This window comes from Ornithorhynchus anatinus, chromosome 16 (genome assembly GCF_004115215.2).
Source record: "Ornithorhynchus anatinus isolate Pmale09 chromosome 16, mOrnAna1.pri.v4, whole genome shotgun sequence".
Lineage (NCBI taxonomy): Eukaryota > Metazoa > Chordata > Mammalia > Monotremata > Ornithorhynchidae > Ornithorhynchus > Ornithorhynchus anatinus.
Genome location: NC_041743.1, coordinates 1159023 through 1296788, shown reverse-complemented (window position 1 = coordinate 1296788; position 137766 = coordinate 1159023). Strand labels below are relative to the sequence as shown.

Genomic DNA, 137766 nt, shown 5'->3' with positions numbered 1-137766 from the left:
TACCTCTGGGCCCCCGTGGGTCAGGCACTCACCCCTGTTCCTGCCCTTCCTTCCCCAGGATTGAGTGCTGGGTTTGACCGTGAGCAGAACGGAGACCTTCTCCTGCCCTACCTGTCCCGAGGGACAGTTTTGGGGCAGTTTTGGGGACAAGTTTCCCCGTACTCCCAAACTGGGGCCCGGTAAAGCGTTGAGCTCATAGTGGAAGCCACCTTGAGTGAAGAAAGCTGCCCTTTCCTGGCCTCCGGAGCTCAGTCTGAAGCCAGATCAAGGCTTCTCCTCCTGCAGAGTTTCTCCTTACTGAGTTTGTCCCGCTCCATTCTCTGTTCCGTCCACTCCTTTCTGCCCGTCTGCCCTGTTCTGCCCCATTCCATCCCGCTCCATCCTGTTCTGTTCCAATCCATCCTGTCTCATTCCATCCCGTTCCGTTCTCATTCTAGGAGCTGCCAGACAGAATGTGACAGGGAGAGCGGAGGTACCTGCGGAGAGGTGAGTGGTGGCTCAGCCCAGACCCCTGCCTCGGGGAGGGGGGATTCCATCATACTAGATGCGGAAGGAGGTGGGGGCAGGAACGGGGGGAAACCGAGAAAGAGGAGAATGGAAACTTGCGCTGCTTCCCTGGTCTCCCCCGGCTTCACCTCTGCTTCCTCCATGGGGTCCCCAAGACAGTGGTGGGCAGGAATGTGGAGGGGTGGCGATTGTGTAAGTGAGTCTTGTCCCCTGGACCCTGCCCCGTGGACCTTTCTCCTGTCCTCCTTGCAACTATGGTTTCCGGGGCCGACAGCTTGGAGGTTAGGAGTCTCGTGGGGAGGACCTCATACAGCTCCGGGCCCAGTACACGCTGCCTCTGCAGCGATGGGGGACGGTTCGGTCAGAGTCACTCCCCCGGGCCTTACCCTCACCCCAATTCCAGCTGCCAAGTAGGGGATCCGAGCCCCCAGCCCCAGCGGGGCCTAGCTGCCGGCGACGTCTCTCCCAGCTCCTGTTTAGAGAAACAGTGTTGCCTAGTGGATAGAGCACGAGCCTGGGAAACCGAGGGACCTGGGTTCTAATCCCAGCTCTGCCACTCGTCTGCCCTGTGACCTTGGGCAAATCACTTCTCTGGGCCTCAGTTCCCTCATCTGTAAAATGGAGATGAAGAGCGGGAGGCCTACGTGGGACAGGGACCGTGTCCAACCTGACTATCTTGTGTCTATCCCAGCGCTTAGAACAGTGCCCGGTACGTAGTAAGCGGTCAACAAATAGCATTATTTCTTTTCCCCAGGGCTGAAGCTGTGGAGCTGATGGGGGGCCCCAGAGCTGAGGGTGCAGAAGGCTACAGGCCCTGCGGAAGCACCTCCGAGAAAGCACGGGGCCCCTTCTAGTGAGCGGCAGGCCCGAGGAAGCAGGATCCCAACAGGGGGGCGGGGAGGGAGGGTTAGGGTTGGAGATGGGCCTCCTCGGGGCCGGGGCGGAATCACCCATCAGCAGAGCTTTAGAGACTTAACCGGGCGCACACCACTAGCCATGCCTTCGCCGGAGGTTTCGGACGTGCGTCGTTCACGTACCCCTCCCTCCCCCGCTGCCTGGCCGGTCCGAACGGTCCACCCCACCCTGCCGCCGTGGGCTCGGGCCCAGGGCGGTGGTGTCGGCGCCCCGCGAGATCCAGCTCCCACCGCCGAGCTTCCGGGCCGCGAGGGGACGACGCGCCGGCCCCACACCTCGCATCGCTGACCTGACGCCTCCCCCGTGCCAGACAAGGGTGGGCCGTCGCCCCTTCCGCAGCGGGATCTGCGGGGTCCCTCGTCCCCGGTCTTCCGAGGGCAATGGGGCCGATTACACGCCGGCAGCACCGGGTTGTTCCTTCAGGCTGGAGCGAGGGGGTGAGATTCAGACTCTGTGCTGGCCCCCAGCTCGGCGTGATGCCGGGGAGGCGCCGGGCAGCACCAAGCCGCCCCGACGTGCCCTCTAGGGGCTCTCCGTCGACGGCCTCCGCCCTTGAGTGCCCCGAGGCACGGCACACCAGGGATTCTGCAGCAGGGAACATCATAATAATAATTGTTGTTGTTATGGTATTTATTAAGCGCTTTCTATGTAAAAACCTTCATGTGCACATCGCCACGTGCTGCACTCCTGCCCCTTTACTGGCTCACTGCACTCCGTGCCCTGTGGGAACATGTCAGACGGGGACCAGAGAGTCCGAGGGGCACCATGCCCACCACCGGTGTCAGGATCGATTCCTCCCCACAGGTTCCTCTTCGTCCCTTGTTCCCGACGGGCGACTCTATCGTCGGCACCATGTGCTCAGCACAGTGACGGGCACTGGGGTGGACGCCCGGAAGCTGGGCTCCCACTTGAAGAGGGAGGGGGAACAGGAGTCTCGGCCCCATTTTAGAAATGAGGAAACTAGGGCTCAGAGAGGTTGTGATTTGCCCGAGGTCACCGAGTTGGCCAGGGATGGAGAGAAATTGTGGTCCTGGAGGGGAAGGGGGTTCAAGGCTGGGGAAACAGCATGAGGAAGGACTCCGAGGTGGAGAGCCGGGAACCAAGGAGGGTTTGGGAGGAGCGGAGAGAGCGAGCTGGGAAGGTGAGGAGGGCCGGTGGAGGAGCGTGGAGCCGGTCACAGGGAGGATTGTCAGGACAGAGGACGCTCAGGGAAATGGGGACCCTGTCCCTTTCACTAATGGAAGGACTGAGTTCTCGGGAACACATGGAAGAGGCCGATGGACCGAGGGCGGAGTAGGGGAAACACATCTCCCAGAAGGAAATCCCACCTGACAACCCGGCCGGATGCCCATCCTTTAGAATGGGGGATCGGACCAGACCCTCGTGGCCAATGACAAGGTCTCGAAATCACCCCACCGTCATCAGGTCCAGTGAGTGATTTTTATTTTTCCTGATGGAAACAAACATGGTAATATAAGAGTGATTTCTATTTTGTATATATCTGTCTCCCATAATCAAATGCAGTCGATTAACTTTGGGCACTGATGCTAGCAATAAAAATGAATAATTCATAATTATAATGGTATTTATTGAGCCCCGTGCTAAGTACTGAGGTAGGTGGAAGATAATCGGATCGGACACGGTTCCTGTCCCACGCTCTGGGGGAGTCGGGTGGCCCGTCAATTGTTAATGAAGCCGAAGCTTTCCGCCGGCAAGCCTGGGGATGGAGGAGCATCTCTCAGGCTTCTGGGGCTATTAGCGCCCATTACCTGCGAGGGTTCAAACTGGGACCAACCTCACACGCTGGTGAGCCAGATCTCTGTCCTAAGCCGCTGTTGCTGGGTGGGAGAGAGACAGGCTCACAGTCCCACCGGAACCCAGGAAAACTCCAGCCCTAGAACACCCTCCCGCTGCGCTGCAGGGACAGTACAGAGCTCTGCACACATTGAGCGCTCAGTACAGCGGAAGTCGCGTGTGCTAGTGGAAATGACACGGGACTGGGAGTCAGAGGAGCAGGGTTCTAATTCCTCCTCAGCCACATCATCATCATCATCATCATCATAATAATAATAATAACGGCGTTTGTCAAGCACTAACTATGTGCCAAGCACTGTTCTAAGCGCTGAGGTAGATACAAGACACTGTCGCTGTCCCACGCTGGGCTCACAGTCTTAACCTGCCTGTTCTGTGACTTTGGGCATATCACTTCACCTCTTGATGCCCCAGTTTCCTCACCTCTAAAATGGAAATTCAGTACCAGCCTCCCTCCCACTTAGACTATGGGCCCCATAAGGGACAGAGATTCTGTCCAACCTGATTATCTTGTATCTACCCCAGCGCTTAGTACAGTTAACAGATAGCATCATCATCGTTAATATTATTATTATTATTACGGTGCTAATGATGAGTGCAGTGAATCCACAGTGAGAAATCACCCCACCATCCCCAGGTCCAGTGAGTGATATTTTTTTTCCTGGTGGAAACAAACATGGTAATATGAGTGATTTCTATTTTGTATATATCTGTCTCCCATAATCAAATGCACGCGATTAACTTTGGGCATCAGTTACATAATTGAAGAGAAGCTGAGGAAGATCACATCTCTCTCTCCCCGGGCTGAAGCCCAGTGCTGCTCTGGAGATCGCACACTTCTTAGCTTTTATCTAATAATAATAATAATGGTGTCTGTTGAGCGCTTACTATGTCCCGGGCACCGTTCTAAGCACTGGGGTAGATACAAGATCACTGGGTTGGACATAGTCCCTGTCCCCCATAGAGCTCACCGTCTTAATCCCCATTTTACAGATGAGGGAACTGAGGCCCAGAGAAATTAAATGACTTTCCCAAGGTCACGCAGCAGACAAGTGATGGAGCAGGGATTAAAACCAGGGATTAGAGAAGCAGTATGGTGTAGTGGATAGATCACAGATCTGGGAGTCAGAAGGTCATGGATTCTAATCCCGCCTCTGCCACTTGTCTGCTGTGTGACCTTGCGCAAGTCACTTCACTTCTCAGGGCCTCAGTTACCTTGCCTGTAAGATAGAAATTGAGACTGTGAGCCCCATGTGGGACAGGGACTGTGTCCAACCCCATTTGCTTGTATCCGCTCCAGTGCTTAATACGGTGCCTGGCACATAGTAAGCGCTTAACAAATACCACAATTATTATTATTATTATTATTAACCCTGGTCCTTTTGCCGGAGAACTGGGCATCGCCAGCAGTGCTGGACCGGGACGGAGAATGCTGGGGGAAGATGAAAACTGGATGACCACCTGTGCCCTTGATTCGCTTGCCTCCCCTGGCACGTCCTTGCCTGTGGGGCCTGCTATTATTTATTATGATTATTATTATTGTACATTTTCATTCATTCAATCATATTTATTGAGCACTTACACAGGCCCATGCTCTATGCCCTAGACATCCCCACACGACCAACACTTAGTACGGTGCCTGGCACAAGGTAAGCGCTCAACAAATACCATAATTATTAGTAGTATTATTATAGACGACGCAGCTTCTAGTGTTAAGTACAGTGCCTGGCACATAGTAAGGTCTTAACAAATAGTACTTAAAAAAAACCAACCAAACTCCGTGGCTCTAATAAGCACCAGGCCCCAAAACACCACTGAACACGTGCAAGGTCGCAATCCTACACTGTCCCCTGGTGTTGAGACTTGAACATCGAGACGTCCAAGGGGAAGAGCAGGAGGCTAATAGTCATAGCGTTAATAATAATAATAATAATTGTATTCATTATTAATAATAATAATAATGGTATTTATTAAGCGCTTACTATGTGCAAAGCACTGTTCTAAGCAGTAGGAGGGATACAAGGTGATCAGCTTGTCCCACGTGGGGTTCACAGTCTTAATCCCCATTTTACAGAGGAGGAAACTGAGACACAGAGAAGTAAAGGGACTTACCCGGAGATTGCTAATAATACGTTTGGTATTTGTTAAGCGCTTACCTATGTGCCAAGCACTGTTCTAAACAATGGGTAGATACAAGGTAATCAGGTTGCCCCACGTGGAGCTCACAGTCTTAATCCCCATTTTCCAGATGAGGTAATTGAGGCACAGAGAAGTTAAGTGACTTGCCCAAAGTCACACAGCTGATGAGTGGTGGAGGCGGGATTAGAACCCACGACCTCTGACTATCAAGCCGGTGCTCTTTTCGCTGAGCCACGCTGCTTCTCTGTGTTATGTTGCTATGTTCTAAGCACTGAGCTGAGTACAGAATAATCAGATCAGATGCAGTCGCTGCCTCAGACGAGTCTCCCGGACTGTGAGGGAGGAAAAGCAGGGCTCTAACCCTGTTTTAAAGAGGGAGAAACAGGCCCAGAGAGGGTAAGTGCTTTGCCCAAGGTAACGCAGCGGTCGAATGGTGAAGGCGGCCTGGAAGCAAGGGTCACACTCTTCCCACTAAGCCGGCCATGTCTCCCCTTCATCCAAACGCCGCCTCCACCTCCTGGACACCCGATCCCCAGGAGGCCAAGGAAGGAGGACAGGCTCGAGGCGTTGCGGGGGTGAACGGGAGAAGGGGAAGGGATGAGGAGGGACCTTCCTAAGAGCAGTGATGGGCCTCACAGGAAGTGGGGGGAGGGGACGGCACCTCTCTCTACGGCTCCTGGTTAAAGGTGTGATTAGCTCAGAACGGGTCATGGACACCGCAGCGGCAGCTGGGCCGAGGCCCCCCGCCTAAACTCCAAGGTGTCTGCTCGAAGCCCCCGTCCCGAGAGCTCTAGGTCTTCTCGTCTCTAACTCTTGGGCCCTCTGGCCACGCGGGCAGAATGTGCTTCCCCCGGGGCGATGGCCTGCGGCTAGCCCAGGGTGACCACTCAGGGCACTAGGGACACCCCTCTGCCAAACCTCTAACACACCTCACATCATTTCAGGCATCAGCATGAGGCCACACATGAGAAGGTGCTTTCTGGGAGTTGGGGGAAGCTGTAGGGTTGCTGAGTGTGTCACCGGGGAAACCCCCCGACCCACCTCCTCTTGAGCACTTACTGTGTGCAGAGCACTGAACTAAGTGCTCGGGAAAGTACGACACAACAGTAAACAGTGACATTCCCTGCCCACGGTGAGCTCGCAATCTGGGCGGGGAGACAGACATCAACCCCACATACTCCAGTCCAGAGTAATTGCACCCCAGCCCAACATAGACACCACTTCTGAGCCACAGAATTTGGCAACAGGAGGTTGGCACTGACAATCAAGATGGCAGATATAAGGCTACCGGCGCGTGTCCGAATCGGACATGGGGATGACCGGCTGGACGGTGGATCTTCGCCACGGTATAGATGCCACAAGTGGCCACCCCATTGGCCACCAAGGCCCTCAGGGGGACACCACTCGCCTGACCCTTTCCTCCCGGCACCTTGCCCCCCCGGCCACAGACACGGAGCGCGTCGGACCGTCCCGCCGTCTTCTCCCCTGCTGACTCGGCCGGTGGCCCGGACCCTGCCACCCCAGCAGCGGGAAACCCAGCCAGCAACAAGCGGAAAAAAGCCCGATGCCACTGGCGTCATGGCTCTGGGGACCTAGGGGTGGAAAAACCCCTTGGGGGGCGGTCAGCTGAACCCGATCTGGGCTGGGCCCTCAGATGGCAGATCCTGGCTCCGATAGCGGTGGGGACAGGACTGAGGGGGACGGCAAGTAGCGAACTTGGAATCAGTCACGCCTCCAAGATGGGCCACTCCTCCCACTGCCCGACCATGCCGGAGAACAGGGCATCGCCAGCAGAGCTGGGCCGGGACGGAGAATGTTGGGGGAAGATGAAAACTGGATGACCCCCTGTGCCCATGATTCGCTTGCCTCCCCTGCCACGTCCCAGCCTGTGGGCCCTGCTATTATTAATTATTATTATTGTACATTTTCATTCATTCAATCAGATTTATTGAGCATTTACTGGGTGCAGAGCATTGTATTGAGCACTTGAAGAGTACAATATAACAATAAAAAGACACATTCCCTGCCCACAGGTGCTTACTGTGTGCCAAGCACTGTCCTCAGCAATGGAGTAGATTCAAGATAATCAGGTTGGACACAGGCCCTGCCCCACACGGGACTCACAGTCTAAGTAGAGAAGGATCGAACCCCATTTTATAGGTGAGGAAACCGAAGCATAGAGAAGTTAAATGACTTGCCCAAGGACAAACAGCAGACAGGTGGCATAGCTGGGATTAGAACCCAGGTCTTCTGATTCCCAAGCCTGTGGTCCTTCCACTTGGCCATGCTGCTTCACATTATCATCACCACCGGATTTATTTAGCATTTACTAGGTGTCAAGTCCTGTGTTGAGCACTCGGCAGATACAAGATAATCAAATTGGACACAGGGCCTGTCCTAAATGGGGCGCACAGTCTAATCAATCAATCAGTGGTATCTATTAAGGGGTTACTGTGTGCAGAACACTGTACCGAGTGCTTGGGAGAGTGCAACATAACATAACATAGAGAAGCAGCGTGGTTCAGTGGAAAGAGTCCGGGCTTGGGAGTCAGAGGTCGTGGGTTCGAATCCCAAATCATACTTGTCAGCTGTGTGACTGTGGGCATGTCACTTCACTTCTCTGTGCCTCAGTTCCCTCATCTGTAAAATGGGGATTAAGACCGTGAGCCTCACGTGGGGCAATCTGATTACTCTGTATCTTCCCCAGTGGTTAGAACAGTGCTCTGCACCAAGTAAGCATTTAACAAATACCAACATTATTATTATTATTATAACAGACACATTCCCTGCCCACCTTGAGCTTACAAAGAGCAGGGACCTCGTCCCCATTTCACAGAAGAAGAATCCAAGGCTCAGAGCAGTTCAATGCCTTCACACACAGCAGGCCAAGGGGTAGGGCTGGAACTAGAACCCGGATCTAGTCTAGTCCTGGGCACTATCAGTCCCATTATGCCAGTTCGCTTCCCTGTTGGCCTTGGATAGCTGCTCACCACTCATGGATGGAAAAAAGAGAGATCCACAGGGTTTCAGCATCAACCAGGCTCAGCGTGCCCTAGTTTAGGCCACCGGTCAGCTGTTGGAGCCCCTGGAGAGGCGACTTTCTCCCTCAGGTTTCTCGGGCATGGGTTCAGTACACTTCAGATGGATTTCAGGCTTTGCGTTCCGTGTGGGATGCATCCCTCTGTGACCCAGCAGAGACCACCCAACATCCCTGCCTCACACCCTCTCCACCCCGACTCTCCCCGATTGACCCAGCACAGACCATCCCTCAGTGGTCTCTTCTGTAAAATGAGGATAAGAGCTCTGTTTTCCCTGCCCTCGAGCCCCACGAAGAACGGGGACTGGGTCTGATCTGAAATCCTGTATCCACCCCAGTCTCAGCAGAGTAAAGTCAGGCGATCAATCAGTCAATAGTATTTATTGAGCACTTACTGTGTGCATAGAACTATACTGAGCACTTGGGAGAGCACACTATAACAGTAAACAGACACATTCCCTGTCCACAGCGAGCTTGCAGCCTGGAGGGGGAGAGAGACATTAATATAAATGTATTAAATCTATTAATTAATAGAAATGAAGCTTCTCAAGGGCAGCTAGCATGTCTATCAACTGTTGTACAATCCCAAGCACTTATATAGAAAGCTCTCAATATCACAGGTTGATCAGTTTTACTATTAGTCTCTTCTCAGTTCCCTCGAGGCTGGTCTCTTGCATTTCTGCAAGGACGGTGTCTTAAACTCTCCAGCTGCTACCCAGGGCCAGCTCCCTATTCCTGCTCCGGGTCTCCTGACTGGACTCTGTCTCCATGGTCTTCCAAGAGGCCGATTCTACCCCACCGTCCCTTGGCTCCTGACCCTCCCTGCCCCCAACCATCTGCTCTCTGCCTGACTCCAGATCTGATGGTTTATCCCTGACCCCCCGGGAATACCCTCCTGACTTTGAGAACTTCCCATCAGTGACCTGAGGAAGGGGGCCGTCCTCCATGCCCCTGCAGCAAAATCACCCAGATAGGTGTGAAGGGTGCAAAAGCGAACTGGGAAAAGCCACTGAGGCGAGAAGGAAAGCTGGGGAAATGATCCCTAGAAAGAGTGGCTTGAAGCCAAGGGTTCCCTAGGAAACAGGGGTACAGCCAGAGGAGTTGAATTAGCCTTCACGTATACCCCAAATTTAGCTTTTGCAGCTCCTGGGCCTAAGATGATAATAATAATAATATTTCTTAAGCGGGGAACGTTTCTACCAACTCTGCTGTATTTCCAAAGCGCTTAGTACAGTATTCTATACACGGTAGAGAAGCAGCATGTCAGAGTGGACGGAGCATTGGCTTGGGAGTAAGAAGGTCATAAATTCTAATCCCAGCTCTGCCACTTGTCTGCTGGGTGGCCTTGGGCAAGTCACTTTACTTCTCTGTGCCTCAGTTACCTCATCTGGAAAATGGGGATTAAGACTATGAGCCCCCAGTGGAACAGGGAGGGTGCCCAACCCGATTTGCTTTTAGTCACCCCAGAGCTTAGTAGGCACATAGTAAGCACTTCACGAATACCACAACTATCATTAGTAATAGTAGCAGTAAGCGCTCAATAAATACGATTAAGTGCTTACTATTCAGCATCATCGGGTCAGACTCAGTCCGGGGCCCGCATGGAGGGGTCACAGTCTAAGTAGGAGGGAGTATAGGTATTGAATCCCCATTTTACAAATAAGGAAACTGAGGCAAAGAGAAGTTAAATATCTGGCCCAAGGTCACACAGCAGGCAAATGGTGGATTTTGGATTTGGAACCCATGTCCCCTGACTCCCAGGGCCAGGCTCTTTCCACTAGGCCAAGCTGCTTCTCTAGGACACCCTTGCTGGCCAGAAGTAGAGAGAGGGATTTAACCGGGTGGGAGAGGGTGCAGACCCCCCACCAGTCCTATTCTTCACCCAGGCTCAGGCAAGGTTCGGGACCCCCTTCCTTGGAGCCCACCTTTTGGGATTGCGGATGGAGTCACCCCTCTACACTCCCCGCTACGCCTCCCTTTCCGCTCCGCCAGCCCCCCTCGCCCTGTGGATCTAGGTGGGTCGGAATTCCGGGGAGTCAGTGGACCGTGCCATCGCCGCCAGTGGCCCTGAAATAGCCCGCAGTCCAGCCGGCTATGATTCTAGCCCCCGGCTCCCCGGGATAGGGGGCAGCTGGGCGAGAACCAGTCGGTCGACCCGCCCCGGGCTAGCGGTAGTCCTGCTGACTGTCATCGGCCGGAGGATCTGAGGATGGGAGAGGTAGAGGGGAATGGGGAGGGGGTGGGTGGGGCCCAGCGGATGGGACAGCGGGAATTCTGGGGTCCACAACAGTTGACCCCCGAGTCTTCCTACGGGACCGACGGGGCCTTCAGGTGACCGGCCCGAGCGACGCTGCCGCGCCTTCCCGCTCCAGAGGTCGCCCCGCCTTGCCTTGCGCGATGGAACTCCTCGCGCTCCTCTGTAGGCACGACGGACTTCACACCGGGGTCAGGGGTCTCCCCGTTCATCCCCCTGCCTCCGTGCCCAAAGGCCCGGAAAATCATCTCAGGCTCTACAGGTGCTTTAGGGCGGAGATGGCCGGTTCAGGGTGAAGTGAGGTGGGTGACTGGAGATTTTGGGGGGATGGGGGAGAGGGGTAGGGGGGCGTGCAAGCAGCCAGTCCTCTCTCCTCGGGAGGGATGAGGGGGATGCTCCGAGAAGAGGCGGTGGAGTCCAGAAAGGAAGAAATTCACCTCCCTCCCCGAACTGGGCGGGAACGGGGTTGGAGTTGGGATGGGAGGGGGGGAGAAGGCGGGGTTGGGAGGGAGGGGACCTGAGGAGGGGCGGGGCCCCGGGGAGAGACCGGGGTGGGGGGGATGAGAGCCGGATCTCCCCCTCCCTCCCCCCCCCACAGTCCCCTGCCCCCTCCCCCCCGGCCGCTTCGACTCCCTGAGAGGTGTGAGGTTGCAGCCGAGACCCTGGCGACGATGCCGGGGTCCTAATAGGGTGGGGGGTGGGGATTGAAGGCCAGCTTCGACCGATTCCCTCCCCCCCTCCCCTCCACCGGGGTGGATCTGGAGGTTTGGGGGGTGGTCCGGGACTCAGGGCAGGGGTCGTCCCCAGGAGAAGGCGCCGGCCGGCAGCCCCCACCCCCTTTCTAGGACACCCGCTCTCGAGGCCCGGGGGAGAGACCCCGGAGGGGGTGGGGGCTTCAGCCACGAGCCCCCCGCCCCCAGGGAGAGCCACAGTGAAGAGGCGTCCAGGTAAGGACCGGCCCCGGGGGGTGGGGGGCGGGGGGGAAGCTGGGGTTTTGATGTTCCCGGCGAAAGAGGAGGGGGTCTTGGACGCCCCCGAATCACGAGTTTCCGACGGGAGAGAGAAGGGGGAGCGTCCCGGACGCTCTCTTAGAGCTGGGATGGAGGGGTCTGGTTGAGGGGGGGATGGCGATCTGTTCTTAGGGAGGATCCTTTTGAAGTCTGGCCCGGGGCCAGGGTCTCCCCCCATCCCCACCCCCCATCCCCCGAGAAAGAAGCCAGGACCACGGGTGCCCCAGCCCGGTGCTGAACTGATCGCCCTCCACCCCCGACCTCCTTCCTCCTCGGTTTTCCAGCCCCTCCACCCGACACTGAGACAGACCGGGCGTCGGATCCGCGAGACTCGTCCTCCCGGGATCTAGGTTCGAATCTACCCACTGACTCGGCGGGACTCCCCGGGAAATCCCGGCTGGGGAGGATCCCGGAGCTCTCGGGGGACGTTTTATGGCCCTCGAGTGTTGGACCCCTCGGCTCGCTTGAGCAGAGACCTTTCGGTGGAGATGATGGGTGGGGGCGGAGATGGCAGCACCCCGACAGTGCCCCGAAATGCTCAACCACTCGGGAGTGATGGGGAGGGAGGGCCAAGGAGGGAGGAGGTGGGGTGGGGGTTCTGAGCAAGGGGAGACAGTGCTTTGCACACGGTAAGCGCTCAATAAATACGATTGAATGAACGTGTGAACGTTTGGGGGATGAAGGGGCCAAGGGAGAGGAGGGAGGGAGTGTGGAGTGGAATTCGGGGTGCTCCGGCAGACTCGCGTGGATGGAGGGAGAAGGGCAGGGGGCAGCATGGGGGAGTGGGGGGGATGTTCGAGAGAAACTAGTCCGAGGAGAGGGAGAGGAAGAGAGAGGCAGTATGGATTTAGGGGGCAATCCCCTCTCCCCGCTCTCCAAACTCGGGGCAAGGCAGGGTGGGATGGAAATGCAACTGGGCGTGGCAGGGCTGGGCAGAGAATGCAGGAAGGGAGGGGAAAAAGATGGATAGAAAGATGGATTGAGTTAGAGGAAACAGGTTTTATTTGGGTGGACGATGGGAATAGTAGGATGCCACTCCCAGCTTTCCCTTCCTGAGAAGAGAAATGGGGCTTTAAAGCTGAGATTCTGGGGATTTGGGATGAGTCCCGAGGTCTTTAGGATAAGTCCCACCCCCATACTGGCGATGACTGCGAATTCCCCGGAGGTGCAGAAGGATCCAAGTTTGGGGCGATGGAGGCCGTACCGGCCAGGGTAGCCAGGTCCGTCCAAGATGACAGATTTTCTCTCACTGCCTGGGTCAGCCGGCCAAACCGAGCCAGATGACCAGCCCGGTAGTGCGCCCTCATGCCTGCCGCCCATGGAGGCCAGGCTACCCGCATTTGAAGAATCTGAGTTCCCGGACCCTTGGGTTCAAGAAGGAGGAAGCGAGAAGGGAGGTGGTACCGTGTGGCTGAACTCATCGTGGGCTCCTGAGTGGCTTAGTTGAGCAGAGTCCAGGCTGGAGGGACAGAGCTTTGCCTTGTGATGGAGGTTGGCACTTGTTTTGTAATGATAATAATTGTATTCGTTAAGCACTCACTATGTGCCAAGCACTATTCTAAGCCCTGGAATAGATACAAGGTAATCAAGTAGAGCCCAGTCCCAGTCTTAATCCCCATTTTACAGATGAGGTAACTGAGGCCCACAAAAGTGAAGTGACTTGCCTAAGGTCACACAACAGACGAGGGGCGGAGCCGGGACCGTGTCCGGCTTAAGTAGAGGGAGAACGGGAGAACTGAGGCATGGAGAAGTTAAACGACCTGCCCAAGATCACACGGCAAGCATTTGGGAGAGCTGAGATTAGAACCAGATCCTCTGGCTCCCGGGGCCCTGCTCTTTCCGCTAGACCATGCCGCTTCTCCTTCTTCCCCTAATTCCTCTCCCTTTTCTCCACCCCTGGTGAGGGCTCGAAGAGGGGGTCAAAAACCGGACCCAAGAGGGTGAACTCTATCTCTCTATCTGAGAGAGTCCCTGAGGCTGGAGTTTGAGAGATGTGGATTCTAGCCCGGCTCCAAGGATGGAGTCCATGAGCCTCAGTCTCCTCATCTGTAAAATGGGTAAACAGTCCGATTCCTCAAGTGCTCCCCTGAACAAGTACCACAAGTATTATTATTATTATTATTTAGGTGTAGTGTCCCTCCTGGGAGCCAGGGTGATGGCCCTCTTCTCCCCATGGGATCAGCTCTCTGGAAAAGCCTATAGAGGAAGGTGGACTTATCCCCTCGGACCCAGTTTCTCGGAAGGCTTGATCTCCCTCCCGATCCTTTCCTCCTTCCCTCTCGGTCACTTGCATGATTCCCACAGGAGAAGCTACGTGCAGTAGAGGCGGTAGTGCCAGCACCGGGAGGAGCAGAGAGGGGAAAGAATTCGGGCCTGGGGGTCAGAGAACTCCCCCGTGTGCCTGCTGTGTGACCTTGGGCAGGTCCCTTCACTTCTCTGGGCCTCGGTTCCCTCATTTGCATAATGGGGATTCGGACCCCATTCTCCATCCTACTTAGATTGGAAGTCCCAAGAGGGACAGAGATTGGGTCTGATCTAGTTGACTTGTATCTGAACCAGCACTATGTGCTTGACATATAGTAAACGTTTAATAAATACCACAGTTCTTCATCTTCCTCTCTCCCTCCCTCCTCTCTTCCCTCCTGCCTCCTCCCCCTCACTCTCTTTTCCTCTCTCTCTCTTCCCCCTCCCTCCTCTCTCTTCCTCTGCTCTTTAGAGAAGCAGCGTGGCTCAGTGGAAAGAACACAGGCTTTGAAGTCAGAGGTCATGAGTTCGAATCCCAGCTCTGCTGCTTGTCAGCTGTGTGACTGTGGGCAAGTCACTTAACTTCTCTGGGCCTCAGTTACCTCATCTGTAAAATGGGGATTAAGACTGTGAGCCTCACGTGGGACAACCTGATTCCCCTATGTCTACCCCAGCGTTTAGAACAGTGCTCTGCACATAATAAGCACTTAACAAATACCAACATTATTATTATTATTATTATTCCTCTCTCTTCCTCTCTCTCTCTTCCTCCATCCTTCCCTCTCTTCCTCCCTCTCTCTTCCCCCTTCTCTGTCTTCCTCCCTCTCCCTCCTTCTCTCTTCCTCCCCCTCCCACTCCCTCTTCCTCCCTCCTTCTCCTCCTTCCTCTCTTTCTCTCTCTCTCCTCCTTCCTCCCTCTGGCCTTCATGAAGGTCAGTGGTACGTCAACATGGATAAAATAAGGATCCAAGAATTTGCTCAACGCCCCAAACCCTACAGACACCCTCACCCAGCCAGTTCAGAGTCCAGCAAACCCTCCCCTGTCTCAGACTACCCAGACTAGGGCCTCAAAGGATTGAGGTGAGTCTGAGCCAGAAGGCAACTGTGTGGAGGGAAAGTGAAAACTGGAATGAAGATGAGCCCCCAAGGCTCACGGCTTCCAGGTGCTTGACCGCTGTGGCATGGATAAGCATGTGAAGGGCCAGCGAAACTTTCTCTGAACCGGATGCTCCTCATCCCTGGGTCTCCCGAGGTTGTCATGCATCTCTTCTGCTTCCAATCAAGACAATTTTGAGGAAGGAGCATTCAGTCACGTGGAACAAATTATTGGATTTGGATTATTGGATATTGGATTACTGGATTAGTGCATCAGCCTCCTCTCTGATCTCCCATCCTCCCGTCTCTCCCCACTTCAGTCTATATTTCACTTGGCTGCCTGGATCATCTTTCTACAGAAACTCTCTGGACATGTCACTCTCTTCTTCAAAAACCTCCACTTGTTGCCTATTAACCTTCGCATGAAACGAAAACTCCTCAGTCTTGGCTTCAAAGCTCTCCATCACCTTGCCCCTCCTACTTCACCTCCCTTCTCTCCTTCTACAGCCCACCCCGTACACTCCACTCCTCTGCCGCTAACCTCCGCACTGTGCCCGTTCTCGCCTGTCCCGCCGTCGACCCCTAGCCCATGTCCCACCACTGACCGGGGATGCCCTCCCTCCTCACATCTGCCAAACTAACTCTCTTCCCCTCTTCAAAGCCCTACTGAGAGCTCACCTCCTCCAGGAGGCCTTTCCAGACTGAGCCCTCCCTTTTCTTCTGCCCTTCCTCCCCTCCCCATTCCTCCTCCTCCCTCCCTCTGCTCTATCCCCTTTCCCTCCCCACAGCACTTGTGTATATTTGTATATATTATTTATTACTCTATTTTATTAATGGTGTGTGTATATCTATAATTCTATTTATCTATTTTGATGGTATTTATGCCTGACTGCTTGTTTTGCTTTTGCTGCCTGTCTCCCCCTTTTAGACTGTGAGCCCATTGTTGGGCAGGGATCGTCACTATCTGTTGCTGAATTGTGCATTCCAAGAGCTTAGTACAGTGCTCTGCACAAAGTAAGCGCTCAATAAATACAATTGAATGAATGAATGAATGTGGCCAAAGCCAGTGGACCCTCTCCCAGGACTCTCCTCTTCCTGAGGAGTTTGAGAAGAACCCTGTACTAAGTCCTTGGGAGAATCCAACCTCATTATGAGGCATAGTCCGTGCCCTCAAGAGGTTTACAATCTAGTGGGGAGACAGACAGACATAAATTATGAATAAAGCGTGGGAGTAGGTGGAAGAAGGATAGGATAGGTAAATTTTCGAGCACTTGGGGCTGAAATAGCTGGATGAGTAATTGAATATATAAATGAATATTCATGTGTACATATGGACAGAGTGTGGGAATAAAATTATGTAGTGCTGAGGGTGGTGGTTAGGTGATGCAACTTAGAGTGCTATGAATTAATCGTGGAAAAGCCCCTGAAGGAAGTGGGATTTTAGGGGACTTTGAAGATCGGGAAAGCCTTGGTCCCCCGAGTCTGGACGCCAGCCACTGTTAGTTTGTTTTCTATGGCATTTGCGAAATGCTTACTATGTGCCAGGCACTGTACTAAGCACTACGGTACGTACAAAGCGATCAGGTTGGACACAATCCCTGACTCACATGGGATTCACAGTCTTAATCCCCATTTTACAGATGAGGGAATTGAGGCCCAAAGGAGTGAAGTGACTTGCCCAAGATCACACAGCAGACAAGATGGAGGATCCAGGACTAGAACCCAGGTCCTTCTGACTCCCAGGCCCATGCTCCTCTAGGAGAAGCAGCGTGGCTTAATGGATAGACCCCAGGCCTGGGACTCAGAAGGAGATGGGTTCTAATCCCAGCTCTGCCATTTGTCTGCTTGTGTGATCTCAGGGAAGTTACTTCATTTCTCTGGCCCTCAGATCCCTCATCTGTAAAATGGGGATTAAGAGTATGAGCCCCATGCGGGACAGGGACTGTGTCCAACCTGATTAACTTATATCTACCCCAGTGTTTAGAACAGTGCTTGGCACATGGTAAGTACTTAACGAGTACCATTATTATGATCATTATGCTCCATCAACTAGGCCACGCTGCTTTTCTTCTTATAGGGTACTCTGTGGTGTGTATGTGTTGGGGCGGGGGGGTGAAGGAAGCATCTTGTGAAGGGTTAAATCTCAAGGGACTGGGGTGCGGGGTTGGGAGGTGGAGTGAGAGGTGAGATCCCTTTTTACCATCAGGCAAAAATTACTAGGCACTGGCTTAATCATTAGCCCTTTGGCTAAAATATCTGCTCCTGCACCAGCCCCCAGCCCGTGGGGCAAAGCCAGCCTCGCCTCCCCTCCCCCTCGGCCCTGCTGAGAGATGGGGGATTGCAGGTACCCGGCGACTTGGTGACCAAGGCGGGGGCCCAGACGCCGGCAGAACCTTGGTAAAGCGGCTGACCCACCACCTCCAACCAACCCTCCATGTGGAAGTTTGTGTGTGGATCGGAGGCTCTGTATGTGGTATTTAAATGCTTCCTATGTTCTTTCATTCAATCGTATTTATTAAGCACTTACTGTGTGCAGAGCACTGTAATAAGCACTTGGAAAAGTACAATGCAACAGTAAACAGTGACGATCCCTGCCCACAGTGAGCTCACAGTTTACTATATCTGTTGCCGACTTGTTCGTTCCAAGCGCTTAGTACAGTGCTCTGCACATAGTAAGCGCTCAATAAATACTATTGAATGAATACTATGTGCCAGACACCGTACAGAACGGTGGACAGGATGCAAGCTAATCAGGTTGGACACAGTCCCTGTCCCGCACGGGGCTCACACTCTTCACCTCCATTTTACACATGAGGGAACTGAGGCCCAGAGAAGTGAAGGGACTTCCCAAGGTCACACAGCAGACAAGTGGTAGATCCAGGATTAGAACCCAGGTCCTTGTGATTTCCAGGGCCGTGCTCTCTCCACTAAGCTGCGTTCCTTCTGTGGCGGGGCAGGAACGACTGGGTGTGTTCGGGTGGGTTTTTTGTGCGTGGTGAGGGGGAGGACTGTGAGTGTTTGGGGGTGCTTATGTCTCTATGGAACTGAAGGGAATTTGTTGCTATTTAGCATGTGTTTGAATAGGGAACTCTGTGGATGTTTAGTGTGTGTTTGTGCCGACATGCTAAAATATATTTGTGGTGAGAAAGAGCAAAAAAGAGAGAGAGAAAGTGTATGGGTAGTGCCTCATCTAAAACTGATTCTGATTTTCATCCCATCCTGGTTTTTTTTAGTTACATCTCCTCCCCCATCTTAGATCTGGGTATTGGATGGTCCGTGCTGGGTCTCTGGAGGGAGAGTCAGAGACGGGGAGGGGAGAGTCGGGGCTGTGGGATGGTCTGTTCTGGGTCATTGGAGGGAAAAACCTCCGCAGCATATCAGCCAGCAGGGCTCCAGGCAAGGGTCCCCCAGTAGCCCGAGGGAAACATCACAACAGGGCTGGGACCCTCCTAGCCGTAAGGGTCACCTTGTAGGTGACCCCTGCTACCTGCTTGTGATAATTCTGTGTCTGTCTCCCTCTTAGAGTGGAAGCTCCTTGTGGGTAGAGAACAGTAGTGCCCGGCACTGAGCCCCAAGAGTGGAAGCAGGAAGGGTGGGGATAAGGACAGAACAGGAAGCGACATGAGTTCATCAGGTTAGAACAGCTGAATGAATCATCGACTGAACACACATCCGTGGCTGTAATTGTTGACGAGACATGACCTTTCTTGTTATCAGCCAGGCATGGAATCGATCCGGGTTCGGTCTTGGCATTTTGAGAGTGTTTTTCCAGACAGCAACATCAGGTTCAAAAGTGAACCAGGGGTGGGGGACCCGGGAGATATTTAGCCAGGAGAAGAGAACGGGGGTGAAAGATCAAGACTCAGGCCAAGTCTCTATCTTGTTCAGGGGCAGCAGTGCCTCAGTACCGGAGAATTCTGTAATTGAAGCGACAGAAAGTTAACCTCTTCTCATCCTTCCACACTCCGTTGCTAGTTGCAACCCCATTCACCCTCCCTCTTGGTAAATAGTTTGTTCCTGTCTACCCCCAACCCATGCCATTAAATTGTACGCTCCTAGAAGGATGGCCGGTGGAGGGGGGACGTTCTGGGAGAGATGTGTCCGTGAAGTCGCTATGGGTCGAAGACGACTCAAAGACGTAAGACAAGAGGGCAGAGAACGGGTCTTTACTTTATCCATTCAAACTGGACACAGTCCCTGGCCCCCCAAGGAACTCACGGTCTAAGGGGGAGGGAGAGCACAGTTGAGAAAACTGAGTCACAGAGAGGTTAAGTAAATTGCCCAAGGTCACTCAGCAGGCAAGTGGCAGAGCCGGGATTAGAACCCAGGCCCTCTGACTCCCAGACCTGTGCACTTTCCACTAGGCCACGCTGCTTCTCTAGAGTTAGTAGACATAATTCCTGCTGTCAAGCAGCTTACAGTCTAGTGTGAGAGAGCACTTGAGAGCATCCACATGGTTGTGTCGGGTGCCAACCTGCTAAAGACTCTAAGCTCCCTCTAGGCTGTAAGGTCGTGGTAGGTAAGTGATGTGTCTGTTTATGGTTATATTGTACTCGCCCAAGGGCTTAGTACACTGCTCTGCTCACAATAAGCGCTCAGTAGATGCTATCGAATGAATAAATGAATGAATGAAAAGACACAAGTCCGCCCCTTGTCTGCTGTGTGATCTTGGGCAAGTCAACTTAACTTCTCTGTGCCTCAGTTAACTCATCTGTAAAATGGGGATTAAGACTGTGAGCCCTAAGTAGGACAGCGACTGTGTCCAATCCGATTATCTTGTATCTCCCGCAGCGGAAAGTACAATGCCCAGCACAAAGTAAGTGCTTAACAAATACCACGATTATTAAATCTCTGTTCCTCCAAAAGGCACCAGCCCCTGTCAAGCATTAACTTCTGGGCATGTTGCCAGGAGTCCCAGAGGAAAGACAGGGCCTCCCATTAATGGGGTGCCCTGAAAGATAGCATCAGATCGTGATCACTTTCACACGTGTATCCTGGCCCTCAAGGCAAAATAAGCATCCTTTCTATACCAGGATAGCTGACCCCAAGAATAATAGTCATAATTCATTCATTCAATAGTATTTATTGAATCGGGATATTTGTTCAGCGCTTACTATGTGCCAGACCTTTTGCTAATGGCTGGGGTAGATACGGGATCATTAAGTCAGACATAGTCCTTGTGCCACAGTCTAAGAGGGAGGGAGAACAGGTATTGAATCTCCATTTTTTAGGTTGAGAAAACTGAGGCCCAGAGATGTTAAGTGACTTGCCCAAGGTCACCCAGTAGGCAAGTGGCAGTGTCAGGATTAGATCCCAGGTACCTCTGATTCCCAGGCTTTTGCTCTATCCACTAGGCCAAGCTGCTTCTTGTTCTTGTCCGTCCGTCTCCCCCGATTAGACCGTAAGCCCGTCAAACGGCAGGGACCGTCTCTATCTGTTGCCGACTTGTTCATTCCAAGCGCTTAGTACAGTGCTCTGCACATAGTAAGCGCTCAATAAATACTATTGAATGAATGAATGAAGCAGTATGGCCTAGTGGGAAGAGCCCAGGACTGGAACCGGGCTAGAGTAGCATTTTTACTCAAGTGATCTTCTTTTATCTGCATATCCCTGTGTGGTCGGAAGAGGCAATAATTAATTATCCCCATTTACAGAGGAGGAACTGAGGCCCAGAGAAATTCAGTGACTTGCCCAAGGTCACCCAGCGGTCCCAGGAAAGAGGTGGAACTAGAACTCGGGTCTCCTGCGCTCCTGCGCTTCCCACTAGACCCCACGGCACACCTTGCTGACTCCTTTTCTGCTTGGGATCCACTCTGATCCTCACGACTTCCAATTCCCACATTCCCAGGCCCTCCTCCCCGCCCAGAAGCCCTCCTGCTCCCATCGTTGCTGGGTCCCTCCCATCTGGAGGGGTGAGGAGTCTGTGGAAATAAGTACCAGAGCGTCATCCTTTGGTTTAGGTGTCTCCCCGGTCCCAGCACCAACTCGAGCCCAGTGTGGCACTGAGTCAAGGCAGGGACCGGCTCGCAGGCCGTAGCCTTGTGTCCTTAGGGGGCTTCTAGGATTTGTAGTCCCAGAAACAGTCCCTTGGGTGGCGGCGGGGGCCCTGAAGTTGAGCTCGATGTGGGCAGGGAACGTGTCTACCAACTCTGTTATACTGTACTCTCCCAAGGGCTTAGTACAGTGTTCTGTCCCCGGGATACGCTCAGTAAACACCATTTATCGACTGATTGATTGAAGGGAAGAGGGTGGGCCGAGAGAGGAGTCATCCTCAGTGCCTTCTTATCCTTGCCACCCCCGACCCTGGAGTTCTAGGACACTCGGTGGCCTGTGACCCGGGGGTGGTCCTGTGCCCCGAGGAGGGGGTGCTGCCAGAGGGGGGCGGGGGGCTTCCGCCTCACGGGAGGGCCGGATCCGGCGGCTCCCCCCGAGCTGACTGTGCAGGTGCCGCCGGCCCCCCGAGGCCAGGCAGGATCCCGCGTCCTGCTGACGCCGCAGGTTAGGTCTTCCCGGCCCCCGGCCCCCCGGCCCGGGCGCTGAAAATCAATCCGAAATCTTTCCGCTCCGGTGCCCCCGGCCCGCAGAGCCGCGGTTCCAGAGTCCGAGCCGCTGCGGGCGTGTCGCTCGGCGTCAGGGCCCAACCGGGGACAGGTGGGGCTCCCACCCCCACCGCCCGGCTGCTGACTGAGGGGAAAACGCTCCCCCACGCCGGGTCGGGGGGTCCGAGGAGGCCCCCTCACCTGAGGGCTGGGCAGCTGGGACCCCTCCACCAGGCCGTCTTTGCTGATCCGTTCATTCATTTGTTGTCATATTTGTCGAGCGCTTACTGAGTGCACATGGGAGAAGGCAGTAGAACAATAAATACGTACCCTGCCCACGATGAGCTTACAGTCTAGAGGTGAGCTTATAGCCTAGAGACCCAGGGTGACTCTTCAGGAGAGTGGGTGGGGGGAGAAAGAGTCTGGAGGCTATACCTCTCCCTGCTGCCAAATCCCTTTCCCCACTGCTCTTTCCCCAACTGAAGCCCCTTGCTCTTACTGTTTTTCACTGACTTCTTTCATCCCCTCGGATGCTTTCTTCCCTTCCCTTCATTTCCTTGGCACCTTTCCTCCTCCATTTCTTTCCCATCTCCTCCTCTTTCTCTCCCTCTTGCTAACTGGCCTCATCCTTTGACCCCTCTCTCCCTCTTCTTCCATTTCTCTTTCCCTCCTTCCTTCCATCTTTCTCTCCCGCACCTACCTCCACATATCCCCTCCTCCCTCCCTCCCGCTCTCCCTTCTTCCCCCGTTTCGGTTTGACCCCCAAGCCCCTGCCTTGCCTTCTCCCCCACTCATTCCTTTCTTGGCCTTTCCCGGCCGGCCATTTCCCAGAGAGAAGCCGAGGGGTTCTGCTCCTGCATTTTTCCAGCCCAATTAGGCCAATGCCGCAGCTAAATGAGCCGTGGAGCCGGCAAAAGTCACACCGGGTTCCCGGGGGTGGAGTAGCTAGCTGCGAGGGGAGCCGGGGGGCATTGGAGAGGGGGTAGGGGTCCCTCACTCCTCGGTGCCAGTGGGGGGCTGAAAGAATACCCGACTCTCTCAGCCCCCAGGGGCCCCCGGGCCCCCATCCTTCCGGCCAAGGCCCTGGAGCTGGCGACGGCTGGCGTCTTGGTCAGTCCTGGGGAGTGGGTTGCCATTCACAGGGGTAGACGGGAGGGTTTGGAGAGGAGGGGTTCCCACTGCCCCCCCAACAAGACATCTAGGTCTCAAGAATGGCCCCTATCACTCACTGGAGTTTACTCGAGGCCAGGCATTTAACTTTTCAGTGCCTCAGTTCCCTCATCTGCAAAATGGGGAATCAATTCCAGTTGTCCCGCCCTCTCCGACTGTGAGCCCCATCCTCTAAACTGTAAGCTCGTTATAGTAGGGAACGTATCTGCTAATTCTTTTGTATTGAACTCTCCCAAGTGCTTAGTACAGTGCTCTGTACATACTAAAAGCTCAGTAAACACAATTGATTGATCGATGGGGGACAGGGACTGTGTCAGATCTTATCATCTTGTCTGCGGATGGGATGGAGTCCCGTCCTCCCTCTAGAGCCCCACGTCCAGCAGCCCCTCCAACCTGGTGGAGTCGGGGGTGTCTGCCACAGCCGCACCTTGGCTCCGTCCCACCTCCACCCCCGGGCCTACTGAAGCCTTGCCATTAATTGTCCTGAAATGTCTCTGGAACAATGGAGACCTGCATAGATTTGCAGAGGATTCCAGCCCCCTGACCCTAAGGGCTAACCCTGACCCGCCCCAGCCAAGGTGGGGGTCCGGTGGACCGAGGGCAGCGTTACTGACCCTGGGACTGGGTCTCCCACCAATAAACATTCAAAAGGAAGCAACGTGGCCCAGTGGAAAGAGTCTGGGAGTCAGAGGACATGGGCTCTAATCCTGGCTCTGCCACCTGTCTGCTGTGTGACCTTGGACAAGTCACTTCATTTTTCTGTGCCTCAGTTACCTCATCTGTAAAGTGGAGATTAAAACTAGAATCTCTGCTCGGCCACTTGTCAGCTGTGTGACTTTGGGCAAGTCACTTAACTTCTCTGTGCCTCAGTTACCTCATCTGTAAAATGGGGATTAAGACTGTGAGCCCCACGTGGGACAACCTGATTCCCCTGTGTCTACCCCAGCGCTTAGAACAGTGCTCGGCACATAGTAAGTGCTTAACAAATACCAACATTATTATTATTATTATTATTATTAAAACTATGAGCCCCATGTGGGACAGGGACTGTGTCTAACCTGATTTCTTTCTATCTACCCCAGAGCTTAGAACACTGCTTGGCACACAGTAGGTGCTTAAATATCACAATTATTATTATTATATTGCCTGAACCCATTCTAAACAAAGCCCTAGTGCCTAATTAATTCATTATGGTTTTTATTAAGCACTTACTATGGACTTAGTAATAATTGTGGTGTGTGTTAAGAGCTTACTACATGCCAGGAACTGTATTAAGCATTAGGGTGGATACAAGCAAACCAGATTGGACAAAGTCCCTGTCCCAAATGGAGCTCACAGTCTTAAATTACAGACCCAGCTCCTTCTGACTCCCAGGCCCATGCTCTATCCACTAAGCCACACCGCTTCTCTGCTTAGCATTGGGTTTAGGTGCTTAGCACCGGGCTAGAAATGTGATGTCTCTGTCCTAATCAGGGTTCACAATCTGAGGGAGGGAGAGCAGGAATCTTCTTTCCATTTTTAATATGTGGACACTGAGGCCCAGAAAGGTTCCATGAGTTGCTCAAGGCCACACAGCAGGCCAGTGGCATAGCTAGGACAAGAAATCGGCCCTGCTGGCTCCAGGGGCCTGTGCACTTTCCATTAGGTATCACTGCCTTTCCGGAAACTCGTGATTAATTAAGCGTGACTGGCCTGGGAGACGAGAGGTGGAGGTAGAGGTGGAGGGGTGGGAAGGGGAGAAGACCCCTGGGAGGGAATGTAATCTGGACCCTTGGAGGCTCAGCCCCTCGGAAGGTTCTCAGAAAGCCAAAGCCGTGGCTGTGACCGGAGGGTAAGAGTCAGCACGGCGTCCTCTAATGAAGGCAGACGAATGGTGAGCGATTGCCCTCGCCTCGGAGACTAGAGTCAGACGGGCAGCTGGTGTCCCTCGGGGCAGGAATGTCCTGGGCACCGGGAGGGTGGTTGGAAGAGTCAGCTGAGGCCAGGGCCCTTGGGGTCCCCTGTCCCTGATTGGGGTCAGTTGGGAAAGCAGGGAGGGTGCTGGGATCATCTTGGCTCAGCCCACCCATCCACCCGGTTCCCTGGAGCTCCCTCCTCCCGGACACTCCCTAGCCCCTACGGGGAGAGGCTTTGGTTTGCCTTTCAGAGAATCATCTTTCTTTCGGGAGAACGGGAGCTGGGCGCTGAGTGCAGGGTGGGTTTCCAAGCTCATTAGGTAGGATTAACTCTGCCTTCCGTGGGCAGATCAAATCCCGCTTTATCCCCAACCCTTCCTGCTTCCTTTCTACACACGCACCCAAAGTGGCCTGAAAACCAGCCCAGAGGGAACCTGGATTACTCTGGAAGCAGATGGCATTATTGCCCGAGGCCTTCCTCCTCCGGGAACAAATTCCCACTCTCCTTTGAACCTTCAGAGAGTATACATTTAGAGTTAAAACGTAAACTGTAGAGCATTCGTATTTTCCCAAGGCATTTTTCACATCAACTGTCTCATTTTTATCACTCCAACTCTATTATTATTATGCACAGTAAGCACTCAACGCATACCACTTATTCATTTATTGTTATAGTATTTACTAAATGAATACCATTGATTAATTGATTGATTGATTATTGTCATTGTAATTGTTAAGCACTCACTCTGTGTCAAGCACTCTTCTAAGTGCTGGGGTAGATACAAGTTAATCAGGTTGGATACAGTCCCTGTCCCACCTCACCCAGCCCCCCGAAAAGTTCACTCGGGTCACCCTAGAAATGCATTACCACTGGATCCCTTTCTGTCAGGGTCAAAACCGGAACCTGAAATGCTATTACCATTCAATCAGAAGTAGGTACCTAGTGCCTATCGTGTGCGGAGCACTGTGCTAAACACTTGGGAGAATATAACGGTGTTAGTGTACTGAGTGCTTGGGAGAGTTCAATCGAGTTAATAGATCCAGTTCTTGGGAAGATGTGTGGCCTAGTGGATAGATCACGGGCCTGGGAGTCTGACCTAATCTCAGCTCCACACCTTGCCTGTTCTGTGACCTTGGGCAAGTCATTTAGCTTCTCTGTGCCTCGGTTATCTCGTCTGCAAAATCGGGATGAAGACCGTAAGCCCCATGGGAGACATAGACTGTGTCCAACTGGATTGGTTTGTAAATACTGAGTACGGTGCCTGGCAGGTAGAAAACACTTAACAAATATGGTTAAAAAAAAAATGCCCTCAAAGAGCTTTCAGTCTCCTGTGCACTGTACTAAGCACTTGGAAAAGTACAGTAAAGTTAGTAGACATGGTCCCTACCCTCGAGGAGCCTCTGGTCTGGAGTGTAGTGGGCGTTTGGCCAGGAGTCAGCTGGGCATTGGGCAGGGGGCCGCAGAGGAGGTGGCTATGTCCAGCGGGGTCCGGCCTCTAATGTCTATCTCCCCCTCTAGACTCTAAGCTCATTGTGGGCAGGGAATGTGTCTGGTTTTTGTTATATCATACTCTCCCAAACGCTTAGTACAGAGCTGTGCACACCGTAAGTGCTCAATAAATACGGCTGAATGAATAAATGAATGAATACACCTCTCTGTTCCAGGGGTGACCTCAATGGGCTGGATCTGACGCCGCCGCCAAAGGAACCGAGACCGGGAGGCCCACGGGGCCCCCCTGGAGCTCGGAGGCGAGACCGGCCCCGAAGGCGGAGCACCCGGGACCCCCAGCAGGTCCTCCCCACACCCCGGGGGGAGATGAGAGGCTCCTGGTGAAGCGCGGGGTGGCTGCAGCCCCCGGGGCCCCAGGGGCACCATGACCCGGTTCGGGTGCTGGCTGGTCCTGGCGGCGTTCCCCTGGGCCCTGTCCGCCTACGGGCCGGACCAACGCGCACAGAAGAAGGGAGACATCATCCTGGGCGGCCTCTTCCCCATCCACTTCGGCGTGGCCGCCAAGGACCAGGATCTAAAGTCGCGGCCTGAGTCGGTGGAATGTATCAGGTAAGGAGCCTTCTCCTCTTGATGTTATTTACTGAGCGCTTCCTAGGAGGCAGTGCCGGGGGGGGTACGGGATGATCTGTTCAGGCGCAGGCCCTTCCCCGCAAATCGCGCACGGTCTAAGAAGGAGAGAGAACAGGGATCTTATCCCCATTTCAGAGAGGAAGAAATGGAGGCTCAGAGAGATAAAGTGACTTGCCCAAGCCATCCAGCAGGTCAGAGGCAGAACTGGGACTAAAACTCAGGTCTTCTGACTCTCTGGCTTATGCTCTTTCCCCTAGGCCATGCTGCTTCCCCTTATTTTTCTTGCTTAAAAGACATCTTGTGGGCAGGGATTATCTCTATATTGCTGAATCGTACTTTCCAAACGCTCAGTACAGAACACAGTAAGCACTCAATAAATACGATGGAATGAATGAATGAACATCTGCAATGTTCCGTGATCCCCCGCCCCGCCCCCCAGGCATCCCCCAAGCCCACTTACCCCACAGTTCACACAGACGTAGGCCCACCCCCGGCTCTGTCTCCCCCAGATATAACTTCCGGGGGTTCCGCTGGCTGCAGGCCATGATCTTCGCCATCGAGGAGATCAACAGCAGCCCGGCCCTGCTGCCCAACATGACCCTGGGCTACCGCATTTTCGACACGTGCAACACCGTGTCCAAGGCTCTGGAGGCCACGCTGAGCTTCGTGGCACAGAACAAGATCGACTCGCTCAACCTGGACGAGTTCTGCAACTGCTCTGAGCACATCCCCTCCACCATCGCCGTGGTGGGGGCCACGGGTTCAGGGATCTCCACCGCCGTGGCCAATCTGCTGGGCCTCTTCTACATCCCTCAGGTGCTGGGCCGGGGGGATCTGGGGGTGGGGGAGAGCTGGTCGGGGTGGGGCATGAGGGACGACTGCAGAGGTCATGGGGTCGGGGAATCATGGGAGGACTGGTAATTAATAATAATAATTAGGGTATTTGTTAAGCGCTTGCTGTGTGTCAAACACCTTTCTAAGAGGGTAGACACAAGTTATTCAGGTTGGGCCCAGTCCCTGTCCCACATGGGCCTCACATCTCTTAATCCCCGTTTTACAGATGAGGTAACTGAGGCCCAGAGAAACTAAATGACTTCCCGAGGTCACACAGCGGACAAGTGGTGGAGCGGGGATTAGAACCCAGGTCCTTCTGACTTTCAGGCCCGTGCTCTATCCATTAAGCAGCACTGCTTCTCTGGGGCTATTTGAGGGAGGTTGGGGGGCTGGGGACTCATGAAAGGGAACGGACAGACATGGAGTTTTAGGGGAAGGAGTGAGAGACTGGCTGAGGGGTGATAAATAGGGCTGTAGGAAAGGGAGAGAAGGGAGTGCCAGGAAATCCAGGGAGCCTGGGGAGGGGATGCTTGAGAGGGATGGGATAGAAGCAACCTGGAGGAGTGGATAGTGCATGGGCCTGGGAGTCAGAAGTCATGGGTTCTAATCGCAATTCCACCACTTGTCTGCTGTGTGACCTTGGTCAAGTCACTTGACTTCTCTGTGCCTCAGCTCCCTCATCTGTAAATTGGAGATTGAGACGGTGAGCCCCATGCGGGACAGGGAATGTGTCCAACCTAATTTGCTTGTCTCCACCCCAGCGCCGAGTACAGTGCCTGGCACATAGTAAGTGCTAAACAAATGCCACAGCTATGATTATTATTATTATTGAAGGCTGGGGGTTACTTCTTGGGGGGTCCAGGGATCACGAGGGAAACGCCGCCGCGGGGGTGGGTTCGTGCTGCACTGGGGTCGCTTGGAGGGCGGGACCACCCTGGGGGCCTGGAGGCCGACACCCGGACGTGGTTGGTACACATTCCAGAGCAATGTCACAACACTGGGTCACGCTACCCGGAGCTTTCAGTGGCACCGCTGAGACCTCTGAGCTCAGCTGCTACAAAGTACTTGTCTCCCTCCTTCTTCCTACCGGCCCCCTCCACAGCTACAACCGTGATCCCCCTCCATCCCTCCTCATTCCCGCCCCCGCTGTGGACACTGGGGAGACGACAGGCGGCTAGGCCTGGTGGCCGTCACTGGGGTGGCCAATTCTAATGGTGGTCTTGATTGAGCATTTTCTATGTGGTAAGAGCACGGTGCGAAACAGCATATGCAGATCAGACGTAGTTCCCGCCCCAATCGGGACGCCCAGTGTAAGAGGGAGAGAAAGCAGGGAGCTCAACCCCATTTTACAGAGAAGGAAACGGACCCATGGAGAGGTTCGATGACTTGCCTAAGGTTACCCAGCCGGCCAGAAGCAGAGCCCAGGCCAGTGATCTTTACACTAGGCCATTCAGCCGCTCGAGAATACCAGATACACACACCCCCCCCACACACAAACACACAGACACACACACTATCTCTCTCATACACACGCATTTTTATATGTGTGAAAGCAGCTGAAAACCGGAATGTCCAGTAGAAAACCAGGCAAGTGGACAATCTGGTCCTCTCTCAAGGTCACGGAGGCCGAAACCAGCCAAAAAAGACGTCCCTGGTCGCCGGAGACCCCTCGCCAGAGCGGTGGGAAGGGGGAAGGAGTGAGAAGCAGAGGACACGGGGAGGTGTCCCACAGAGACAGAGGAAGCAGCGTGGTCTAGGGGAAAGAGCACAGGCCTGGGATTCCGAGGCCTGGGTTCTAATCCCAGCTCTACCACTTAAGTGCTGGGCAAGTCACTTAACTCCTCTGTGCCTCCGTTCCCTCATCTGTATAATGGGGATTGAGACTGTGAGCCCCATGTGGGCATGGAACGTGTCCAACCTGATTACCTCGTATCTACTCCAGCGCTTAGTACCCCGGCACATAATATGCCCTTAACAAATACCTTAAAAATAAAAGATTGCCCTCTAAGAAGAAAAGAGTCTTCCTTCTTCCGCCACTCCTGACCCTTCGTCATCTCGTCCGCTGACTTTTCTCAGCAGCGGTCAGTGGTCCTCCACCGAGACCGTCCCCTACTCCAGTCGGTCATCCTGAGAGTGTGGGGCACGGACCCGTGGGGGCTCAGTTTGGGGGAGGAGGGAGAGGCGAGGGTGAGGCTGAAACTGGTGTCCCCGTCGCTCTCTGCGCTGGACTCCCGGCCTCGTTCGTCCCAATTTCCAATCCCCCCGAGTTTTCGAGCGGGACCGGAGCAGCCCAAAGTAGGGTGTCAGCCCATCACCCCCGGCCCCCGGCCCACCCCACCGTTCTGATGCGTCTGCACTTGGAGGCAGCGGGAGGGGAGAGCCCCCCGCCCCTCGCCCAACCAACCCGCTACACCCGGCCTCCCTGCAGGTGAGCTACGCCTCCTCCAGCAGGCTCCTGAGCAACAAGAACCAGTTCAAGTCTTTCCTGCGCACCATCCCCAACGACGAGCACCAGGCCACCGCCATGGCCGACATCATCGAGCACTTCCGCTGGAACTGGGTGGGCACCATCGCGGCCGACGACGACTACGGCCGCCCGGGCATCGAGAAGTTCCGCGAGGAGGCCGAGGAGCGGGACATCTGCATCGACTTCAGCGAGCTCATCTCCCAGTACTCGGACGAGGTCGAGATCCAGCAGGCCGTGGAGGTCATCCAGAACTCCACGGCCAAGGTCATCGTGGTCTTCTCCAGCGGCCCCGACCTGGAGCCGCTCATCAAAGAGATCGTCCGGCGCAACATCACCGGCCGCATCTGGCTGGCCAGCGAGGCCTGGGCCAGCTCGTCCCTCATCGCCATGCCCGAGTTCTTCCACGTCATCGGCGGCACCATCGGCTTCGCCCTCAAGGCCGGCCAGATCCCCGGCTTCCGCCAGTTCCTGCAGAAGGTCCATCCCCGCAGGTCGCCCCACAACGGCTTCACCAGGGAATTCTGGGAGGAGACCTTCAACTGTCACCTCCCCGAGGGCCCGAAGGGACCCGCGGCCCCGGACCCCTTCCTCAAGGTCCGAGAGGCCGGCGGCGCCGGGCCGGGTAACGGCTCCGCCTCGTTCCGCCCGCCGTGCACGGGCCGTGAAAACCTCACCGGCGTGGAGACCCCGTACCTGGACTACACTCACCTGCGCATCTCCTACAACGTCTACCTGGCCGTCTACTCCATCGCCCACGCCCTGCAGAACATCTTCACCTGCACCCCCGGGCACGGGCTCTTCACCAACGGCTCCTGCGCAGACATCAAGAAGGTGGAGGCGTGGCAGGTAGGGGTGGGGCGCGATGGGCAGGGGTGAAGAGCGGCCGGCGGAGCCGGGAAAGGTGGAAGTGGTTGCCGGTAGGGACGGAGCACGATGGGAAGAGGCAGGAGGGGCTGGTAGGGGCAAAGCATGACGAGAAGAGGCGGGAGGAGTTGCTGGGGCAGAGCGCGGTGGGAAGAAGTGGGTGGGACACGATGGGTAGGGGCGAGGAGCCGAAGGTAGAGGCGGGAGGGGTGGAGGAGCTGCAGGTGGGGGCATGAGGCAGCGGGTAAGAGCCGGGCACGGTGGGTAAGGGCATGGAGGGACGTGGTGGATAGGGACTGGATTTAATCACATCTTGTGTTCGGCCCTTTCGATTCCTCCAAAGCTCTTTCACCTCTAGACTGTAAGCTCGTTTTAGACGGGGAATGTTTCTGTTATATTTTTGTACTGTACTCTCTCAAGCGCTTAGTACAGTACTCTGCACACAGTAAGCGCTCAATAAGTATGACTGACTGACCGACTCGGTCTCCATTTCAACCTCTCCACATCTCGGTGAGGCAGGGAGCGCAGGGAGAGAGGAAACGGAGGTCCAGAGGGGGTCGGTGACCCGTCCGAGGTCACCCAGCAGAGCTGGGACCAGAACATGGCCCTCCCAGCGCCCGAGCTGCCCCGAGCCAGTGGAGGGGGGCTGGAGGGCAGGGAGAGGGGAGTGGGGGTAGTGAGTGCTCGGGGCATCACTCCTCTTCTCCTCCCCGTCTCCCCCAGGTGTTAAAACACCTGCGGCACCTGAACTTCACCAGCAACATGGGCGAGCAGGTGGACTTCGACGAGTTCGGAGACCTGGTGGGGAACTACTCTATCATCAACTGGCATCTGTCCCCGCTGGACGGCTCCATCGAGTTCGAGGAGGTCGGCTACTACAACGTGTACGCCCGCAAGGGGGAACGACTCTTCGTCAACGAGAACAAAATCCTGTGGAGCGGCTTCTCCCGGGAGGTACGGGGCCGCCCACCCTCCGATCTCCCCTTCCTACCTAAGGGGAACTGGAGTCCAACCCGGCCACGGGGCCAGGGGCCCGGCTTGTGGAGAGGCCGGATCCTCCTGGGGACCTCAGGCGCGGCGGAGGGCGACGGGGGTTCGGCGGAGTCGGGGGTGGTGATCGAGCCCAGGCCTTTGCCGTCCGGGAGACTGGGGCCGGACAGGGTGGAGCGGCGGAGGAGCCAGGCTCCCCGGGGGCCGAGGGCGGGGCGAGGGTGCCCCGCAACGAGGCCGGAGAATGGCCCTTCTGTCCTCACCTGGACCGCGTGCTGCGGGGCCTCGGCGCCACTTACTGAGCAACAGGGCCGTGAAAACCAGCTCTGCCCTGGGGATGCCAGGAGATCCCCTCTACATTAGATTTGATACATTCTATAAATTAGATTGATAGATTAGAGAGATTCAATCATACCCAATCGTATTTATTGAGCACTTTCTGTGTGCACAGCACTGTACTAAGTGCTTGGGAAAGGTCAGTATAGCAATAAACAGACACATTCCCTACCCACAGTGAGCTTACAGTCTATATAAAGATATAGACTATAGAGAGAGACAGCTATGTATCTAGATCTTGATAGCTATCTATCATATTTGTTAAGCACTTACTGTGTATCAAGCACTGTTCTAAGTGCTGGCGTAATAACAATAATAAGAATAATAATGTTGGTATTTGTTAAGCGCTCACTATGTGCCGAGCACTGTTCTAAGTGCTAAGGTAGATACAGGATTGTCCCACGTGAGGTTCACAGTCTTAATCCCCATTTTACAGACGAGGTAACTGAGGCACCAAGAAGTGAAGTGACTTGCCTTGCCCAAAGTCACCCAGCTCACATGTGGCGGAGCCGGGATTAGAACCCATGACCTCTGACTCCTTAGCCCGTGGCCTTTCCACTGAGCCACGCTGCTTCTCGTAGACACAAGTTAATCAGGTCGGACACAGTCCCTGCCCCTCAGGGGCCTCAAAGTCAAGTAGGAGGGAGAAGAAGGAAAGTCCCTGCCCCATTTTACAGGTGAGGAAACTGAGGCACAGAGAAGTGACTTGCTCAAGGTCCCGCAATCCATCGTATATATTGAGCACGTACCGTGGTGTGCTGAGCACCGACCTGAGAGCTTGGGAGAGATAGTACCACGATATAAGAGACACAGCCCCTGCCCGCAACGAGTTGACGGCCTAGAGGAGGCAAGTGGGGGAGCCGGGATCAGAACCCAGGTCCTCTGCCTCCCAAGCCGGCGCACTACCCAGTAGACCACACCGCTTCCCATTCGCCGGAGTTTCCGGCCACCTCCGGAGGGATCACGGGGATCCGGGCTGAGGCTGGTCCGGGGCCTGGGTCCCGAGCCTGCCGGCCCCCCGGCTGGCCCCCCGCCCCACCCCACCTCCCCTTCGATCCCTCCAAGGTGCCGTTCTCCAACTGCAGCCGGGACTGCCTGGCGGGCACCCGGAAAGGGATCATCGAGGGTGAGCCCACCTGCTGCTTCGAGTGCGTGGAGTGCCCGGATGGCGAGTACAGCGGGGAAACCGGTAAGGGGTGGGGACTGAGCAGAGAGGTGGGGAAACAGAGGCCGGGAATCGTAGCACTGGGCACCCCTCGGAGGCCCTGTTGCGGGTAGCTGAAACACCTACCCCGAGGGAGACAAGTCCCTGTTACACACACAACGCGCACATATACACACACTTTCTCTCTCCCTCTCTTTCAGGCACTCACTACACAAAAACTCAGTGGTCCACACAGACACACCCAGAGACACAAACTATACACACACACACACACACAGGCAGACGCAGAGAATCCCCGACACCCTCCCCCATGCTAACCTTCCCAGAAACACGGATGGTGGTTCGGACAGTTTCGAGGAGAGACGCGGGGAACGGAGCAGGGCAGGGCGGGGTCGGGGTTCTGGGCGGGAGGACTGGGGGTAGGGAGGGACGTCCGGTGCCACCCACGCTCCGATCCCCCGCCCCTCCCCCCGACCTCCTCCCGCCCCCCGCAGACGCGAGCGCCTGCGACAAGTGCCCCGACGACTCCTGGTCCAACGCCAACCACACCTCGTGCGTCGCCAAGCAGATCGAGTTCCTGTCCTGGACCGAGCCCTTCGGGATCGCCCTGACCCTCTTCGCCGTGCTGGGCATCTTCCTGACGTCCTTCGTGCTGGGCGTCTTCCTCAAATTCCGCAACACGCCCATCGTCAAGGCCACCAACCGCGAGCTGTCCTACCTCCTGCTCTTCTCCCTGCTCTGCTGCTTCTCCAGCTCCCTGTTCTTCATCGGCGAGCCGCGGGACTGGACCTGCCGGCTGAGGCAGCCGGCCTTCGGCACCAGCTTCGTGCTCTGCGTGTCCTGCATCCTGGTGAAGACCAACCGGGTGCTGCTGGCCTTCGAGGCCAAGATCCCCACGGGCCTGCACCGCAAGTGGTGGGGCCTGAATCTGCAGTTCCTCCTGGTCTTCCTGTGCACCCTGGTCCAGGTGGTCATCTGCGCCATCTGGCTGTACACCGCGCCCCCGTCCAGCTACCGCAACCACGAGCTCGAGGACGAGATCATCTTCATCACCTGCCACGAGGGCTCCCTCATGGCGCTGGGCTTCCTGATCGGCTACACCTGCCTGCTGGCGGCCGTCTGCTTCTTCTTCGCCTTCAAGTCGCGGAAGCTGCCCGAGAACTTCAACGAGGCCAAGTTCATCACGTTCAGCATGCTCATCTTCTTCATCGTCTGGATCTCCTTCATCCCCGCCTACGCCAGCACCTACGGCAAGTTCGTGTCGGCCGTGGAGGTCATCGCCATCCTGGCGGCCAGCTTCGGCCTGCTGGCCTGCATCTTCTTCAACAAGGTCTACATCATCCTCTTCAAGCCGGCCCGCAACACCATCGAAGAGGTGCGCTGCAGCACGGCCGCCCACGCCTTCAAGGTGGCCGCCCGGGCCACCCTGCGCCGCAGCAACCTGTCCCGCCGGCGGGCCGGCAGCCTGGGCGGCTCCTCGGGCTCCACGCCCTCCTCCTCCATCAGCACCAAGAGCAACGCCGAGGAGGCCGCCGGGCGTCCCGAGCCGTGGCAGCGCCAGGGGGTCCCGCCCCCGCCGGGGTCGCAGGGGTCGCAGGGGCCGCCGGCCCCGCAGCGGGGGACGCCGCCGCCCCCGCCGCCCCGCTCCAAGCAGAAGGTCATCTTCGGCAGCGGGACGGTCACCTTCTCGCTGAGCTTCGACGAGCCGCGGAAGGACGCGGGCGCCCACCGGCACGGCCGCCGGCGCCACTCCCTGGAGCCGCAGGACAGCGGCGGCGGCGGCGACGGACCCGTCCGCCCCCGGGCCCTGCTCCCGCTGCGGGACGGCAACCCTGGCTCGGACCCCGGCTCTGACCCCGGCAGCCGGGAGGCTTGCTTGCCCGAGTCGGGGGGCGAGGAGCCTCGGGATCCTGAGGAGGGGCCCCCGGCCCTGCTCGTGCCCAACGCCCGCAGCTTCGTCATCAGCGGGGCGGGGGGCGCCGTCTCCGAAGGCACGCTGCCCCCCTAAGGCGGCGGCGACGGGCTCGAACCCCCACCCCATCCCCGGAGAGGGACCCCCCCCCGCCCCAAAGCGAGCTCGGACGGGGAGGCTGGCGCCAGATCCACCCGTCTCCCCTTAGGGCGAGGGGGCAGGGGAGGCGCAGGGTGTTAGCAGACCCCCGGCTGGGTTTCCAGTGAAGCGGCCTCGTTTCCCGACCGGGGGAGAGCGGATGGACCCTCGCCAATACGTTCCCGCCACCCATTTCTGGGCCTGGTCCTGCCCGCCCAGAGCTCGGACCCCAGAGGGACCTCAGCCCCCAGTCCCCTCCCCAATCTCTGCTTCGACCCCACCCCGGGCGAAGGCTGCCCCCTTTCTCCCTCGGCCCCCACCCCACCGTGTGACCCTGCAGTGCTCAGGCCTTGGGCCTCCGCGGGAGCAGAGCTCAGCCCCACGTGGAAGGAGCCTCGCTACCCATCAGGAGACCGGACTGGGCCTTCCCGCCTTTTTATGAATCCCGAGGATGGGCTGGCTGGGGCAGGGCGAGGGCCCAGAATGACCCCGGGGCTTTGGAAGCCAAGGCGGCTGCCCACTCTGGCCCCCGGGGGGGCTCCTGCCCCGGGATAAATGGAAGTATGGCAGTTCCCCCCCAAGGTGAACTGAACCCGCCGCTGAATCGGCCCCAAGAAGAAGCGGGTGGGAGCGGCGACGTCCGGCCGCGATTCCCCCGGAGAGAGCTAAGGGAACCAGGGCCTCCTGGCACGACCTTGTTGGGGGTGGGTGGGCTGGGCGCATAGGGTGAGGGGGGGTGCGCAGCCCAACAAGCTCCCGTGCCGAGGCTCTGGAGCCCCTGACTAAGCTGTGGACCCAGGAGGCCTCAAAGCCAGCCCCTGGCCTCGATGGGGTCTGACAGGGGACCCTCCCTCTCCCCCGCCACTACTCCTGCCCCAGGCAAAGATGTCAGCAGGGCCAGGGGGAGTATAAGGGACGAGGGGGAGAACACGGAGAGCACCTGAACCGGCAGGTAACTTAGAGCCGGGTCTCCCGGCAGCTCTGCCGGACTTCGGACTGAAGGCTTCCCCACCTGCCGAGGATGAGGCAAGAAGGACACACTCTTGAGGGTGTAGGTGGGAGGTTTGGGGAGAGACCTCCTCTGAGGGCTGTGGGGGTGGGCGTAGGGGCCGGTCCTCTGGGAACTATCTGAGGAAGGAGGAGTGTTCAGCCAGAGTGCACTTGGCTCCCACTGCACACACCCACATAGAGCACAACGGGGCAGAAAGAGCAGCGAGGCTCTGGAGGGATTATATTTGAGCCCGGCGAGGGCCGGGGGGCTGTTACGGACGATCCTTGAGGTCAAATCTGTCGTACCGAACTGTCCCAAGCACTTAGTACAGCGTTGTATACGCCGTAAGCGTTCAATAAATATCACGGATGGACGGTCACGACAGGGACCACATGAGGATCCAGCTAAGCACGGACAGGGGTGAGGGTCCCCGTCTCGGGGGGATCGGGTGCGATGCGGGGAAGGGAGGCCTCGTCTCCACTCTCGGTCCAGTCTAGTCCGCGGCGAGAGGGGTCCGTTCGTCCTGCAGGGTCACCTTGCCCCCATCCTTCTGCAAGCATGAAAAACGCCTCTTCCCCCAGAGTCCCTCCCCACTCCCGCAGTCCTGCCCTGCTCCTCGTTCCGTGTTTCGCTCCGTGTTTGGTCTCAGCGCGAGTGGGTGTTTTGTAATCCGTGGTGTCCAGACAATAAACTCCTACAGACTGCTGTGGTCCCCCGTCGTGACGTCGAGTTTCTGGGAGGTGGAAGGACCAGTGGAAGCCGAGAAGGGCCCGGAAGCCTCGCCGCCCCGTCCTCTCAATTTGGGGTGGGGGGGCACTATTTCCCAAACTGGTACAGCCGCCCCCATCCCCAGAATTTTAGAGAAGCAGCGTGGCCTAACGGGTAGAGCCCTGGCCTGAAGTCAGAAGGACCTGGGTTCTGATCCCGGCTCCTCCACTCGTCTGCTGGGTGACCTTGGGCAAGTCACTTCTCTGGGCCTCGGTTCCCTCATCTATTAAATGGGGATTAACACTGTGAGCCCCATGATGGACAGGGACTGCATCCAACCCAGCTACCTTGTACCAACCCCAGCGCTTAGTACAGTGTCACAAAGGAATTCCAAGCATTTAATGCAGTGCTCTGCACACAGTAAACGCTCGATAAATACGACTGAATGAAATACCACTCCCTCTAGACTCTGAGATCGTGGTGGTCAGGGAATGTGTCTGTTGTACTGTTAGAGGGCACTCTCCCAAACCCTTAGTACAGTGTTCCGAGCTCAGTAAGCGCTCGACAGTGCTCGGGAACATAGTAAGCGCTTACCAAATCCCAGCCTTATTAATAAATTCGATTGCCTGATCCCGAAGCAGGCCCGCCCCGCAGCACTTCCATCGGGAGGCCAGAAGGGGGCGCCGGAGGCACAAGGGAAGAGGCTGGGGTGAGGGGGCGGAGCCCTCGACAGCTCTAATAATACTAATAATACTACTAATAATAGTATTTGTTAAGCGTTTACTCTGTGCCAAGCACTGTGCTAAGCGCTCGGATGGATTCGAGCAAATGGGGTTTTGTGTCCCTGTCCCACGTGGGGCTCCCCGTCTCAATCCCATTTTCCAGAAGAGGGAACTGAGGTCCAGAGATGTGAAGTGAGTTGTCCAAGGTCACCCAGCAAACAAGGGGAGGATTAGAACTCACGACCTCCTGACTCCCAGGCCCGTGTTCTATCCACTACGCCATTATGCTTCTCGTAATAATAATCGTGGTATTTGTTAAGCGCTTAAAAGCTATGTCTGACCTGATTAATTTATATCTACCCCAATGCTTAGAACTGTGCTTGTCATTTAGTAAACGGTTAGCAAGTTATTAATTATTAGAAAAGCAGCGTGGATCCGTGGAAAGAGCCCGGACTTGGGAGTCAGAGGTTATGGGTCTGAATCCCGGCTCTGCTGCTTGTCAGCTGTTTGACTATGGGCAAGTCACTTAAATTCTCTGTGCCTCAGTTACCTCATCTGTAAAATGGGGATTAACTGTGAGCCTCACGTGGGACAACCTGATGACCCTGTATCTAGCCCAACGCTTAGAACAGTGTTCTGCACATAGTAAGCGCTTAACAAATACCAACATTATTATTAATAGTTGCCCATTCCTCTCTGCATCAAGCAGAAACTCCTGACCATCAGCTTGGAGGCCCACCTTCAGCTCTCTCCTCCCTATTTATCCACTCTTTTCTCCCACTTCACCCCAGCTTGCGCTCTCCATTCTCCTCAGGCTAAACTACGCATTGGGCTCATTTTTGTCTCTGTCCACCTCTCACCTCTTGCCCATCCTCTTCTTCCTTCCTGGAACCCCCTCTCCCTTCAAATTCACCAGACCGCAGCTCTCTTCAAAGCCCTTCTGAAATCACATCTCCTCCTGGAGGTCTTCCCTGATTTCTCATCTCCCACCGTATCCTTCCCAACTGCCAATTCAGCTCTTCCACATTTTATAAGCACCCCCAAGCCCCGTTGTATTTAGGTACATATATTTATTAATGATTGCTTCCCCTTACCTGTAATTTATTTTAGTATTTCTCCCTTAGCTAGACTATAAGCTCACTGAGGGCAGGGATCATGTCTACATATTCTACTGCCCTCTCTGAAGCTCTCAATCTAGCATTTCGCACAGAGTGTATGTTCAGTAAATACCGTTAATTGAAGGAGACCAGATTTCTCTGGACCCTTCCACCTTCCCGTGCCTGGATGTTCTGCGACATAGCTCTGATTAGCCCCGGAACCTTCGGGAGGTACGAATCTATCAACATCAAAACTTGAGTCTGAGCATCTTCTGAGGGCAGATCTGGGCAAGCTGGCAGCGACTAACTGCAAGGTTGAGGTTTGGGTGTATGGTTTCTCAAAGACTAGACCTTCCATCGATCGGAGCCCTCGGGGCAGGGCAGGGTCCACCTTCTCTGGCCTCAGAATCAGCCGTGAGTGCCCAGGTGCCCTCATGGTAGCGCATAACCACATTTCAGATGAGTTCTCCAAGGGGATGACCTGACGGAAAAGTGTCATGGTTTTGCTTGGCAAGCGCAGTGATGGAGAAACAGTGTGGCCTAGTGGAAAATATTAGCGGTAGTGATATTCTTAGTAATAGTATTTACCATTTACTATGTGCAGAGCACTGTACTAAATCCAGTGAGAGAATACACAAGTGGAAATTAGACAAAGTTTAATGAATCTATGCCTCTATTAATCTATGAATATAAGTTGGACAGAAGGGGCTGCAGACAGACACATCGGGAGTGACAAAACTATGAACCAGTAAAGCAACCTAAAAGACAGGGACAAACACACAAAATGAGCACTGAAATCATATAAGTTAGAGGAGCAGAATTTCAGACCCAGGAAGAATTGGGTGCAACGACGGCCAAAGCCCCCACTAGCCTGTGGCTGAACTGAGCCCCTGGAGGAATCTGCCCCTCTTCCCCAGGGGCTACCGTCCTCCGTCTGTCCATCCTTCCATCCGTCCATCCGTCCATCTCGCCATATGTCCATCCAACCATCCCCCCGTCTGTCCCTCCATTCGTCCCTCCACCCACCTCTCCAACCTCTCTCCCTCCCTCCGGGCAGAGTGGCAGGAACGGAAACCACAGAGGGAGGGAGATGAGGGTAGAGCTAGACAATAACCGGATTTCCTAGTCACCAAACTCCTATTTGGGGGGGTGGGGGGAGGAAGGAGTGGAAAGGGGAGGGGAGGGGAAGGGGGGACAGGGGTGGGAGGAGGGAGAGAGGATGGGGCGGGGAGGGGATGGGAAGGAGGGAGAGAGATGGGGAAGGGAAGGAGGGAGAGGAGGGAGGAGGTGGTGAGAGAGGAGGGAGAGAACAGAAGAGGAAGTGGGGAAGGGGAGGAGGGAGGGAAAGGGCAGGAGGTGGGGGCATGGGGAGGAAGGGGACAGAGGAAGGAAAGGGACCGAGGAAGGAAAGGAGGGGAGGGAGAAAGGGGAGGAGGGAGAGGAGAGAGGGAGAGAAAGGGGAGGGAGGATGGGGAAATAGGGAGGGAGGAAAGGGGTTGGGGGGCACTGCGCCCCCAATCCCACCCCCACCCACCTATGCCCCTGCACTGCCCAGAGTATCAGGGCTCAGATCCCCCCGATCGGGCTAGAGGCAGGCCCGCCGGTCAAAGGCGACTGTGCAGGAGGATGGGCTAAGGTGGCCCAGCTCCCCTCTGCCCCCCCCCTGCCCTTCCTGCCCTCCCTGTCCTGTTTACACATTGCCCCAGGGTCAGACTCCCAGCTCCCCACGCCGCAGGCCAGGCTTAACCATCCGGCCCCAGAACAGGGGAAGGGGGAGGCGGGACCTGGAGGCAGGGGGTGGGGGCGGAACCCACAGGGGGCGGTTGCTGGAGCCAGGAGCCAGGGCACAGCCCCCACTCAGTTTGAACATGAGCTGGAGAAGCAGCGTTTTTGCCCTCTCCCTGGTGGTTGCACTTCTCTCCGTCAGGGGTAAGTTCCTCTGGGTTCTCAGACGGTTCCTTCTGCACCATCCCCTGGTAGTTTCACCTTCTTGCCCAGCTGCACCCGCCCCACTGCCCACTGTCCCCACTGGCTCAAACTTGCCCTTCTCCTTTTCTCAGATGCCGCCTCCCAAGGGAAAGATGTTTTGGTAGCGTTGGGCCGTGACTTCTCGCTGGAAATCGAAGGATTTTCCTTGACCAAGGACATGGACGTTAACTGGTACAAGAATGAAGATCTTATCGCCAAGGCAGAAGCGAATCAGAAACCCCGGTACTTCAGCATGTGCAAGATAAGGTGCCTGTTGAATCCGAATGGGACCCTCAGAGTGAAAAACCTCACCCAGGAGGATGGGCACAAGTTCACCATACAAATCTTTAATAAAATCGGGACGTTGCTGAAGGAGCAGAGCTTGACTTTGAAACCCAAGGGTGAGTTCCCTTTTCAATCAATCATTTCACCGTTTCTATTGAGCGCCGACCGAGGACAGAGCACTCTGCCGAGCGCTTGGGAGAATACGATATAATAGAGTCGGTAGACAGGTTCCCTGCCCACACCGAGCTGATAGTCTCGAGGGACTGTAACCTTTGTGCGTCTTTGTCCTTGGCTGGGAGAGAGAGAATGGGAGTCACCAAATGCCCCCCTCTCCAGTCACATCAGTGACTCGAGGGAGGGGGATGGCCCAAACTTTGTATAGAGCACTGTGCTAAGCACCCCGAGAGAGTACAGTGGAGTGAGTCAACACGATCCCTGCCCTCACGGAGCAGTCAAGCCAGCGAGACTGGCTCTAAAGTAAATTACAGGCAGAACCAAGGTTCTTATATAGGTTCCAAAGTGCTACAGAGGGTATGACTAAAGCAGTGTGTAAACACTGTGAGCCCCATGTGGGCCAGGGACTGTGTTAACTTGTACCTACTCCAGCATTTAGTACAATGCCTGGCATGTAGTAAGCGCTTAACAAATACCATTTTTAAAAAGTGCCAAAGTGGCAGTTGGAAAGATGCAAGGTCAGGTGGAGAAAAGTGAATCCGGAAAGATCTTTTGATTGGAGATGTGATCTCAGAAGGGTTTCAGAGAGAGGGAGAGTTGTGGTCTGTCATGATTTAAACTGGGAGGGCGTTTCAGACAGGAGGGAGGGCAGGAGAGGGTGGGCGCAAGAGGGCTATGGTGAGAGAAAAGACAATGAGGCGCAGTGAGAAAGTTAGCCGGAAAGGAAGCGTGGCCTAGAAGAAAGAGTAGGTGCCTGAGAGTCAGAGGATGGGTCTCTAATCCTGGCTCTGCCACTTATCTGCTCTGTGACCTTGGGCAAGTCACTTAACTTCTTTAGGCCTCAGTTCCCTCATCAGCAAAGTGGGGATTCAGTACCTGTTCTCCTTCCTCCTTAGACTGTAAGCACTTATGGGACCTGATTATCTTGTATCTACTCCAGTGCTTAGTACAATCCTGGCACAAGGCACTTAAGTGCCACAATTATTATTATTATCATCAAAGAGTGTGATCTCAGGCAGAGTGGAAGGGGAGAGTAGTTAAGTAGAGGTAGATAGCTGATGGGAGGCCCCTGAAGCCAGTGATCAAGACAATAAAATAGGATAATAATGTTAATGCTCCACTTGTTGGGACAGCTGAGACAGTAGAATGGGAGACACCAGTGGAAAGTCCACGAGATCCAGGTTCTTTCTCCAGCTCTGCCACTGGTTTGTTAAGTGACCCAGGGCAAGCTCTGGACCTCAGTTTCCTTATCTGAAAAATGGGGCTAAGACATCTGCTTTCCGTTCCTCTTGAGTCCCCCCGGAGGAAAAGGGATTGTGCCCCTTCCGATTGCCTTTTCTCTTGGAATTTTAGGAGGCTCTAAGATGGGGCAAGCTGTGGTCCAGATGATATGGGTCGGGGGAGGGAGTTCCAGATGGGGAGAACAACACGAGTGAAGGGTGGGAGGACGGGAGGGTAGAGGGTGAGGTACAATTAAAAGGGAAGCTTGGGAGAAAGGGTGTGAGCTGCGGGGTAGCGGGTGAAGAGAACCCGAGGTGTACCGTGGGGAGGACAGGCATTCGGCCCTGCAGCCGTGAGGGAGCAGCGTTCGCAGGTTGGGAAGGGATGGGGAGGTTTGGGGGAGAGATGTTTGTGCCGATGACTGCAGGAAGACGACCCATGCGACAGCACGGATGGTGGACCGGAAGTGGGGACGGGGGCAGGGAGGCCTCTCCTCTCCCCGGGAGGCTCTGGGCACGGGCAGGCAGACAGGTGAAGCTCTTCCGGCCAGACGGAGGAAGGTCATTTCTGCCCCAGTTGTCCAGAAGAGGCCATCGGGGCCTGGAGGGCGGGGGGTTCGGTGCCTGTCCGCGGCCCGGTCCAGTCTGGCTCCCAGATTCCTGGGGCAGGGGAGGGTGGGTCTCTTGGACCACCGCCCTGAGCTGACCTGAGGGACGTCTGCCGGGGTCCAGGCTTGGGGGCGGGTAGCTCATCCCTCGGGCTGGGGGTGCTGGGCAAATCCAGAAAGACAGCGTGGGCCGGGGCCGCCTCTCCTCCTCCACCAGAGCCTGTCTCCAAGCCAAATATCACGATGAACTGCACCACAGGGAACCTGATCTGCCGTGTGACCGCTGGGTGGGCTCCCTGGATGAAAATACTGGTGAATAACAAGTTGGTCGCAGGCCCCGTCCAGAACAGGTACCTTCTGAGCAGTACCTTGAAGGAGTTTGGCTCCCTGACCGTTATCTGTTACGCCTGGAACAACGTCAGCAGTTCCCAGACCCTGGTCTCCTTGTGCTCAGGTGAGTGAGACTGTCGGGTCAAGCCCGTGGCCTCTTCCCCTCACCCCGGGAGAGCGCCTGAATCCCCCCTACCCCAGTTGGGGGTGGAGGGGCAGATCCCAGAAGGCGGGTGGAGGAAGGGATTGTGGAGAGGAGGGAGCCCTTATCCTTGAGCGGCACAGGAAGATGATGCTTCTTCCCGCAACCCAAGGAGGCGTTTTTCTCCCAGATGCTCAGGGGGAAACAGCTGAAAAGCAGCAAGGCCTAGTGGATAAAGCCTGGGGCTGGGAGTCAGAAGGCCCTGGGTTCTAATCCCAGCCCAACAACTTGTCCACTGTGTGACCTTGAGCGAATCATTTCACTTCCTCTGTGCCTCAGTTCCCTCATCTGTAAAATGGGGTTTAAAACTGTAAGCCACAGTGGGACAGGGACTGTGTCCAATCTGACTAGCTTGTATCTACCCCAGTGCTTAGTACAGTGCCTGGCACATAGTAAGTGCTTAAAAAATACTATAAATTTAAAAAAAGAAAGAAAAAAGCAGTGAGAAAACAGGCTCCAATATTGCTTCTGGTTCCCTCTGAAATCTTCATACCCAAAAGACTCTGGTCAGTCCGTCAATCATATGTATTGAGCGCTTATTGTGTGCAGAGCACTGTACTAAAAGCTGGGAAGAGGACAATATAAGAATAAACAGACACATTCCCGCCCACAAGGAGTGAACAGTCTAGAGATTGGAAGAAGACCTGGACCGCAGGAGGAATGTTTATGGGATCTCAGGGCTCTGCTCCCTCACGCCCATAGACCCCCATCCTAGCTGACAGATAGGAGATCCGGCCCCCAGCCTTATCCTCTCACCCCGCTGCTGCCTCATGGAGCTCAAAGCCTTCTGCAGAGTCTGGACCATCTGGCAGTCGGATCACGGGAGCAAGGCAGAGTCCTTGGCGATCCCAAGCGGCAGCTGTCTATCAGACCGAATCGTGGGTCAATCAGACAGTGGTTGAGAGAAAGCATGCTCCCAGTTAAAAAAAAAAAAAAAGCTCTCTCTGCCCAGGCTCAAATCAGTGGATTTCAGCCGAACTGGAAACATTTGGATCAGAGGGACTCACGGCCATTCTCCCTTCCATCCCACTGGAGACGAAGCTGGAAACAGGGTGTCTTCCAAGCCTGTCCCAGTGAACGCTGATTTCTGGCCAGAGGGGAGGGCAGTGGACACCTGGGCATTCCTCAGCCCTGCTCCTCCTTTCCATCTGCCCCCAGACTCAGAAGTCAAGGTGGACATCTTCTTGATCCTGAGTGCCTGTGGAGCAGGAATCATCCTGGTGGCCTTCCTGACCCTCCTCGTGGCCTGTGTGCGGCAGAGAAGGAGGGATCAGCGAGACCAGAGCGACGGTAAGACCAGGGGGCCGGCCGGGCTCTGCTTTCCTGTAGCAAGAGAACATGCTGGGAGGGGACATACGGGTACTGCAAGAGTCCTGTATTGGAGCTGAAAAGGGGTGGTCAGCTACTGCGGCCAGCCCAGCCCATCCCTCTGGTCAGTCACCTCAAGGGATTAGTACAGTGCTTTGCACACAGTAAGCACTCAGTAAATACAATTGAACGATTGAATGATTGGGAGGGCTGGAGCGTGCCAGAACGCAGCCCGAGCACGAGTCCTAGTGGCACCGGTCGCTTCGCCCACAGCTGGGTGGTGCCGGCTTGGGACAGGGCTCATATCTACATCCCCCAGTGGGTTGGTTGGGGGCGGGTGGGCATGAACCCCAGGACTAACCTGTTCTGTTGTTGCAGACAAGAAGCTGGAGATGGCGATTCAAAGATTCCCCGTGGAAAGGAAGCTCCCCCAACCCCCCAACAACCAGCCCCAGGCCCACCCCCAGCGCCAGCCAAGGAAGCTGCCCCCTATACCTGAGAATTGCTCCCAAATTACTGGCCGCCCCCTGCCCCGGCCGCCTCCCCCTCCCACCCCCCCACCGGCCCAAAAGGGAGAGGTCATAACCTTGCCCTCTAACCCCAGAAGCCCAGGTCAAATGCCCCAGCAAAGCCCCCCATAGGTCAGGGCTTCCCAGAGACCACCAGCTAGTCCACAGAGAGGGTGGCAGGGAGGACAGTACCCGGACCTTTCCAGCCGAGGGGGAAACAACCTAAGGGAGCTCGGGGCCAACCCACCAGTGCCTAGGGTCAGGGGAGTAACAGTGCCCAGGGAGAACAGGAGGTGGAAGCAGCAGGGGTGTCTCCCTGAGATGGGATCCTTCATCCCAGATGTCCAGGAAAGGTAGTTGGCATCCCACTCCTGGGGTCGAATACACTGAAAAATCTTTCTTTGTGGGACCGCCTGAGTCTGAGACCCTCGGGACCCTCCCTGGAGCAACCAATGTCTGATGCACCCTCCAGGAAACCTGAGGTCTCTGGGCATCTCTCCAGCACCCTGAAGTCTATCCAGGCCAGAGGGGATGGTTAACGCCCCTGCCTCCCAGGAATGGGACCCTGGGAAGGCTCAGGTCTTGGGGGTGAGGAGGGGGTGGTGAGGCAGGCCACCTTCAACTCCCAGATCCCTCTCACAGAGTCTTATTGGGACAAGTCTGAGGTTGGAGAGAGTGGAGGAGCTGCTGTCTGAAAATTTCCCAAGTATTTCTAGGAACAAAAATGCTGGGTACCTTCTGTAGTCAGTTAGGTGTCGGTGGAGGTGGCCGGAAGTGGCCGGAGGTGGCTGGAGGTGGTCGGAGATGGGAGGGCTCCTCCCTTGGGCTCTCTCCCAGACCCCCAAGTCTCCTCTATCTGCAGTGGCAGGTCTCTCCCTGTCTGTCCACTCCTGGCCTGAACTTGGACCAGAGAGTGGATGGGGGGAGGACGGGGGGGAAATGAGGATGATGTGTTTGTATGGTAACTGTGGATGTTCCAATGAAGGATGAAATCATCCTTGGTCAACATGGAGATGCGTCTCGGGCAACTTCCCAGGTGTTATTACACTGCACCTGTGCCCGGCAGCTCTCCAACCACCCCAACCCCCTACTCACAAAGGACCCTCCCTCACCTTCTCCTCCCTCTCCTTTTGTGTTGGCTTTTAGATTCCACTGTGGCGGTGTTGAGCATCCTGGGTGGGGCCTCTCATTTGTGAACGCAACTCGGGCAGAGATATAAATCAGCCCCGTGGCACCTGTTCTCTTGGTTTTGGTTCATATGGGGTGGGTTGGGATCTGATCCTGGCGACAATAGCACAGAATCACCACCTGTGCCCCCCTCAAGGACTTCCCGGTTGCCCACGGTGCCACAAACCAGCCAATGAATCATTTGGGTGTACTGAGCCCTCCCTGAGGGCAGAGTGTCGGCTACCGGGAACAAGGCCCAGGAAGCATTCCTTGCCTTCCAGAAGCTCACCCACTGACTGGACTTTGTAGGATTCATTAGGGCAAATTGTCAGGTGGTGGGCTCTGAGCTTGAATTCCCTGGGAGAGCCCATGGAGAGAAGGAATTCTAGATTGAAGCCCGGGGAGGAGAGAGGGTCAAAGTTCATGGTTGGCATGGTTACCAGAGGCGGATGGCATCGTGAAGATACCCCCCATCCACTTCAAGGAGAAAGAGAGCTCTTCCTGGCCTGCCTCAGCTTCTTCGTATGGTGGGAGGGAGGTTAGTTAGAAGTGGGGGTGGGAGCAGTAGGGGAATGTCCACTCGCAGAACCTCTCTTTCCTCCCCCAACTTCCACTCCCCATCTCTCAGTGTCTCTGCCAGGCTTGCTCTCTGGATTTTCATTTTTGAGTGCTTTTCCTGGGTCCAGAACCTTCATTCACCCTAGCCTGTATATGCCCACAGTCAATAAATCAATTGTATTTATTGAAGGCTTACTGTGTGCAGAACACCGTAATAGGCACTTGACTTATGCCGTCGAGTCATCTTCGACCCATAGTGATGCCATGGAAACATCTCTCCCAGGACGCCCCCCTTCCATCTGCAATCGTTCTGGTGGTGGATCCATAGAGATTTCTTGGTAAAAATACAGATGTGGTTTACCATTACCACCTTCCGCACAGTAAATTTGAGTCTTCACCCTTGATTCTCTCCCACGCTGCTGCTGCACCGCACGGGTGAGTTTTGACTTGTAGCAGATGGCCTTCCACTCGCTAGCCACTGCCCAAGCTAGGAATGGATCTGCCTCTGCCTGACTCTCCCTCCTGAAGTCGAGCCTCGTAGAGTACTGGGAACTCTTCCGATGTGACCCTGAGAGGGAATAAGCGCTTGGGAGAGTATAACAGAGTTGGTAGAGTGTAATATAACAGAGTTGGTAGACATGTTCCCTGCCCACAACAAGTTTACAATTTAGAGATCTTCCTGAGACATTACTATAAATAAATGTTACGGATATGTACGTAAGTGCTGGGAGTGGAATGAATAAAGGATACAAATCCGAGCGCAAGGGTGATGCAGAAGAGAGTGGGAGAAGAGGAAGTGAGAGCTTAGTTGGGGAAATCCTCTTGGAAATATGCTTTAAATGAGGCTTTGAAGGTAGGGAGAATGAATGTTTGTGGGATATGAAGTGGGAAGGAGTTCAGGTCAGAGGCAGGACATGAGTGAGGAGTCAGAGTCAAGGGGAAGCAGCATAGCATAATGGGTAGAGCATAGATCTGGGAGTCAGAAGGGCCTGGATTCCCATCCCAGCTCCACCACTTGTCTGCTGTGTGATCATGGGTAAGTCACTTAACTTCTCTGTGCCTCAGTTACCTCATCTGTAACATGGGGATTTAGACTGTAAGCCTGTTTCCAACCTGCTTAGCTTGTATCTACCCCAGCACTTAGAACAGTGCTTGACACCTAGTAAGCGCTTAACAAATATCATCATTAATCAATCAATCATTTTCATTGACCACTTACTATGTGTAGAGCACTATATTAAGAATTAGCAGACACCTTCCCTGCCCAAAATGAGAGTTCAGTCTGGAGGGGGACACTGGCGAGATAGATTGAGATCAAGATGCAATAAGTTGGCTTTAGTTTTTATGGTCTTTTCATTTGTCTCAATCAGTCTCTGAAATAGAGGGAGTTCTCTAGCCTAGTGTGCCTTTGTGTCTGTTTGTTTTGGGGGTCACACCTCATTTAGCCTCCATACCCTAGATACCTTCCTCTGGTGACTAAATTGATGCTCTCAACACCAGCTTCTCTCCTGAATTCAACTCACTGGCTCCCCTGTCCCTTCATCAATCTCATACTTGTAACCCACAGCCCGGGGTCACCTCCACAATCCGCCCCCTTCCCTCTTGTGCAAGAGCCACAGAGTGCCACTGGCAGAAATCCAGATATCAGACTAAGAGGGAGACCGTACGTGTCTACGTGCATGTATATTTTCTAGGTCAGTGGGTATGTTTCTAGGGCCTGATCTCTGGGTCTCCTCAATTCCACTTTGAAGTCGAAAGTAAAGAGGAAATAAGCCAAAGCCTTAGAGCCTATGTGTTGTTTGTTTTAAAAGAGAGAGAAGGGTTTCTTTCTCTCAAAAACAAAGGCTCATCCTCAGGTCGGAGTTACATCCTCCGCCCGAGTATGCGACCACATTGTCTGAAACCCCAGAAAGACTCATTCTAGGCACCAGCTGAGAGGGCCTAGTGTCACCTGTTGTAAGTCTCATTCTGGCCAGCTGTAAAAAGGGCCAGGTGAAATGTGTTATGATATTTATGATATCTGTTAAGCTCTTACCATGTCCCCTGCACTCTACTAAGCGCTGGTTGAGGGGCAATACAAGCAAATCGAGTTCAACACAGTCCCTGTCCCACTTGGGGCTCACAGTCTTAATCCCCATTAAAATGAGATGAGTTAACATAGACTCAGAGAAGTGACTTGCACAAGATCACACAGCAGACAAGGGGCAGGGTTGGGATTAGAACCCATGCCCTTCTGACTCCGGGCCCATGCTCTATAATAATGATAATGATAATTATGATGGTATTTGTTAAGCGCTTACTATGTGCCAAGCACTGTTCTAAGCACTGGGATAGATACAGGGTTATCAAGATGTCCCACGTGGGGCTCACAGTCTTAATCCCCATTTTCCAGATGAGGTAACTGAGGCACAGAGAAGTTAAATGACTCGCCCAAAGTCACACAGTGACTTATCAGCGGCGGAACCAGAATTAGAACCCATGACCTCTGACTCCCAAGCCCGTGCTCTTTCCACTAAGCCAAGCTATCCACTAGGCCATCTTCCCATCCTGAAGCATTCATTCATTCATATTTATTGAGCACTTCGTGCAGAGCACTGTACTAAGCACTTGGGAGAGTACAATAAAACAATAAGGGGACACATTCTCTGCCCACAGCGAGTTTACAGTCTGGGGCTGGGGGATCAGAAGGTTGGAGGAGGGGGTGGGCCCCAAATCCAGGGGTGCAAGGGTGGGCTGGGAGCAATCCAGGGGTCTCTTGAAGGCTTGGAAGCCTGCCTAAAAGTGGGAAATGCCTGAAGGAGAAGGAATAGCACAATCACTATCCAGTTCACTGAAAGGTTCCCACAAGCAGAGATCTAAACTGGGCAAACAAAAGGTCGTTAAGAGGGCGGGTCCTTAACCTGCTTTTTAATACTAGAAAACTAATCCTTCAGGTGACAATATCGTGACTTCAAGGCCTGCTGAGATGTGGGGAGAGGGGAGGCGGGAGTAAGGGGGTGTGAGGAAGGAGAGTCTTTGCAGAATGCTGCTTTAAAAGCCCTTTCTTGAGGCCCCTGAACGGCCCCCTTCTTTACTGACCCAACCCCCACTGGGGATCCAAAATCAGGGCATGGAAAAAAGGGAAGAAGGTGGGAGGGCAGGGCTCCTTGGCGTGGGGGCACTCCCAGGGAACCCGCTGAAGGAGATGGGGGGAAGTTTCCCTGTCCTCAGAGGAGGAGGGAGGGGGAGGGAGTTGGAAAAGCTCAGCTGAATCCCATCTCCCCGACTGCACGAGGGAACCAAAGAAAGGTTCGAGGACAGGGAAGGGGAACCGGGATGGGAAGGGAGAGAGAGAGAGGCCCAGAGGGTGGTCTTTGGAGTAGAGAGGTGGATGAGTAGGGGGAAAAGGACAGAGAAGGGAGCAAGAACAGGGGAAAATGGGGGTCGGGGGCAGAGCGGGTTAGGCAGAGGAGTTTGAGGTCAGGAGAGGGCTTTTAGTCTTGGAGGGGAGGGGGACGGGCTGATAGTCATCTGTTGATCTGCTGATAGTGATCTGATAGTGATCTCCGATCACCCTGACCTGCTGAGTGAGTTTGGGCAAGTACTTAACCTCTCTGGACCTCAGTTTCCTCCCCGTGGGATGTCGTCAGGAAAATAAGAGAGAAGATGCGAAAGCGCTCTGGGGTACTGAAAACACAGCAGATGCCCAAGGACAACTTGGTCCTGTCTCAGCCCATGATGGGTAGAGCATTTTTGGGTCCTTGGGGAAAATTCATCTGGCATCATGAGAGCCCGCCTGACCCCAGCATACTTCAGTGGTGGAATAGACGGTTGCTCGGCACTGGATATGGTGAGTACCCAGCATAAATTAACCTTCACATTGGCATTTTCCTGAGACAACTGGAAATGTTGTGGGAGCTCAGTTGGTGGCAATATCGCCCGTTGGATGTGTTGTTGCTTTAAAAAAAATATTTATTAAGCGCTTACTATGTGCCGGACACTGTACTAAACTTTGGGGTAGATGCAAGCTAAGGGGAAGCAGCGTGGCACAGTGGAAAGAGCCTGGGCTTCGGAGTCAGAGGTCATGGGTTCGACTCCCGGCTCTGTCACTTGTCAGCTGTGTGACTGTGGGCGAGTCACTTCACTTCTTTGTGCCTCAGTTACTTCATCTGTAAAATGGGGATTAACTGTGAGCCTCACGTGGGACAACCTGATTACCCTGTATCTAGCCCAGCGCTTAGAACAGTGCTCTGCACAAAGTAAGCGCTTAACAAATGCCAACATTATTATTATTATTATTATTATTATTAATCGGGTTGGACACAGTCCATGACCTACATGGGATTTACAGTCTTAATCCCCATTTTTATAGATGAGGGAACTGAAGCCCAGAGAAGTGAAATGACTTCCCCAAGGTTGCACAGCAGATAAGGGGCAGAGCCAGTATTAGAACCCAAGTCCTTCAGACTCTCAGACCTGGGCACTAACCAATCGTCTTTGATCGGATGATGTTACGATGGCATGGACAACTGAATTTTAAAGCAGTCAGTCATCTTACCCCCGTCTACCTCACCTTGCTGCTCTCCTACTACAACCCAGATCGCACACTTTGTTCCTCTAATGCCAGCCTTCTCACTCTAACACCATCGTCTATCTTGCCACCAACCTCTTACCCACATCCTGCTTCTGGTCTGGAACTTCTGCCCTTTTCATATCCAACAGATGATTACTCTCCCCACCGTCAAAGCCTCATTAAAAACACATCTACTTCAAGAGGCCTTCCCTGATTCAGCCCTCATTTTGTCTTCTCCCGCTCCCTTCAGCATTGTCTTGCTCCCCTTATTCACCCCTCCCTAGCCCCACAGCATTGATGTACATACCTTTATGTTAATTTCTGCTTCTTCCTGTAGACTGTAAACTTGTTGTGGACAGGGAATGTCAACCAACTCCGTTATATTGCAATCTCCCAAGAAATACATGCTAATCAGTTTGGACACAGACCATGTCCCATGTGGGGCTCACTATCTTAATCCCTATTTTACAGATGAGGGAACTGAGGCCCAGAGAAGTTAAATGACTTGCCCAAGGTCCCACAGCAGACATGTGGCAGAGGAGGGATTAGAACAGAAGAGACCTCCAGACTATAAACTTGTTGCGGGCAGGGAATGTGTCTGTTTATTGTTTTCTTATACTCTCCCAAGTGCTTAGTACAGTGCTCTGCACACAGTAAGCGCTCAATAAAATTGAATGAACGAATGAATGAACCTAGTTCCTTCTGATTCCCAGCCAGACGGGGATGTTGGTTGATCTGTGGTGGGTCGCTTTGGGGAAAGTTGGTGGGAGAAGGAAGAGTCCCTCCTGGGACACGGTGGGGGCGGTCGGTCCCTCCGGGACCCCGATCCAGACTGGCATTCTTCCTTTCCTGCGGTGCCAGAGGAGGGGGATTCTGGTTCACCCCTCCCCCAGCCCTGGCCCAGAACCAGAGTGAGCTGGGGCGGTGGAGGATGGTGAAGATGTTTGAGGTGGCTGAGGCAGCTATGGTGGAGTCTGGTCACCTCATTCACCTGCCTGGAAACAGGGAACTGGACCCGATGACCCCGCAAAGCTCCTCCCCACTTTGCAGGTCGCCCCCCATTCCCCTCAGAGCTACCAGAACCTGTCCCTTTCCCTCTTCATTAGGCTGGGAACCCCTGCTGACCAGGGGGCTGGACAGGCCAAAGTCGTTACTCGGTGGGGAGCCTCTCCTCAGAGCCCCGTCCTGCCTGCCTGGGTGGGCAGCCGGGCGGTGGTGATGATGGAGACGACCAGGTGGCACTCTGGCCGGCAGAGCCGGGGTGGGGGTGGCCTCGGAGGCCAGGCAGGGCCCCAGGGGGGTTTGGAGAGACGGAAGGAGGTAGAGAGGGTTGGAGTGAGATGTTCGCGGTCTTGGCATTCTCGCCCACAACGGGGCTTCTGGCAGCGTGTTCTACCTCCCCAGGAAGCGCTGAGGTCGGCCCCAGGAACTCCGCACATTAGAGACTTCCTGTTGAGGGCCTTAGCGGGGGCCAGCTCTTCCCCAGGTGAGAGTCCCAGTGTTTGAAGCACTGTGTTTGCGTGGAGCCACAGGGTTGAGACAAACGTATACGGCCGGGGGCCCGGGGAAGGCGGGTAGGGACCCGTCTCCTCAACGTGTATCGTTGTCCCCGTGAGCCGAGAGTCAGAACCCTGAAACTCCGGCACACCGCTGCCCTGTTCAGAGGTGGCTGGGGCTCAGTCGGGAGCCCTGGGTCCCGGTCCCAGCTCTGCCACAGGCCTGCTGCGTGACCTTGGGCAAGTCACTGAGTCTCGCTGGGTCTCAGAGCCCCTATCTGGAAATGGGGAGAAGATCTCTGCTCTCCCTCCTGCTTAGGCTGTGAGCGTTATGTGGGACAGGGGACTGTGTCCCCTCTATCATTTATCTACCTCAGCGTGCAGCACGGAGCTTGACGTGTGGTCAACGGGGACTCAATACTGAACATCTTAAAGCCACACGCCCAGGTCCTGTCCCCAGCTATGCTTTGTGGTAGAAGGGCGGGCCTGACGGAGCCGGGGGGTGGGGGGGAGAGCGAGGAAGGAAGGAGCCCAAGCCTGAGACCAGGAGCTCCTTGAGGTCAGGGATGGTGCCTGCCTTTTGGACCTTTGGCAACGGGGTGCCCAAGATGGCACCCCCCCCCCCAGTGGCAGGCTCTCCCCAGCTGCTCAAGATGATGGAGTCCAAGGAACTACACCTTGGTTGGGCGCACCAATGAGGGGAAGACCACCCTGCCTGCAGCGGGCACAGACCCGCCCACGGGGGAGGCGTGGCCTCGGGCGCTCCCGGAGCACACAGAAAGCTTTGCTCAGTGGAAAGTGACGTGCTGTTGTCTGAGCTCCTCAGGATGTGGTACCGTGATGACCGGGGCAGTGCTTGTGGGCGTTGGAGAGACAGGTGATGGGGCATTGTGGGAACCGGATCACCCCCAAGGATGGGGGGTGGGGTGGATTCTGTGGCCTACAGAGCTCAGAGTAGGGGCCTTGGGACTGGTCCTCCCCATCCTCTCCCCAGCAGATGCCTTACTGGGGTACTGTTTATTGCTATACTGTACTTTCCCAAGTGCTTAGTAAAGTGCTCTGCACAGAGTAAGTGCTCAATAAATACGAGTGAATGAATGAATAGGGGTAAGGGGAACTTGCCCTTTTATGGAGCTTGCTCAGAGGCTCACACTTCCCTACGCCAATCTTCAACAGCACAGTCAGTCAGTCATATATACTGAGCGCTTACTGTGTGCAGAGCACAGTCATTTCTCATCCATTTTACATCCGGATGGTGAAGGAACTGCAGGCCGGTTATTTCCCTAGACTCCTATTTTCATGGTTACTGTCAGATCATTTGAGAATGTCACTTCCCCACCGGCTCCCTCAACTAAGGGATCTAGCATGAGCCATACGACAACCCCGACGCTCCCCTCTCCATCCCCAACTCTCCTTCAGTGACCCAGCACGGACCATCCCACCCCCCCCAACCCTCCCCCCAGTGACCCAGCCCGGCTCGCACACTTGACTCCTCTGGTACTAGCCTTCTCACTGTGCCTTGATCTCGACTATCTCACCCCCGACCTCTCGCCCGCATCCTGCCTCTGGCCTGGGACGTCATCCCTCCTCGTACCGGACATTCACTCTCCCCCCACCTCAAAGCGTTATTGAAGGCACATCTCCTCCAAGAGGGCTTCCCTGACTAAGCCCTCCTTTCCTCTTCTCCCACTCCTGTGTTGTTCTGACTTGCTCCCTTTATTCATCACCCCCTCCTTCCCCACAGCACTTATGCACATATCTGTCATTTATTTATGTTAATGTCTTTCTCCGCCCCCAGACAGTAAGTTCGTTCTGGGCAGGGAACGTGTCTGTTATAGCGTACTCTCCAAAGCACTTAGTAAGCGTTCAATAAATATGATTGACATTCGACACCTCTGACTCTTCCTTCTCCCACCGACTCTCCCCAAAGCGACCCATCACAGACCAACATCCCCGTCTGTCTCCAAATGACCAGGCGTGGACCATCCAACACCCCTGCCTCGCCCTGAGTGTCCATCCACACTCCCGACTCTCCTCTCTCCACCCCTGATTCTCCCCCAGAGACCCAGCACGGACCCCTGAGCCACAGATCAAACCAAACCCTTCTATAACCTGCTGGTGTTTCTGGCTGCGCAGTGTCCCATGGGGATGAGCCCTGAGAATTCTTTCAGGATCTCATTTTTGGATTTTATTACTTTGGGATCTAATCTGGGATTTCTTATTGGCGTTCCTTGCCTAAACTTCTTTCTCTTAAGTAACAGTCCTGCTGATGCTTATCCCGTGTCTAGCACCTTAAACCACCTTGCTGCCTTACGACACTATCCCGGGGCCTGATCAGGAGACTACCCCAACTATTTTGAAACTCTCAGAAGCCATGATCCTCCCCCTCCACCCCCCCCAAGCACTTAGTAAAGAGTTCTGCACACAGTAAGTGCTAAATAAATGCAACGGACTGTAATGATCCGTGTGGATGTGGATCGTGTCTAACCTGATTATCCTTTTTTTATATATATAAATTATATCTCTTGCCCCCAAGGAGACAGAATATTTCTATTGTGATAGGATGAACAGCGGGCAAAGAAGTGGTAGAGGATGAGAGGGTGTATACTGTCGTGTGCATGTATGCGCACAATCCAAGCTTTGCGTTCCTGGGAGTGGAGAGGTTTCAGAGTCAGGTCGCCCTATAGGCTGACGGGGGATCCCCTCCGATGACCCTTAAAAAAACGACAAGGCGGGTGGACCGGGGTGGTGGTGTGAGAGCGGCCTGGCTTTTCCCCAACTCCCACAGGGCAGGGGACGGGCCAGGGCCACCGGTTAAAAACCGAGCAAGAGATGGCAGGCACAGAACCCGGCAGCAGCAGCGTCGTTTCTTTAATCAATATTATTTACATTGTATCATGGGACAGAAATACATCGTGGACTTACAGAGAATAAATAAGGAGGAGAAGAAAATACATCTTTTGTATCACACCTCTTTATCCAGAACAGAGCGACTGTATATACTGTATCCTACTCGGGCAGGCGAAAGGTAGCTAGGCCAGGTGGCAGCGGTTTGGGAAGGCGCCGAGAGGAGGGGGTGGGTCAGATGGAGCACTGGGATCGTCGGTCCGGGGCCGTGAGACCCGAGGGGAGCGCAGAAGGCCCGGGCCCGGAGGAAAAGGATGTGGCAGCTGAGCGATCGGGGTCCACCTCACCCCAGCTGGCAGTGAGAAATGGAGGGGGAGGGTCCTGCCGCTAAGCCCTCTCCCAGCAACTAAGCCTCTCCCCCGACACTCTTCCCGCCCCCCCAGGCACAACACCCACCGCTCACCGAGCCTGCCCAGGGTTCACAGCCCCTCTGGGGGCACTCGGGCACGCTGGGCCGTGCCGCTACATCGGGCCCCGAGGTGGACAAGAGCGATGGGGGCCGACACGGCCCAGCGGTGGGCCGGCGTGATGGCCGGAGGTTTCCAAACAGAGCGTGGGCCCGCTGGAGGCCCCACCCTCTTGAACCAAAAGTCCCACAGACCTCTGCTCCGCGCGCCATCTCCAAGACGCCGGCTCTATTGCCTCTCTGCCCCTGTTCCCTCCCCATCTCCCTCCTTGTAAGTATTCTGTCGGTCAGTCTTCCCCGCTAGAGGGGAAGCTCCCTGTGGTTAAGGAATGGGTTTTGCTTCAGTTGGGCTCTCCTAAGTGCTTTGTACAGTGCATCGCACTCAAAAGGCGCTCAATAAATATCACACCTACTCCATTTCTCTGGTCCTCTCAGAGCTAACTCTGCCTCCCTGCTTGTCTTCCCGCTAGCAGGCAGGCTCTTCCCTGCCCCTTCACCCTCTTGCCCTCTGGCCCTCGGCCCAACTTTCAATCTTCCTTTCACACGGCAACCCCTCCCGGCCCCCACTTCCTCCGCCTCTTCAAGGCACTCCCTTCTCTGACCCCTTTCTAAGTGGTTTGGATTCACCAGAGGCACCTGACCGACCCCCTCACACTCCTCCCCTCCCCTGCCCATCCAGTTCCCACTGGGGTGGGGCCGAGCCTGGCACAGACCACCATCTGTCCCTCCAGACTCGGAGCCCAACAACGCTGAGGTCCGGGGGACCAGTCCACAGCAAAGTGACCTCGATAGGGTCCGGAGGGCTGCCGACCACTGTCCGGTGCCAGGGTCGGCCTTGGGGCCGGCCAGGGGGCAGTGCCAGAGTGGGGCCTGTCGGGGAAGCCTTCGGGGGAGGGGGGCATCTTTTCCAGCTCAGCCACGCCCCTCCCTAAATCCAGCTCCCCGCAGGATAAGCTACTCCACCTCCTACATCAGCCCTGCATCCACCCTCCCCGTGTCCATCTACCTCGCCCTTCCTCGGGGCTCTGACGCAGACCCGCTTAGGGCTGAGCAAGGTGGCTCTTGCCCACTGCAAACGTCAGCCCCCCAAAATGGCCACTCGACCAGGGGGTCCTCACTTCCCCTCCCACCGGCCTCCGCGGGCCATCAGTTTAGGGTTTCGTTACCTTTTCCTAGAAGCAGCGAAGGGGTGGGGGCAGGTCCCAGAATCCACACAGTTACAGCCAGGAGCACTGAACCTTTATAAATTAGCTCAGCTCCCCGTCTCTCTCGCCTAGATTCCCTTCGCCCTAGACGTCTTTCTTTTTCCATTTTTTTCTGGCTTTTTAATATGAAAAATAAAAAAAAAGAGGAAAAAAAGAAAGGGGTTGGGGAAAAAACCAGCCTCCACTGCCCAGGGTCCATTCAAAGTCCAGGTGAAGTGGCTTTGGGGGGGGAGTTAAGTGGTGGGTTGTCGGTGGGGGAGGGGGAGACCCCCCCAGTGTATTGGGGGGAGAGGGAGTGGGGGGCAGCGTCACTCGGCGGTGGCTTGCTGGAGAAGCAGTAGATGAATCTCTTGGAAAGATGGGCGGTTTTTGGTCTCTCGTCTCCAGCAGCTGAGCATTAGCTTATAGACCGGATCGGGGCAGATGGCCGGCTGGGGGAGGTACATCTTTGGAGACAGAAATGCAGGGGTTAAAACCAAAGGCAGGATTTATTATTATTACCAGGAGAAGCAGTCACAGTAGTCATGGTATCTGTTAAGTGGTTACTATACGGCAAGCGCTGTACTCAATGCTGCAGATGAGATAATCCGGTCCCACAGAAGGCTCACTGACGAAGTTGGAGGGAGAACAAGTGAGAAGCAGCGTGGCCTAATGGGAAGAGGTCAGGCCTGGGAGGCAGTGGGCCTCGGTTCTAATCCCCGTTCTGCCACGTGCCTGCTGTGTGACCTTGGGCAAGTCACTTAACTTCTCCATGCCTCGGTTACCTCATCTGTAAAATGGGGATTCAGTACCTGTTCTCCTTCGTACTTGTTCCTCCCCCTGTAGACGGTAAACTCAATGGGGGTGGGGAATCTCTTTATTGTTGTATTGTACTCTCCCCAGCACTTAATACAGTGCTCTGCACACAGCTCCTCTCTAAAGGGCTCCTGTGGTCCCCGGACCCTCTGGGCATGATTCTCTGCCCCCTAACTCCTGGAGCCGCTTTCCGGTTGTTGGTGGGGGAGGCGGGCAGAGCCGGGGAGGCCCCCAGGCTACTCGAGGGGGCATCAGAGGACCCCCGAAGAGGCCGAAGGTAAGCGACGCTGAGCCTCCCGCTGAAGCCACACGGCTGGGGACGGGGGAGGTGCCCAAGCTCAAGCCCGGTTCTCTCTGGCCCCGACCTAGTTGCTCCCCAGACCCCTCTCCCCGTCCGGCCCAGTTCCGCCCGCCTACCTGCCGGCCCTGGTCCCGGAAGAACTCTCCCGTGTTTTCGATGACCTGCTCGTCGGACAGCTGGGAGTAGGGCTGCTCCTGGCAGAAGGTGAAGGTCTCCCACAAGGTCACGCCAAAGGCCCACACGTCACTCGCCGTGGTGAACTTGCCCTGGGCACGGGGACAGAGGGGGGGAGTAGGCTCAGTCACTCCCAACCCGGGCTGACCGAGCTCCCCGACCCTGGTCACAAAGACGGGGGAGAAGGTTGTCATCCCAACCAGGGTCCCGACTGTGACACTTCAATCTACCCTCTCTGCTGCTGCCCGGATCATCTCGCTGAAGCGCTGCTCGACCCACATCTCTGCTCTCAAAACCCCGCAGTGGCTCCCTGTGTCTCTTCCCACCAAACAAAAACGCTTCACACCAGGCTTCCCGGATCTCCACCACCTTCCCTCGTTGCTCTCTTCTCTTGTCCTGCTCTTCCCAACTCGGGTCTTCCCCCCACCCAAGCCAACTTTCCATTCATACCTCGCTCTCGCCTCTCCCACCTCCGTTCTCCACCTCAGGCTCTCCTCCCGACTCGGACCTCCCTCTCTCCCCACATCAGATAGACGGCAGCTCTCCCCAGGTGACCAAGAGGATGCTCTCCCAGGAGGGCCAGTCCAGCCTGATCCTCTCTCTCCCTCAGAGTCCCCCTTCTCTCCCTCTCACCCCAGGATGGTCAGGGGACTGGCCAGGAAGGCATCTCCCAGGAGGACTGGCCCAGCCTGCTCCTCCCTCTCCCCCTTCCGCCCCAAGGCAGTCAGGAGGATGTTCTCTCATGAGGTCCGGCCCGCCCCCTCTCTCCATCCCACCCCTGGACGGTCAGGGGGACCGACCGGGAGGACGCTCTCTGAGGAGGTCCACCCTGGCCCCCTCCCTCTTCCCCCTCCGGCCCTCTGGAGCCCCGTGGGTACGGACCAGCAGGATGCTCTCCCAGGACATCCAGCGGATGGGCAGCACGGCGCGGCCCTGGATGCGGTAGTAATCTCCGCTGTACAGGTTCCTGCTCATGCCAAAGTCGGCGATCTTGATGGTGAAGTTCCTGCCCACCAGGCAGTTGCGCGTGGCGAGGTCGCGGTGGACAAAGTTGAGCGAGGACAGGTACTTCATCCCGGACGCGATCTGGACCGCCATGAACTTCAGGTTGACGTAACTGGGGAGATCGGGTGAGCCAAGGTCGGGGGCGAGCGTCGGCCATGACACCCGCCCCTGGACGGTGGGTGTACTAGAAAGACTGCCAGGCTGGGGGGCGGGGGACGTGGGTTCTATTTCTGGCTCTGGTCTGCTGGGTGACTTGCACAGACACTCAGCATCTCCGGGCCTCAGTTTCCCCCTCTGTAAAATGGGGAGAAGATCCCGCTCTCCCCTTAGGCTAGCATCCTTGTGTAGGGGGCAGGGGGTGGGTGAGACGTGATCATCACAATAACAGTCGCTGTGATATCTGTTAAGCACTTACTATGTGCCAAGCACTGTGGTAGATACAAGATAACCAGGGTGGACGTGGTCCCTGTCCCCATGAGGCTTTCAGTCTAAGGGGGAGGGAGAATAGTTATTGAATCCCCACTTTACAGAGAAGGAAACCGAGGCCTAGAGAAGTTAAGAGACTTGACCACCGTCACACAGCCGAAGCACGTAGCAGCATGGTTTAGTGAATTACAGCACAAGCCTGAGAGTCAGAAGGACCTGAGTTCTAATCCCAGCCCTACCACTTGGTTACTGTGTGAACCTGGATAAGTCACTTAACTTCTCCATGCTGTGTTACCTCACCTGTAAAATGGGGGACAGGCACTGTGTCCAACCTGACAACCTTGTACCTAACCCAGCGCTTAGTACAGTGCCTGCCATATAGTTCAGTCCTTAACAAATGCCATTTTTTTTTTAAAAAAAAGGTGACTCTCAGGCCTGTGCAATCACGCTGCTGCCTGGCCCAAAGCAGACTTTCACCCCATTCATTCATTCAGTCAGTCAGTCAATCACATTTATCGAGTGCTTACTGTGTGCAGACTGCTGTACTAAGCGCTTGGGAGAGTACCATAAAATAGTAAACAAAGATTCCCAACTAGCTTACAGTCTAGAGGGGGAGGCAAACATTAATATAAGTAATACCTGACGGCGGGTCTGCTGGCAGCGGAGGAAGGGGAGGCGGTGGAGGCGGAGGGGACACCGCGGGAATCCTGGCGGGAGAGGAACTGGTTGAGGTCGCCGTTCTCCATGTACTCGGTGATCATGCACAGCGGATCGTCGGCGATGCACACGGCCAGCAGGCGGATGATGTTGGGGTCCTTCAGCCGGGACATGATCTTGATCTCCTTAAGGAAGTCATTCCTGGGGTGGGGACAAACCAGCCCGGAGGCACACACCCACATGGGAGGCTGAGGTCAGAACCGCTCGGGAAGGGCCAGGCCGCCTGCCCACAATCAATCGATCGTATCTATTGAGCGCTTACTGTGTGCACAGTGCTGTACCGAGCACTTGGGAGGGTACGATATTACAAAACAACAGACACTCTCCCTGCCCACGACAAGCTTAGAGTCTACGGGACAAATGTCCAAGGGGGTAGAACTCATTACCGTGGGGTCGGGTACTCCTGGTAACTAGGGGGGGGTGGGGGTGGGGGGGAGGGTTGTGTCTAAAACTGGGCTTGTGGGAAGCAGCATGGCTTAGGGGAAAGAGCACAGGTCTGGGAGTCAGAGGACCTGCGTTCTCATCCCATCTCTGCCAATCCCCTGATGAAACACCCGGAGGACAGCCATTTATCTTCTCTGGGCCTCAGTTACTTCACTTGCAAAATGGGGATTCAATACCCGTTCTCTTCAACGGAGTGTGAGCCCCGTGGGGGACACGGCCTGTGTCCAACCTGGTGAGCTCGTATCTATCCCAGCACTTCACACAGTGCGTTGGCACACGGTAAGTGTTTAATAAATTTAACAGTGATATAAAGGGAGGAGGAGGAGGTTGCTCCTTTCACTGAAAACTTGGCCAGTCCCGTGCCCCTCCGAGGAGGGGAGCTCCAAGCCCCCAACACACACCCATAAACACAGACACCAACCTGGCATTCTTGTTGGCATCTGCCCGGAGCATCTTCACAGCCACCAGGACGGGCTGGTTGGTCCCTGGATCTGGGCTGAGGCCCTCGCAGGTGAATTTCTCCATCCCCTCCACCTCGCACAGATGCACCTGCCACGGGGTCGGGGTCACACTTTGGCCAGCACCCCGACCCCTGAACTTGCGCCCCTCCCCCTCACCGCCCCGAGGCAGTAGAACGCAGACCCCAGGGCAAGGTAGGTGAACAGACTGGCTGCCCTGGGGCAGGGGACCGGGACGCTCGCTCGACCGCCCTCGAGGGCCCGACCGGGCCCAAGGTGTAGGAGCGGGAGCCGCACCTCCCCGAACTGGCCTTCCCCCAGCTTCTCCTTGAAGACGAGGAGCTTGCGCGGGAATTCCTCCACGGCGATGTCCTTGCCCGAGAGCAGGTCCATGGTGACGGCGGGCACCGAGTAGGTGTTGCCGCCAGTGACGCCCTGCAGGTTCACGATGTCGGCTTCCGCGTAGTGCGGGACGCCCTCGGGGCCGCCGGGCTGGACGGGTTTGGCCGCGGGGCTGCAGGCTGGGGAGCGGCAGGACCCCGTCAGCCTCGCCCGGGGGAGGCCCAGGGACCAAACCTCACCGTCCCCCCAAAAGCCGGCCCGGTCTCTCCGGCCACTGGCCCCCTCGCCCCCGAGAGGGCAAACGGGACTCGGGGTAGTGGTCGTTTGGGGTCGGGAACAGTTTTAGACCGGAAGAGTGGAAGAGTTAGGGTGGGGGCGCCATAGGTGTGAGGGGACGAGGTCAGGGTTCAGCTTCGAGACCCTAGTCAACCGGATTGTCCACACATCCAGAAGCCACAGAGGGCACCCGGCTCAGTACTCCACACACTGTTAGCGCCCAGTATAGTGCTCTACGTGCAGTAGGCATCCGCTACGATGCTCTGCACAGAGAAGGCATCCTGCACAGTGCTCCGCATGCAGTAAGCACTGTGTTAATGCGACAGGATGCAACACCAACCACATGCAAACCCCATTCAATCTCGCATCCTGTGTTAGGTCAGGGCCACGAGGTCCGTCTTCCCGCCGGCATCAAGCCCCTGGCCCCTCGCCCCGGGTCTCACCTGGCTCCTCCTTGCCGGGATCGAGGCCGGGCAGCCTACGGAGCAACCGCGACGGCTCCTGGTAGTCAGGTCCGAGCGGGAAGATGCGGTCGTAGGTGGAGTTGGAGCCCTGTTCGCTGGGAGAGGCGGAGCGGCGGTGGTGGTTGTACATGCTGGACTCGCTCGGCAGAGACAGGCTGACGGTCATCTCGTCGTCCAGCATGCGCCGGGAGGCCTGCGGGGAGGCGGGCCGGTTGCCCTCAGTTGGCGGGGAGAGGGAAGCCCGCGAGGCCGAGGACCGCGGGGCAGGGGTCCGGGGCAAACCCAGGGTGGGTCACCACGGTCGGGGAAATGTAGGAGAAGCCCCCTCCACCGATCTCCCTCCCAGCCGTTCCTTGTCCTTGCAGGAAGAATGGTTACGGCCCAGCCCGGCCACATCCGGCAAGGGGAGTGGGGTCTGACCCGAGACCCGAATGCAGCCCTTCTCCCTGCCCCCCCGACTCACCTTCTCCAGCATCTTCTGCCAGAACTGCCTCCAGAGGATGATGACGATGATGGCCACCAGGATGAAGATGATGGCCACCAGGCAGCCAATGAGGATGCGAGTGTTGCTGTCGTCCACCTTGAGCATGGGGTCTGCGGTGGGGGAGGTGGGGGGAAAGGAGGGATCAGGCGCACTGGTGAGAGGTGGAGGAAGCACTGTTGGGAACCCCCCAGGGGCTGCCATCCTGCCAAGGCACCAGGGATGTAGCAGGGACTGGACAGGCCTCTCAGCGGGACCAAGGTGAGCCCACGGATGGGATCTTCGTCAGGGGCCGGAGGGTCAGGTTGCCTGTGGCAGGGGAGCGATGGGCTGGGGGCTCTTAGCCCCATCTGCCCTCAGCAGTGACAAACCTGGCCCACCGGTCCCCTCACACCCTGAGTTCTAGCTTCTCCCTCCCCCCGGCCAGCGCCTCCCCCACCCTTCCCTCAGTGGAGAAGACCCCCAGCTCTGCTTCCCGGCTTGGAGTTAGAAGACTGAAGCCCATGCCGAAACACACACTCACACACTTAAACACACACATATATACTCCCATGTATCCACCCCAATCATATAAGAGATACACACGCATCTCCCCATGTATCTTAAACCCAAAAGATGCATACTCTCACTACACACCTTCATACATACATGCCAGCACACATAACCATGCCCCAAACGCACCCACGAACACCCCTTCTGGCACACAGAGCCACACGGACAGAAGGAACCACGATTACACATGTAACTAGACCGAACGATGCAACGAACCACGTTTGCACACAGACAACCGGTGGCCCAGCCCTAGGTGACATCCAAAGGGAAGCCACCCTCTGCCCAGAAATACCATGAACAGGACCGGATCCCCAGTGAGCTCACCTGGTGCCGACCCTGTCGACGGACACGGACATAGGCCCACGGCCCGGACTCAAATCAACTGCCCCTCTTCCCCTGGGGTAGCCCAGTCCCATCCCTCACCTCCCCCTTTCCCCGCACCACCCCACCTTCCTGTCCACGCCATCTAGCCAGGGGTCAGATCCCGGAGACAGCTGGAGACCGCAGATCATAGCGGAGACGGGCAGAGGTGTGCCAGGCCAGAGGAAGAGAATGTCAGAGGGCACTAAGAGGAAAGCGGGGAGGGAGAGACAGAGATGGACACCTACAGTGACAGAGAGGGAGAAGGAGGAAGGGAGAGCAGGAAAGGAGACATGACACAGCTCTGGGACTGTACCGCCTAATCCCCCTCCCTGCTGGAAGGGGGTACGGCCCTGCTCCCAGCCCCCCAACCCTCGGGCAGAGTCACAGCGCGGTCAGAGGTAGGATATGGCACCCTGAAAAACTCTCCGTGGGGGTTTGAGCACCCTTCCCTTTTTCCCAACTGGCCCCACGTAAGAGACTGCAAACCCCCTAGGCCGGCAGCTGGGCACCGTGGGAACTGGCTGGGAGAGTGGGAATGGAGAGTCCATTTCAGGTCAAGGGTACCTGCGGCCTCAGGCCCCGAGTCCAAGAAGCCGGAGGCCCTCGGGGCAGGGACCTCTCAGCTGCCTCCAAATGCTTTCCCCCCCACTGCCCTGTAAGAGGGAAAACGCCCGGTGGGCAAGGTACCGTGGCCTCCCGCTTAGAAAAGGAGTAGCCCAGTGGCTGGAGCAAAGGGCAGAACTGTCCTGGACAGGCCCAGGTGGCCAAGGCCGTGGGATCCTGATGCCTTCTCCCACCAGAACTTGGTTCTGCTTTCTTTGGCCGCCAGACCTGCACCTGCCCCGCCCATGGTCAACCCTTGGCCCCGATCAGGCTCTGGGCCCCGTCCTTCGGCCACAGAGGTCATCTGGGTGGAGGCTGTGTTCTTAGCCCTCCCCATCAACAACACCTACCGTAGGTCGTGGGTGCCACAGGGGAGGTGGCCAGGGTCCCGGAGTTGTTGTACATTGTGGCATCTGGGAAAAGATGATAGTAGTACTACTACTACTAATAATGATAGCATTTGTTAAGTGTTTACTCTGTGTCCAGCACTGTTCTGAGTGCTGGAGTACATAAAAGCTATTCAGGTTGGATACAGTCTCTGTCTCACATGGAGCTCACAGTCTTAATCCTCATTTTGCAGATGACATAACTGAGGTACAGAGAAATTAAGTGACTTGCCCACAAGTGGTGGAGCCAGGATTAGAACCCAGGTCCTTCTGACTCCCAGGCCCAGGCTCTATCCACTAGGCCCCGTTGCTTCCCAGTGGAGGGGATGAGCAGCATGGGGCCGATGGGGTAGGGGATGCGGTCACTGGGGGCTCCCACATCCCAGAAAGGAAGCCCTTCCCTGCTGGAGCCCTTCCCCACCACCGCGGGTGGGTGGATGAACAAGGGGTGGGAAGTGTGGGGAGGGTGAAGAGGGAGGGGAGGACGAAAGCAGGGAGGGGACTGGCCCTCACCGGACTGGAAAGAAATCTCGCTGAACAACATCCAGCTATCGGCAAAGTGGAACTGGCACTTGATGGCGCTGGCCATGCGGTGTTGCAGGGGCACCGTGACGAAGCGGGCACTGGGGTTGACGTCGTCCAGGACCAGCGAGAAGGTGATCCCGCTGGACTCCCACTCGCTGGCCTCCGCTCGGAAGTAGCAGTGGACCTCCTTGAAGATCTTCACGCCCCTGCTGAACATGTTGTTGCAGTGCACCTGGGGGGGAGCGGGGCTGTGATCTCCAGCCCCGGTGGAGGGAGTGGCCGGAGGGGTGCTCTGAACCCCTCTCTGGGCCCCCTCTCAGGCACCTGCTCTGCTCACTAGGTCCAACCGCCAGCGTCCTCCCAGTTCCCGCTCCGAATCCAAAAGAGAGCTCCCAGGGCTACGAGTCCCAGAACCCCGGGGGGCCTGCCAGAGTCCAGTGACCCCGCCCTTGACGGCCAGCTCGGGTCCGGCCACTACGGGCCGGAGCTGGCCCCGAACAACAGGTCTGTGGCCATTGGCCTCTTTGGCTTAGAGGCCGGCCGGGCACAGAGTCCGGGAGCGTGAGGGTACACTTCGGGACTTGGGGAGGCTATCGGAGTTCCAGCTCCCCACCCCCAAAGAGGTCAGACCCCCTTCAGCATTTAACTTGAAGGGGGCCCCGGCCCTCGCCTCCAACAGTCCACCCCAGGGCTCGCTGCCCCCCCATCCCCACCCGCTCCGGCGGGCTGACCTTCATGGTGGTGAAGTTGCGCACGCGGTCAAACTCGAAGACGATCTCGACGTAGGCGTGGGGCGAGCTCTCGTTCCGCCAGCCCACGTAGTCGTAGCCCGGCCACACGTGGTACTCGTGGGTCTGCGCAAAGTCGTCCAGCCCGGCGACCCCGTCCGTCAACTGCCCCAGGCCCTCCGTCAGGCTGGTGGCCGGCCCGAAGGGCGGGAGAGGGGAGGGGAGGTCAGAGGGAGAGTAGCGGTGGGGTGGTCTGGCCCGATTCTGACCCCGGCCTGCCGCTCGGCAACAAGGGGCAAGTCACTGAATCTGTCTGAGCCTCGGTGTCCTCCTCTGTCAAATGGGTTCAGCGCATTTCCTCTGGGCCCGAGTGGGGGGAGCCCAGCCGCACCGCTCAACTCATCGACTCGGGGTGGGCAGGAGTTGGAAATAGATGGGGGGGCCCCGAGTGGAATCTGAGCTGACAGCCCTGAACCTCCCCCCCACAGGCAGACAGGGCCCCCGTTAATCCAAGCACTTATCCTATCCTGCCTTGATTACTGTATCAGCCTCCCTGCTGACCTCCGTGCCTCCTGTCTCTCCCCACTCCAGTCCATATTTCACTCTGCTGCCCCGATCGATTTTCTACAGAAACATTCAGGGCATGTCTCCCCCGGCCTCAAGAACCTCCGGTGGTTGCTCATCCACATCTGCATCAAACTGAAACTCCTCACCATTAACTTTAAAGCCTTCAATCCCCTTGCCCCCTCCTACTACAACGCAGCCCGCACATTTCGCTCCTCCGATGCCAACCTTCTCACCGTACCTTGATCTTGCCTAGCCGACCGCCAACCTCTCGCCTACATCCTGCCTCTGGCCTGGAATGCCCCCCTTCTTCATATCTGACAGTCGGTTACTCACCCCCCACCTTCAAAGCCTTATTTGAAGGCACATCTCCTCCAAGAGGCCTTCCCTAAGCCCTTTTTCTCCATTCCCTTCTGCATCACCCTGACTTGCTCCCTTTATTCGTCCCCACTCCCAGCCCCATGGCACTTTTACACCTGTACCTGTAACTTTATATTAATGTCCGTCTCCCCCACTAGACTGTAAGCTCACTGTGTGGGCAGGGAATGCGTCTGTTATATTGTACCGTCCCAAGCCCTCGGTCCAGTGTTCTGCACACAGTAAGCGCTCAATAAATGCAAGTGACCGACTGACTCACCTGTAGCCCACAGCTCCATCGTACACGGAGTCGTTGAGGTAAACGGCGGAGCCGCCAGGGAGGACAAGCTGCTGCCCAGCGGGTGCGTTGTAGGAGACCAGGCCGTCTGCAGGGGAAAACGGAGCTGGGCCCCACCCGGCCCCACCCCGCCCCCCCGGTCCCACCCTGCATCCCCCCCCGGCACTGATTCGCCCCTCTGCCGATCCCACCCAGCACGCTCCCCCACCGCACCACACCCCGCCGGGCCCGGCCTGCGACCCGCCCCCGACCTAGCCAGGCGCAGCCATACAGCTCCACCCTCATGCACACGTTCATGGAGTGGTCGGTGACGGGGATGAAGCGGACGAATCTGGCCACGATCGGGGGCTCCAGGTCCTTCAGCAAGATGTCATAGGGGTTGCTGTTCCCGTCCTGGCTCTGCGGGGAGGGGACGGGGGGGGGGAAGCGTGAGACCCTGATGAGGAGGCGGCCAGGGCGGGTCTTCGCCGCCAACCCCTGGAGGGGACGGTCTCATGCTGGGAGATGACCGATCAACAGCAGGCTGGGTCTGCACTCTTACGGGGGTCCCCTCCCTGCTCTCCCCAGAACTGTCCTGATGGGGTGGCGGGAATCGGGGTGCAACGAGAGGAATGGCGTCCCGAAGTGGACTCTCTGCTCCTCACCACGCCTCCACGAGGTCCATCCACTCCAGGAGTGACTTGGGCCCACCTCTGCTCCAGACAGCGGGACGTGGGGCGACGGACCCTGAGGCGACTATCCCACCTCACCTCAACTAGCCCTCCCTCAAAGGACCACCCACCCGGCTTCTTGGCCGGAGTCACGTCTTCTCCCCGAGTCGGGAAGTGAACGTCCAGCGGGAAAAAGAAGTTAGGGCTCTCTGCCCCTTGTTTGCCGTTGCACATCCTTGGACAAGTCCCTGGACTCCCCTGGGCCTCAGTTTCCTCCTCTGTCAAATGGGGATACCAGAACGACTGCCTGCTCCCTAGGGCGGCTGTGAGAACACAGGGCTGCCGGAGGGAAGGCGTGCTGTCGAGGTTCAGGGTATTCGAAGGGACCCTCTCCCCTCCGCCCGGGCATCCCATTACAGGCCATCTCCCCTCTGCCCAGTCGCCCCGCTACCTGCTTCCCCTGCCGGTTCCTCCAGGAGATCCAGCGGTTGCCGTCGCGGCTGTAGTTGATCTTGTACATGGGGGCGAACTCGTTGCCGTGCCCGCCGGCGTGGCGGCCCTGGGTGCCCACCAGGGTGATGAAGTGCAGGCTTCGCAGGTCGATCTGCAGGAACTCCTTCAGGTCATCCGGCTCGATGGGGGTCTCGGGGCACCATGCGCCGTCCCCTTCCTCCGAGTCTAGCCTGGGGGCGATGGGGGCGGCCGTTTAAATGGGACATCCACAGGCGGGGCCACCTAAGAACCCACGCGGCCCACCGTGACCCCCACCGCAGATGCCAAGGTGTTCGAGGAAATCAACACCTACTCTGTGTCGAACACGGTACTGAACGCTTGGGAGAGTACAGTAGAGTCACCGCCCAAGATCCCTGCCCTCGAGGAGCTTACACTGTGTAGAGAGCACTATGCTGAGCATTTGAGGTAGTACGATAGAGTTAGTAGACAGGATCTGTGTCCTTCCAAGGAGCTCTGCCTTGCCTCTCCTGGGCCCCATCGGAGTCCCACAGTTGATGGTAAACTCTTGGAGGGCAGGTAACGTGCAGTCGACTTTTTGAAACTCTGTCCCCTCCTAACCCCACCCGGGTCACTGGGGGAATTCCCAGCCCGTCTCCAGGATGAAGGCTGGAAGTCCTCTCGGATAGGATGCCAGGTTCTGTCATGCCAGGTCCGAGTCTAGCAGGCAGAGGACAGACCCTGCCACCTTAGCCAGGGCAGGCTAATCAGGGACTTTTAGAGACTCAAGCAGGATTTAAATAGTCTGTGGGTCAGGGGGTCCTTACGACTGATTAGAGAGTCAGGGGTGTGGGATGGTCCATGCTGGGTCACTGCGGGGAGTCAAGGGTGGAAAGGGGAGAGTCGGGGCTTTGGATGGTCAGTGTTGAGTCACTGGGGTGGTGGGGTCGGGGGGAAGCGGGGGCGAAGCCTGGAGCGTCGGATGATTTGGCTGGTTCACTGGGGGAGAGTCAGGGGTGTCAGATGGCCCCCACCCCAAGAGTGCGTGTCCAAGAGGGCAACTAGCACCCACTTGCTCCCAGTCCCTTGGTGCCCCTTCAGGACTCAGGGTGCCCTGGGCCTCCCGGCTTCATCCTGGGGCTCCACCTCCCAGCAGCTCTCGCTGCCATCCCGTCCACCCAGGCCTTGCCCCTCCAAAACCTCTGGAGGAAGCGGCAAGGGCAGGGCTCCCGGGTGGAGGGAGATGGAAAATTCCCCAGTTTGGCAGCTGCATCCCCTCACCCAGCCCTCCCCGCACCAGTTGCTGAGCTTGGCAGGGGACTGGCAGCTGGCCGGTCTGTGCGAGCCGGGCCCGAGTCGGGTGCCAAGGAGGGCCATCACCGGGAAGCCGGTCCCCTTCTGGTTTGCGGTGGACTGCCAGGCGACCAGCCAGACCGTCAGCTCCTTGAGGGCAAGGTTCGGGTGTACTCACTCTGTAGTACTCTCCCAGTTGCTCAGTGCTCTACACCCAGTAGCCTGGCAGCTCCTTGGAGCAGGAATCCTGTCCGCTAACTCCGTGGTACTCTCCCAATTGCTCGATTCGGTGCTCCGCATACGGCGGGTGCTCAATACCCCTGGTAGATTGTTGTACTCTCCCCAGGGGCTCAGCAGAGTGCTCTGCACACAGCAGATGCTCAGTGGGTGCCCGTTCACCTCCCGCCCCCGAGCTCGGCCTCCTGGCAGGGGCTCACCTGCCATACTTGGCGGCCGTGGATTCGGACCACTGACTGGACGCGGTGATGTCCTCATCGGGGATGTGGCCGCCGGACATACCCAGTGGGTAGCGGCACACAGCTGCAGGCGGAGAGGTCAGACGGACACCAGGAGGGTGAGACCGGGAGGCCGGGGTGGACTGGTTTGGCCGGCGAAGGGGACAGGAGCGACTGAGTCATCTCGGCCTGGCCCTGCCTCTGAGCCTGGGGCCGGCGGCGAAGGCCTCCCGCCACCCCGGCCCCGACCGTCCGCCGTCGCCGGTGCCCTTGAGGTCCGGTCACGGGGCAATCGGACCCCTGGAGGCAGCAGCCCCTGGCCCCGAACAGGAACAGTCGGATCCAGGGGGGTCCAACCACCCTACCAGGTGGGTCCTAGGACCAATCTGCTCTCTTCCCCGACACCACCCCAGCTCGTGCTCTCTGCTCCTCCATAGTCATCCTCTTAGCTGCCCTCCCTCTTGACTAGCCCAATTCCTGCCTGCCCACAGTGGGCACCCAGCACAACCCGCTGGCACCCAGGCCAACACCCCACATATGGACCCAGTATAGTGGTCTTTTTTTTTTTAAATGGTATTTGTTAAGCACTTACTATGTGCCAGGCACTTTTCTAAGTGCTGGGATCGATAATAATATTTATAATGGAGGTATCTGTTAAGCACTTGCAATGTGTCAAGCGCTGGGGTGGATACAGGTTAATCAGGTTGGACACGGTCCCTGTCCCACATGGGGCTCACAGTCTTAATCCCCATTTAACAGATGAGGTTCCAGAGGTACAGAGAAGTTAAGCGACTTGCCCAAGGTCACCCAGTAGACAAGTGGCAGAGCTGGGACTAGAACCCAGGTCCTTCTGACTCCCAGGCCTATTCTCTATCCAATAGGCCACGCTGCGTCTCGTTACCTTCTTTTGGGGTTGGGGTACACTGGCCTTTCCTTGCCTGAAAAATGTGGATACCTGTTCTCTCTCCCCTTTAGCCTGAGCCCCACATGACAGGGAGTGTGTCCAGTCTGCTTAAATTCTATCTTCCGTAAGTTTAGTAGAGTGCTTGGCACAGAGTAATATGCCGAACAAAGCCACAATGAACAATTAGCTGCAAATACAGGCCTGATCCCAGGCTCCCCAGAGGGACTGGCACCATTCTGGTTGCCCCCCGGGCCCGGCCATCCTCACTCCAGGCCCTGGCAGCACCACAGTTCACCCCAACCCAGCCCTGCAACACTGCAGGAGGATCCTTGCCAGTGGAAAGTTCCCGGCACCCGCCGCTCCTGCCCGGTTTGCGCCAGGCTCTGATCGCCCATCAGTGCCCGGGACAGGCCTGCCAGTGCCCAAGGAGGGGCGGAGCCCGGGGAGGGAAGGGCAGCGGAATATTTTTTCATCCAAAGCTGCCAAGAGGCGTCGTGAAAGGGCTGCTTGTTCCCCAGTGTTTACCGTGTCTCCGACTCCAGCGCCCGAAGGCCCATCAATGGCCTCCTTTGCACAGCGGCCAGGGGAGTGTGTGTACACACAGGCACACATTCACACACACGCTCATTCGCACACGCACATACAAACACACAGGGCCCCCAGCTCTCAGGATCCTGGGGGATCCAGAACAGATCCCACGTGGCCCGAACCGCTGCTCCGGTAGGGCTCTGGCATACAGCAGGTGCCCAAAGACACAGGGGACGGGGTATCTGTGCTGGGTCACCCGGGGGGACAACCAAGGGTGTGGGGTGGTCCACTCCATCACTGAAAAAGGGTGCACTGAAGGGCAATCGGGGGGTCCTGGGGCTCCGGTGGGGAAGGGTCCTCGGCTGGATGGGGTGCTGGGCTAAACCAGATTGTTGTGGGCAGGGAACGTGTCTACCAATTCTGTTTCTTCTTGCTTTTTATGGTATTTGTTAAGCGCTTACTATGTATCAAACACTGTTCTAAGCGCTGGGGTAGACGTTAACTAGGGTGAGCACGTTCCCCGTCCCGCATGGGGCTCAGAGTCTAAGTAGGAGCGAGAACAGGAGAACCGAGGCACGGAGAAGTGAAGTGACTTGCCCGTGGTCACACGGCAAGCAACTGGAAGGACCGGGATTACAACCCACGTCCTCTGACTCCCGGGGTTTTGCTCTTTCCACTAGGCCATACTGCTCTTCTGTTATATTGTACTCTTTCTAATGCTTAGTACAGTGCTCTGCACCAGTAAGCGCTCAATAAATACAACCGCTTGACTGCAATGGCCGTGCTTACGTTCTTATGTAAAAGCCGGTCAGCCTGGCGATACCGCACCGGGTGACCAGCGGAGGATGCCAAGGGGTATCCAGAGAAGCAGCGTGGCTCAGTGGAAACAGCCCGGGCTTGGGACTCAGAGGTCACGGGTTCGAATCCCGGCTCCGCCACTCGTCAGCTGTGTGACCGTGGGCAAGTCACTTCACTGGGCCTCAGAGACCTCATCTGGAAAATGGGGATGAAGCCTGTGAGCCTCACATGGGACCACCTGATGACTCTGTATCTTCCCCAGCACTTAGAACAGTGCTCTGCACATAGTAAGCGCTTAACAAATACCAACATTATTATTATTATTATTGGGCATTCATGGGGGAAATCCTGAAACCCTGCGGCCGGGCTGGGGGTGGGGTTGGGGGCGGGACTGGGGACTCACAGGGGCCCTTCACCTCTCTGGACATTTCTCTCCTCCTAAATCCCGACGCGACCAGAGCCCATCCTCCCTCGTCCCCAGAAACGGCCACTCCGTCCTGCGGGCCGGCCCCCCGGTCCTGGTGCCCCCGGCTCCCGGAGGACCCCCACTCCCCGCCCCCCTAACCGTGGCCCCCACAGGGGTCGGTTACCTGGGTTGACCTGGGCTCTGCCAGCTGGGAAGGCCTGTAGCAGCAGCAGCAGGACCAGGGGCGGCCTGCAAGGGACGATCATCTCAGCAGAGGTTGTTCAGCGCTGGAGGCAGAGAAATCAGAAAATCGGCAGCAGCCCATCAGTGGCATGTACTGAGCGCCCAGCAGTGTGCTGAGCACGGGGGAGATACGACAGATAGATGCAAGGAACCCATTCGCTCACCGTCTCCGGCGGGAGAGATGCCAACTGGTAATAATAATAATACTGTTGGTATTTGTTAAGCGCTTACTAGGTGCAGAGCACTGTTCTAAGAGCTGGGGAAGATACAGGGTCATCAGGTTGTCCCACGTGAGGCTCACAGTTAACCCCCATTTTACAGATGAGATCACTGAGGCCCAGAGAAGGCAAGTGACTTGCCCACAGTCACACAGCTGACAAGTGGCATGGGCAGGATTTGAACCCGTGACTGACTCCCAAGCCCGGGCTCTTTCAACTGAGCCACGCTGTAGGAGCAAGGACAATCAATCTTCTAGACCGTAAGGCCGGTATGGGCAGGGATTGTCTCTACTGCTCAACCATACTTTCCAAGCGCTTAGTAGAGTGCTCTGCACACGGTAAGCGCTCAATAAATACGATTGAATGAATGAATCAATCAGTGATATTTAGCGACCATAAGATGTAAGCCCTTAATAATAATGTAATGTTGGTATTTGTTAAGCGCTTACTATGTGCAGAGCACTATTCTAAGCGCTGGGGTAGATACAGGGTAATCAGGTTGTCCCACATGAGGCTCACAGTTAATCCCCATTTTACAAATGAGGGAACTGAGACACATAGAAGTTTAGTGACTTGCCCACAGTCACACAGCTGACAAGTAGCAGAGCCAGGAGTCGAACCCATGACCCCTGACTCTGAAGCCCAGGCTCTTTCCATTGAGCCACGCTGCTTAGTAAACCAGCACTTAGTACAGTGCCTAAGCGCTTAACAAATCCCATCATTTTACTTATTATTATTATAAGCCCACCCTCCTGGGGCTGCAAGCCCTTTCTTAGACCGGAAGACCGGCGTAGGACAGGGACTGGGTCTCACCAGCTCATCTCCTATCTACCCCAGCACTTATCGCAGGGCTCGACTCGGAGCGACTGTTACAATTATGGTGGGAGGCTGTTGGCTTAACGTTACGAGGAAGGCGACTGAATCGGAGAAGGCTTCCCGGAGGAGGAGGAGGCAGACTCCCAGAGATTTTGTTTTTCGGCCCACGCCTCCGGCCTGGAACGCCCTCCCTTCATATTCTCCCCCGATTAGACCGTGAACCCGTCAATAGGCAGGGATTGTCTCTATCTGTTGCCCAATTGTACATTCCAAGCGCTTAGTACAGTGCTCTGCACATAGTAAGCGCTCAATAAATACTGTTGAATGAATATTCACATGTGGATCCCCCTTTAGACTGTTAGCTCATTGTGGACAGGGAAGGGGTCTGTTACATTGTTCTATTGTACTCTCCCAAGCGGTTAGTACAGCGATTAGCTCATCTGTAAAATGGGAATTAAGAGCGTCAGCCCATTATGCGACAGGGACTGGGTCCAACCTGTTTAGCTTCGATCTCCTCCAGTGCCTAGTACAGTGCCTGCCACATTATAAGCAATTAGATCTTATTATTATTAATAAGCAGGTCCAGCCCCACCCTGGCCCCCGCCGTCAGAGACCCCCCCTCATCGACTCAAGTCTTCCCACCTCCCTTCCCGCCAGCCTCCTGCCGTATTTCAATCGCCGGGGCCCGGACGGCCTCAAATACCCCGAACCGGTCCAACGGGTCAAGCGGTCAATCCCAGCCGCCCCCCCCGCAGGCCGGGGAGAGCGAGCGGAGTCCGGCTGGGGCCCGGCCGGAGGGGTCACGACCTGCGGCCTGCATTCCACAGGACGTTTGGGATTGGCCCAAGGAGGGGGGAGGGCGGTCAGCCTGGGACCCTGCGCTGGCCGGGCCGTGGTCAGAGGGGGGAGAGCGGACTCTGGGGCTCGGACCACAAGGATGGACGGTGCCAGAATCCACGGCCTCGCCTCGGGAGCGGGCGGCCAGAGCCGCCCCCTCTCTCTGCCCCCAGAAAACCCGCCCAGCACTTGACCCCCGGCTAAGCCGAGGCCGCAGATAACGACCCCCTCTCCCTTCCCATCCCCTCAGCACTGTACTCGTCTGCTCAACTGTATATATTTTCATTACCCTATTTATTTTGTTAATGAAATGTACATCGCCTTGATTCTATTTAGTTGCCATTGTTTTTACGAGATGTTCTTCCCCTTGACTCTATTTATTGCCGTTGTTCTCGTCTGTCAGTCTCCCCCGATTAGACCGTAAGCCCGTCAGAGGGCAGGGACTGTCTCTATCTGTTGCCGACTTGTTCATTCCAAGCGCTTAGTACAGTGCTCTGCACATAGTAAGCGCTCAATAAATACTATTGAATGAATGAATGACCCTCATCCCCGAGCGAGGGTCAGCAGGAAACAACTTCCGGGAGGCCACACCTGCAACTGGGGAAAACCCGACCTATTTCCCCTCTCCACCCCCGTCCCCCCTGCTTTATAGCTGTGGGATTTGTTAAATGCTCATTACGTGCCCAGGGCTGGGCTAAGCACTGGGGTAGATATGAGATGATCAATCCCTGAAACAATCCCTGGCCCACTTCATAATAAGAATCAATATGGTGCTTGGTAAGCGCTTACTATGTGTGGGGCGCTGTTCTAAGCGCTGCGTTAGGAGATGATCAGGTTCCACATTGGGTTCATGGTCTCAGTAGGAGGGAGGATGGGTATCGAATCCCTATTTTATAGATGAGGGAACGGGGGCCCAGAGAGGTTAAGTGACTTGCCCACGGTCACACAGCAGGTAGCAGCATGGCATAGCGCATACAGCACGGTCCTGGGAGTCAGAAGGTCAAGGGTTCTAAATCCTGCCTCTGCCACATGTCTGCTGTGTGACCTTGGGCAAGTCACCTTACTTCTCGGTGCCTCAATGACCTCATCTGTAAAATGGGGATAGAGACCGTGAGCCCCATGTGGGAAAGGGACTGTGTCCAACCACCCCAGTGCTTCGTGCGGGGCTTGGCGCATAGTAAGCGCTTAACCAATACCACGGTTAAGTGGCAGAGCGGGGATTAGAAGCCCCAGGCTTGGGCTCTTTCCACTAGGCAGCACTGCTCCTCTACATGGGGCTCACAGTCTAAATCAGTGAATCAGTGGTATTTATTGAGCGAGAACTTACTATGTGCAGAGCTCTGGCGCCGGCCCCGGCGGCTCCAGGGACCGCCCGGGGGGCCAGGTCCGCAGGCTCCCCCCCGACTCACCTATGGTAACCCCAAACCCAGGCCGGCCAGTACAGCGGTGACCCAGCTGGAGACGGAGGCCTTGGTCCGTCCCACCCCCGTGATCCACCATGAGCTGGGGACAGGGGATGTTGGGAGGCAGGAGACGCCGGTTCCCATCCCAACTCTGCCCAATAGCCCGCTGGGTGACCATGGACCATCCCCACCGTCTCCCTGGGTCTCAGTTTCCTCATCTGTAAAATGGCGGTGGGAGGGGAACCCCTACTCTTCCTCCCTCTTTGACCGTGACCCCGAGTGGGCCGGGGACCGTGTCCCAGTTGATTATCTGTTATCTCCCCCAGCACTTTAACACGGAGGAAATGCTCACTTAACTTCTCTGTGCCTCAGTTACCTCATCTGTAAAATGGGGATTAAGACTGTGAGCCTCATGTGGGACCAACTGATTACCCTGTATCTACCCAAGCGCTTAGAACAATGCTCTGCACATAGTAAGCGCTTAACAAATACCAACATTATTATTATTATAAAAATAATGATATTTGTTAAACACTTACTATAATAACTATAATAATAATGAATGGCATTTGTTAAGCGCTTACTATGTGCAAAGCTCTGTTCTAAGCGCTGGGAGGGACACAAGGTGATCAGGTCATCCCACGTGGGGCTCACCGTCTTAATCCCCATTTTCCAGATCAGGTAACAGGCACAGAGACGTGAAGTGACTTGCCCAAAGTCACCCAGCTGACAAACGGCGGAGCCGGGATTAGACCCCTTGACCTCTGACTCCCAAGCCCGGGCTCTTTCCACTGAGCCGCGTCGCTTCTCCTGTACAGTAATGATATTATTATAGCAGCACATTACTTGCTATATGCCAAGCACTATACTAAGCGCCAGGGTGGTTGCAAGATAATCAGTTCAGACAGTCCCTGTCCAAGTGGGAAGGAGAATAGGCACTGGATCACCATCTTACCGATGAGGAAACTGAGGCACAGAGAAGCGAAGTTAGATTGGCCCAAGGTCGCACAGCAGCCAAGTGCCGGAGCCGGGATTCAAACCCAGAGCCTCTCACTCCTGGGCCCGGGTTATTATTATTATTAGGCTACGATCACCCTAGCCAGCACTGGCTGGACATCTACTATGTGCCAGCTACCAGACAGGGTCAAAAGAGCCCTGGATCTCTACCCTTCCTCCTCCTCCTGCCCCCAATATGGCCTCAAGAGGGGAAAGGAGGTGAAACCTGGCTGGGGTCCGGGTGCGGGCTGCCGCGGTGAAGGTTGAACTGGGATGACGGAGGCTGGGGGCCTCGGGAATTCTTGAGGGCTCCGATTCCTGTTGTGCTGCATGGAATGATAATAATTGACGTGTTTGCTAAGTGCTTACTATGGGCCAAACGCTGTAATAAGTGCTGGGTGTGGTTGTGTTTGTCATGGGGGGGGGGTGTTTGTGTGTGTGTTGTGTGGCTGTATGACTGTGGGTGGGTGACTCTGTGTGTGTGTGTGTTTCCAGCTGTTTTCAGGCTGCCCAATCCCAGTTCACAACGCTGCAGTACAATCACTTTCTTTGTCTGGCTGGTTCGAATTATTTCAGTATCTTTCTTCCCACACAAAGAGAAACATTTTCATGGGAAATACCCCATTTCTATTCTGAAATCTCCTCAGGCCCGGCCTGGTGGTAAAACCTCTTTTTTGTCCCTTAAGTGAGGAAGAGAGCAGCCTGGGACTGGGTCCTACGCCTCCCCCCTGCCCACCACCCCCTCCCTACATCGGGATGAGACCAAACTACCGAAGCCCCCAGTGGGTTGAGGATTCAGATCAGGAAATTCCTCGGTCAATCGATCGATCACTACTCTGTGCACGGCACAATAAAACAAATGGAGTTGGCAGACGCGGTCCCTGCCCACGCTGTCTCCACAGTCTCCAGTCAATCAGAGCATCTCCTGTTAGACCATAAATTCCTTGAGGGCATGAACTGTGTCTTAATTCTTCAATCGATCAAACAGTGGTATTTATTGAGCGCTTACTGTGAGCACAGCACTGTACTAAGCGCTTGGGAGCATACGACATGAGAGAGTTGGTAGACACGTTCCTGTCCGCTGTCTTAGCTAAGAAGCAGCACGGCCCAAGGACAAGAGCGCGGACTTGAGAATCGGAGGACGCGGGTTTTAATCCCGGCTCTGCCGCTTACCGTGGACAAGTCCCTTCATTTCTGGGCCTCAGTTACCTCACCTGTAAAATGGGGATTAAGACCGCGAGGCCCACGTGGGACGGAGACGGGGACCGACCTGATTACCCTGTATCTACCCCAGTGCTTAGAATAATGTCTGGCACACAGTAAGTGCTTAACAAACACCATAATTATCATAATTATTATTACTCTCCCAAGTTCTTAGTACAGTGCTCGGCACACCGTAAGTGCCCAGTACTGTACCCAGAGGACAGAGGCGGTGTAGTAAGTGTCCCTTCCCCATTCCCCCTACTCCCTCCCTCTGCTCTGCCCCCTTCCCCTCCCCACAGCACTGGCGTATATTTGTATATATTACTTATTACTCTATTTATTTTGTTAATGACGTGTATATATCTATGATTCTATTTATCTTGATGATATTGACGCCAGACTACTGGTTTGGTTTTGTTGTCTGTCTCCCCCGTTTGGACTGTGAGCCCTTTGCGGGGCAGGGATTGTCGCTATCCGTCGCCCAATTGTACATCCCAAGCGCTTAGTACAGTGCTCTGCACGCAGGAAGCGCTCAATAAATACGACCGAATGAATGAACGAACGTACAGTCGATGCAGTACTGTGTACTGGACGTATACAACAATAGAGTGTTTGCCTACAGTAAGCCCAGCACAATGCCTGGAATGCAGCAGACACCCAATACAGAGCTCAGTACATAGCAGGCACCCTATACTACGCACTGCAGTGTCAACTCCTAGAGGACAGAGATCGTGTCTACCAACTCGACTGTACTGCACTCTCCCAAGTGCTTAGTACAGTGCTCTGCACACATTAAGCGCTCAATAAATACCACTGATTGTTTGGTCTGCATCCAGCAGTCCCCTGACCAGCTACTCAGTAGTTGAAGGGGGTGGAACCAGAAGCCCTCCCCCCTGCCCAAACCATCTACTCTCTCCTCCCACTATCCCCCAGCTCACACTCTATTTTCCTCTCACTGTGTCTTGTGCCCATCTCTCCCATTGCCAACCTCTTGCTCATGCCCTTCATCCTGCCCAGGTTTCCCACTCCTCCTCATCCAAAAAAAGCCCACCGCTCTCCCCGTCTTCAAAGACCTTCTGAAATCACAGTTCCTCCAGGAAGCCTTCCGAGATTCACTTCTAATCCCCGCTTTCCCAACCACCACTTCACCGCTTCTGAGCCAGCTAACTACCTAAGTGACCTCGGCCCCGTCGCGCTTCTCTTCACCTCTCTATATTCGTGGCTCAGTGGAAAGAGCCCGGGCTTGGGAGCCAGAGGTCATGAGTTCAAATCCCGGCTCTGCCACGTGTCAGCTGTGTGACTGTGGGCAAGTCACTTCACTTCTCTGGGCCTCAGTGACCTCATCTGGAAAATGGGGATTAAGACGGTGAGCCTCACGTGGGACAACCTGATGACCCTGTATGTCCCCCAGCGCTTAGAACAGTGCTCTGCACATAGTAAGCGCTTAACAAATACCAACATTATTATTATTATTATTATTATATTCCGTTATATCCTGTGACCTGTAATTCGAGCATCTGTCTCCCCAGCTGGACTGTAAACTCCTTGAGGGCAGGAATCATGTGGCACAGTGGTAAGAGCCTGGGCTTCGGAGTCAGAGGTCATGGGTTCGACTCCCGGCTCTGCCCCTTGTCAGCTGTTTGACTGTGGGCAAGTCACTTAAATTCTCTGTGCCTCAGTTACCTCATCTGTAAAATGGGGATTAACTGTGAGCCTCACGTGGAACAACCTGATTACCCTGTATCTACCCCAGTGCTTAGAACAGTGCTCTGCACATAATAAGCGCTTAACAAATACCAACATTACTTACTCTACTGTCCACTCCCAAATGTTAACAATAATAACTGTCTTATTTGTTAAGCGCTTTCTAAGTGCCGGGCACTGTATTAAGCACTGGGGCGGACACCAGCCAATCGGGTTGGACACGGTCTCTGTCCCCCATGGGGCTGACAGTCTCAATCCCCATCTTACAGCTGAGGGAACTGAGGCACAGAGGAGTTAAGTGACTTGCCCTAGGCCAAACAGCAGACAGTAGACTGGAAGCTCCTCGAGGGTAGGGATCGTGCCTACCAGCGCTTAGCACAGAAGGAGCGTGGTTTGGCGGCAAGAGCACGGGCTTGAGTATCGGAGGTGGTGGGTTCTAAGCCCCACTCCGCCACTTATCAGCTGCGTGACTTTGGGAAAGTCACTTAAGTTCTCTGTGCCTCAGTTACCTCATCTGTAAAATGGGGATTAAGACTGTGAGCCCCACGTGGGACAACGGGATTACCCTGTATCTACCCAAGTGCTTAGAACACTGCTTGGCACATAGTAAGCACTTAAATATGATGATCATCATTATTATTATTATTGTTACAGTGTCTGACACACGGTAAGCACTTAGTAAATGCCATAATTATTATTATTATTACTAGCTCTATTGTGCTCTTCCAATCACTCGGTCGAGTACCCTGCACCCCCTAGGAGCCCCCCCAAAAATATCGATCGACCTAAAGTGAACACCCCTTCTCCCCGCCTTTAGTCACTCCCTCGCCCGCAGGCAGGGGGCTGGACCGGATGACCTCCCAAGGTCTCTTCCAGCGGTCGAGATTTTTTTTCTCAGAGTTAGTTAGTTTTTCCCAGAGAAGCTTGGCTCCAAAGAGCCAAATGAAAATCTGATGTGAGTGAGTCACACCACCGGGCGAGGGGAGACTAATGAGCAAATGAACAAAACAACGAAATCGCGGCGTCATGTGACGGCCAGGAGTCTCTGCCTCGCCCCCTCCCTGCTCCAGCTGCCAGTCACAAAGGGTGGGGTTCCCCTCTCCCTCCAATCTGGGGAGCTGGGGGGTCCCCAGGGCGCTTAGGACGGTGCCTGGAACATAGTAAGGGCTAACGAATGCCATAAAAAACAAACAAAACTAGCCCATCACAGCCAATGTGACTTTGGGCTCCCAGCATCGCCTCTCCGGGCCTCGGTGTCCCCCATCTGAATCAACCAATCCCCCAGTGGCATTTATAGAGGATGTACTGAGTGCAGAGCGCCGTCCTAAGTGCTTGGGAGAGAACCGATAAGCAGGGAGCGTGGCTCAGTGGAAAGAGCCCGGGCTTGGGAGTCAGAGGTCACGGGTTCGAATTCCGGCTCCGCCACTTGTCAGCTGTGTGACTGTGGGCAAGTCACTTAACCTCTCTGGGCCTCAGTTACCTCATCTGTAAAATGGGGATGAAGACTGTGAGCCTCACGCGGGACAATCTGATGACCCTGTATCTACCCCAGCGTTTAGAACAGGGCTCTGCACATAGTAAGCGCTTAACAAATACCAACATTATTATTATTAGCTTGTATCTACCCCAGCGTTTAGTACAGCGTTCAACCAATACCCTAAAGAATTCAATAGAGCTGGTAGACCCGATTCACTGAAAATGGGGATAAGATTCCTGCTCTTCCTCCTGCTCAGACTGGGAGCCCCTTGTAGGGCGGGGATTGGGTCTGACAGAACTGTCTTATCTCTTATCCAGATGTTAATTAGCTCATTAGCTCAGAGTAAGTGTTTAATACGTGCCAATTCGCAGAGTAGTAAATTGGACTGATTGCTTGATAAGTGCATAATCCCATCACTAATCATAGTTAATCATTTCAGCGTTAAGGGCTTATTACGCTCCAGTGCACTACCGAACGGGGCAAAGATGAGGTGATCCGCACAAGGCTGGCAGTCTAACACACTGGAAGAACAATAAAAATGAATTACCTGAAAACTCAATTATAAATTCAGCAGGCCAAGATAACAGTGTTAAAGAACAAGCATTCAATCGTGCTTATTAAGCGCTGGGAGTCAGAAGCCCTGGGTTCTCATCCTGGCTCCGCCCCTTATCTGCTGTGTGACCTTGGACGAGTCACTTCACTTCTCTGGACCTCATCTGTAAAAGGGGAATTAAGACCGTGAACCCAGTTTGGGACAGGGGCTGTGTCCACCCCAATTAGCTTGTATCTACGCCAGCGCTTAACACGCTGCCTGGCACATACTAAGGGATCATCGAATGCCATTAAAAAAGGCAGAAACTGAAAGCTTCTCGAGGGCAGGGGTCGTATCACCTAGCGCTACTGCACGCTCTCGAGCTCTCGGCCCGGCACTCTACACGTAATAGGCACCCAATTGATACTACTGATTTGAGTGAGGAAGCAAACAGGCTCCAGTTCCTCCCTCACAGTTTTGAACACCCCCTCAATCGATCGATCAACTGTATTTATGGAGCGTTTACTATGTGTGGAACACTGCACTAAGAGCTCGAGAGAGAAAAGTGCAATAGAGCTGATGTGTTGCCTGGCCTCAAGGAGCTTCCGGGCTATAGGGGGGAGACAGACATTAAATATCCATTATAGATAGGGGAAGAAGTAGTGTTTAAGGACAAGCCCAACGAGACGTCCACAAAAAACCTTCTCCTCCAGAACCTCCAGTGGTCGCCCATCCACCTCGACATGAAACGGAAACTCGCCGTCGGCTTTAAAGCCCTCAATCACCTTGCCCCCTCCTGCCTCACTCTTCCACTCTCCTGCTGCAAACCCAGCCCACACACTCCGCTCCTCTGATGCCAACGTACTTCCCCATACTTCAATCTCACCGCCGACCCTCCTCGCCCACGTCCTGCCTCTGGCCTGGAACGCCCTCCCTCTTCATTTCCGACAGACCGTCGCTCTCCCCACCTTCGAAACCTTTCCAAAAATCACATCTCTGCCAAGAGGCCTTCCCTGACTAAGCCCTCATTTCCTCTTCTCCCGCTTCCTCCTGCGTCGCCCTCGCACTTGTACGTATCTGTAATTTATTTATTTCTATTAATGCCTGTCTCCCTCTCTATGCCGTCAGTTCATGGTTGGCAGGAAGTGTGTCTGCTTATTGTTATATTGCATTCTCCCAAGTGCTTAGTACGGTGCTCAGCACACAGTAAGTGCTCAATAAATATCATTGAATGAATTTGCATTCTTTATTCACTTCCCCCTCGGCCCCACAGCACTTTTGTACATATCTATAATTTACTTCTTTATATTAATGTCTGTCTTTCCCTCTAGACTGTTAGTTCCTTGTGGGCGAGGAACAGGTCTACCAACTAATAATAATAATAATAATAATGTTGGTATTCGTTAAGCGCTTACTATGTGCAGAGCACTGTTCTAAGCGCTGGGGTAGATACAGGGTAATCAGGTTGTCCCACGTGAGGCTCACAGTTAATCCCCATTTTACAGATGAGGTAACTGAGGCACAGAGAAGTGAAGTGACTTGCCCACAGTCACACAGCTGACAAGTGGCAGATCCGGGATTCAAACCCATGACCTCTGACTCCCAAGCCCGGGCTCTTTCCACTGAGCCATGCCGCTCTGTTATATTCTCCCAAGTGCTTAATACAGTGCTCTACCCAGATTGAGCACTCGAAACATACGATTAATCGAAAGATCCCTGGATTTTTGCCTTCTGGGTGTCAACCTGGGAGGGGGGAGCCCTTGGAAGGGGTGGAGGGGAGAGAATGTTCGGTCGTGGGCATAGCTGACAGACGCCGTGTGGATGGCGAGGCTAGGAAGGGACTCTCCTGATCTGGGAGCACTGCTCCCTACACAGACTCTGAGCACCATAGGGGTTTTTACCCTCCCCTCTTCCATTCTAGAAACCATAAATCAGGGGGACCGGCCTTCGAAAACCACACGGGCGCAAGAAATAAACACAAAAGCCCCGGGCAGCCAACGGGTCCCAGGAGAAATCTGAAAAAGATGTTTTCTTTCCACGAGGCTCGGGAGCCGGCCCGGCCCGGACCCACCCTCCGCGCCGACCGCGGCCCCGCCTCCCCACGCCCCCATCGGGGGACCGTCCACTCGCGTCCGGTGGTTCCGCCCAGACCTGGGGGCGGTTGGGTGAGTCCGGATATGGGGTGAGGTGGATGGCGGGCGGGGGGGATGTCTTGGCTCCGCTGAGCCTCCCCTCCGCTTCCCTCCTCCCCTTCCCAGTTCTCTTCCATCCCCTTGCTTCTCCGGCCCACTTTCGGTTCTAATCCCGGCTCCGCCGCATGTCTGCTGTATGACTTTGGGCAAGTCACTTCGCTTCTCCGTGCCTCAGTTAACTCATCTGTAAAATGGGGATTTAGACTTTGAGCCCCAAGAGGGACAGGGACTGTGTCCAACTCGATTTGCTTGTATCCACCCCAGTGCTTAGTACGGTGCTTGGCACATAGTAAGGGCTTAACAAATACCATAATTATTATTATTATTATTCTTTTTGTGGAGCTCCTTCCCCACGCTGGATTCGTTTCTCTGTGGGAAACACCCCAGCTCTCTGCGGGGGGATGGGGCGGAATAACAGGTCTCTCTTGGTGGGGGGAGTGGGCCCGAATGCCATGTCTCTCTGAGGGGAAAGCCCAGAACTTGACATCTCTGGCGGGGACTGGGGACAGTACAGCCCACCGCTCAGTGGCAGGGCCACAGAAGCCACCGATGGCAAGAGGCCCTAAGCAGGCTTTACCACCCGAGTTGTGGAGCCCTCCTGTGCCAGCCCATCGGCCCGGCCAGTGGTCAGGAACATCCAGCTCCGTGCCCAGGCCTCGCTGCCCCAGCAGGACCCAGGGGAGATGAGAGGATCCTCGCTGGTGGCCAGGAATCATCGAGAGAGTGGCTACTGTGGGCACCCAAGACACCCTGCCCCTGGGGCTTTTAGATATTACCCAAACATGGGAATGTAAACAACGCCATTGGTAACATCCAGGCCAGGACTCTGTCCCCAGCAGTGGTCTCCTGGATGCCATCCTCATGGTGAGGAATGGACCTTCCCTTCCCATCCCCTGGCCCTCCCTCCAGGGACCCACCACCAGACATCCAACACCCCAGGCTCTTCCCTCTCCATCCCTGACTCTCCCTCAGTGACCCAGCAAGGACCATCCAACACCTCTGATGTTCCCCTCTCCCTCCCTGACTCTCCCTCAGTGACCCAGCACAAACCATTCAACACCCCTGATTCTCTCCTCTCTGTCCCTGACTCTCCCCCAGTGACCCAGCAAAGACCATCCTAAACTCTTGACTCTCTCTCAGTGACGCAGCAAAACCATCCAAAACCACTGATTCTCTCCTCTCTGACCCTGACTCTCCTTCAGTGACCCAGCATGGACCATCCAAATCCCCGTCTCTCTCTCAGTGACCCAACAGGGACCACCCAACACCCCTGATTTTCATCTCTCCTGAGCTCGATCCTCCATCTCTCCTACCCTCTTCCCCGACGCTGGATCACCTGGCCTTCCCACCTTCTCATGGCCAGCGTGGGGGCAGCCTGAAGGGACCGAGGGGCTAAAGAAGCCAGAACAGCCCCGAGCCTGGTTCACTCTGGCCTTAAAAGGACACGAGAAAGAGGGAGAGTATCAGTGGACATTGTTGAAAGAAGGCTCTTCCCCTTTAAGGACTGAAAGGGTGCTCGCACCCTGTCTGGGGCTCAGACAAGTCTGCAAGAGCCACTTTAAAGGAAGGGAACCAGCCAGAGAGACGGGGGGCCACTAGAAGGCAAGGGTACAGAGGTCCAGGGTGGACGGTGCCTGAATCAGAACAGCCCAGGCCGCGGGCCCAGAGAAGGAACATTCTGGCAACCAAAGGAGAGGGGTGGGGGCTCCTGGGACCAGTCAATCAGTCAACTGTATTCACTGACCATAGGGGACCGGGCCTGGCTAGCAGACTGACAACCAATGGTTCACACGGAGCAGGCCAGGAGGAACAGGGCGAAGCAAGGCATTACCACCCTGAGATCTCCCACTCTCTCCCTCTGAGCTCCCACCTTGAACCCCCATCGCTGTAGCAACAGATCCCCCCCAGCCCAAGGGCCAGTCCGGGTCCCCGAAAGCACAGTAACCAGACAGTAGCCGCCTCACAACCGGACCACGACAGGACCACGACCACCGCCTCATAACCAGATGAACGACGCCATCTCACAAACAGCCCACAACCCCACCTCACAACAGGACCACCACTGACACCTCCCCTCCAGACTACAACCGCCGCTTTCCTCACAACCGGCCCACAACCACTGCCTCCTTCACAACCGGCCCACAACCACCTCGTAACAGGACCGTCACTACTGCCTCACAACTGGACCACGTCCGCCGCATCCCCGCCTGCTGGGCCACAACCACCGCCTTCCTCGCAACTGTTCCACAACCACCAACCTGACGGCAGGATCTCCGTCGCCGCCGCGTAACCGGCCGTCAACTGCCACCTCACAACTGGAGCACAACCGTCGCCTCGCAATCAGACGGCAGCCAGATAACCGGACAACTGGTAGGGCGAGGGTGGGGGCGAGAGGCCGGAGGCCGCATCCGAACTTACGTCAGGAAACCCAGCATCCTCCGGGAGCGCACACGCCTCTGGACCCCGGCGGCGTTTCCTCCTCGTCTTGCGCCCACGGGCCGCTCGGGTTGCAGGCCGGCAGCCTCCCCGGGGTCACGGTCAGCGCACCAGGACAGGGCAGGGCAGGGCAGGGTAGGAACTCCCGGAGCCTCACAAAGCCCCCTGCAGAAGGAAAGAAGTCTAAGGAAAGAAGTCTAAGCACTGGCTCCTAGCTTCTCCTACGCCTTTCCGGAGACCACAAGCCACCTGTCGGCACTGGGCCCCAGGGACGCTGTCAATGTCCATTACACCGCCCTGGTCCCCAGCTAAAGCATTCAGTACAGTACTCCATACAAACCGGATGCCCAGCACCGTCCTCGCTCACAACACCAACACAGAACAGTCCTCCAGCGTTGAATATATCTGTATGTACTGTATATCTGTTATTTATCTATTTATTTATATTAATGTCTGTTTCCTCTAGACTGTGAGCTCGTTGTGGGCAGGAATGTGTCCGTTTGTTGTTATATTGTACTCTTCCTTAGTACAGTGCTTTGCACATCAGGAAGTGCTCAATAAATACCACTGAATTGAATATGTCCACCTACAGCAGTGCCCACTACACTGCCCCGGCCCCCTGCAAAGCGCTTCTCCCCATGTGGTGAGGTCCCCTGGTCTGCAGTGGTCAGCACATGCCCGTCCAGCAGCCGGTAAGTTCTCACTAACTGCTTTAGATATGACAGTGGTGGAAATGGACAACTAACTCTTCCCTGGACGGTGCGCTGGGAGGATCCCTGCCACTTTGGTACCACTTAACCTTGGACCTTCCCTCCCTCCCGCTGACCCCAGCAGTGGCAGGGGTGAGGGCCAGGGTGGAGTGGACCCAGGGATCTCCTCCCCAGGACCGGAGGACGAAATGTTTCCTGCTGAGAAGCAGGGTGGCCCAGTTCAATCATTCAATAGTATTTATTGAGCGCTTACTATGTGCAGAGTACTGTACTAAGCGCTTGGAATGAACAAGTCGGCAACAGATAGAGACAGTCCCTGCCGTTTGACGGGCTCACAGTCTAATCGGGGGAGACAGACAGACAAGAACAATGGCAATAAATAGAGTCAAGGGGAAGAATATCTCATAAAAACAATGGCAACTAAATAGAATCGAGGCGATGTACATTTCATTAACTAAATTAACAAAATAAATAGGGTAATGAAAATATATACAGTTGAGCAGACGAGTACAGTGCTGAGGGGATGGCAAGGGAGGAAAGAGCCTGAGAGTGTGGGGTCCCGGATCCTAATCCCGGCCCTGCCACTTGCCTGCTGTGGGCCCTTGGGCAAGTCGCGTCACTGGGCCTCAGTTTCTTCACCTGTAAAATGAGGATTCCACTATCTGATCTCTCTCCCTCTCTCTTAGACTGACAGCCCCCTTTGGGACAGGGGCTTTATCTCATACCCATCCGGGCGGTTGGAGCCCCTGCCCCTCCGTCCTCACCAGAAGCTGCCGGCCGTCCCCTGGACCAGCTCCGCCTTTTTGCCCCCTGCCCTCAGATGCCCGGTCCACCCCCTCTGTAGCACTTGCTTCCCCCTCTCGCCCAGGTGCTCATTTAAAAGCTGCCCTGGCACAATGGGAACATTGGCACGCAGGGCCCTGAGCCATCCTGGGCCCGGCAGTTCCCAACCACATACTCCACCTCGCTTCAGGGGTCCCCACCTCAACTCCCTTTCTACCCAGCATTACAGAGCAGTCGCTGCCCCCCCCAACCTTCCGTGCCCAGTGGATTGTCCACCCCCAAGTCCTGCTCCTGTCCAGCCTGAGGGTCTCCCTTCCCCACCACCCAGAACGGTGCCCTTCGGGGAATGGGGCCCGTGAACTGGCCTGGCACGGCACGCCCTCCCTCCTCATATCCAACAATTTTACCCCTTCAAAGCCTAACTGAAGGCCCATCTCCTCCAAGAAGCCTTCCCCGATTAAGCCCTCCTCTCCTCTTCTCTCACTCCCTTCCTTCTGCAACACCGATTTACTCCCTTCATTCATTCCCCCTCCCAACTCCACAGCACTTAAGTACACATCTGTAATTTATTTATTTATATTAATGCCTATCTCCCCCTCTAGACTGTCTCTCAGTTCACTGTGGGCAGGGAGTGTGACTGCTATTGTCATATTGTACTCTGTCAAGTGGTTAGGACAGTGCTTTGCACAAAGTAAGCGCTCAATAAATACAATTGAATGCATATTTGTAATTTTTTATATTAATGTCTGTCTCCCTCTAAACTGTAAGATCATTGCTGGGAGGGAATGTGTCTGTTCTACTGTATTCTCCCAAGCACTCAGCACAGTGCTCTGCACACAGTAAGCGCTCGATAAATATGAATAAGGAACTGACAGGGACATGGGCAAGAAGGCAGGCTCCTTCTCAGGGTTCGCCTTCCTCCTCCCCAGAGCAGGATGGTGTCTGTTCTCTGCCTTAGCACCTTGCAGGCTGCAAGCAGGTAGGTGGGTTAATAATAATAATAATGACTATTATTATTACGGTACTTGCTAAGCAGTTACTCTGTGCCAAGCACTGTTCTAAGCACTGAGGTAGTACAAGTTGATCAATTTGGAGACAGTCCCTGTCCCACATTGGGCTCACACTCTTAATCCTCATTTTTTACTTGCCCAACATCACACAGCAGACACGTTGCAGAACCGGGATTAGAACCCAAGACTTTCTGACTCGCAGGTCTGGGTTCTATCCATTATGCCATGTCCACCTGTAAGCCCCACCAGGAGCTGGACTCTGAAAGCTGGGAGCTCCCTGCACTTGGCATTCATTCAATTGTATTTATTAAGCGCTTACTGTGTGCGGAGCACTGTACTAAGCGCTTGGGAAAGGACAGTACAATAATAAAGAGTGACAATCCCTGCCGCCCAACCAACTCCCAGTCTAGAGGGCATCTCCTCAGGGCCTCCTCCACCAGACTCCCACCATGGCACCACAGCCCACCTCCATCCCCTCCCCAGCCAGGGACCACAGCTCATCCCACCCCAAGCCCCGGTCCTTGACTTCCCCGCATGGTGGTTTCCCCCACGTCCTCATGCCCCTTTGGGCCTGCTGCACCTCCGCAGCCTGGAGTAGGTCATCCCGGATGGTGGTCTCCCCACTTCCTCGCTCCCCGGTGGGTCTCAGGCGCCCCCGCGGCCTGGAGTCTTCCCGGATGGTGGTTTTCCCCCACTCCCTCGAGCCCCGGTGGGCCTGCGGCCCCCTCCCCACCTCCTGCAGTCTGGAATGGGTCTTCTTGGCTGGAAGGCTTCAACGACGCTCTGCAGGGGAGTGTCCCCGCTCCCACCCTTAGAGAGAGGGCAGTCCCTGCTCCAGAATCCCACAAGAGGCCATTCCACCTCACCAAGATCGCCCCGCAATGTGGCCTAATGGCTAGAGCCCAGGCCTGGGCCTCATCCCAGCTCTGCTGCTTGTTTGCTATATGATCTTGGGCAAGTTATTTCACTTCTCTGAGCCTCAGTGATCTCAGCTGTTAAATGGGGATTAAGACTGTGAGCCCCATGTGGGACAGGAACTGTATCCATCCTTTTTAGCTGGTAACTAATCCCAGCGCTTAGAACAATGCATGACATGTAGCAAGGGCTTAACAAAATACCATCGTTATTATTATCACAGGAGAGCTGATGGTGCTGCATTTAGCGAACCTGCACCCACAGATGGGGGGGGGAGGTAAGCGGTGTCCACTCGGTGCCCACGGAGACGCAGCGGGCATCTTTTATGCCATTCCTGTGAGCACTGCTTAGACACCAGTAGTTGAAAGGGGAAAGTCTGTCCTATCACTAGCAGGGCAGGCACTGGAATTAAGCTGGCAACAGTGGGATGGTTTGCACTGAGCCATCCAAACTCTCTCACCCAGTGAGCTGGCAATATTTACTGAGAGCTTATTCCTTACTCTGGCCGGCGGTACCCTCTCGCCGGGTCCCCGCCGTGCCCAGCAGCCCGCAGAGAGGACGGGCGTAGCAGACGTCACCGGGCCCTCGCCCACGACGATACCCAGAGCGCCTCACTCAGGGTGGGAAGACTCTTTCCTTCTTTCTTGAGAGGGTAGGGGAACAGCGACAAATGAGAAATCGAACAAATAAAACAAAGAACAACCACCCCGCCAGCCGTTCTCCACACAACTGGACAGAACGGAGCCAGAAAACAGCTCCGGGGCTGAATTATCTAGAACCCAGCTCTCCCCGCTGCCCATCTATCTAGAACTGGTCTAGAGCCCGGCTCACCCGGCCTCACTCGGTGCTGGGTTGTCTAGAAGTCCAGCTCTCCTCGACCACGGCTGGGTTTTCTAGCGTTATGTCTAGAATCCGGCTCTCCTAGCCCACTGTTTTTATCCAATATCACATTTTTTTTGTTATTATCATTATTGGAATAACTGAAGATGCACTAGGAAGCACAGACAATGAGGCTCAGGAGAGAGATGGAAAGTTTGATGGGTGGGACTCCCTGAAGCCTTGCTCTTCCTCTGGCTTTCGGCATCTGTAGTTTTTTGACTGCCTGTCTGTCTTCCCCCAACAACTGTGTCCACCTGGAGGGTAGGGGATTGTGCCTTGTGCCTTACTGTTGGACTCTGGGCACTCAATACAGCGCCTAGCACTGGGTAGGGGTGCAAGAGATGCCACTGATTGAAGGACAGGTTGGGGTTAGGCTACCCTGCCATGGAGGCAGGGGTTTGATCAGAATTCCCATATATCCCTTTTTTTTAAAAAAAAAAAGGTATTTGTTACGGGCTTACTCTGTGCCAGGCACTGTACTAAACACTGGGGTAGATACAAGCTAATCAGGTTGGACACAGTTCATGCCCTAATGGGGTGTCTCTTCTTCCCATCTCCCCCAATGGTTAATGAGGGGGGCACTCCTTCACCTAGTCCCTCTCTAAAGGCAGAAAAGTTTTGGAGGTCAGAGGCATGGAAAAGGGATCTCTAGGCCCCCTGGCACGGGAGATTGGGTGGATCGGAGCTACCCTTCTAGCTGGGGATGTCCCCACCCTGCCCCAGCAGCACAGAGTTGGATTATTTTTTTTAATGGTATTTGATAGCCATTACTAAGTGCCGGGCAATGTACTAAGCCCTGGGGTAGGTGCAAAGTAATCAGGTTGGACGCAATCCAGGTCCTACACGGGCTCGTAGTCAATCTCCATTTTCCAGATGAGGTAACTGAGTCCCCGAGAAGTGAAGTGATTTGCCCAGGGTCCTATAGCAGACAGGTGGAGAGCGAGGATTAAAACCAAGGTCCTTCTGACCCCTAGGCCCATGCTCTATCCACTAGGCCATACTGTTGCACTTTGGGGGTTCTCCCCTTTCGTGGGGGAACTTGTGCCTAGGGCAGCCTCCGGCCAGACTGTCTCCCATCGGCGGATCCCTGGGGCCCAGCAGGCCGACAGCTCCGTTTCCTGTCAGACACACAGACAGGAGCATGGACCGGAGGGCTGGGGTTCTACAGGCGGGTATTAAAGTAATTATTATTATGGCATTTGTTAAGCGCTTACTTCGTGCCAGGCACTGTTCTAAGTGCTGGGACAATACAAGCAAATCGGGATGGACACGGTCCCTGTCCCACACGAGACTCACCACCTCCATCCCTATTTTACAGATGAAGTCGCCGAGGTGCAGTGAAGTGAAGTGAAGTGACTTGCCCAAGGTCACAGAGCAGATAGGTGGGGGAGCCGGGATCAGAACCCATAACCTACTGACTTCCGGGCCTGTGCTCTTGCCACTACACCATGCTGCTCAGTGGGCAAGGGTGGAGTTTAAAGAACCAGGATGAGGGGGCAGAGCCAAATTCCACCCCATGAGGGAGAGGGGCATCCCCTGGAGGTGGAGGATTCAGAACCAACAAGAGGAAACCAGAGAGAAATCAACAGGGTTTCAATGCGCCTTCTGCCCACTCCGCCAGGCCCCTTGGGGCGTCCCCACTCTGCCATCTTCAGCTCCACCCCATCCCTCGCTCCCCACTCCATCACCAAGTCTGGGTCTTGCCAGTCCGGCATCGGGCCCGGGCCGAACCTCAGCCTCTGAGGACACCCGCCGCTTAGAAACATCACTTAACGATTCCACGGACAGACACCCGCCGGAGGGACTGAGCCGGCCGAGGGGGCCGCGCCACCCGAAGGGGGCAGTTGATCGGTTGGCGCTGAGCCCATCTCTTCAGTCGGCCAGAGGTGCCCGGCGCCGGCCGCCACCCTCCTGGGGAAGTTCCGCCCGTCCCCGATCCCCCGTCGGCAACAGCCAATCGCCTCGTCTGCTCTGGGCCAGGCCCTGAAAATCTGATGCCAACGGTAGGGACGTCCACTAAAGTACGATATCTAGTTTCAGTGGGGGGTCCACTGGGCATCCAGTGGACGCCCAATTGATTAGACTGTAAGCCCGTCATTGGGCAGGGATTGCCTCTATCTGTTGCCCAATTGTATATTCCAAGCGTTTAGTCCAGTGCTCTGCACATAGTAAGTGCTCAATAAATACCATTGAATGAATATAACCCAGGCCCACTGGGGGCTCCGTCGGAAATCCAGTGGAGTAAAACACCCAGGCCCAGTGGGGCCCCGACTGGGAAGGGGGTCAGTCAGGAATATCGACGTCCTTGGTGGGATAATAATGCTGATGGCATTTATTAGGTGCTCACAACGAGCTGAAGGCTGGAGTAGGTTCAAGATGATCAGATCACAGATGCGTGGGGGGTAGGGGTCGGGGGCTCACACCCAGCACCCACCCCATCTAACCACCCTGAGTAGCAGCGAGCTTTAGTCCCGTCCTCAGCACATGTGCACGCGTGCAAATCCGTGAGGCGTTTCATATTTTTCTGGAACTTTCCAAGCGCTTAGTACAGTGCTCTGCACACAGTAAGTGCTCAGTAAACACGACTGGACTTGAATGAACGAACAGTAAGTGCTCAATAAATACGATTGAATGAATACTGAGAGATCTAACCGGACACTCAGTTATCTTTTCAACGGCTTCGCCCAGGTGTGTCTTGCCTCACTCACGCTTGTCCTCTCTCCAACTTTCTCTGTCTTCAAATCATTCTGTCTGCCTGTCTTCCCCCAGCCCCGCATCCCAACCCTACCCTACCCTCACACCCAGGACCCACCCCATCAAACCACCCTTAGCAGCAGGGAGCTTTAGTCCCGTCCTCAGCACATGTGCACGCGTGCAAATCCGGGAGGCGTTTCATATTTTTCCGTAATTTTATTTATTTGAAATGATGTCTGTCTCCCCTCTTCCAGACTCTGAGCTCACTGTGGGCAGGGAATGTCACTGTTTATTGTTGTACTGTATTTTCCCAAGTGCTTAGTACAGTGCTCTACACAATATACACAGTGCTCTATAATATCTCTCTATATATGGCATATATAATTCTATTTATTTATATTGATGCCATTGATGCCTGTCTACTTTTTTGTTTCGTTTTGTTGTCCGTCTCCCCAGTTCTAGATTGCGAGCCCGTTGTTGGGTAGGGATTCTATTTGTTGCCGAGTTGTACTTTCCAAGCGCTTAGTACAGTGCTCTGCACACAGTAAGTGCTCAGTATACACGACTGACTTGAATGAATGAACAGTAAGTGCTCAATAAATACAATTGAACGAATATACTGACAGATCTAACCGGACACTCAGTTATCTTTTCAACGGCTTCGCCCAGGTGTGTCTTGCCTCACTCACGCTTGTCCTCTCTCCAACTTTCTCTGTCTTCAAATCATTTCTGTCTGTCTTCCCCCCGCCCCGCATCCCAACCCTACCCCCCGTTAGACTGTGAGCTCTCCGAAGGCAGGGAACAACGGAGGGAATCTCGGGGAACGAAGTTGGGAGACAGGTGAAGAGAGACAGAAGGGACGCTGGGGGTGGGGAGTCTCTTATGGTATTTGTTAAGCGCTTACTATGTGTCAAAAACCGTTCTAAGCGCTGAGGTAGATACAAGTTAATTAGGTGGGACCCAGTCGCCGTCCCACGGGGGCTCACAGTCGAAGTAGGAGGGAGAAAAGTGGTGAATACTCATTAGGTGTTTAAGAAATTTGACAGTCCCACAGGGGCATAGCCCCTAGACCAGGCGAAGCGAAGCAGAATTGCCCTGGCCACCGGCACACAGGCATTCAGAGCCGCCAGCCCTGTCTCCATCAGTGGAAATCACTGAAGGTTTAACTCTGTGCAGAGAACTGTATTGAGCGCTCGGGAAAGTACAGTATGAGAAGCAGCTCGGTCTAACGGATAGAGCACGGGGCCGGGAGTCAGAAGGACCTAATCCCAGCTCTGCCACGGGTCTGCTTGGCCAAGTCATTTCCCATCTCTGGGCTTCAGTTACCTCATCTGTAAAAGGGGGACTCAGAGTGTGAGCCCACTGTGGGACAGGGACTGTGTCCAATTTGATCAACTTGTGTCTACCTACCCCAGTGCTCAAAACAGTGCTTGGCACATACTAAGTGCTTAACAAGTACCATAATGATGATCATTATATACAGCAAGTGAATACGTGAATCCTGGCCTGTAGCAGACCTACATCAGTGTGGAATCTCACTGCCCTTCTCTTCCATTTTCTCTTGGTCCCTCAAGCCAAGTGGTGATAAAGCCCCAAGAGTCCCTGGCCCTCTGCTCTTCAACAACGATCGTCGACAGCATCCTGAATCCCCCCCCGACCCTTCTGCCTTCCTAAGGCTCTTTCGCGTCAACCATTTCATGCTACCTCCATGGCATCCCAGTGAGACGGGTCTTATTCTCTCCATTTTGCAGAAAAAATTATTATTATTAATAACAATAATACTATTTGTTAAGCGCTTCAACTATATGCCCAGCATTGCTCTAAGCGCTGGGGTAGATACAAGGTAACCAGGTTGTCCCACGTGGGGCTCCCGGTCTTAATCCCCGTTTTACAGATGAGGTCACTGAGGCATAGAGAGGTGAAATGACTTCCCCAAGGTCACACAGCAGACGAGTGGCGGAGCCAGGGTTAGAACCCACATCCTCTGTCTCCCAAGCCCGTGCTCTTGCCACTTGGCCATGCTGCTTCTCAATTAAGAACCGGAGAGTTCAAGCAACTCATCTGAGGTCACCCGGCGGGCAGGGGGGCAGAACGGGGATTAGAACCCGGGTCACTCGACTCCCCGCCCCGAGCTCTTTCGGGCCCGCCTCAGGAGCTGTTCCAGAAAGGGAGCTCGGAAGGGCTGGGGCCGACCGCGAACCTCGACAGACCCCGGCTCAAAACCCACCTCTACCGCCAGCTTGCCGTGTGACCTCGGGAAAGTCACTTAACCTCTCTGAGCCCTGTCGGAAAGGTCAGGAAGAGACGTGGATGACGTCAGGAAGAAAAGCCCTAGATTCCACGGAATCATCTTTCAGCTCCCACCCCAGGGGTCGGTGTGCCTCCCACCCGAGGCCCAGAGTGAACCTGTGGGGCAAGGGGCCCGCTGCCCCAGAAGACGCTCTGCCGACCCGGCCCGGGAGGGTGACTCCGGGGCAGAGAGGCAGGTCGCCCACCCCGGGGGGGTGGCACCTTCCGTCCGGCCTTCGGGGGAGCGGAAAAGGGAGGGCTGGCTGAGACCCCCTGATGGGCTGGTCTTGGGGGTGTCCGAGGTCCCTTTCCTGCCAGCCCAGGTCGGGGATTGGGGGGCCGGGCTGAAGACGACGACTCAGTCAGTCAATTGCAATAACGATAATAATAATTATGGCCTTTGTTAAGCGCTCGCTATGTGCCCAGCACCGTTCCAAGCGCCGGGGCAGATACAAGGTAATCAGGTTGCCCCCCGTGGGGCTCACGGTCTTCATCCCCGCTTTCCAGATGAGGTAAGCGAAGCACAGAGAAGTGAAGTGGCTTCCCCAAGGTGTCACAGCAGACAAGCGGCGGAGCGGGGATTGGAACCCACGTCCTCTGACTCCCAAGCCCGGGCGCTTTCCTCTAAGTCCCGCTGCTTCTCTGCTTCGTACTGACTGAGCGCCCACTGTGCGCAGAGCACTGCAGTAAGCGCTCGGGAGAGGACGCCGTGAGAGGTAGATTCCCTGCCCACAACGAGCTTACAGTCGGGACGACTGAAGGGCCTTCTGGCCACTTGGTCCTCCGGGCAGGGAGACGGAGGGGGCGAGTGTGGCCGGCGGGGGGCCGACCCACAGCGGGAGAAGAGGACCAGGAGGAGGGTGGGGGGCGGACACGGGGACCCACTGACGGAACTGAGAATTGAGAGGCAGCGTGGCTCAGTGGAAAGAGCCCGGGCTTGGGAGTCGGAGGTCACGGGTTCGAATCCCGGCTCCGCCACTCGTCAGCCGGGTGACCGTGGGCAAGTCACTTCACTGGGCCTCGGTGACCTCATCTGTAAAATGGGGATGAAGACCGGGAGCCTCACGTGGGACAATCTGATGACCCTGTATCTACTCCGGCGCTTGGAACGGTGCTCGGCACATAGTAAGCGCTTAACAAATACCAATATTATCATTATTAATTGGGGGGGGGTGTCTGTGTGCGTGTGTCCCCGCCCCGCTGAGGCCCGGGCTCTCCCTCCAGATGGCCGAGCGGGGCCCGGGGTCCCGTGGGGGCGTCCGGCTCGCTCCCCCGGCCGGACCCAGGCCTCCTCGGCTCCCCGAGGGATGAAGGAGGAGGAGGAGGACGGGGGGAAGGGGAGCGACGGCAACAAAGGGAAAAGGGCCTCGCCTCCCCCCAACCCGAAAAGGCGGCGGCCGCGACCCATGGCCACGACGCGTCCCCCGCTCCCGTCCGCGCCCGGGCCGCCCCCCACGGGCCCCCACCCCCAGGACCCCACCTCCAAATCCTCCAAATCCACGACCACCACCCCCCCTCCGGGGGGGGGGGTCCCCCACTCCCCCGGGGCCTCCCCCCAAACGCCCTGCTCCCGTCCCCCGGCCCGGTCCCGGCCGGAGAGCCTCGGGCCTCCTCCGGGGAGGCGGCCGGACCCCTCCCGAGGGATCCCCGTCCCGAGGCGGGCTGGGGGGCTGGCAAGCACTCACGCCGGGCGGGGTGGAGCCCCCTCCCTGGCCGGGGGTCGGGGCGGCGGCCCCCCTGTCCGCTCTCCGCTTCCCGGGCTGGAGGCGGCCGGAGGGGCGCATACGTCTACAGGCTGATGCAAGATGCGGCCGCGACCGACGGAGCATTCTCAGGATGCCTGGGTCCCCTCCCTCCCTCCCTCCCTCCTCCGGCCGGTCCTCCCACCCTCCCTCCCTCCCTCCCTTCGCACATTTGCTTTCGATTAAAGAGGGGGGAGGGCGGCGAGGCTTCAATCGGGGCGGGCTCCGGGCCGGAGGCGGGCCCACCCGGCCCTGGGGACGCCGACCCCCGCTTTACAGCTGGAGGGAGGAGAGAAAAAGGGAGAAAAAAACCCGTGGAAAAGCAGGCTTCGGCCTTAGAGGCGCCCCCGGCCCGGGCCTGCTCTCCCACGCCCCGGCCCGGGCCGGAGTTTTGGGGGAGCAGGGGGAGGTGGAGGGCCTCCCGGAGGCGGGGGGCGGGAGCCTTGGCCGGGAGGCGTCTCCCCCAGGGCCGAGGGCCAGAGATCACGCGGGGAAAGGGTGTGGGCTCCGGGAGGCCCGTAGACTCGTCTCCGAGCCTCAGTGACCTCGTCTGTAAACCGGGGATGAAGACCGTGAGCCCCACGTGGGACAACCTAAGCACCTCGTACCCCCCCAGCCCTTAGAACAGTGCTTGGCACGCAGTAAGCGCTTAGCAAATGCCATCGTTATCGTCCGGGGCCACCTAGGACCGGCCGGACGTAAGGAGGAGGCTCCGGGGCCTTCCGAACCAGGCCCGCCGGGAGGCCCGAGGCCTCCAACTGCCTCCCCGCGATGCCGGGCCCCGGGGCCCGGCCTGCGGTGGCCCGTCCGGCAGGGACGGTTGCCTCCGGACGCAACTCGCCCCACTTACCCCCCCGGCCCTTTTGAGAAGCAGCGTGGCTTCGGGGAAAGAGCGTGATTCTAATTCCAGCTCCGCCACTTGTCTGCTTTGTGACCTTGGGTGAGCCACTTCCCTTCTCTGGGCCTCAGTTCCCTCATCTGTAAAAGGGGAATAAAACTGTGAGCCCCACGTGGGACAAGCTAATTATCCTACCCGGCCCCCAGACCGCGAGCCCACTGTGGGCAGGGATTGTCTCTCTCTTTTGCTGTATGCTCCACTTTCCACCGCTTTGTACAGTGCTCTGCACACAGTAAACGCTCAATAAATGCGATTGAATGAATGAATACCCCAGCGCTTAGAACAGTACTTGGCACACCGTAAGTGCTTCGCAGATACCGTCATTATATATTATTATTATCGCGGAGGGAGGCCAATTACCCCTTGGGTTCCTCCCGAGCCATCGCTGGGTTGGCTCCCGGCCCCAGGGGTCACGACCCCGACCGAACAGCACCCCTCCCCTCTCCCGGTAGACTCCCGCCGGGACCCCAGCATCTCCCGGGCTCCGAGACCCCGCAGGCCGACCCTCTCCGAGGCCCCCGCTAGCGGATGCCCCTCCGTACCGTGGCTCGTATTCCGTCCGCCGGGAGGACGCCGTTAGCCCAGCCCTCCCACCCGGACGTGCTGCCTCCCAGGGTGGGGGAGAAGGGGCGGGGGTCCGCGCCGGGCAGGCTCTTCGGCTAGGGCCACACCAGTCCCCAGCCAGGAGGGCGTGAGACCGCTCCCTGGGCATCGTCCGCAGCGATGCCGGGGGGTGGCGTCCTGCTCCCGGGGGGCCGGGCATCCCCGAGCGGCTCCGGGATGCCATCGAGGCTTCCGACCTCCCCCAGAATTTGCGTCCCGGCGTGCGGCCAACACCCCACCCCGCTCCTTTGAGCTGCTCCCCCAACACCCCCTCCGGCCCCCAGAGGACGAGGTCCGGAGGCTTTGGTGAACAGCGGAGACTGGAGAAACACGGAAAAGACGCGGTGAAGCAAAAACCTCGGGCGGAGGGGGAGAGGTGTGCGGGGCCCGTCCCCAGGCGAGGGGGCGGGGGAGAGCGGGACCTCAAGAGGGATAAATGAAAAAGGAGGGGGGACACTGTGGCCACCACATGGAACAAGGGTGCGGCGGGGGGCATCGGGCACACCAGCGTCCACAAGGATGGCCTGGCTGCCATCTCCACCCCCACAGCCTGCACGCACGTGACCTCGTTCACCCGTAGCTCCACATCCACGTGCTCGCGTGGACGCAAAGATGCTGAAACTCGACCAGTTCCGAGGCCCAGCCCCACCGTGAACCACCCCTGCGGCCCTTAGCCAACGGCGCCGGCCCGTCCGGTGGACAGTGAGAAGCAGCGTGACCCGGTGGCTGGAGCACGGACCTGGGGGTCGGCGGGACCTGGGTTCTAGTCCCCGTTCCACCACTTATCTGCTATGGACCTTGGGTGAGTCACTTCATTTCTCTGGGCCTCGGTTACCTCATCTGGAAAACGGAGATTAAGACTGTGAGCCCTTTGTGGGACAGGGTCTGGGTCAACCTGATGAGAGTGGATCTAGTCCAGCACTTAGCACATAGTAAGCACTTAATACCGTAAAAAAACCAAAACTCTTTCCAGGGTCTGCTGCCAGGAGGCGTAGCGGACGGTGACTTTGCCTCGCTGCCATGTCCCACGCAGGGGATGTTTGTCACGGGGGCGGGGGAACAGATTTGCCCTCGCCCAGGGCACACGGCTAGGTTTCCCGCGGCCCCCCGCGGGTTTGACTCGAGCCCCCATTGCCCTGAGCCTGGTGCCAGCGTTCCTTTCATCCCACCAGCTCCCTCTTCGCCTGTGGGGAAGGCGGCAGGACGAGGTGGGGTAGGAGAGACAGGGCTAATACTCCTGGGAAGGAATGGCCGGGGCTTCCTCTGGGTCAGTGGGGAGAAAGGAAGGAGGAAGAGCCAGAAGGGAGAGGGAAAGGGAGGAGAGAATATTCCTGCCTGAAATCAATCAATCGTATTTACCGAGCGCTTACTGGGTGCGGAACACCGTACTGAGCGCTTGAAATGAGCCCGATGGCCATCTGTGCCCCGGAGCTGGCTCGAAAGGCCAGGAACGGGAAAAAGACCCCGACGGAAGGTCCGGGACCAGAAAGCACGAAGACAAGCCCACCCCGAAGCGGGCAAGCCCTGCAGGCCCTGCCTCATTTGCTCACTGGGCCCGGACCCCACCCCAAGCCTGCCTGGCTGAGTAATCCTGCAAGGCAATAATACGAAGAATAGTGGCATTTGTTAAACGCGTGCTATGACCCGAGCGCTGGGACAGACACAACCATAATCAGGTCCCACCTGGGGCACACACTCTAAATGGGAGGGAGACAAATGATGCCCCAAGAATTTACCTCACTGTCCAATTAAACTAGGAAACGGTGTGCGTTCGTGCATGCGTATCCAAGGAAAGAAAGCACCAGACGCTTGGTACCATAAAAGCCCCGAAGCATCCATTATTTATTACTATTTACAACTGCAAAAATAAATTTCCCCAGCTCAAGGGCACGGTGAGGCCCCTTCACCGCACCTGAGCCGGAGGAGCGTCCGGGGCCGCGGCTGACTTGGGCCGGGGAGAACCGTCCACTGGTGAGCCCCCGAGGGCCGGATCCTCCGGGACCCCGGAACGCCGTGGAGCCGGGGCCAGCTATGACGCGGGTAACAAATACCACGCTATCTGTTAAGCAGCCGCCGCCCCGGACCCGTCGTCCCCGCGGCCGGACACTCGCTCCGCGCTCAGACGCCGTTCTCCACCAGCTCGCGGACCCCGCTCTCGTCGATGATCAGGGGGGCCCGGAATTCCTTGCCCGCCACGTAGGGTTCCAGGCCCTGGCGGGAGAGGGGAAAGAGGCAACGGCCGTTAGGAAGGCAGCGGGGCCTAGTGGGAAGGGCAGGAGCCTGGGAGTCAGAAGACCCAGGTTCTAATCCTGACTCCGTCCTCCTCTCTTTCTCTGCCGCGGCCCACCAGGTAGGGCGAGAAGAGCACAGCGCAGGCTGCAAGACTCTCCTTCCTTTAATTGCCTCGGTGCCACCGGGCCCGCTCAGCTTCCTCTCCGGGGAACCAATTGATGATGGCTTCTGTTAAGCGTTTACCAAGCGCTGTTCTAAGCGACGGGGGCAGATACAGGGTAATGAGTTTGGACACGGTCCCTGTCCCACATGGGCTCACAGTCTTCCTCCCCATTTTACAGAGGAGGGAACGGAAGCAGAGAGAAGTTCAGTGACCTGTCCGAGGTCACACAGCCAACAAGCGGCAGGGCCAGGATTAAAACCGAGGCAGGGGATCCACGCCCGTGCCCGAATGGAAGCTTCCCTTCTGGGGGTCTGGCCCCCTCACGGACCCTCCATGAGGCAGAGATGGGAGGGGACCCCCATGCCACCCAGTTCTGAAAAAAGGATCAAGCAATCAACAGCATTACCTGAGCACTTGTTACGCGCAGAGCGCTGGACTAAACACTGGGGAGAGTACTATAGAGTTAGTAGGCAAAGCCCCTGCCCTCGAGTGAAGTAGGGGTGATGGGCCGTAAAACCATTTACAGACGGAAAGGACGAAAAGGGAATGGTGACACGAGCCGGTGCTTAAAGAGATACGGCGGGTGACGCCGATAAAGAAATGCTACGCAACGGGGCGACGGGACTAGTGGAAAGAGCCCAGGCCTGGGAGTCAGGGGACCTGGGTTCTAATCTCTGCTCTGCCATTTGCCTGCTGCGTGAGCTGGGGTAAGTCACGTAACCTCTCTTTGCCTCAGTTTCCTCACCTGTGAGATGGGGACGAGTGCGGCACGGGAGGGGTATCGCCTCACAGTCCCCTCCCGTGCCTCACTTGAATGTTGTATCTACCCCAGAGCTTAGTACGGTGCTTGGCACCAAGTCAGTGCCGAAACGAATGCCACGATGATGGTCGAATACCGTAAGGGCGCCGGGAGTCAGGTGGCATGGAAATCTAGAGGGTCGCTGGGGGGTGAGATGGGGAGAGGAGGTGGAGGTGAACGAACTGACGGCTCCACCGAGCACACGCGTGCGTCCGTGTGAGGGTGCGTGGGTGTGAATAAGCTGCCGCTCGGTCTGCCCGCCCTCAGACAGGGTAGCTCCTTGGCACCCTGGACTCTCCCGTGGCTTGCCCGAGGGTGGAGGTGGTGGGATAAGAGGAGGGGGCTTCTGAGGGCAGCAGAGCAGGGTCCGGGTGCCGTGCCCAGGACGTGGCGGCCGCAGGACTCCCAGACATCCGGGCCGCGAGCGGACGGCGGTTTCCTCCCTGAACACCACCAACAGGGCGCCGGGATGCCAGCCGGGCCATCGCCCCTGCTAGGGCGGAAGCTCTTTGCGGGCAGGGATCGGGACTGTTTGCGCTGCATCTCCCGAGGGCCCAGCCCAGGGCGCCGCCCCCCGGCCCCCCTCACCGCTACCTCGGCCTGGAAGACTTACTTCTCCGGCGTACGAGATGAGCGGGGAGATTTCACACTGGATTGGCAGGTCATTGGCGTCCTTCAAGCTGAGAGGAAGGATGGGGCGGGGAAGGAGAGAGAAAGGAAGACCGGGTGAAGAGGCCATCCATCCCCTTGTCCGGTCAACTCGGGGGGTCCGTCTCAGGCACCCCACGGCCACAAGCAGTGAAAAAGGGGAGGGTGTGAGCCGGCCCGGGTGGCAGAGGACGCCGGGGACCCCGATTCCGCCATTCAAACGTGCTCCGTGTGCGTGACCCCGCAACCGCAGGCGCCGCGAGCCGCGAGCCGGTCCGAGCGGGCCGGGGAAGGAGCCACCGGGCCCCCTCGGTCCGGTTCTGAGTGTCCCGGCCGTGCCGGGCCCGCCGTTCGTATTGATCGTCCACTGGCCGGGCTGAGGCAGGATAGGCTAGGAAGCAGGGGAGCCCCACCCCAACATTTGGGGGGGTGACCCTTCACCGCGGGGTCAGCGGACCCCAGCGAGCCGTCCCCACGCTCTCGGGGGGCCCGGCCTTCCCGGGGCCGCAGAATCTCTCCAAGCGATAGCCGCCCCTCCACCGACCGCGGAAGACCCGCGAGCGGCCTGCCCCGGCCTGGGGCCCGTCCGGCCTCGCAAGAGGCTGGGAGGGAACCGGGTCTGGGCAAGGGAGACCCAGCCTGGGGCAGGCCGCTGGCTGCCACGGGTCCAACGGCAAGGATGTCAGCGGGCAGGGTCTCGTCCAGACTCCCGCTCTCCCGGTGTGGGGCTGGGGAGGGCGGCCGGCCTGGCAGGGGAGGCAAGACCGGGCCCCGCGTGCCAGACCCCGCGCGGACCCCCGCCCCGGCTAGCCGGCCGCGGGCCGGGCCCCGGGCCGAAGCATGCTCCCCGGGCCGGCATGCACCCGTCGTGTGTTAGTCCCGGTCCACCGGCGCCTGACACCAGGAAGCAGCGCACTCCACCACCGCGGCCCCACGGACCACCGCGGCACCCCCGGAGGGGCCGGGCGGGCCGCCGCTCGCCCGCGGCGCGTGTTAGTGCCTGGGAAGCGGAGCCCCGTCACCATGCACGGCGGCCGCCGGGGATATTTACTTGTGATTGACATCGGCTGAGATGACCTCTGACCTTCCGCGGGTAGCACTGCTGAGTGGGAACGAAGAAGGGTTAACGGGGGCGAGGCCGGGCCAACTGGAATCCGGACCCAGGTGGCTACCAACTCCGTTGTACTCTACTTGCCCCAGAGAAGCAGTGCGGTTTAATGGAGGGAGCGCGGGCCTGGGAATCGGAAGGATCTGGTTTCTAATCCCGGCCCTACCACGTGCCTGTGTGACCTAGGGCAAGTCACTTCACTTCTGTGTGCCTCAGTTCCCTCATCTGTAAAATGGGGATTACGAGTGAGAGCCTCTTGTGGGACAGGGTCTGTGTGCGACCTGATTAACCCGTATCTACCCCAGTGCTTAGAACAGTGGCTGCACGCAGCAAGCGCTTAAACAAGTCCCAGAATTATGGGCTCAGTGCTGTGTTCTGCATACAGTAAGCACTCTATAAATACCATTGATTGACGCTGATTGATGCCGGAGTTTTAAGAGTATACAGGGCGGGGAGCGGAGGGGAGTCCATCCCAACGGTAACCAGGAGGCGTGCGAGAACCACCAGAACCGGGGGGAGCCGGGCACTCAGCCAGCAATCGCTCAGAAGGCCCCCCGGGACCACCCGAGACCCTGTGCCCCAGCACCACCTCCTGCCTGGGATGCTCTGATGGGGATGGGGCCGACTTGGCCGCGAGGGATTGGGGCATGATCTGGCCGTGATGACGAGAGAGCCCCAGCTCGAGGGGAACCGCTGGGGTTTGGGGAGGTGACCGTGTTCCCGGAGAAGATCGCCAAGGTGGGTCTGGGCCAACGGGCCACGCCGCGCACGCCCGGGCCCAGCACGCCGCTAGCGCGGGCTTCCCCACGTGGCCTCCCTCGGCTTCAGGCGGGGTCTCGGCCCGTTCCCCGGGGCGTCGGCCGGACGGCCCTCGCGTGGCCGGAGGCCCGGAGGAGGGGGCGAGGGACAGCGGTCGCCCCCGGCTCCGGGCCGGCAGGGCCGGGGGACGGAACGGGCTCTGACCAGGAGACAGCGAAAGGAATCCGACGAGGTGCGAACCAGCCAATGAGAGTGTGGTGAGGCCCTCAGTGGGAACAGAAGAAGCAGTAAGGCCTAGTGGATAGAGCCCGGGCCCGAGACTCAAAAGGACCTACACCCTAATCCCGGCTCCCCGACCTGACTGCTGTGTGACTTGGGCCAAAGTCGCTTCACTGGGCCTCAGTCACCTCATCTGTAAAATGAGGATTGAGAGCTCGAGCCCCACGAGGGACAGGGACTGTGTCCAACCTGACGGGTGTGTTTCCAGCCCAGCGCTTAGTACGATGCCTGGCACAGAGTAAGCGCTTAACAAATACCATTTTTAAAAAAAAAGGGCCAATTTTCCCTGAAGCCAATGAGAGAAAATGGGTTGTTTGTTTGCTGTTGTCTCTGTGACGGTGGGCTTGCCCCGGTAGGTCCCAGGGGAGAATCACCCTCTCAGGGTCGGGTGCCGCCTACCCGGCCACCTTCACCTTTAGTCTCGCAGAGATATCAGAGACCAACCCGGGAGAGGCTACAGGGTAGGGGGGGAGAACGGCACTCACCTGAGGGAAGTGGGTGGGTGGGGAGGAGGGGGAGGGAGAGGGGAGTGGGAGAGGGGTGGCACTCACCGGGGGATGGCGGGCAGGCGGGAGCCGTTCTCATCGACAAAGTGTCCCCCGGCGTTGAGGACCCAGCAGTGGTGCAGGGACATGAGGGCGTGCCGGGCCGTCGTGGGGTTGTCCTTGCCGTTCTGGCTTTCGGCGTTCTTCAGCGGGGAGAACTCGTCCTCCCGCAGCACCTCGAACACCACGAACGTCCTGGAGTTGGGGGGGCACCAAGCACGATGCTGCAGCTGCTCGTTCCCACCCCCGCCTTCCCCACCCCCCGAGCCCCTCCAAGGACCCTCCAGAGCCGGCGGTGGGCGCTTCCCGAGTGGGTAGAACAAACGTGGCATTTAACAGATGCTTCTTGGGTGCCGAGCCCTTGGGGTTGATCCACACCGTCAGATCAGGCCTGGACCCTACCCCACGCAGGGACTTAATCTAACCTAAGGCAGGGCTGAGGAGGGGAAGAGAACGGAGATCTCACGGTACAGAGGAGGAAAACCAGGCCCAGGGTGGTTTCGTGACTTGCCCAAGGTCACGCAGTGGGCCGAGACTAGAATCCGGGTCTCTCGGCTCCAGGGAACGCTAGCCACTACTCCGAACATTCTCCCTCAGATCGGCAGGGGACTGTGGCTTCGAAACTCGCCCGGCGGATGGGCCGCCTGCCTTTGCTTTTCCCATGGACTTCGGATTTCTAGGGTTAGGGCCCCCGTTTATGCCATCTGCCCCATTTTGGGGAGGGGCTGAGGGGCAGAGGGCGTAGGGGGCAGCAGGGGAATGTTGTAGACCGTAAGGTCACTCTGGGCAGGGAACGTGACTACCGACTCTGTTCTACTGTACTCTCCCAAGGGCTCAGTACAGCGCTCTGCACACAGTAAGCGATCAGTTAATCCCCTTCACTGATCGAGGGAGAGGCCGGACACCTGACCAGTCCATCTCGCTGCCATGGCCTTGACAGAGCCCGGGCCCGGGCGAAGCACCTACTTGGCGAACTGAAAGATATCGAAGACGAATTTCTCCATCTTTATCCCATTCGGTTTGTCGGGCTTCACGGGCTGCCCCCGCGGGTCCACGCAAGGAATCTTCTTCTGGGCCACGTGGTGCTGCAGCTGGGGCTCGTGGATCCTGCAGGAGGAGGAGGACGACGACAGAGGGAGGTCGGAGGGAGGGGAGAGGAAAGAATGCAGGGGGAGGAGGAGGCGCACAGATCCATCAGGCAGAGGCTCCGGAGTCATCGGAACGACGGCTACCGGGGCGGAGAGTTTGAGAGCCGCCGACCCTTAGTACCAGGCCACTGCTCCGCCCCATTTAGGGGAACCGGGCTGGTCCCTACCCCGACCCCTTCCACCAGTCAGTGACTCCAGCTCTCCCTGCCCAAAGAGCCTGAGGGAACCCGGCAGCCCTTCCACCCGACAGCCAGGTTTCCCCGGGCGGACTCTTCCCTGCCAGTTGGGGCAATTGGGTCAAATCTCCACTCAAGGCAGTCTCTGCCCCAGAGCCGTGATCGCCCCCACACCCACCTCTCCCGTCCTCACCACGCTCTGGGAAGGAGCAGTGGGGCCTGGTGGCTAGAGCCCAGGCCTGGGAGTTAAAAGGACCTGGGTTCTAATCCCAGCCCTGCCACTTGTCTGCTGTGCGACCCTGGGGAAGTCACTTCGCTTCTCCGGGCCTCGGTTCTCTCATCCGTCAAATGGGGATTAAAGACTTTGAGTCCCACGTGGACCGGGGACTATGTCCGACCCACTTTGCTTATATCTCTCTAGAGCTTGGGACGGTGCCTGGCACATAGTAAGCGCTTAACAAATACCGGCTCGGTGTCTTTCCAACCCCAGGGGCGGCCTGGAGAGCGGCGGAATAGACCCGACGCCGGGCTGGCTCGGGGAAGGGGGTCCCCGGCATCTCTCCGCCAGGCGGCTGGGTGGGAGATGGGGCGGAGGGGGCCGGCGACCGTACCTGACCACGTCTCGGAGGAAGGGCACGGTGAAGTAGTGATTGGCGATGTTCCCCGAGTTGAAAAGCAACCGGCCATCCGCGCCGCGCCTCTGGGCCGTCCCCAGCGCGATCTCGCTGTACTCCACCACCTGGTAGACGCCGTCCACTCTGCACACCACCCCGACCGGCTCCGTAGGGTTCGTCTTCTCCACCACCTGACCGGCAGGAGCCGGGGGGAGGAGGAGTGAGGGGCGACGGGCCCGGCCTGGATCGGAGCCCGGCCCCAAGCCGCCAGGTGGTCCCTTCACCTCCCCGGCCGGGGTCTGGCCCCTCATCCCAAACCAGTCCCAAGTGGCTGCTCCACCCTGAGGCATCCAGTGGGTTGCCCCCACCGCCCCAACCCCAGCGTTATCCGTGTACGGACCAATGCCCGACGAACGGTCCAGATGGTGAAAGGGGCTGCGTCCTCACCACCCCAACCCCGGTGCAGGAAGAAATTCATCACCCACGCGGAGATGCCTCAGTCTCCCGTCCTCGCCTCCCTCACCCACTGAGCCCCTCACCCCAGCCCCTCCTCGCAGCTGTGCTGCAGGACTCCAGGCTCGCCCGGTCGGGAAGAAGAGGGAGGGCGAGAGGGGCGGGGGTGGCGCCAACGCTATTTCCTGAGCACCCACTGGGTCCAGTTCACCGAACTGGGCCCTCGGTGTCCCGTGAGGGGCAGGGAGAGGTCTCCCACAGAGCAGGGAGAGAACGGAACACCTGGCAGCGGGGCAGGGACAGAATGTAAAACTTGGCAGTGGCTGGGAACAGGGTGGGAAGATTAGGGAAAGAAGGAAAAGAGGAGGAGAGGGACAGGCCGGGGAGACCTGAAAATACGAGAATCCCACACGTGTGGAACGTGCCTCGGCCCAAAGGATGGACCTCGGGTCCGGCACCCGGAGATGGCATGATAGAACGGGTGACAGATGGCTGGAGATGGCACGCTGCACACTCCCGAAGCCGGGCGGGCGTTTTGGGGCTCTCCCTAGCCGTCCCTTTCCTCCTTTCGCTTTTCCTAACTCGGCCCGACGGCAACCTTTCACTGCCGTGGGCCCGGAGAGGCTGAGCGGTCTCTACTCCTTCCGAGGCCCGTGGGTCTGGGAGGCGGGGGACTGCTCCGGATGGCCTCTGCGGTCCCGCCCCTGAGCACTGGGATTTCTGTGAGCCTCACGTGGGACAACATGATTACCCTGTATCTACCCCAGTGCTTAGAACAGTGCTCTGCACATAGTAAGCGCTTAACAAATGCCAACATCGTTATTATTATTATTTCGGCCCTAGCGCAGAGGAGAGGGGGAGCGGACCCCCAGGCCGTTACCTTGGCGCCACAGTCCGCTCCTTTCTGAACGCAGAAGCCGATGAACCGGGGGTCGGCTACTTTGACCAAGATATTGTCCACACAGTAGACATGGACGCTCCAGATGCCCCTCCGCTCCATGTCCTCCACGATGTTCTGGGCGGCCAGGGCCCGGTACAGGCCGCCATTCCCGTCTGCGGGGCGGACACATGCCAGATGGTGAGCGCTCAGTATATTCCCATCCGTCTCCCCGTCTGGACTGTCAGTCCGTCGCGGGCAGGGAACGGGTTTATGGACTCTGTCGTTCTGCCCTCTCCCAAGCGCTCAGTAGAGTGCTCTGCACACAGTAGGCGCTCAGTAAAGATGACCGATACCATCGGCTGATGGATCGAATGACCGGGGGGGGGGGGGGGGGGGGGGGGGGGGGGTTGGTCTGGACAGCCACCGGCTAAGGGCCCAGCCTGTCCGCGTGGAGAGTCGGGGGAGAGGGGTGCCGGAGGCCGGAGGGAAGGAGTCAGGGCCGAGGACACGGAGAAGAGACCCCGGGGGTTAAGGTCGGGGGGAAGAATCCCATCCCGCCTCCCGTCGCCCCTGGGGGCCACGCTCAGCGGCCCGCCGAGGTCCGGGGGTCTCCCCCAGCTGACCCCAGACCAGGCTCCCGCACAAACCTGGGGCCATGGATACTTTGCTCTTCTCCTCCAGGATGATTTTCCCGTCGAAGCCCACGGCAGGCAGCATTCCCTGCTGGAAGAAGATCACGTTTTCCTTTTTCAGGCCAAAGTGTCTGTGCTTAGAGAAGAACTCCCGGGTGGATTCCATCGTCCGGCCACTGGTCATGATGTACCTGCCAGGACACAGGGAGCTCAAGGGCTGGAACCAGTCGGTCAATTAACGGCGACTATCGGGTCCCTACTCTGCGAAGGGCGGGGAACGAAGCGCTCGGGAGAATACGACGCAACAGAGCTGGTAGATGTGATCCCCGCCCATAGGAAATCACAGTCGAGAGCGGGAGAGAGAGACGGTCAAATCCATTACAGATGGGGGCAGTGGCGGAGAATAAGGACCTAAACGAAAACGTTGCGGCGCTGGGGATGGGGTGAACGTCAAGGGTGTAGGTGACACAGAGGGGAGGGTGGGGAGGGGGAATGAGGGCTTTCTCAGGGAAGGCTGCTTGTTGGAGGAGATGGGATCTTAGGAGGACGCGGAAGGTGACGATCTGTCAGATAGGAGGGGGAGGGGGTTCCCGTCCAGAGGGAGGAGGCCGGTGAGGGTGTCGGCGGCGGGCTAGATGAGATGGAGGTACACCTCGACCCGTGACCCCGCCGCCCCCAGCCACGGCCCCCATCCTCACCAAGGGATGGCGCACTGGCGGCCGAGCCGCTCCTCCGCCAGGCGCTGCAGCTTCAGGATGCGCTCCGCCTGGATCTGGAAGAGGGTCTTGTGCGAAGGCAGCCCCACGTCGTACATCCCCTTGGGGTAGGCCACCCCGAGCCTCGTCCCCTGGCCCCCGGCGAGGAGGAGAACGGCGACTCTACTCTGGGCAATCTGCAACAGGCCTGGGGGAGAAGGGTCGACGCTGAGGCCCGGGGAACGCCGATCCCGCCCCGGAGGAGCCTCATTTCTTCCCGGATGGATCCCGGTCGCTGAAACGCGGGGGCTCACGGGGCGCGTGGCCGAGCCAGAGGAGAGGAGGGCCAGCGGGCACCGGAGACGGGTGCCCAGCTGAAGCCCAAACCGCCACCGGATTGGGCGTTGCTCCTCGAGCTCTCCCTGCTCCTCCTTCCTCTCCCAGCTACTGGGGGGAGAGTGGAGCCCCCCCAGATAGGCCTCGCAAAGCCTGGCCAGCGAGACCGGGGCAGGGCCGCTCCTCCGCTGGAGACTACCGCCGGCTGGCCCCGCAGCAGAGGGACTCCCGCGATCGTGCGGGAGATGGCACGGGGCACGGAGACGCGCCGACTGGGGTGACAAGTCCCGGCAGCCACGGGGAACTCCCCACCTTCAACGGGCAGCCTGACCCTCACCTGGGAGGGAGGCAGGGCCCAGCAGAGGGTCTGCACCGAGTCCCGGTCTGCCCTCCCCCAACCACGCCGGGCCCCGCGTCCCAGCCGGGGCAGGACCGGCCCCGCCCTCAGCCCCGAACCCAGGAAGAATCCCGGCCCCCGGCTCTGGACCCACAGAACCGGTCCCCCGGGCGGCGGAGTCCTCGGTCCCCTGCGGACTCGCCTCGACCGCGGCAAAAATTCGGCCGTCCTCCCTGCGGACACCCACGGGCCGCAGAGAGACGGAGCGGCTGTACAACGGGCCTGGTGAGCTCAAACGCTTCCTGGATGACTTCCTGCTTGGCCCGCTGCCCCAGGCGCAACCGTCCCAGGAGCTAAGGCCCCCTCCCCAGGCCCGGAGCAGCGAGGCCATCTCCTCGTCAGCACAAAGCAGGGGGGGGACTCACTGTAAAAGGGAGACGGAGGGCGGGACTCCACCTGGTTTGAAGGAGGAGGCGCAGGAAGAAGAGGTGGAGGATCCCTGGCTTTCTACCTACACACTGTGTGTTTCGCTGCATATCTGCCATTCTTCCCTGACGGTGACCGATTCCCGCTACTCAGAGGAGCTCCCCAGATCCAGCTCTTTCCCCCGAGCCAGACGCCAACCTCAGCGATCCTCACCTATCCTGGGGACTACCTTCCGAGCTGGCCAGCCGGCCCACCCGCCACTAGCCCTCCTGCCCGCCGGCTTAGAGACCGGGTTCCCTCGGGTGGCCCCACTGCATTCGTCCAAGCGCGGCCCCCATCTGGAGACCCGGGCATAGGAAGTGACGGGCGCGCGCCGTGGACCGCTCCAGGGGCCGGGACTCCCCTCGGCCCAACCCGCAGGCCCACGGGCCCCCTTCACCCGGCCCCCGGCCGCCACCTCGCCTCCGGGCCACCGTACCTTCCCTCTCCCAAGCGTCCAGCTCCTCCCGATCCCGGCTGGTGCTGCCTAGCACGTCCCGGGGCACCGCTTCCATGCGGGCGTCGTCCACCTTCCCCTGGCCCGCGGCCTGACCGGAACCGTCCACGGCTCTTCGGAAGAAGCCGTTGAGCTCCTCGAAGTCCATGGCCTCCAGCTCCCGGAACAGCTCCCGTCGCTGGGGCTCGGTCAGCTCCTCCCAGAATTGCAGCAGGTGATCCTGGCCGGCCCGGGCCAGCCGGTCCCGGAGTGGCCCCGTGTCCATGGCCCCGAGGCACGGCCCGCGGCTGGAAGGCGGACGGACAGAGATGGGTCAGCGGCCTGAGCCCCGCGGTCGCTCCCCTTTTCCCGGACCCCAGAAACTGTGCCCGGGCACTGGGGACGGCGCTTTGCCCACGACAAACGGTCAGTAAAATCCTACTGAAAGATTCTCACTGAACTATACACCCAAGCGCTCGGTACAGTGTCCTGCACGCGGTAGATACTCAGGAAATTCCCTTGATGATAATTCTCTTTACTCACTCTGCCCCACGAGGAGACAAAAAATTTTCTATTTTTAATTCTACCTTCAAAGGTCATCAGCATGTCATTTCTAGCCAAGATGGACAGGAGGGGGGAAAAAATCACAACTTCACAGAGTGTCGTCATTAAGACATTTCCGTTTCTCGTTTGACCGGTGAGCTGGCACTTGGATCGGCCGTTCCACAGCGCGAGCCTTCGAACGTGGATGGCCCCGAAGTTAGCTCTGGTTTCCACGGGAACTAGCGCTGGTCCACGAGCCACCTGCCCCGACCGGTAGCTCTGCGGCCCACATTCATTCAATCGTATTTATTGAGCGCTTACTGTGGGCGGAGCACTGTACTAAACGCTTAGAAAGTACAATCCGACAACAGATAGAGACAATCCCTACCCAACGACGGGCCCATCCCTGCCCCACGCCTCTCCCCGGGAAGGCCATGGCTCATTTCAAGCTTCCGGGAGGGTGTAGTAATCGCAGCAATTAATCACATTTATTGAGTGCTTAATAATAATAATTACTATTATTATTGTTATAGTATTATGGCAGTTGTTAAGCACCGGCTCTCTGCCAGGCACTCTACTAAGCACCGGGGTAGATAGAAGATAATCGGGGCGGACGCAGTCCCCGTCCCACACGGGGTTCACAGTCTTAATTCCCTTTTTTTACAGATGAGAAAGGAGAGGCCCAGAGAGGTGAAGTAACTTGCCCAAGGTCACACAGCAGACAAACGGCCCGTGCTAAGCGCTTGGGAGAACACAACATAACCAAGTTGGTAGGTACGTTCCCTGCCCGGAAGGAGCTGACGGGCTAGACGGGGCGGTAAACGTTAACAGAAATAAATACGTTACCGATATATACGTTAAAAAAAATGCCATACATAAGAGCTGTGAGGCTGAGGGCGGGGTGAATAAAAGGGTACAAAGGTTAGCAGTGGTGGTATTTACTGAGCACCCCACGGGAATACTGCACTAAGAAGCCGCCTGAACTAGTGGGAGTCAGAGGACCTAGGTTCGAATCCTGGTTCCAACATGCCTCTGCCGTGTGACCTCGGCCAAGTCGCTTCCCTTCCCGGTGGCTCGGTTTCCTCAGACTTCTCCCCGTCCTCCAGTCCCAACTGCGTCCCACCCGGTTCGCTTGCGTTTATGCCGGTGCTTGGCACAGACAAGCCCTTAACAAACACCTCAGTGATTACGTTCGCAGTGGACTACGCACTTGGGAAATACGAAACCAAGAAGGGTCACGATCCCAGTGCCGATCAAGCTTCCCCAGATGGCAACCGAAGGAAAAAAGATTGACAAATCCTTGATTGTGTAACTGACTAAACAGACATCCAAAAAGCGCAGAGGTGGGGACGTGGGGGAGAAACCAGTTGCCGGAGATGGTTGGTGGGTTGATCCAACTTGGGGTGCTGGGGGCTAATCAGGGAAGGCTTGTCGTGTCTATACCTGTAGTTCTATTTATCAATTCTATAATATCCATTATAGATAATAGGTAGATATCTATGATATCTGTAATTCTATTGATCTACTTCGACGCTACCGATGCCTGTCTACTTGTTTTGTCGTCTGCCTCCCTGTTCTAGACCGTGAGCCCGCTGTTGGGTAGGGGTGGTCTCTCTCTGTGGCCAAACTGTACTTTCCGAGCCCTTAGTCCAGTGCTCTGCACACAGTAAGCGCTCAGTAAATACGACCGAATGAATGAGGTGGAGGGCTTTAAACGTGGGAGGACCGTGGTCTGTCGGGTTGCGGGAGGAGGGCGTCGAGTGAGGGGTCGGGAACGCAGTGCGGCAAGAAGGTGAAGGGAGCGGGTGAAGAAAGCAGAGGGTGGGGAGAGTTGGAGAAACTTGAAGCCGAGGGGGAGGAGTTTGGGCTCGACGCCGAGGAGGCGGCCAGTCGATCTCATTTATCGAGGGCGGCTCGTACAGAGCGCCGTCCCGGGGCTTGGCGTGCCAGAACTCCGGGCCCCCGAGGAGGGGAGGTTCCGCACCAGGAGTCGAGCGGGTCCCGGAGGCCTCCGGCCCGTTAGCGTCCGCAAGGCGATCCCGTCACGCCGATCCGGCGCTTGCCAGATCGCCATAGGAATCCCGGCGGGCTTCGATAAGCGTCAATACCGATTCGATTGTGAAAACGTTAAACGCTGCCTCCGGACACGAGGTCGGAAACGGCCTAAGCGGCACGAACGTGGGTGGCTAACTCCTAACGGCACCTTGTAGAGACGGTTAACGGGGCTCCGCGGCCCGTCCCTCCGGCAGATGAGCGAAAACTACGCCGTCCGGGCCCCGGCCCCTTCCCCGCCTCCTGCCCCGGTGCTCTGGACCCCCGACGGGACCCTCGTCCCCGGAGCCACCGTGACGGGAGTCGCGACGGAGGCGGGGACGGTTCGGGCCCGCGTGCCTCCTGGCTGCTAACGCGCGTGGGTCCGCGACAAAAGCAAGTGACCCCTTCCCTGTCCCCCGGACGCTTCCACTCTAACGGGGTGAGCGCGGAGATGCCAGAGAGGGGACAGACACAAGCGCTTAGTACGGCGCTCTGCCCGCCGTAAGCGCCGAAAGACGATTGAATAGGAGCATCTGGGGGCCAGGGACCGAATCCGAGGCCAAGGAAGGGCGCGGAGAGAGGCGGAGGGAGGGAGGATGTTGGCACGGCGGCGGACAGAGTGGAATTACCCGCCGCTCCGCTCCTTAAACCGCTCCCTCCCTGGCTCCCGTCCGCCCCGGACAGACCGGCTCCGAGGCCGACGACGGACCGGCCGGGGGGGGGGTGGTGAACGGCGGGTGGGGGTTGGAGGGCAAACCTGGGGCGAGAGCAAGCGTCCCGCTGCCCTGCCGGAGGAGGTCCGGGGGGACTGGACTGGTTACTGCGGAAAGAGCCCGGGCTTGGGAGTCAGAGGTCATGGGTTCGACTCCCGGCTCTGCCGCTTGGTATTTGTTAAGCGCTTACTACGTGCAGAGCACTGTTCTAAGCCCTGGGGTAGAGACAGGGGAATGAGGTTGTCCCACGTGAGGCTCACAGTCTTCAGCTCCATTTTACAGATGAGGGAACTGAGGCCCAGAGAAGCGAAGTGACTCGCCCACAGTCACCCGGCTGACAAGTGGCAGAGTCGGGATTCGAACCCATGACCTCTGACTCCCAAGCCCAGGCTCTTTCCACTGAGCCGCGCTGCTTCTCGTCAGCTGGGCGACTGTGGGCAAGTCACTTCGCTTCTCTGGGCCTCAGTGACCTCTTCTGTAAAATGGGGATTAACTGGGAGCCTCACGTGGGACAACCTGATCACCCTGTATCTTCCCCAGCGCTTAGAACAGTGCTCTGCACATAGTAAGCGCTTAACAAATACCAATATTATTAGTGGGCCAACGCCGCCACGACCCCGTTTATCATCCTGACACCTCGGGGACGGTTTGGCCTCAAAGGTCCCGCTCTGTTGGGGCGGGTTGGGTGCCGGAGGAAAGTGCCGGGGGAGGAGAGCTCGTCGTGGGCAGGGAATGTGTAGAGCCCGGGCTTGGGAGTCGGAGGTCAGGGGTTCTAATCCCGGCTCCACTACTTCTAATAATAATGCTGGTATTTGTTAAGCGCTTACTACGTGCCCAGCACTGTTCTAAGCGCTGGGGGAGATACAGGGTCATCGGGTTGTCCCCCCCCCCCCCCGTGGGGCTCCCGGTCTTCATCCCCATTTTCCGGATGAGGTCACCGTGGCACCGAGAAGCGAAGTGACCTGCCCACCGCCGCACGCTGACGAGTGGCGGAGCTGGGATTCGAACCCATGACCTCTGACTCCCCAGCCCGGGCTCTTTCCACTGAGCCGCTTTGGGCGAGTCACTTCGCTTCTCCGGGCCTCGGTTCCCTCATCTGGAAAATGGGGACGAGGACTCCGAGCCCCACGTGGGATGACCTGACCCCCCTTGTATTCCTCCCCCAGCGCTTAGAACTGGGCTTGGCACATAGTAAGCGCTTAACAAATACCATCGTTATTATGATGATGATTTATTGTTGCGCTGGACACAGTGCTCTGCACACAGTAAGCGCTCAGTAAATACAACTGAATGAAGCGACCGCCCTTCTCCGGACCGCCCCCCTTCCCTTCCCCGCCAACTCCCGCTTCTCACCCGGGCCCCTCCCAAGCCCCCCGCCCCGGTCCTGCCCCTCAGACGGGCAGGAGCAACAGCATGGCACAGTGCCTGAGGGTCAGAGGGTTATGGGTTCGAATTCCATTCCGCCACATCTGCTGTGTGACCTCGGGCAAGTCACTAAACTTCTCTGGGCCTCGATACCCTCCTCTGTCAAATGGGGGTTGACAGGGTGAGCACCATGTGGGACAGGCACTCTGTCCAACCCTATTTGCTTGTATCTACCTCAGCGCTTAGTACAGCGCCCGGCACGTGGTAAGCGCTTCACACCACCCCAATGGGCTTGCATCTACCCCAACCCTTAGCACAGCGTCCAGCACATAGTAAGCGCTTCACACCACCCCAAGGGGCTTGCATCTGCCCCAACCCTTAGCACAGCGTCCGGCACATAGTAAGCGCTTCACACCACCCCAAGGGGCTTGCATCTACCCCAACCCTTAGCGCAGCGTCCGGCACATAGTAAGCGCTTCACACCACCCCAAGGGGCTTGCATCAGCCCAGCCCTGAGCGCAGCGTCCGGCACATAGTAAGCGCTTCACACCACCCCAAGGGGCTTGCATCAGCCCAGCCCTGAGCGCAGCGTCCGGCACATAGTAAGCGCTTCACACCACCCCAAGGGGCTTGCATCAGCCCAGCCCTGAGCGCAGCGTCCGGCACATAGTAAGCTCTTCACACCACCCCAATGGGCTTGCATCTGCCCCAGCCCTTAGCACAGCGTCCGGCACATGGTAAGCGCTTACCACCCACCCAAGGGGCCTGCATCTGCCCCAGCGCTTAGCGCAGCGTCGGGCACCTCGTTTAGGCGCTTAACGCATACCGTAATTATTATTAGACGCCCCTGTCCATCCCTCCCGGGCGGGATGGGAACCGGTCCGGGCTCCCGCTTCCGTCTCTCACCTGCCGGTGGCGGCGGCTCCGTGGGTCTCGCCTATATATTGGACGCCGGGAGCGCAGCGCTCAGCGCAGGACCGGCCGGCGCGGGTTCCTCCGAGGGGGGGGGGGGAGGGAGGAGGAGGGGGCGGGGCCTCCTCCAGGCCCCGCCCCCTCGGACACGTCAGCGCTCGAGCTTTCGGTCCGGCCGGGGGAGGGGGGCGCTGACGTCATCCCCCTGCCCACCAATGGAGACGGGCGCCTCGGCGCGAGACGCCCCCGCCACTGCTGCGGCGCGCCCTGATTGGAGGAGGGGGGGGCGGGTGACGTCAGCGCCCCACAGTCACGTTGACCGCTCCGCCGGTTGGGAGGGGGGGAGGGGGAGTCACGTGGCTTTTTCCTTCAGGCCTGAGGGAGGGGGCGCGCATGCGCGACCCGGCGATGAAGCTGCCGCTCCTACTAATAATAAAATAATAATGAATAAATGATGACTGCGGCAGCAGCTAAGCGCCCACTCTGTGCCCCGCACTCTGCTAAACGCTGCCCCTTGTCAGCTGTGTGACTGTGGGCAAGTCACTTCACTTCTCTGGGCCTCAGGGACCTCATCTGTAAAATGGGGATGAAGACTGGGAGCCCCACGGGGCATCAGCCCCTGTGTCTTCCCCCGCGCTTAGAAGAGTGCTCTGCACATAGCAAGCGCTTAACAAATACCAACATTATTAAGTCACTTCACTTCTCTGGGCCTCAGTTCCCTCATCTGTAAAATGGGGATGAAGACTGGGAGCCCCACGGGGGCAACCTGATGACCCCGTCTCTCCCCCGGCGCTTAGAACAGGGCTGGGCACATAGTAAGCGCTTAACAAACACCAACATTGTTATTGCTGGACACAAGCAAACGGGGCCCCCCGTCTCAGCGTGGCTCAGGGGCAAGAGCCCGGGCTTGGGAGTCAGAGGCCGTGGGTTCGAATCCCGCCTCTGCCCCTTGTCAGCTGGGGGACCGGGGGCAAGTCACTTCACTGCTCTGGGCCTCAGTGACCTCATCTGGAAAATGGGGATGAAGCCTGGGAGCCTCAGGTGGGACCACCTGATGACCCTGTCTCTCCCCCAGCGCTTAGAACGGCGCTCGGCACCTAGTAAGCGCTTAACAAATACCAACGTTATTATTATTATTACCTGGGATCTCCCCCAGAGCTTAGAAACAGCGCTCGGCCCCTAGTAAGCGCTTAACAAATACCACCATCATTATTATGTGGAAGAGGTGATAATGTTGGTATTTGTTAAGCGCTTACTAGGGGCCGAGCACCGTTCTAAGCGCTGGGGGAGATACGAGGCGATCAGGTTGTCCCACATAGGGCTCACAGACTTCATCCCCATTTGACAGATGAGGGAACTGAGGCCCAGAGAAGTGAAGTGACTTGCCCAAGGTCACACACCTGACAAGCGGCGGAGCCGGGATTAGAACCCGTGACCTCTGACTCCCAAGCCCGGGCTCTTTCCACTGAGCCGCGCTGCTTCTCTACTGTGCCGTGCCTACGGTGCTGTGTCCGACTCAGTTGTCTTGTATTTACCCAGCGCTTAGTAGAGGGCCTGGCACACAGTAAGAGAAGCAGCGTGGCTCAGTGGAAAGAGCCCGGGCTTGGGAGTCAGAGGTCATGAGTTCGAATCCCTGCTCTGCCACTCGTCAGCTGTGCGACTGTGGGCGAGCCACTTCACTTCTCTGGGCCTCAGTTCCCTCATCTGTCAAATGGGGATTAACCGTGAGCCTCACGTGGGACGACCCGATGACCCTGCTCGGCACATAGTAAGCGCTTAACAAATACCAACATTATTATTATTATTATTATTATTATTATTATTAAGCCCTCAAATACCATTAGATTACAGTCTAATCCCCCGATTAGACCGTGCGCCCGTCAAACGGCAGGGACCGTCTCTATCTGTGGCCGACTTGTTCATTCCAAGCGCTCAGTACAGTGCTCTGCACATAGTAAGCGCTCAATAAATACTATCGAATGAATACCATTAAAATGATTATTATTACGTGCTGTGGGGCTGGGGTGAGGGCTAAGGGGACCGAAACCAAGTGCCTAGTCCCCGGCGAGGGGAGGAATAACGTTGGTATTTGTTAAGCGCTTACTACGTGCGGAGCACTGTTCTAAGCGCTGGGGTAGACACGAGGGAATCAGGTCGTCCCACGTGGGGCTCACAGTCCTAATCCCCATTTTACAGATGAGGGAACCGAGGCTCAGAGAAGCGAAGTGACTCGCCCAAAGTCACACAGCTGACAGGCGGCAGAGCCGGGATTCAAACCCGTGACCTCTGACTCCAGAGCCCGTGCTCTTTCCCCTGAGCCACGCTGCTTCTCCGGGAGGGGACGGGAGGTAAGAGGAAGAGCGGCCACCTACTTCCCCACCCGCAAGAGGGCCGTGCCCCCTGCCCCGGGCTTAGCCCAGCAGGCCGTGAGATAAAGTCCGGCCCAACGGAGAACCAAATTTATAGCCCAGGGACATACGGCTGCCGAGAAAACGGGGAGGAGGCCGCGTCACCTATTTGCGAGCGCAGCCGCCCGGAGGAGCTCGGGACGGTGTCAGATCGTCCCCCGGCACTGCCACGTCGGGGCCGCCACGTCGCCCCAGGTGTCGGGTTCCCGTTCTTCCGCCCCGGGCCCGTGGGCGAGGCTTAAGGCCGAGGCACCTCAATCATTCCAACGGTTGGTCACTAGTAGCGACCGAGCCCCTACTGCGGGCAGAGCACCGTACTGAGCGCTTGGAAGAGTCTCACGGAGTTATAATAATAATAATGATGACCACGGCGTTGGTTCAGCGCTTACTATGTGCCAAGCACTGTTCTGAGCGCTGGGGGGGGGATACGAGGTCATCAGGTTGTCCCACGGGGGGGGGGGGGGCTCACGTCTTCAGTCCCTGGGGGCAAAGATGAGTCCCCGCACAGCCACTCGTACACACCACTCACGCAGACACGCCTAATAATGATAATCGTGGTATTTAAGCGCTTATTGTAATAATAATAATAATAACGTTGGTAGTTGTTAAGCGCTACGTGCCGAGCACTGTTCTGGGGTAGACACAGGGGAATCAGGTTGTCCCACGTGGGGCTCACCGTCTTCATCCCCATTTTACAGATGAGGTCACCGAGGCCCAGAGAAGTGAAGTGACTCGCCCACAGTCACACAGCTGACGGGTGGCAGAGCCGGGAGTCGAACCCGTGACCTCCGACTCCAAAGCCCGTGCTCTTTTCACGGAGCCACGCCGCTTCTCTAAAATGTCGGTATTTATTAAGCGCTTTACTATGTGCAGAGCACTGTTCTGAGCGCTGGGGTAGATACGGGGTGATCGGGTCGTCCCACGCGAGGCTCACAGTTAATCCCCATTTTACAGATGAGGGAACTGAGGCACAGAGAAGTGACTCGCCCACAGTCACACAGCTGACGAGTGGCAGAGCCGGGAGTCGAACCCATGACCTCTGACTCCCAAGCCCGGGCTCTTTCCATTGAGCCACGCTGCCAAGCCCTGTACTAGACAAGATAATCAGGTCCCACACGGGGCTCACGGTTTAAGTAGGCGGGAGATATTAAATCCCCATTTCACAGTTGAGGAAAATGAGGTACAGGGATCCGGGGGGGAGGGGTCTCCCAAGTTTTTCACCCCTGACCCCTTTCGCCCTCCCCCGGGCCCGGAAGACGCCACGGGGACCCTAACCCGACGGACGCGAGACGCAGCGCGGCTTGGTGGAGAGAGCACGGGACCGGGAGTCGGGAGGACTCGGATTCTAATCCCAGCTCCGCCACGCGGAGGACGTGGGCAGGTCGCTTCGCTTCGCCGTGCCCAGTTACCTCACCGTGAACTGGGGATTAAGAGCGTGGGCCCCGTGAGGGCCAGGGATCGGGTCCGACCTGATCGGCTCGTAACTACCCCGGCTCTTAGAACGGTCCTCGGCACATAATGAGCGATTAATAAGTACCATAACTATGACTATTAGCGTTCTGGCCGTCCTCACTCTCGCCCCACCCTTTAGCCCAGTTTGTGCCCTCCTCCCTCGAAACCCGCCAGAACCCAGGCCTTCCCGGCTTTTCGGGCCCCTCGGGGAGCCCCCCCCCTCCTCAATCTTCTCCCCCCGGGCCACCTCGGCACCCGGACCCATCGAGGCCGGGGGGGGCCCGCGGCCAACCACGGGTGAGGATCGTTCCTAAACCCCTTCCTTCCCGCTGGCCAAGGTGAACGCGGCCGGCCGGACCGCCTCGGTGGCCTCCGCGCTCTGCTCCCGTCCACCTGGCCCAGGTATTCCCGGATTCCCGCCGAACCCGTCGCCCTCCCGAGAGGCCCCGAGGGGGAAGCGACCAGAGGCAGGAGAGAGCCGCCGGGGACGGGGACGGTCCAGCAGGGTCAAAGTCTCCCCGGGGCCAGAGCTTCTAATCGGGAAAACTCACCGCTATTACAGTCGCTTCCTCCGCGGGGGTTCCTCCGGGATCTGTCCGGGGCCGGATCTCTACGGGGACGGCGCGCGTGAAGGTCCGAGGCTTCCGTTTCGCCGGTGAGAGTCACCCGATTCCCGTTTTCTCTTGCGTCCTGTCGTTCGAGGACCACGGGACACGAGGCTAGGAAAGGAGGTTTGCACAACCACGCCCGACGGTGCCCTTTTGGTGACACCTTCTTGCACCCTCCCTCTCTCCCCCGGCGGCAATTTGGAAATCGGTCACTCAGTTGTATTTACTGAGGCCCTACTGTGTGCGGAGCACTGTACTAAGCGCTCGGGAGAAGACAACAGAGCAACAGGACAGATATTCCCCGCCCACGACAAACTTACAGTCCAGAAGATGAGGTTACCTGGTTCGAGGCTGCTTATCGACTCCAAGCGTTTAGTACGGCGCCCCGCCCACGATACGGGCTAAGTACCATCGATCGATTGGTGCTCGGCCCCGCCGAGGATCGTGGAAAAAAGCAGTTGAAGCACAGGGCTAAGGTTGGGTTTTTGGATTACGGGGGGCCCTCGGCTCCGCGCATCCTCCCGCTCACGTCGGCCGGCGGAGATCTGGCCGCGCCGCCAGCTCTCTGAGGGGGTGGTCTGTGGCTAGGTGGAAGCCTTAATAGCAATCGATCCGTCAATCGATCGATCTGAGCGCCGTACTAAGTGCTTGGGAGGGGATCGTATAACCGAGTTCGTTCATTCAATCGTATTTATTGAGCGCTTACTCTGGGCAGGGCACTGCGCTCAGCGCCTGGGAAGCACAACCGGGCAACAAAGAGAGGCGATCCCTACGGTAGACACGTTCCCCGCCCGAAACGAGCGGGGGATGCCACGTGAGGTCTTGGGTACTGGGGAGGCGAGGGGCGGGGAGCGAGACGACAGCCCCAACTTCGGCATTAGCACGTAAGTGATGGGCTCGGTCGGGCGAGAACCACCGATCTAGGAAAATCATGTAGTGACGTGATTTACTGAGCACTGGTAAGGTGGCCGACGCCCTGTACTCCGCGCTCGGGAGGCGGCAACTGAATTCCCTCCAAGTAGGGATGAGCGAGGTCCCTTCGTGGCCCTGAAGAGCCAAACTCCCTTTCCCCTAGCTGACCCCCGGCACATTTGAAGCCCCAGTCTGTCTAACTTGGTGCTGCAAGAAGCCGCGGGAGCGGGGAGCCGGCAGAAGGCTTCGGGGAAGGAAGTAGGCCCGGGGAATCCACACGCAACGCCGTCCGTCCGGGACCGGCCCGAAACGTGGGCTCGGAGGCCGCGGCTCCTCGCCCTCCACCCTCCGCTCCCGGGCCTCTCGACGGCTACGACCCTGCCCCGCTCCCACCCGATTACCGCACGCTGAAAGTACGGTCGAGGACGGGGCCGCCGAGGCCTCCGGGGGGAAAGAGCGGTGCGGGGGCCCGGGACCCTCCCCTTCCCGGCAGGGGCCGGAGTTTTCTCATTACCCCCCCGGAGAGCGGCCCACCCTCTGAGTCAGGAGTTCCGAGACGCTCCCCGGACCCCTTCCGGGCCGGAGTCGGACATCGCTCGTCACCGCGTTTCGGGGAACCGAGCCGTTTGCTTTTCATCACTCCGGGCCCGGGACGTCCGTCGGCCAAAGGGAGTGGGACCGTTCTCCCTTCTCCTCCCACACACGAGGGAACGACGAGGGTGTTGATTCAGGGCTGACTCTGTGCCAAACGCTGGGGCGGAAACATTATCAGCCCAGACGCGGCGTCCAGGCCACGAGGGGCTCCCCGCTTAAGAGGGGGTGGGGAGCAGGCGGACGTCACCCCCATCCCGCAGAAGAGGAAACGGAGGCCGGGGACAGTTCGGCCACCCGGCCGAGGACAGCCAGCAGGCCAACCTGGAAGCGGAGGAGGAGGAGGAACCTCGGACCTCCGCTCCCGGGTTCTAATCCCGGCTCCGCCTCTCGTCTGCTGTGTGACCTCGGGCGAGTCACGTCGCTTCTCTGTGCCTCAGTCACCTCGTCTGTAAAATGGGGATTGCAACGGCGAGCCCCACGCGGCACAGGGACCGTGTCCGACCCGCACTGTCCGTATCCACCCCAGTGCTTAGTACGGCGCCTAGCACATGATTAAATACTTAAACACCACTATTATTACTCTACCAACCACTCTACCCCCTTCCTCCATCCTTCTGTTCCCCAGGGAGTCCAACGCAACCTTCTAGGGAAGATCATGATTCAACCTCCTCTTGGCCCACCGGTCTCCAAGCCGGGTACCCTCGGTTCCTTAAAGCCCTCCTCTGGGTTTTCCTTGTGACTTGGAATTTCCCTGGGATTTTCCCCAAGTTTCTATTTCCAACGTGCTCTACGCTCAAGTCTCTCGGAGGGCCCAGCCCTGGCTGAGCTGCCCCCACGCCACCTCCCGTGCCCGGGCTCGGCCGTCCCCGGACGGGGCACCGCAACCGGCTCCACCCTTCGAAGTTGGGGACCACGAGCTTCCGCTGCAGACTCTGCCCAGCCCTCGGCACAGCGCCCGCTTCGACCGACCCATTTCTCTCTTTCCGTGTCCGCCCCCTCCTTTCCCAAATGTTTCCCGTCCTCTCCTGTCCGACGACGCTCTACTCGCAAACAAACTATCCCCTAGCTTCGTTTCCCGAACAGATGGATGAGGAATCTTCAGCGACGGGCACGCGGGGCCCCGGACCGGGGTCGCGGCCCGTCCCTCGCGGGGATGGCGGCGGGCCGACCGGACTCGCCAGAGGGACGGGCGCAGGTGAGTCGAGGGAACGGTTCGCTCGCTTCCTTAAGCTTTATTTCGTCACCCTCGCCAAGCAGATTTCGGGAGACGGGACGACGGGGCGCCGCGCGGGAGGAAGGTGGTGTACGGCGAAACCGGGCAGGGCATGTGGGCCCACGGCGAGGCCGATGACAAAGCCCGCTCCGGGCTACCCGGGCGGCCGCTCCGAACGGCGCCGCCCCCGGCCTTCGGGGCAGACGGAGGCGAGGCTCAGAGCGGAGCGCTGGGAAGACTGGCCTCCAGATCAGTAGTTTGTGCACCTTTAGCGTCCTTGCGCCCCGATGGGTTGGAGGCAGGCGGGAAGGATCATCTGCTGGGGGGGAGGGCGGCGGGACCACAACCCCCTCCCTCGCCTCCCCCCGCGCCACCGGAGGCCTGGGGACCACGGCGGGCTTCCCGAGGTCACGGTTCCGACCGCTTCCGAGTCCAAGCCCGGTGGCCGGCCCGACGCTCGAAATCGACGCCGGCCGCCCCTCTCGCTCACGCGGCCCTCCCGGGAGCCGGACGGGCGGAGGCACGGCCGCCGGGCACCGGGGCCGCCGCCGGCAATCGGGGTGGGGGTTGGGGGGGAGCCCCGGGCACCGCCCGCCTGGCCGTGGAATCCGGACAGGGAGGGGTCCCCGACGGGAGGGGCAAAAAACCACTCCCTGCACCGGGCTCGGGTCTAAGCTTTCCTCAGCCTCTGGCCTACTCCCTTCCGGGGGGCAGTTCCATATTCCTGGAATCCCTGGGGCGGGTCTCCACCCGCACACCACAGCCGGACCTGGCAGAAGGCGACCCCCTGGGGATAGGAGGGAGGGAAGGGGGGGCAGGAGGGGCAGGAGGGCCACTCGGATGCCCGCCCGGCACGACGACACTAGGGACCGAGAGGGAATGACCAGCTTCCTGGTCTGCAGAGGGGATGACTCCACGCAGCTCACCATGCACGAGACTACACTTCTCCATACGTGCGGACACGGACACACGGACACGCACACGCTTCCCTCCGACAATAAGGTGCTACTCCTTTGCAGCTAGTGCGGACGCCGCCTTCACCGCGCGGTCAACCGTATTTACTGAGCGTTTCCTGTGTGCGGAGCGCTTGGGAGAGGTCGCCGGAAGTGGCAACTTCCCATTTCCGACGACTACTGAGCCCGGGCGGCCGGGCCCGAGAGGGGCGACCCACGATCCGGGTGACCCCACAGAGGCAGGGGCAGGGGTTTCCGATCCCGCTCGACGGCCCGGAGAGCCCGGCGCCAGCCGGGGAGCGCAGAGCTTGAGGGGATTAATTTCACCCGCAGAACAAGACCGAGATCCGGCTCCTTCCCTCTCCGCTTGGCCACGGCAGAGCGCCAACGGCCACCGGAGCCGCAGGCCGCTCGGCGAGAGGTGCCGTGTCCCGGCCGGGGGGGGGGGGGGGGGGGGCGTCTGGCGGCGGTCCTGACCAGCAGGACCGCCTGGGCCGGCTCAGGGTGGGCGGCCTGTGCGGTCGGACCTTCCCCCGGATACCTGCTCTGAGACGAGTCCCGCCCGGGCGGGCAAGAGAGACGCGAGGCCAGACAAGGAAAGGGATGGGAAGCTGGGGCAAGAAGAGGGCGGGCTTCACCCAACGCCCACCCGAAGCCATCGGGTCTCCCGGCTGGAGGCCCGCATGAGGATCGGGGAGAGCCAAGGGGCCCCCTCCCTCCCCCGGGAACGTCGGACGCAGCCGGTTTTGGAAGAGGAATCCGGCGCGACGGCCTGACCTGGTCTGGGGTTAGGGGGGTGGGGACAAGGACGCCGCCCAAGGCGGGAGGTGAAGCGGCCGACCGTGTGGGCTAAGCGGGTGGCCCGGCCCGGGACCCCTCCCCCGGTCCCGGTAGCACGGCAGTTTCACCCCCGGCTGCGCTTTTCCGCGGGCAATCGGGGATCAGGCCTACCAACTCTACTGCGTCGTACTCTCCCAAGCGCTTAGTACGGTGCTCCGCACACGGTCGGTGCTCCATCAGTACCCTCGATTCACCGGCTGATTGCCGGGCAGCCTGAAACGGCCACTTCTCCACCGGCCCGGAGTCCGCTTCATCGAGCCCGCACCTGCGGGGGCCGGAACCTGCCGTGCCCCAAGAGGGGCGTATGACCGACTGCCGCTGAGAAACCCAACGGATACGAGACGGAGAGGGTCCGTCCAGAGAAGGAGCCGTGACGTCTCGTCCGCCCGAGACCACCGACCCCGAGGGTCCCGAGGTAGGGGGGCACCCCGGAACCCTGCGCCCCGAGGTCTCGGCGCCCTAAGGAAACCCTACCGCGATGGGAGAAGGCTCCCGGGTTCCGGTGGCTTGTTGAGCGCCCAGTACAGTGCTCTGCACACAGGAAGCACTCAATAAACACCACTGATCGTTTGGAATCAGGCCTCCCTCCGTAGCTCTCCGGCTGCCCTGCCCCAGAAGGTGGAGGCAGCGTGGCCTCTGGTGACCGCGCGTGCCGGTGGCCTGTATTTTCGCGCTCGCTACCGTGGGTTTCAGGGCAACGGGGGAGACGGGAGGCTCCCCGTTCCCCACTTCCGTCCCGCTGCCGGACCGGACCACCGGGATTCCCTACCCTCTTAAAAACCCCAGCCCATCCTGCCTCTCCCCTCGGCTCCTCATCGGGTCCGGCGCCCCCGACCCTGCCCCGGCCCTGACCCGACCCCGCCGGGAAGGCGCTTCGCCCGAGGACCCGGGCCGGAAGCACGGGAGTCAGGACCGCGGCGGGTGCGGGCAGAGGGTCCTCCGGCCCAGGCCCCCTTCCCCTTCACTCACGGTAAGATGCCCACCACCCTCCTCAAGACGCTCCGGAACGTTTCTCTGGGCAAGAGCCTGGTTCCCCTCTCCCTCCCTGGTCCCCTGCCTCCCTCTGGGGCTCAGCGCCTCTCTGGAACCAAACAAATCCCTTTTTGCTCCCCGCTCGCTCCCCTGCTCTCAAACCCGCCTCGAGGGTACCCGGGTCCAGACCCGGAACCAATCCGGCTTACACGAGACACTCGACCGGCGCCGGGACGGAGGGAGGCCCGCTCACGCACCCCGCAAACACGGACACACACGCGCACACAAAGCCACTCACGCTCACATCCGAGGGTAAAATTGTGCGAGATCAGTAAAGCCTTAATAAAAAAGGGTTCGGACGGGCTCGCTGCAGTCGTCGAAGGAATATTCAGGACCGAAGTTCTCCGACAGAGGAAAAGCGGACAGAGCTCGGGGTGGCGGCCACCCGGGCACCCACGACCCCGGCCACTGAGGGACCCCGGGCCGGCGGGGGAGGCGGGGAGGCCGGGAGGGGGGGGAGAGGTCGCACCTGACCGGTTTCGGCCGCAGGCGGTCACCAAGCCTCGGGCCGCCCTCGACCCACCGGCGGAGAGCCCCGCGCCAGCGGAGTCTACGATCCCCCGGGGACGCCAGCGAGGACCCGCGCCCTCGGCGCCGGGCGCCGGGGCCCGCCCCACCCCGGTCCCGACGGAGCGGAGGCGGCTCGGGCGGCGCTCGGGCCCATCGGGGTCGGTTTCCCCAGTCCCCCCTCCCCGCCCAGCGGAATGGGAAGCGGCGGCACTGCTCACGGGTGGCCGGCGGTAGCCAGGGAGACGCAGGAAGGAGGGCGGGCGGGGCGGCCGCCCGAGCCGCCAGCTAAAGTAAGGTTTGGTAGAGATAGCCCCTCCTGTAGGCACTCAGCGGGTAGAAGGTGGCCACCACAAACTTGCCGTCAAAAATCCTCCCGGTCAGCAGCTTCTGGGCAGCTTTGGAATCGCCGGCGTTCTCGTATTCCACGAACACCTGGAAGGGGCGCGGGGGAGGGGGGGGGCGGCTGAATTTCGGCCGCGGCGCCCTTCCCCTCGGCGCTCGGAGCCCCATCCGCCCCCCTCCCCACCCCCGGGGCTCGGACCACGTGCCCCTCGACGATTCCGGCCGGGGTGGAAGAGACCCGCCCCCGCCAAATGGTGGCCCTCCGGCCCGAGGGAGCTTGGAAGCCTGGCCCGTCCGGGGCCGCCCCGGGCTCCGGGACGAAGGGGCCCGTCTGAGCCCTAATCGCTGCCCGGCATCGGGTGGGGACCTCTCCAAGCCCTCCCTTCCCCGGTCCCCTCTCCCTCGGCATCGGGTATTTACCTGGCCTCGGCCAGGACTCTCCTTGGGGACGAGCAGAGACACCACGGGCCCGTACTTCCGGCACTCCTCACGCACGTCCTCCACGATGTCTGCTTGGAAACCGAGCCCCCGTCACCGGTACGCTCCCCTCCGCCGGGACCCCGGGCCCACCGCCCGGATCAGAACCGGGAAGGGCCGCGACCCGGCCACGAGCCCCTCGAGGGGATTTACTAGCCCGGGGGTCGAAAATGAAGCCGACGGAGAAAGCCAGTCACGAGATAAACACCGTCCACCAGGTGATCGGGGGAAGACACGCCTAGGGGTGGGCTTTAAGGATCTCCCCAAAGCGCTTTCCCGCCGGCAATCTCACTTTCTCCTCCCACTGGCCCTGGGAAGGTGGGGTATTACGAGCCCCGTTTCCTCGGGGAGGAAACAGAGGCCGAGAGCGGCTCGGGGACTCGCCCCGGGTCACCCAAGCAGGCCGGGGGGGCAAGAACCCAGGTCTCCCGGCCCCTCCCGCCGGGCCACGCCGCGTCTGCCGGGGGCAGGGCAGCCTGGGCAGAGCCCGCTCCGGGCAGCGGCCCCGGGGCCGGCCGGCCGGGACGGACCGTGACCGAGGGAGCGGGGGGGGGGCTCGCACCTTCGTACTCCTCTTCGTTCTCCAGGTCCTCCTCCTCCAGCAGGTTCAGCAGCCTGAGGACCGGCGTCGGGAGCAACACCAGGTCCTCGATGTGGGGGGCTGGGGACAGATCGCCCCGCGGCCGAGTCAAGACGGCCGGGGCCGACTGCAGTCCGGGCCGCGGACTGGCGGCTCGGGGTGGGGAGGGGACGGGACTCTTTACTGTTCTACCGTACTCTCCCAAGCACTCGGTGCGGGGCTCGGCGCGCAGCAGGCGTTCAATAAATACGACCGAGCGAACGGGCTAGCCGGCGGCCCTGAGCCAACCGCCGCCCCGGCCCCCTGAGCCGGATCCCGGCCCCGCCCGCTCCTCCCGAGTCTCTCCTCTGACCCAAGCGCTTCCCAGAACGGCGGCTGACTCCGGCCCCCGTCCGGCATCCCTCCGCCCCGCCGCCCGCCTACCTACCGAAGGGGATGCTGAAGAAGGGGCTGCAGAGCGCCGCTCGGGCCGGAATTCTCCGCGCGGGGTCATCGTGGAGCATGCTGAGACGCAGAGGGGTTTTCCGTCAGGGGGCCTCGCGGCCCACGGGCTTCAGGCCGACGAGAGACGCGGGCACGAGCCCGGCCGCCCTCAGCGGAGCCGGGACGGGCCCGTCTCGTCTCCTCGGCAAACCGTGGCCGAGCCGAACCGCGCCGCTCGATCGACTCGGCCCCCGCCCCGCCTCCCCGGACCGCACAACAGAACGGCCGCCGACTCGGGCCCGGCCGAGAGGTCGGGGGGGGCGTCCCTCCCCGCAGTCCGGTCCGACCGCCGGACCCGCGTGAGGCCGCGGGGGCCGGCGGCCCCGGCGGGGAACGACCGGGACACCGCCTCGGCCGGCGGGGGCCGGGGGGAGCCGGGGGCCGCGCACCTTTTGATGAGGTCCCTCAGGTGGTAGGCCGGGATGGCCGCCGCGTTCACCACCGCTTTGTTGGCAAATAGGTGGTCGATGACGGCGGAGCTGTTCGCCTGCGGAGGAAAGGCAAAGTCGCCCTCGAGGGACGGGGGAGGGCCACCGCTTCCACTCTGGGCCCTCACGGGCCTCGCCTTCGGAGGTACGGCCCGCGCCAAGCGGGGGCACGGATCCCCCGGGGCGGGGAGGGCCCAGGGCAAGGGGTGACGGGGCGTTCCCGGCATCCGAGACCGCGTTCCTCCCACGCCGGCTGGCGGGCCGCTCCGAGACCCCCGGGGCCCCGGGGGCGGGGGTGGAGGGGAGAGCTTCCCACCCGCTGGAGGAAGAGGAGGCGGCTCGGCGCGCGGGACCCTCAGGAGGTCGGGACCAGTTTGGTTTGGGCCGGGTGACCCTCCCCGCCCCCCACCCTCCCGCGCCCCGGCTCCCGGGATAACGGCCGGCCGAGAGGCGGGCGGGTCCGCGCTGCCCCGCTGCCCGGCCCCCGCGCCGAGATCCGGTCCTGCCGCTAGTCAGTCGGGCAAGGCCGTTCAGGGGGCGGCGGTGCCGGACACAGCCCGGGCCCCGGAGATCCCAGCGGGGAATGGGAATCCACCGGCAGGGATCCGGGAGGACTCCCGGGGCGCCCGCCCCTCCCCTCCCCTCCCCTCCCCGCCCGGGGGAGCGGCGGCCCACCTTCCATTCCTGAGAGCGGACGGCGTTCTTCAGCTTCATCCCCGAGAACATTTCCAGGAGGACGACCCCGAGGCTCCACAAGTCCACCGCGGCCGTGCACTCCGCGCCCCCCGGCAGCCCGGCCTGCGCCAGGCGGTTCTGCAGCTCCGCCTCGGGGGCCCGGTACCCGTCCGTCTGGATATACTTCACGTCCTGAGAGAGGGCGGACGGGAAGCCGTCAGCGGCTCCGGAGGCCGGCGGGGCCGGGCGCGCCCGGGCCGGGGCCCCTTTCCGGGCCGCCCTCCCGCCCCGCCGCCCGGGGGGGACGTCGGAGGCCCGCTGCGGCCGCGTGGCTCCCCGTGGCTGCCGACGTCCAGACCGGAGACGGCGACGCCGCGCGGTCGGTCGCTGACGGGGACCGAGGCGAAGGCCCGGTCTCCGAAGGCGGGAGGAGCGGCTGCCCGGGTCCCGCCCGGGCTCGGCCCGAGGGGCACCGCCTGACCGTCGGACGGCGGCGGACCGGCTGCCTGTGGAGCTGGGGGATGGAGAGGGGAAGGGGCAAGCGGCCGAAACCCCCTCCACCCCCACCCCCCAAGGGGAGACGGGACCTCGAAACGGCCACAGGGCGATTCCTGAGAAAGGCGAAGGGAGAACCGGAGTCGAGGCTTAAAGCCCCGCCGGAGATCCGGGCTGTTTGGGCTCGGGTAAGCTCCGAAGGGACCAGGCGACCCTTCCGACAGATGCAGTGGACCCGGCCCAGGGTTCCTCCCTTCTTGGGGGTCCGGGGGCTGAGGAGGACGACGGGGGGACCGCCCCGCCCCCCGCAAACGCAGAGGCTCTGCCCGGCGGTCAGAGTGAAGACCACGAGGTCTCCCAACGGGAAGGACGAACCCCGGTCCCGAGCTCCACGCCCTCGGAAGGAAGGAGGTGCCCTTGGGGCGCTCGCTGTGCTGCCCCGTCCTACTCTAGGAAGGGGCAGCCCTGCCGGGAACGGGCTCAACCCCGCAGTCTCCTCGTCCCTCAAAAGGCTCTAACCCCAGGGGGCTTTAGGCCCCTGCCGCAGACCGCGGGGGGGAAGCCGGGCCGTTAAACTCCCTAAACGGGCAAACCAGAAAAAAAGCGACCGGACGCCAGCGGGGCGAGAGGACGGCCCCCACGAGCGGAGGCCCGGCCGGACCTGATTGCCCTCCCTGAAGCTCAGCCCGAAGTCGATGAGCTTGAAGCACTCGCCGTCGGCGCTCCAGAGGATGTTGCGGGGCTTGAGGTCGGCGTGGACGTAGCCCTGGCGGTGCAGGAAGGTCAGGGCCTCGAGCACGTCCCGGGCGCAGTGCTGGATCATCCACATGGAGCAGCCCTGGTGGTTGGAATACAGAAGGAGCTCGGAGACGCTGATGTCGAGGAGTTCGAGCAAGAGGCAGCGCGACGGCACGCTTGGAGAGGTCTGGATGGTGAACACTCCGTACAAGGTCACTGGAAAAAGGAACACACCTTGTCGGCGTCGCGGGGACGGGGGGAGGGCGGGCATCGCCGGCGACGACGGTGGAGGGCGATTCGGGGGGCGCCGGGGGTTGGGGGAAAGAGGGGTGGGGAGAGTCAGGCGGGGCGAATGACCACACTAACGTTGCTATCTGTTAAGCGCTTACTAGGTGCCGAGCACCGTCCTCAGCGCCGGGGGAGATCCGAGGTCACCAGGTCGTCCCCCGTGGGGCTGCCGGTTTTCATCCCCCTTTTCCCGATGAGGCAACTGAGGCCCAGAGAAGCGAAGCGGCTTGCCCAGAGTCACGTGGCCGATCGGTGGCGGGGCCGGCATTGGAACCCACGACCTCTGACTCCCAAGCCCGGCCTCTTTCCAGCGAGCCACGCTGCTTCTCTCGTGACGCGACTGGCCCAGGGTCACCCAGCAGGGAGGGGGCAGGGTGGGATTGGAACCCGTGACATCCACTCTGCCGTGGCAAGTGGAGGGGATGGGGGGGGGGGGCGGACGGGGGAGGATGTTTGGGGGTTTAGGGAGGATGGGGGAGGATGGCAAGAGAAGCAGCGTGGCTCAGTGGAAAGAGGCCGGGCTTGGGAGTCAGAGGTCGTGGGTTCGAATCCCGGCTCTGCCGCTTGCCATCTGTGTGACTTTGGGCCAATCACTTCACTTCTCTGGTCCTTAGTTGCCTCATCTGTAAAATGGGGGTGAAGACTGTGAGCCCCACGGGGGACAACCTGATGACCTTGGATCTCCCCCGGCGCTGAGAACGGTGCTCGGCACCTAGTAAGCGCTTAAGAGAAACCATCGTAATTACTATTATGGGGGAGGATGTTGGGGGGAGGGGGGGGAGGATGGGGGTGGGATGGGGGAGGATGTTCGGTGCTTGGGGAGGATGTTGGGGAGTTGGGGAGGACGGGGGAGGGTGTTGGGGGGTTGGGGGAGGATGGAGGGGGATGGAGGAGGATGTTGGGGGGGTTGGGAGAGGATGAGGGAGGATGTATGGGGGCTTGGGGAGGATGGAGGGGGATGGAGGAGGATGGGGGAGGATGTTGGGGGGTTGGGGGAGGATGGAGGGGGATGGGGGAAGATGGGGGAGGATGTTGGGGGGTTTAGGGAGGATGAGGGAGGATGTATGGGGGCTTGGGGAGGATGGAGGGGGATGGAGGAGGATGGGGGAGGATGTTGGGGGGTTGGGGGAGGATGGAGGGGGATGGAGGAGGATGGGGGAGGATGTTGGGGGGTTGGGGGAGGATGAGGGAAGATGGGGGAGGATGTTGGGGGGATTGGGAGAGGATAGAGGGGGATGGAGGAGGATGGGGGCGGACATTGGGGGGTTTGGGGAGGATGGGGGAGGGGGTTGGGGGGTTGGGGGAGGACGGGGGAGGATGCGGGAGCGGACTGACCGATGTTCCTGTGTCCCTGCAGGCGCTGCAGCGCGGCCCGCTCCTTGCGGAAGCCGTAGTCGGCGGCGGCGTGGGCGGCGGCCCCGGGTCCGGCGGGCGGCGGCAGGAAGCGCTTCAGGGCCCCGGGGGGCAGGCCGGGCTCCCCGCAGCAGCGCACCCGGTACACGGCGGCCGACGACCCGCTGCCCAGGCGTCTCTGCACCTGCCACACGCGACCCAACGCCTCCAGGAACCGGCCCGGGCCCGGGGCCTCCATCGGGGGGGGGGAGGGGGGGCGGCCCGCGGACCCGGGCGAGGCGGAGGGGGAAGGGCGGGGGGGGGGCGGGGAACGGCCGGGCAAGGCGGCGGAAGTGACGTAAGGCGGGGGCGGGGCCGGGGAGAGCGGAAGCGGGGCGGGGACCAATCGCAAGGGGGCCCGGGGGAGAGGGGCGGGGCTTCGGGAAGGGGGCGTGACGTCAGGGAAGGGGCGGGGCCGCGGGGAGCTGAGGGCGGGGCTTCGCGGGGAGGGGGAGGGGGTTCGGTGAAAGGGGCGGGGCCTCCGGTAGCCGGGGGGCGGGGCTTCGGGCGGGGCTCGAGGACAAGAGGGCGGGGCTTCAGGAGACTGAGGAGAGGGCGGGACGTCGAGGGAAGGGGCGGGGTTTGAGGGGGAAGAGGGCGGGGCTTCGGGGAAAGGGGCGGGGCCTCCGGTAGCCGGAGGGCGGGGCTTCGGGGGAGGCCCTTCGGGGGCGGGGTTTGAGGGGAAGAGGGCGGGGCTTCAGGGGACGGAGGGGCGTGACGTCAGAGAAGGGGCGGGGCTTACGGAGTAAGAGGGCGGGGCCGCCGGGGAAGGGGCGGGGCTTCTGGGGAAGGGGCGGGGCTTCTGGGGGCTGAGGCGACGGCGCGACGTCAAGGGAAGGGGAGGGGGGAAGGGCGGGGCTTACGGGATAAGAGGGCGGGGGTCTTGGGGAAGGGGCGGGGTTTAGGGAAAGGGGAGGGGCTTCGGTCGGAAAGGGGTGTGGCTTCGGGGACTGCGGGAGGGGAGGGGCTTCCATGGGGGGAAGAGAGGGGCGGGGTTTCGGTTGGAAAGGGGGCGGGGCTTCGGGGGACTGGCGGGAGGGCGTGACGTCAGGCGAAGGGCGGGGCTTCAGGGGAAGGGGCGGGGTTTGAGGGGAAGAGGGCGGGGCCTCGTGGGATGGGGCGTGGCTTCGGTTGGCAATGGGCGGGGCTTCAATTGGGGGAGGGCGGGGCTTCACCCTCTGCCCCTCCCCTTCCCCTCAGCCCCCCTGCTCATCCGCAGAGATCATTTAGCAGCGTGGCTCCGGGGCAAGAGCCCGGCCTGGGGAGTCGGAGGTCATGGGTTCGAATCCCGCCTCTGCCACCCGTCAGCCGGGTGGCCGTGGGCAAGTCACTTCACTTCTCTGGGCCTCACTGACCTCATCTGGAAAATGGGCATGAAGACCGTGAGCTTCACGTGGGACCACCTGATGACCCTGGATCTCCCCCAGCGCTTAGAACAGTGCTCTGCACCTAGTAAGTGCTTAACAAATACCAACATTATTATTATTATTATTATTATTAAAACAGTTCTCGGTTCTCGTCTGTCCGTCTCCCCCGATTAGACCGTAAACCCATCAAAGGGCAGGGACTGTCTCTATCTGTGACCCATTTGTCCATTCCAAGCGCTTAGTCCAGTGCTCTGCACATAGTAAGCGCTCGATAAATTCATTCATTCATTCAACAGTATTTATCGAGCGCTTACTATGTGCAGAGCATAATAAATACTGTTGAATGAATGAATGAAACTAAGCGCTTAACACTACCATGACGATGATAATGATCACCGTTAGCCGTTGTTATGATGATGGCCCGAGGATTTTCAGCCGCCGGCCACGCCTGGCGGGAAAACCCAGAGAAGATTTAGGGTTCGCTTGGTTTGTGGTTGGAGGGGTGTGTGCGCTTCAGGACCTTTGGGAAAGAGCCTGGGAAAGAGCCCGGGCTTCGGAGTCAGAGGTCACGAGTTCGACTCCCGGCTCTGCCACCTGTCAGCTGGGTGACTGCGGGTAAGTCACTTCACTTCTCTGGGCCTCAGTTCCCTCATCTGTCAAATGGGGATGAACGGTGAGCCTCACATGGGACAACCCGATTACCCTGTATCTCCCCCAGCGCTTAGAACGGTGCTCTGCACATAGTAAGCGCTTAACAAATACCAACGTTATCATTTAGGACCTGGCGGATGGCGGTGGGCGCGGGCCCGGGGACCCGTCGAGCTATTTCGGGAGCGGGGCTGGGGGTGGGAGGGAGCTGGGGGCCGGGGGGGGAGGGGGGAGGCCCTCATCACCAGCCCGAAGGCCGCTTCGCTGCCCCCTCTGTGGTTTCGCCCCCGGCCCGCGCTTTGCAGGAAGCTGGGGCGGGTTCCTTCCTGGCAGCGCCCGAGAAATGCCCAGGGTCACTCTGGCCACCCCCCGGCTGCGGGTGCCATCACGGACGCCCGGCGGAGGCAACGCGGCCTGGTGGCCCGAGCCCCGGCCCGGGAGAGAGGGGACCTGACTCCGAGCCCCCACTCCGCCACGCGAGACCTCGGTCGAGTCACTTCCCCTCCTCTGGACCCCGGTTTCCTCATCGGAAAATTCCCCTTAGACCGTGAGCCCCAAAGGGGGCAGGGACCGCCTCCGCTCTGATGATGACGGTATTCGTTAAGCGCTTAGTAGGTGCCAAGCCCTGGTCTAAGCGCCGGGGTAGATACGGAGGGATCAGGTCGTCCCACGTGGGGCTCGCAGTTTTCATCCCCGTTTTACAGATGAGGGAAACGAGGTGCAGAGAAGGGGAGCGGCCGGCCCAAGGTCACACGGCGGACAGGGCGGCCGGGCGAGGTTAGCACGCACGTCCTCTGACTCTCAAGCCCGTGCTCTTTCCGCCGAACCACGCCGCTTAGTTCGGATCCGCCCCAGTGCCCGGCACAGGGTGAGCGCTTCAGGAATAATCGATGGTATTTCAATCAATCGACCACTGGCCCT

The 137766-nt window shown here is 58.1% G+C and overlaps 6 protein-coding genes across 13 annotated transcripts in view; 3 read left to right on the top strand and 3 right to left on the bottom strand.

The window, feature by feature from the left end:
• Positions 1–2996, top strand: part of CD86 (CD86 molecule) — a 25245-nt gene extending 22249 nt beyond the window's left edge. For both annotated transcript variants that reach the window (XM_029081500.2, XM_029081501.2), the window contains exons 6-7: positions 438–486; positions 1262–2996. In XM_029081500.2, coding sequence (XP_028937333.1) covers positions 438–486; positions 1262–1361 — 149 coding nt within the window. In that variant the 3' untranslated portion in view covers positions 1362–2996. The remainder of the gene's footprint in view (positions 1–437; positions 487–1261) is intronic.
• An 8293-nt stretch (positions 2997–11289) lies between these two features.
• Positions 11290–37105, top strand: CASR (calcium sensing receptor). 2 transcript variants are annotated; one of them, XM_029081485.1, is made up of 7 exons: positions 11290–11611; positions 26282–26675; positions 27206–27512; positions 29959–30828; positions 31585–31815; positions 33253–33376; positions 33847–37105. In XM_029081485.1, the coding sequence occupies exons 2-7, from the start codon at positions 26491–26493 to the stop codon at positions 35358–35360; spliced, it is 3231 nt and encodes a 1076-aa protein (XP_028937318.1). In that variant the 5' UTR covers positions 11290–11611; positions 26282–26490; the 3' UTR covers positions 35361–37105. The 2 variants fall into 2 exon arrangements, with proteins under 2 accessions (XP_028937318.1, XP_028937316.1); XM_029081483.1 differs by having other exon boundaries at positions 29959–30843.
• Positions 37106–40780: 3675 nt separating this feature from the next.
• On the top strand, positions 40781–46720 carry CD2 (CD2 molecule). Its single transcript, XM_029080941.2, has 6 exons — positions 40781–40849; positions 40981–41289; positions 43393–43629; positions 44866–44997; positions 45394–45627; positions 46671–46720. The coding sequence occupies exons 1-6, from the start codon at positions 40789–40791 to the stop codon at positions 46718–46720; spliced, it is 1023 nt and encodes a 340-aa protein (XP_028936774.1). The 5' UTR covers positions 40781–40788.
• Positions 46721–56137: 9417 nt separating this feature from the next.
• DDR2 (discoidin domain receptor tyrosine kinase 2) lies at positions 56138–98721 on the bottom strand. 2 transcript variants are annotated; one of them, XM_029081062.2, is made up of 18 exons: positions 98581–98720; positions 87598–87780; positions 73743–73845; positions 70905–71007; positions 69176–69407; positions 68326–68473; positions 68057–68162; positions 66859–67042; positions 66116–66359; positions 65567–65629; positions 63681–63811; positions 63197–63410; positions 62433–62656; positions 62099–62226; positions 61156–61374; positions 59968–60202; positions 59028–59177; positions 56138–58261 (listed from the first exon to the last, which is right to left on the bottom strand). In XM_029081062.2, exons 3-18 carry the CDS (start codon positions 73822–73824, stop codon positions 58124–58126), a joined length of 2601 nt encoding a protein of 866 aa, XP_028936895.1. In that variant the 5' UTR covers positions 73825–73845; positions 87598–87780; positions 98581–98720; the 3' UTR covers positions 56138–58123. The 2 variants fall into 2 exon arrangements, with proteins under 2 accessions (XP_028936895.1, XP_028936896.1); XM_029081063.2 differs by lacking the exon at positions 87598–87780 and having other exon boundaries at positions 98581–98721.
• Positions 98722–101951: 3230 nt separating this feature from the next.
• UAP1 (UDP-N-acetylglucosamine pyrophosphorylase 1) lies at positions 101952–124098 on the bottom strand. 5 transcript variants are annotated; one of them, XM_029081206.2, is made up of 11 exons: positions 122822–124098; positions 112847–113151; positions 111273–111477; positions 110590–110765; positions 109943–110115; positions 108607–108800; positions 107638–107778; positions 106678–106866; positions 105032–105082; positions 103946–104012; positions 101952–102349 (listed from the first exon to the last, which is right to left on the bottom strand). In XM_029081206.2, exons 2-11 carry the CDS (start codon positions 113127–113129, stop codon positions 102257–102259), a joined length of 1572 nt encoding a protein of 523 aa, XP_028937039.1. In that variant the 5' UTR covers positions 113130–113151; positions 122822–124098; the 3' UTR covers positions 101952–102256. The 5 variants fall into 5 exon arrangements, with proteins under 5 accessions (XP_028937039.1, XP_028937042.1, XP_028937040.1 ...); XM_029081209.2 differs by having other exon boundaries at positions 105032–105079; positions 122822–124097; XM_029081207.2 differs by lacking the exon at positions 122822–124098 and adding an exon at positions 118405–118496.
• A 1503-nt stretch (positions 124099–125601) lies between these two features.
• UHMK1 (U2AF homology motif kinase 1) lies at positions 125602–135064 on the bottom strand. Its single transcript, XM_029080904.2, has 8 exons — positions 134774–135064; positions 133074–133366; positions 131918–132109; positions 131204–131301; positions 130759–130835; positions 130314–130412; positions 129695–129783; positions 125602–129364 (listed from the first exon to the last, which is right to left on the bottom strand). The coding sequence occupies exons 1-8, from the start codon at positions 135027–135029 to the stop codon at positions 129218–129220; spliced, it is 1251 nt and encodes a 416-aa protein (XP_028936737.1). The 5' UTR covers positions 135030–135064; the 3' UTR covers positions 125602–129217.
• Positions 135065–137766: the final 2702 nt, after the last annotated feature.

Excerpts from the sequence above, each read along its gene's own strand:
- UAP1 (XM_029081206.2), bottom strand. The coding sequence starts at position 113,129 with ATGGACACGGGGCCACTCCGGGACCGGCTGGCCCGGGCCGGCCAGGAT. Across the intron at positions 110,116-110,589 it reads CAAAGTATCCATGGCCCCAG|ACGGGAATGGCGGCCTGTAC; the intron begins GTTTGTGCGGGA and ends TCCGCCCCGCAG. Across the intron at positions 104,013-105,031 it reads TCAGCCGATGTCAATCACAA|CTTGAAGGACGCCAATGACC; the intron begins GTAAATATCCCC and ends CCTTCCTCTCAG.
- CD2 (XM_029080941.2), top strand. The coding sequence starts at position 40,789 with ATGAGCTGGAGAAGCAGCGTTTTTGCCCTCTCCCTGGTGGTTGCACTT. Across the intron at positions 41,290-43,392 it reads CTTGACTTTGAAACCCAAGG|AGCCTGTCTCCAAGCCAAAT; the intron begins GTGAGTTCCCTT and ends CTCCTCCACCAG. Across the intron at positions 43,630-44,865 it reads CCTGGTCTCCTTGTGCTCAG|ACTCAGAAGTCAAGGTGGAC; the intron begins GTGAGTGAGACT and ends ATCTGCCCCCAG.
- DDR2 (XM_029081063.2), bottom strand. The coding sequence starts at position 73,824 with ATGATCGTCCCTTGCAGGCCGCCCCTGGTCCTGCTGCTGCTGCTACAG. Across the intron at positions 67,043-68,056 it reads GATGGAGCTGTGGGCTACAG|CCTGACGGAGGGCCTGGGGC; the intron begins GTGAGTCAGTCG and ends GCCGGCCACCAG. Across the intron at positions 66,360-66,858 it reads GCAACTTCACCACCATGAAG|GTGCACTGCAACAACATGTT; the intron begins GTCAGCCCGCCG and ends GCTCCCCCCCAG.
- CASR (XM_029081483.1), top strand. The coding sequence starts at position 26,491 with ATGACCCGGTTCGGGTGCTGGCTGGTCCTGGCGGCGTTCCCCTGGGCC. Across the intron at positions 30,844-31,584 it reads AGAAGGTGGAGGCGTGGCAG|GTGTTAAAACACCTGCGGCA; the intron begins GTAGGGGTGGGG and ends CGTCTCCCCCAG. Across the intron at positions 31,816-33,252 it reads GGAGCGGCTTCTCCCGGGAG|GTGCCGTTCTCCAACTGCAG; the intron begins GTACGGGGCCGC and ends GATCCCTCCAAG.
- UHMK1 (XM_029080904.2), bottom strand. The coding sequence starts at position 135,029 with ATGGAGGCCCCGGGCCCGGGCCGGTTCCTGGAGGCGTTGGGTCGCGTG. Across the intron at positions 130,413-130,758 it reads CTTCTTCAGCATCCCCTTCG|CCCCCCACATCGAGGACCTG; the intron begins GTAGGTAGGCGG and ends ATCTGTCCCCAG. Across the intron at positions 129,365-129,694 it reads AGAGTCCTGGCCGAGGCCAG|GTGTTCGTGGAATACGAGAA; the intron begins GTAAATACCCGA and ends CGCCCCTTCCAG.